Source organism: Prionailurus viverrinus, chromosome F1 (assembly GCF_022837055.1).
Source record: "Prionailurus viverrinus isolate Anna chromosome F1, UM_Priviv_1.0, whole genome shotgun sequence".
NCBI lineage: Eukaryota > Metazoa > Chordata > Mammalia > Carnivora > Felidae > Prionailurus > Prionailurus viverrinus.
In genome coordinates, this window is record NC_062577.1 from 27,060,820 (window position 1) to 27,204,998 (window position 144,179).

General features: G+C 44.2%; 1 protein-coding gene across 4 annotated transcripts; it reads right to left on the minus strand.

Moving 5' to 3' along the window:
- Positions 1–12,970: 12,970 nt before the first annotated feature.
- PROX1 (prospero homeobox 1) lies at positions 12,971–65,142 on the minus strand. 4 transcript variants are annotated; one of them, XR_007148356.1, is made up of 7 exons: positions 64,909–65,142; positions 64,672–64,777; positions 55,098–56,889; positions 47,996–48,103; positions 41,423–41,617; positions 18,170–18,419; positions 12,971–17,391 (listed from the first exon to the last, which is right to left on the minus strand). XR_007148356.1 is itself a non-coding variant. In XM_047841495.1 (6 exons), the coding sequence occupies exons 3-6, from the start codon at positions 56,820–56,822 to the stop codon at positions 18,231–18,233; spliced, it is 2,214 nt and encodes a 737-aa protein (XP_047697451.1). In that variant the 5' UTR covers positions 56,823–56,889; positions 64,672–64,777; positions 64,909–65,142; the 3' UTR covers positions 12,971–18,230. The 4 variants fall into 4 exon arrangements, 3 of the variants coding, with proteins under 3 accessions (XP_047697451.1, XP_047697449.1, XP_047697450.1); XM_047841495.1 differs by having other exon boundaries at positions 12,971–18,416; XM_047841493.1 differs by having other exon boundaries at positions 12,971–18,419.
- Between the last annotated feature and the right edge of the window lie 79,037 nt (positions 65,143–144,179).

Sequence of the window (144,179 nt, forward strand, 5' to 3'; positions counted from 1 at the left end):
AACTTAAAAATTGTTAAAAAGAATAAAAATCATTATGTTCTGTAAGCAGTTCTCTAAATTTGATTGGGGTCACATTAATTTATAGAGCTAATTGATTGCATTAATTTACAGAATAGAGTTATTGAGCAAATTAGGCAAATTAAACTATTTATCATTTGGGGTCTTCCTATGCAAAAAAGGTATACCTTCTTTTATGTGCCCTACTTCCCTTTTTTAAAAAAAACATGAGGATAATCATATTAGTAACTCATAGGATTTCTGAGAATAATGAAATCATCTAGATAATTCCTGGCACATCATAAGAACATAATAAATATTAGTTCTTATTATCATTATTATTTTTATCATTGTTGTCTGACTCTCACTTTTTTCAGGTCTTCTTTATGTCTTTACAGTATAGTTTTATAGCTTTATTCCTGATAGTTGATAGGTTTGGTTGTTATTTTATTTCCATTGTATGCTCTAGTTGTTTATTGCTAACATATAAAAAATGTAAATTGAAATCTACATGAATTCTCCCAATATTTATTGGGTGTCCTATATTGGCTCTTTCCATTCCTTCCTCCAGTATAGCTCTGGTGCCATTGGGAAATACCAGGTGTGGAGAAACAGAGGCCAGATTCAGGAGTTACTATGTGAGCTTCTCTCAAGGTTGATGTGTTATCACTCCAATGTCAAACATAAATATGCTTTAAAAATTTTTTTAACATGTATTTATTTTTGAGAGACAGAGATAGAGCATGAGCGGGGGAGGGGCAGAGAGAGAGGGAGACACAGAATCTGAAGCGGGCTCCAGGCTCGGAGTTGTCGGCACAAAACCTGACGTGGGCCTTGAACTCATGAACCGCGAGATCATGACCTGAGCTGAAGTTGGCCGCTTAGCCAACTGGACCACCCAGGCGCCCCCATAAATACATTTTCAATGCTCAATTGTTCATATTAATCTTCCCCCCACTGGGTTGGATACATTGGAGAATTGACTATATTGCATATGGAAGTAATTATTGCGCTCAGAATCTCTAAATACTGACTTATACAAAATACAGATTTGACGTCTATGTTGCAGATAGCCATTTGATCCAAAGGTTAGGAAGTCAGTTTGTTTTGAGACCTCAGAGCTAACTCAGGGTGCCCAACATGAGGATATGACTTGGTGGATTCTGGCCATTCCTATGATGCTAAGAGAGGAAGTGGTTAAGGGTTACCCAATCTGCCAGAGTGTTTAGATACGATACTTCCAAATGAGACAGCATGTATAGCATCTCACTATGCTATGCGAGGTAGAATATAGTGGCTGAGGCTGCTATGAGTCTAAAAGGACATCATCTCTCCCTTGAGCAAACTATCCAGGCGATTTATTGATACACTGGGCAACTCAGTCGCATCATTAAGATCAAAGGAAGTCTATGATGGCCGGTGTTAAAAATCTACGGTGTTAGATTTTTAAGAAAAAACGCCCCAGGCAACGATCTTCACATGCAGATTTTGCTGGCTGTGTTCAGGTCTAGGAAGCAGTCACACAACCACACGTTTATCTATTTGGAGGCTTTCAAAGGTCGGTGGAGCCCACTCAGTTTATATTCCCATCATTTAAAAGTGCATATTGCTGTTCTGGACATTGTTTAACTTGGTCTTGTCTCTCTCTATTCATTCTTGCTACGATGGGATCCCCTCAAGTGTACTGGCCCGATTCCACTACGTCAGACGTATGCAGCAGGGAGAGGAGCTACACCAGCAGCTGGGGGAGCTGAGCGGAAGGAAGGAGGCTAAAACATATTAATCCCATTTCAAGTAACAGGCACTGTGTTAAATGCTTTCGGACACAATACCGCATTTAATCCTCACGGCAGTCTTGCAAGGAGAGCATTGTTACGATTATTTTCACACAGGAAGAAACTGAGGCTTAGAGAAATTAAGATCTGAACCAGGGTCTATTGGACTCCAAACGCCATGGGTCACAATTCTGAGCTCCAGCTAGAGCTGCCAGTGATCTCAGGCCAGGTCTCCAGGATTCCTTGAGACAAGACTGATGCAATACTGGGTCCGAAGATGAGGCTAAGTGGGTTGGACCTGTCCACTTAGCCCTGGGTTTCTTTACTGGGAAAGCGTTCCATCAAGCTCTCCCCTGATGCGCGGGTCAAAATTCTTTCCAACCGAATGTAGACCTGTAGTCATCATGGGAATGTTGCTATGTTGTTCTTTCAGCTCCAAACTCTTCTTCTTGGAAACCAGGTCACAGACTTGTAGGAGTTTCCATCCACGGTTCTGCTTAGTCTGTTAAGATCAGATGAACAGGGCTGAGGAAGCTGTAGGCAGACAGAATTAGCGATAATTCTTTCCCACAATACTGCGCTCCATTCTTCTAACATACCTCAAGTGCATGCCCTCGGCCAAAACAGATCTGGCAAGAGGGAGATTAACAATGATGACAAAAATAGTCCCTGACTTGATAAAACAAATATCAACTGGGTCAGGGGACAAGAACTGCCCATAACCAACCCTGGGATCTAATATGTTCTTCATTAGGACAGGATTGCACCACCTTAAGTATTTCACCTCATGCTAACTCTGAAGTTAGACCTTATACCCCTGCCCTTGAACTTAGTCAATATTTGCAAACTGCAGGGGGAAGAAAAAAGTATACAAATCAGCAAGTGGGGCAAATGTAAGACATTTGGGAATAACGTTTTTGGTTTTCTGGAAGCTCCTAATTCCCTATCCGTTAATCTTTCAGAACGGACCTTCGGAGACCAGGTGATTCGGGCAGATGTTTTTACGTGGTCGTGCGTGCATCGTCGCGGGGTGGGGGGCGGAGGGGGCGGCGCTAAGTTTTCACTGAATAAAATGTGGCTTTGTCTAGGTCTGGTCTCCCGAATTTCCTCTCAAGATAAAGATGAGCTCATTTGCACCTATCCGCCTCTAGATCAGTAAACACTCTGCCTGGGTCAAATTCCAATCCCAGACCTGAGGCCCCGGTACTTCAAGAGTCCATTGATTTTCCCTTTTCTGAGGCTTCAGGGTGAGGGGTCAGGGCAGGTGGGGGTGCGGGCGGCCTGGATTTCCTCTGCCTCCCACCTTTGCCACCATACGTGCTCTGCCCGAGTCTCCAGCTCCCAGAAGCGTGAGCGTCAAATCCCACTCCGCCCAGGGCAAGTGTCTGTACCTGACCGCGCCTTCCTCACCGTCTCCTTCTGTCGCCCATTCTGCCCTCTACCCAGACTTCCAGTGTGGTTTTGGTGCCATCTGTTTCACAAGTTAATTTTTTTTTTTTTTTCCTGCTCACTCACCCTGAACTCTGGTCTTCCTAAATAAGGTTCTCCTGCCTCTTTCCCCACTTCTTCCTTCCCTGCGGTAGGGAACTACGAACCCATTATCACATGGACCCACGCGAAACACAGCATATCCCTTCTGCACATTTGACGCCCCCCCTCCCATGTGTCACAGACACATCGACATCCCACTTGGCGCGTCCTTGTTTGAGGAAAACAAGTCCACCCTGCTTGCTTCCCCTACCAGATGCTTGGCGACAGTCGATATGGGCTCTCGAATTGGCAAGGGAAAAGACAAAGGAAGCAAGCAGCCGTGGTGGCATTTAAAATGTCAGTGACCACCCTGTGGGGGCAGCCGTGTTTCCCAGACCTCAAGGTTAACGAGAATTCTTCCTACCTGACCGCCTCTTCCGCCTACCATTTATTGAGCACGTTGTATACGATGCACTGTGCCCAGCAGAGCTCATTTACTCCTTGGTGTGAGAGGTGGGTGTTCTTTTTATAAGAGATCTTGATTTTATAAAGCGATGATTCAAAAAGATGAAAAACCTGACATGTCACGGACTAGGCTTCAGATGTAGGTGTGTTTGGCCCCGTGCCCCCACCTTCTTCGGGAGTCACTGACCGCTGAGGTGAGCCCTGCAGTCCAGACTCCCCCGCCCCCGACCCTGCCCCGGCCCCCCGAGGACACAGACCAGACCAGGGGATCCATTGATCCAGGTCAGGACCTCACTTCCTCTCGGTGGTGAAGGGTGCACTCTTCCCTCAGTGCTTTCGTATTCTAATACCTATGCCTCTTACAAACAAAAGTTGTGCTTGTTTGCTGAAAAAAAAAAAATTAAATGCATACATTTAGGCAGAAATGTATAAAGCCAATGTTTAAACTCCCCCCTCGCCGAAATGCCTCCTTGCCTGTTTTCGCTCCTCGGGAGTAGCATTTACTATGAAGGTGCGTGTTCTCACAAATAGTGTGTGTGCACATGCATGTGGATATAGATAAAGGTATAGCAACTTAAAAAAAAAAAAACACCCAAGGGTGCCTGGGTGGCTCAGGCGGTTAAGCATCTGACTTCAGCTCAGGTCAGGATCTCAAGGTTCCTGACTCCTGCATCAGGTGAGCCCTGCTTCCCTCTCCCTCTCCCTCTCCCTCTCCACCCTCACTCCCTTGCGCCCCCCCCCCTTAAAAAAACAAAAACAGAAACAAAAAGCCCGAGTGGAGTCATGTTACAGAAATATATTGCTCTATTACTTTAAAAAATCAACAACATATTATGGATAACCTTCCATTTCACTACATAGCTGTAGCTCAACCTCAAACTTTAATTGGATACATAATATTCCATAGGCCATGGACTTAAAATACAAATCTTACTACTAAAGGCACGAATAAAACTTAAAAAAGGCACAGATAATTTTTTTTTTTTTTTGCATGGCTGTGGTAACATAACAGGGAAACTTATTCTTGAGGTCATTTGTACCCACGTTAAAGATACCTCAAAGAGGAGTAAAGGAACGTATTTTAACAATTTGCCAAGTGATGGATATTTAATTTGTCTCCAATTTCCCCTTATTACTCCATAATCTTGCAGTGACTATCCTCGAACATTCCCCATGAAATTTACATATAGTAACTGAGATCTTTCCGTCTTTAAACCAGTATCTGTGACTCTTCCTTGTTCAGTCAGGGGCAAGCACTGCTTCTAGAAGGGATTCGTGGCACAAATGCAGAGAATTAAGAATCGAAGTTTTGACTTTAGAATTTCTAAATAGGGTCCTAAAATTTAGTATTGAGCTAATAGTCTTGGAAGTCAAGGCTTTTAATTTGCCAGTCAGGCTTTTTTTTTTTTTTTTTTTTTTTTTTTTTGATAAGAAAGACTGTTTCATGTTCTTTGCAGCATTATTTACAGTAGCCAAGATATGGGAACAACCTAAATGTCCATGTATGGATGAATGGCTAAAGAAAAGGTGGTATATACAAACAATGGAATATTATTCAGTCATAAAAAAGAATGAAATCTTGCCATTTATGACAACATGGATGGACCTTAAGGGTAGTATGCTAAGTGAAATAAGTCAGATAATGAAAGACAAACACTGGATGACCTAACTTATGCGTAGAATCTGAAAAACAAATAAACACACAAACCAAGCTTAGAGATACAGAAAACGAGATTGGTGGTTGTCAGAGGTGGGAGGTGGAGGATAGAAGAAACGGGCGAAGGGGGTCAAAGAGACAAACATCCAGTTATAAAATAAATAAGTCATGGGGAAAAATCCCCACAAACAGTTATTGCTATTTTATTACATATTGGATGTGGGAAGGGGGTAGAGTAGAATAAATCTTGAAATTTACCTGAAAACTGATTTTGACAGGGTAAGAGAAGTGTATTTTAAAATGCTAAAAGAAAAGACTGTTTTTTTTTTTTTTTTAATGTTTATTTATTTTTGAGACAGAGAGAGACAGAGCATGAACGGGGGAGGGTCAGAGCGAGGGAGACACAGAATCTGAAACAGGCTCCAGGCTCTGAGCTGTCAGCACAGAGCCTGACGCGGGGCTCGAACTCACGGACCGCGAGATCATGACCTGAGCCGAAGTCGGCTGCTTAACCGACTGAGCCACCCAGGCGCCCCAGAAAAGACTGTTTTTAGTTTCAAAAGCAAAGCACCAAAGGAATCAAGGCAAAAAGCTTCATCCACAATGAAGAACCTAGAGCAGTAACAAATGAAGAGGACTTTTAGGTGACCCTCACTGGCTGGAAGCTTTCCTGGACAGAGAGACAAAATGGCCGAGAGACTTGCTTGCAAAGGCACTTTGCCCCTCTTGTCCTGGGCTGAGCCTGAGGCTTCGGTAGAGGTGACAGAGCAGCCAAGGATGTCTGGGGTTCAGAAGAAGGAATGTGTATCTATGCTTTACCTGGCACCTAGAATGTAGAAAGCATGCAGACGTTGCCCTGGGCCACACGGTGTGGCTGTGGTAGGGTACAGACGTTATGAGCACCAAGTCCAAAGTGGCTTGAGAGGAGTCAAATGTTCCTGTGACCAGACCACTGGACACAGGATGGTGAAGAAATGAGCCACTGAGGGCCTGAGAATGCCCCAGAGGAAAACGGTATGAACCCTGCATGTCAGACGCCCGATGCAGAAATGACCATTTTGGCAAAGCATGGTGCCTTGATGACAACGGGGAATCCAATGCCTCATGTCTTCCTGCTCTAAGACTAGAGAGGACATCCGCCGGGACAGAAGCCTCCTGGCTAGCCCATCTTTTCTCATCCTCAGGGAAAGGCGCAGAAAGGGATAAAACCTAGTCTGGGACAGTGGCGATGCCTGAAGTGACCGGATTGTTTCTCCCAGCAGACAAAAGGGGAGTTTGATGAAAGAATTTAAGTTGAGTTGTAAAGAAAAAGAAAAAAAAGTCAAAAAAAGTCACAGATTTTAATGTAACCAGATACGTGCCTTTATAATTCCTGTTTGTCCATGGGTACAAATATTCTTAAAAGCTGACTGCTGCTTTTGTTGAGTTCGGTGGGTTGGTGAGGCAAGGCATGCACATTTTAAATAAAAAAACTATGCCACGTTCCTCTCCAGTGTCCTGTTGCTCACAACGCAAGCTCTCGTAAGCATCACCAAATTGTCTGCAGTCCGTGCTGCCCAACTCACTTCTTTAGAGCCTGGTATCTGATTCTTTCCTCTTAGAATATGAGCAAATGGGTTTTTATTTTCAGTTGATATTCCAGAAAATGAAAATGTCAGGATTCCTTTTCTGTAGAACGAAGAGCCTGTTTTTAATTTCCAGCATTATTTTTCTGGATTTCTTATCTTCTTCGTCTTTTTTAAATTGTTGAGGGAAATCCTTAGAGCTCCTCTATGTGAACCCGTCTTTATTCAAAGACTTGCAATTTCCAAAAGGTATATTAAACTGAGACATGACCTCTGAGTTAGGCAGCCAGGCAAACTAAAATGGCTGAAAGAGCAAAGGCTACTTGGCCCTTGTTGGAGAAAAAATTAGGAGATGGTCCCACATAGTGGTTGGGTTAGCTAACAGTGCCAACAAGAAATATTTGTTTCCGTTATCATTAGAAGGTAGGAAAAATAAAACAAATCAACACACCAAGAAACTTTTTCCTGCTTTTCACCAAGAAGTAAATCCAGATCTTCCTACATACATCCCAGTTTGTTATAAAAAATGAGCCTTGCTGGTTGGTAGTATAGCATTTATTATTATTTTTTACTACACTGCTCAACTAAACTTACTTACATTTTTATTTGGACTTTTTGCCCTTGTATTACTAGATGTAGGCTTTATAAAACAAATTGGGATGAACCATGTATCCAATATGATCTCTTTTTGAATAGTTGGTATATTTCACCCATAAAACTATAAAGGCCAGATGCCTTTGGAGAAGAGATTTTTGTTTGTTTTAGTTTTGTTTTTTGGACAACTTTTACAATTTCTTCTGTGGCCTTGATTCTTTAAAAAAATTTTTTTTTTACCTATAGAGTAATATGCGATACCTACTTTTTGCTTAGAAATGTGCCCATCTCATTGAGATTTCTCACTTGTCTAACCAAAGTGTTGATTCGACAAATTCTTGAATATCAAATAGAGAAAAGGCATTAATAATATTCAATTTGGTAATGTGTAATTATTCATGAGTTTTTCTAGAATGCACGTACCTACACTCAGATGCACACGCACCTACCTCAAGACTCGTTTGCTCAACCTTACTATCAGTCACTGGGCTGGGGTTTAGTGAGAACATTTCTTCCGGTTACCAAAGATTTTCCACTTGTGAATAATTGGAAATAGGACCATGGACTTTTGGAATTATTTCCCAATAGGCCAAGGGTAACGACAATAACAAGAAATCCATAGCTCCAATTTTGATGGTCTAGAACTACCCACACCAAGGAATTTCCAATACCAGCAAAGCACAGGGTACTATTTGCACAAGCAATGGGGAAAACCCAGTGCTTTCTCTACTGGCAGATTTATTTGCAGAGACACAGGCATTTTTTCCAGGGCGGCTGCCAAACTATCCCCTGAGCCTGTCTAGCTAGCACCTGGACAACTCAGCAGGGGGCTTTGCAAATAATACCCTCCCCTTGGCCAGGGTAGAGGCAGCCTGAGTGATTCTGTTTCAGGCTGCTGTGGCACCTTAATCTTTCTAAGCTGCTTCACCCCTATTCTGGGGCCTACCCAAGCACGGCCGGCTGGAGGTGTGGCCACAACAGCTCTATGCCTGAGGCTGAGGGCAAGGGCCTGAGGAAATGGTAGGTGTGGGAGAGAAGCTTTCAGTTCCTGGAGAACTTCTGTGTTCTTCAAAATTTGAATGTTCTGGGAAGTTGCGATGAGTCTGGGCATAATTCTTCCATCACAACTTAAAACAACATGGCAAGAGGAGAGACGCTGTCAACTGTGGGAGAAGAAAGGAAACTAACAGTGATTCAGCACAAACCTATGTGCCAGGCTCTGTGTGCTTTCTTTTTTGAAGGTTTGATAGAAATCACTGCTTCTTAATTTTTTACGCTCATCCACGAAGATCCCTCCCTCTACCCAATGAGTGCTGCTGAGCAGCAAACTGCTTTCTTTAAGTGAAGGTTTGACAGAACCTGTTATTTCATACCCATATTGATACTTAGAGATCTGCTCCATCACACCTGACGAGATCATTGTTAATTTACGCAGAGAACTCCTTGTTTTTTTCAACGAACATTTTATTGTACCTTAGTATAAAGATGAAGCTCCTTTGGTTAAAAGAGGTCTCAATCTGGTGGCCCCTGAGATAATATCAAATTGCCGTTGAGATCTGGGGCATAAAAGCCACTGATGTTGATTCTCTCTAAAATGTCTTGAGTGCTAATCATTTTCCTCTACCACGAAAATCTCCAAGAACCAAGGGTGAAGGGTCTCTCCTTCTGTGCCTTCTTATGATCGATTTTGGGCACGTTTGGAAGGACTCTAGGACAGTGGGCAGGAAACAAGTACTGGAGAGGGAGGGAAAGAGGGCTGAGAGGAGGAAATGCCTTGACAGACTCCTGCATTCGGGCAAGGTGTAGCCACGAGTGATACCACCCGAAAGACCTGGCTTTATGTTTTCTGGGGGAGCCCTCCAGCCCTTAATCACTTGGATTTAGGTGACCTTGGACCTAATATGAAAATGTGAAAGGTATTCCTGTGCACCATCTATCTTTTTATGCATATACCACTGGAAGAGAAACATAACCAAGTCAGCGATGGCTTGTTAACTTTACCAGATGGCTCATCCCTGTGAACAGAAGGAGGCTGGGGCAACACGAGAGCACTACGTGCTTGACAAGGGGTTGAAACACCGAAGGAAGAATGGATCATGAACACGGAGAAAAACATCCAAACTCACACCTGGTCAACTTCAGAACTTTGTCCTTGCCTGGTCCTGCATCTTAAATTGCCTTTCTCATGAGAAGCAAAAATATTTTACTAAACTTTTGTTTTCCCACATAGGACTCTGCCAGAGAAAGTCAACAGGGTGGCTACACTGATCATAAGACTCCATTATAGCCTTTTGTAATTCTTTGGAGTCTTCTGGGTGCTCAGGGGTTAAGGGTCTTGCTTAGGTTTCCCTGGATAGTAAAGGTTTTTAGAAATGAACCAATTAAGGGGCACGTGGGTGGCTCAGTTGGTTGAGCTGGTTGAGCATCTGACTTCAGGTCAGGTCATGATCTCACATTCGTGAGTTTGAGCCCTACATTGGACTCTGTGCTGTAGGTGTGGAGCCTACTCAGAATTCTGTCTCCTTCTCTCTGCCCCTCCACTGCTTACCCCCTCTCTCTCTCTCTCAAAATAAATAAAAATAAAAACTAAAAAAAAAAAAAAAGAAATGAACTGGTTAAAGGCAAGTCTTCTGACATCCAAAGCAGTGCTCTCTTGATTACTTTTCTTTTAGTTAAAGAAGTTACCTTTTTTAAAAAAATTTTTTTTTAACGTTTATTTATTTTTGAGACAGAGAGAGACAGAGCATGAACAGGGGAGGGGCAGAGAGAGAGGGAGACACAGAATGGGAAACAGGCTCCAGGCTCTGAGCCATTAGCCCAGAGCCCGATGTGGGGCTCGAACCCACAGACCGCGAGATCATGACCTGAGCCCAAGTCGGACGCTTAACCGACTGAGCCACCCAGGCGCCCCAAAGAAGTTACCTTTTAGGTTTTTACCCCAGTGTCTCGACCCTCCCTCCAAAGCGTTATATTATTGGTTGAGAGGAATGTAGCATTTATATAAATGTAGATTTAGTAATCTTTCACAATTTTTAGACATCGTATCAGAAGTTTTTTTTTTCTTCCTTTAAACAGTATTAGCTCTTTTCCTTTATATATACTCCCCATGTATTTTATGCCTTTTAAAATACTGGAGCATTCATGGATTCTAGAATTTGGCAACATGTGGTAAATATCTGAAGTTTTCCTATGACGTTCATTCAGGGGCATTTATCCCTTATCTTCGCGCGTGCTCGTAAATTAATTGTCGAATTGTGGTGCTTTTTAGCGGTTAGTCTTTAAGAAAAACTTGTAAATTACTTATGATGGTAAATGGAGATAGCAATGAATAAGCCCAGCATTTTCTTTATTATTAGTTTGTAGAGTTTATAGTTTCAAGTAGAACATGAGTCATGGCAGATGTGGAGACATCCGTGGAACAAGTTTTGGTCATCAGGTGTTGGATCGCTGTTGAGGATGGCAGTGCATATTATTCTAGACCAACGCCATTGGAGAGTCGAGAGTCACAAAAGTAATGATTTGGCGTTATATTTTTAACAAACCTGTCAGAAAACATGACCACTCACTGTAACTTTTCAGTAATTTAGCTGCTACCTGGGTTACCCAATCTAGTTTAAAGTGGATCGATTTCAAATAAATACAAGGAGATGAAACGGTCATTATATTACTTCAAATGCCTTCTTCCTTCCTTCTGAGTGCAGGTGGAAGAGGGGGCAAATCTTTTTTTTTTTTTTCCCCTCCAATCAGGGAATAAATATTTTGGCATAGAGGGACATAAGCATGCTCTTTTGCCCAATTTAGTTAGGAAGACTGGAATTTAAATCTGTGCCACAGATAGAAACATAACTTTAAGTGAAAAAAATACTGTCGTTATTTACTAGTTTTGATATTGCATTGATTCTAAGCATCTTCTTTTTTTTTTGTTTTTGTTTTTGTTTTTGTTTTTTGTTTTTTGTTTTTTTTGATTCTAAGCATCTTCGTGTGAACAGGGTCAAAATAGAATTTCATCATTCAGGTGAAAGTCAATGAAATCAGAGATTAAGAAGACTCAGTCTACGATAATATGGAAGCCAGAAAGGGAGGTGCAGCTGTGAATGATGTATAATAGAGTCAGTTTCGAGGAGGTAAAGGATTTTTGCTAATTCTTCATGCTCCTGATTCAAGGATAAAAGAGACAGGATTTTAGGGGCGCCTGGGTGGCGCAGTCGGTTAAGCGTCCGACTTTAGCCAGGTCACGATCTCGCGGTCCGTGAGTTTGAGCCCCGCGTCGGGCTCTGGGCTGATGGCTCAGAGCCTGGAGCCTGTTTCCGATTCTGTGTCTCCCTCTCTCTCTGCCCCTCCCCCGTTCATGCTCTGTCTCTCTCTGTCCCAAAAGTAAATAAACGTTGAAAAAAAAAAAATTAAAAAAAAAAAAAGAGACAGGATTTTAAACCAAAGCGAAAGAGATGAAGGAAATTTTCAAAAGCCACAGACCAGTGTTGTTAGTATGAAATATGTTGCCAGTCATCATGTCTGAAGGAATATTCTAGAAAGGTTTTGGAAAATTTACATTAGTACTTAGTTCTGAGTCCAACCAGAGTAGAAACAATACGAGCTCTCGTTCCACTTATTTCAGTGATATATTTGCCATTCTTTGACTTTAGGGAACATGTCCCCTTGTTCTGAGAATCGTCAGACATTTGCAGTTGGTGAATTAAATTGAGCTCCCAACATTGTTTTGAGCCAAAGCTTTTATCATTTAAAAATTTTGAGGGCTAAGTAAAGTTAAATCTGTGAGAATAGATAGATTTAAAAAGAGATCTAATCCATTACTACAATAGTCTCAAGTCAAAAAATCATTGCTAGGAGTCGTGTGCATTCATGTGAGGCTTGTGTAATTAAGCATTTTAACGAAAGCAAAGCTCCATAATTGATATTAGTCACAACTTGCCTGTTGTCCTCCAATGAGACGCAGGTCCAAAAGTTAAATGTCACATGTTTAAAAACCAAATCAGGGGTGCCTGGGTGGCTCAGTTGGTTGAGCATCCGACTTCGGCTCAGGTCACGATCTCGTGGTTTGTGGGTTCGAGCCCCGCATCAGGTTCTGTGCTGACAGCTCAGAGCCTGGAGCCTGCTTCGGATTCTGCGTCTCCCTCTCTCTCTGCCCCTCCCCTGCTCATACTCTGTCAATCTCTCTCTCTCAAAAAAAAAAAAAAAAAAATTAAAAAATTAAAAAAAAATCAAACGGCACTGAGCTTGTAATGTATATTTTATTTTGCACAAGCTTGCATATATACTGCACATACATTCAGTTTAAGAGAAGATGAAAGGCACACAAGGCAATTGGACTACTGTATCCTTTAAGTGGTACAAAGCAAAAGGTAAAAGTTTGGAGAGTATACAAAAGCTTAAAACACACAAAGTAAAACCCCCTACCCACCCACCCCCCAACAACTTTTTTCTGTTTTAAAATTTAGTAGCTGCCAAACTAAATTTTTGTACTTTTACTTTAAAATCAATTGTCTACTGCACCTTTTTATTTTCTTTTTAATATGGACAGGGAGTCTCATTTTTTTATCATATCAATTAATATTACAGTACATCCTTGGTAATACAAAATTGTACACCTTCATCAAATAAATTAGGATAAATTAAACCAATAAATTATGCAAAGTCTTCAGAACAATAGACAACAACAAAAATCCACAATTGAAATTGCCTCTAGCTAAAAAAAAAAAATCAAAAATTGACTTTATCAGTTCAGTTATTGTACTATATTCAAATCAAAGGGTCTTTATTACAAAAAAAAAAGAGCTTAATAATGCTATTTACAACATATTGCTAAATAATAGAAAGGCAGTGTTTTGTCACGGTTTATACTATATACATATGAAAAATGGCTGGGACGACATTGGGAGAAACTATGACCTTGGATTTTTCTAGGTAGCTCTGAGACCAACCCCAAATACGTTGTTGTTCTAATTCTAATTTTGAAGTGGTAATATGCAATTTCAAAATGCCTTTTCCTCCCACGTAGAGGATTCAAATATTTTTAAAATACAGAATGAATGCATTTTCACAAAAGAGGGCCAGTCTGTTTGCCTTTTCCGCTCACGTTTGTGCATTTTAGGGGGTATCCGATTTGAGAGAGGGCTCCGTTGAATGACTCAAAGTCCAGAGGCTTCCAGATCCTGTTATATTCTTAGAAGGATAATTATAAGAAGATGCAAAGGTTAAATGCCAGTTTTGATCCCAGCTCTGAATATGAACATTTTAGCTTTAGTTTTTTAAGATGGTTTACAACCAACAGATCGACAGAAAACAAAACTGCATTTCCTTCAACATAACATTTAAGTGCAATACAGTAACTGCTTACTCATATAAATCAGTTACATTCTTTTAAGGGGAGCTTTTTGAAAACAATGCTTCTTGTAATTTGCAAACACAGAGTTTTGTACCAGAAGGAAACATTTGTACTATTCACACCAATGAATATTCTATAATATACATGGCAAAGAGATTTTGCTCTGTCCTCACATGTACAGCTTTCAGGGAGTCTGTAAACCACTTTTTCTTTGATGAATTTATGATTGCTTCTGAGGGACAGCCTATTTTTAAAGCCCCCACATCTTCAGCTTTCTGACTTAGTATTAACCTGTGTGTGTGTGTGTGTGTGTGTGTGTGTGTGTGTGTGTGTGTTGGGGGTTACTTACTGTTTTCATGTACATAAAAAGAAATTTCATAAATTTACAGAAACTGCATTACCCTTGCCCTTGACATCTGATGAAAGAGACTGTTATCTTTTAAAAGTAGAGAGCAGGATTTTCAAGAATGCTTTCAACTGTCTATACAGTCGCTGTAGTGTTCCTAATAAATTCAACAGATGTTGTGAGAATGTAGTTATTTATTAAAATCTCATGTCTTACGTAACCACAGCCATGAGGTTAAATATTTACATTGCTTTATAAAAGTTCCCCTCTTGCTTTAGTGTTTTTGTTTTGCTTTTTTTGTTGTTTTTTACAATTTTTAAAAACGATATTCACCCACATCCCTAGCACAGCAACAAAGATTCTGCAAACATAAAACACTTTAATTAAATAATACTCGGAGGCACAAAGCAAACTTCAGGAATATGTGGGTGAACGTTTCCTTAAATAATGACTACATCCTACCATGTTCCAAGTGGTTTTACCATTTAATGCGAAACGTCCTCCTTAAACAGCCAGAGATACAGTAAGAATTAAATGTTTTGTTGTTGCAAATAGAACATTCTTTTCACAAAACGTAACAAATGTCTAAAATAGGTCCTTAAATCTAGATAGGAAAAGGTAAGCTTTCCACCTCACACGCATATATATATGTATATTTTTACATGTGTGTATATGTGTGCGTGTGTTTACGTTTACCCACCCGCACACACATATATAGCACATGGTGTGAAATATTGCTTCTATACTACTTTTCATTAGGCTAAGAAAACACAAGATTTGCACCACAGTTACAAAAAATTGGCTTCTACAAGAATTTTCAAAACTCGGATGCTGCTCAAACAATTGAAGAAAAAATAATTTGCGGTATCAAACTGTTCTAAAAATTCTCTTCTTCAAAAACGTATTCTCCCGCTTTGTTTTAAAAAGACACAAAATATGCATAGCTATCAACGTTATGTCAAACAGCCAGAAAAAAAATCTAGTGTTTATTGCAGCTGTAGTAATTGGAAATAAAGTCAAAAAAGATGAAATCCAAAGCCACAGAAGGCACAAGAACAATTGTACTTGTGGGAAAAAACTGGTATTTTTGAAGGATTTTTAAAAATCCCCCCGCTGGTGCATTTTAGGTCTAGGCACAGACTATAACCTCAAGTGTATATGCAAAAATAATTTCGGGTTAGCAGAAAATAACTGGAAATGCGGTATTTCAACATGCACTTTAGACTTTTTTTCCTATGTAAACTGTCCCTCATCCTTCACCCTCCCACCTTCGTAGAAAGTTAACTTTCTCCCAAGTAGCCAATTTTTTTTCACTTGGTGAGAGTTGAGCTGAGATTTGAAAGATGGTGATTTAAAACAAACAAACAAACAAAAACAAAAACAGAAAAGAAAAACCCCAAAATTGTTCAATAGGAGTTTTGAGAGACAGGCTTTTGTCACTTTCCAATGCACTGGGAGGCACAAGATTTTACGATCGTAAAAGAGGAAAAACCACCTAAAAACAAAAGTGATCGAGTTCTGTTTTCAGAACAGAGAGATGAGTTTATCCTCAAGCAATTTCTACTCTGAAATAATTTCTACGCCTCAGTGAACATTGAGCGGATGTTATCATAGATAAGCACAATCAACATTGGTTGTGAACACACACTTTTGCTTAATTTGTCTATTTAAATTAGAAAGGCAGGGGAAAATAATACGAAAGATCCAAATAAGTCTGGAATCAATACTGAATTTGCCCCAGATCAGAAGGTACTCGCAATCTGTCTACATAGGTGAATACCCTACGGTTTTGCCTTCTACCTTGCGAATGGCAACACAATGTTGATACGAATTACATGGAACAGCAAAGACCCGGGTGTGTAATGACGTGAACAATGAATTCATACTCTTTCACATGAAGGAAGGCAAAAGAGTGTGACCACAAGTTGAGATTGCTTCCCTACTTTGTGCCGATTCTATTTTCTTTCTTTTTTTTTTTTTTTTTGGTTTGCATTTTATTCCAATGTAATGATTATCCGAACACGTTTTTTTTTTCCACCCCCAGGCAAAGCCGGAACAAGAACAAATTGGATCTGATGGTTCTGTGTGCGTTATGTAGGGGGACACGAGTCGGATGATGCATTTGGCTGTGGGGTGCAGAGTGAAGCCAGGGGCGCTCCTGCCTGTGTTTGCTGCACTCCGTCCACACTGTGTGAGCCTGTTAGCCTCCTGAATGATGCAGGGGCATCATAGGACTGTGCCGTTTAATTTAAAGTCAGCAGGTTTTAAGGCTTTGTGCTGACAATAATTGCCTCCATACATTCCTGTCCATCAGCAGAATTTATAAATGATGTTAAATTGCGGCGATTGGGTCAGCTAGTTAGTCACATGGGCCAACCTGCATTTCTCCAAAGTCAAAGGTGGTTTTTATAAAAATTAAGGAAAAATGGTATTTGTGTTCTCTATAATCTAAATACCAGGTTTGTTCCTGTGTCATTTTAAGTGCGTATCAAATGACTTACGGAGGGGGGGCGGGGAGGGGGGGCTTAGAAAAGCCTGTTAGGATGAACAAGGAATTCTTACTGCATCTGTACACAAAACCCATCTGAAAAAACAAGCGTGAATGCCATACGACTTTTTAAAAGCAAGCATGGGACACTGTACACCTTTGAAAAACTGGAAAAAAATCGACAAAGGAAAAAGAGGAGAACCATTGAAGAAAGCATAAAATAGCAGCTAGCTTTCTTATGTATGCTGAAATTGTGTCTTTTGGGTTAACCCCAAACCTTCCTATGCCATCCATACACTGTTCGCACATTTTGGTCAGTACTAGCTTCTGAATTAGAAGAGACTTTATCAGTTGCTTTAAAATGTTGTACCTAAAATGAAGAAACACTTAATTAGACTGTCACCGCTCTGAATATCCATCAGGGTACTGTGGAATTGTATATGAAAATGGGTCATTCTCACACGTGCTCCTCTCCAGAGGTGAAGATCAAGTCAGCCAACGAGGTTCTAATGCAGGCAGGAATTGTACGGGTCAACTTGGGATGTCCTTTATTCCTTGCTATAGAAAGGTATTCAGAAAATAGTGTTTTCTTGAAAAGCGTGTCAAATATTCAGCAGAAATTATAATCCTTCGAAGCACATCAACGAAGTTGAGCAAAGAGTACACTTGAAACGTACGCGCCTCTTAATATCTAAAGTAAGACAATAGAAAATGATGCTCTAGGGTTTTTTTTTCTCTATGAAGAGTGATATATACTCGCTGATGATGAAGAGCCTGTTGTAAAATTTAGAGAGGTAATTTGAACACCATGTACAAATTCCTAGTCTCATTATGAAAGAGTCAGTTTTGTGTAAAACTGCTTTGCCTCCGTAAGAAACTGGCCCTAGCTTGGGCTCTTTGCCACTTTTCCTTGGAAAAGCTTGAGAGTGATTATTTTTCTTTTTGAAATTTGGCCTTTCGGGGTAACTTTTGAAAAGTGAGCTGTTTACCTGCCGCTGGCATTGTTTTTCAACGTGTGATAAAAAGCTACGTACGGAGTTCCAACCAAACAAAATATTTAAGTTTATGTAGTGGTCTCGTTGAGTTTTCTGGCCTTCTTAGCAGTAAAAACAAGAGACACCCCACCGTTTGGAGAGCTGTCCTGTGTCACGGGCCTCCCTCCGCCAACTGCCATTTGCGATAAACCATCAATCGAGCAGAGGCACCTTTGAAATGCCTTTCCTTGCTAATAAAGATTTTACACACATCAACATTCTTTTTCCCTGAAAATTAACCCTATTTTTAAGTCTCCAAATGTTAAGGGCTTTGGGCAAAAGTAAACTAAAGACAGAAGGAAAAATAACCATCCCCTTGCGATGGAAAACGAAAGGAAATGAGCGAAAGATGATAAGGGGGAATTACCAGCTGATTTCATAACACATCCATGCCTCCCATACACATATATATGAAATCAAAATCTAGACACGTACAACGTGGACATCCAAAGGGGACTGCTACTATTCATACATTCGAAAAGAGTTGTTGAAATTTCTACTCATGAAGCAGCTCTTGTAGGCAGTTCGGGGATTTGAAAATCTCAGGGACTTCACTATCCAGCTTGCAGATGACCTTGTATATGGCCTTCTTCCAGGAAGGATCAACATCTTTGCCTGCGATAATGGCATTGAAAAACTCTCGTAATGTGATCTGCGCAACTTCCAGGAATCTCTCTGGAACCTGCTGATACAAGGAGACAATGGCATTAATAAAGTTTTCAGTTTCAAGTCTCCAGTTCTTCAAAGGAAACTGAGCTAAGTTCTTTCTTTCAGGAAGGGGCTTACACGGCACCTGCATTTGCTAAAAATGGCCGGCCTCTATTCTCTTATGTAAATTTGTTATATATAGTAGCATTGTAATGTGGGGTTGACAGCTTTGCGAAGTTTTAGAAGGGGACTCGTGCAAAGGATCCACGCAGACATACTGAAAAACTAGGGTCCCCTTCTGAATATCTGGGTGAGAAAAGGGGACACGCACTGTTGGGATTCCCCACTTCGTAAACAGGTGTATTCCAGGTGCAAGTTTCCAGCTAATCTTTCAGAACTTCAATCCTATTTCTCTTTGATTCCCGTTATGAAAACAAAACGTGTTCCCAAAAGCAGGGTAAGAAATAATTGGCCTTTGATAGAAACGAACCCCCCGTAAAGGAAGAAAACCTAGAATTTGTTTCCTGCATAAGTGGAGGGTTATTGACTCACCTGCTAAATTGGATATGAGAGTAATATGCATCACAAAGTACTCTGCATACAGAAAGGAATGAGATAATGACACTAACGCTGAATCTCCAAATACAAAGTTTTAGTGACTCCTAAAATTCTACATCAGAAAGTACTTTACTTTGAGATTAGAATTGTCCCACAACAGTGATTTACGCAGCTGATAATAGTAACGAAAGCTAACATTTTTGGGGTGCTCATTACGTGTCAGGCGCTGTGTTGTGTACTGACTGTGAATGATGCCATTCAATTCTCCCAACATCTCTATAAGGTGTCATTATCCTCTTTTTTTACAGTGGAGAAAACTGAGGCTCAGAGAGATCAAGGTAATTTTTCAAAGCCCTTATACTCTAAGATAAACATTCTCCAAATGTTTATCCCCTATTTGAACCCCTATTTGTTTATCCTTTTCTTCCAGAGTAACTTAATAGAAATGTGCATGGGTGTGTGTGCCCGTGTTCTTAATTGTTTATTTAATAGTCTGACCTCTTGTCCAAGAAAACGGTAGCTATTGATGTACTTAGTATTCTTTGTCAGTTACTCAAGGTAAAGCATCCACACCAAGATAAAGGATTTGCAGAACGATTCGGTGAACTCATAATTTTCCAAGTACACACTGACACTCACTAGATTTCTTTTAGTGGGGGTACTTATACGTTAGTAATGTTTTATTTAATAGCAAGAGCAGATATATGAGGAAGTAAATGCACTGTAGTTGTATGTGTGGACAAGTCTGTCCACACATACGTAAGAAGTGAAAGATTTTCATCTCAGTTCACGTATGCCTCTTAACCAAAGTCCAAGGGAGGTAGTGTCATGTTGAACATATATGATCTCTTCCTCCCCACCTTTTCTCAATTTGTACAATAGACCATTTTAAAATGAGAGTAACTATTAAAGATAACTAAAATGATCACCAGGCATCCCCGTTTGATACATTTAAAGTTGGACAAAGAAGTTCACTCCTTCCAGTGGTCAGTCACTTGTCTTCTGTAAAGAAAACTAGTAATTCCCCAGAAAAAGAAGGGACCCCATCTGGGGTCTATCGGAGTCTAGAAAAAGTGAAAATTTTGAGTATCCCCTTCCAAAGACATACACACTGGCCAGTTTCTCAGGACATAGCTCCCCCAGATCATCCCAATACCTCCCTGTCCTCCATGGATGGGCAAACTCATACACCCCAATGGCCATTCCCCAATGAGAATTCATCTGGATTTTCTAGAGAACATTGGCGATTTCTCCCCCAAAGCCCCGGAGATACATTTGTATTTGTGGAACAGGAAGAGCCTGGAGGAGAGATTAGCTCTCCAACTCACCTCGCACTAAATAAAAAGTCATTAAGCAGCCTTTTGGAGTACTCTCCTCTCTTCCCTCAAAGATAATCCTTCACATTTTATCAGATGGGCATTTCTGAGGGAGGGAATCTGGCTGGAGAACAGCGAGGCAGTACAACTACACACTCTAACTACTTGGTTTGGGAGCTGTTAGCCAAATGCTACAGAAACATAATCATAGGCATTTATTAAAATAAACATTTCAAGAAGCGTGGTTTTCCCGGCCACTGGCAACAGAGGCATGACAAAGATCGATGTTCCTCCAACACTTGGGAGACTCAGCATAGCATGAGAGCTGTAAAGGACAGTGGGTATGTCCTTTACAGATGAAGTCAGAGAAGGCCAGAAGCCCCTCCACACCAAGGGCCCCACAGGAGGGCTGGGGCACCGGGGGCCAAGAGGTATTGCTGGAGATCGTCAGAGGACAGAGATACATCTAGAACAGCATCAGCACTACAGGAGGGAGGGAAGCGTAGTTCTAGGGTTTGCCTGAGAACAAATCAAAGGAACTTCTCTGGGGGAGCACGTGGATTCCACCCTATCGTTATCATCCGCCATGCTTGTTAATGGTTTTTAGTGGGTTTTTATCTTCTTTGAAACATTCATTTCTTTTGGTAGCCATCTTGGGCTGTCCTCTCCCATCTTTTGTATTTACGCCTTGTGTTGTTTAAGTAATGAATTTATCACAAGATGTCTTTAGATAAAGAGCCATGGTTTCTATTCTTTGTCTCCCCCATAATGCTTAGTCTTTCATAGTGAGAACTTGCCTTCTACTTTAATCCATACTACTCTAGAGCCACACTTACCTTCTCCCTCAATATTTAAAAAAAAAAGAAGTTTTAAAATAACGATGAAGAAAGATAGCATTTAAAGAGTTGGACTAGATCTCAAAGCTCATTTTCTAGACAAAGAAACGAGACTCTACAAGATGACTAAATTATGAGAGGAGACTCATGTGAAATAACATGTCCAGGTGTCTTATCATTAAACCATGCTGGCTCCTTCTTAATGCCTTTTCAGTAACTTCTATTTAGATGAGGCATCAAAACCTTGACAAGCTGTGGATCTGTGACTGAGAAAAATCACGAAGAGCTGGTAACTTCAAAATAAATGTGAATGGTACAAAGGATTCCCAGGGGGAGACTTGGGTTATTAGTTTATGTTTGAGAAGGGATGAATACTTTTGGAACAAATGGAATGGTTTGCTAATTTAGTGCTTACTTTGAAGCAATAACTCCTACAACGGATTGGGCTGGTTTAAAACAGTTGATAATGAGAAATCCTCTAATACTAGAGCAAGGAATCTTTTTTGGCGGCTCCAGAGAGGTAAACTGATGAGTAACAACTGATCTTTTGAGAGAGTGGTCAAGGAGTTCCATCCACAGGTAGAAATACCACCCATGAGAGAAGAGACCTTTACCTTTCTGCTTCAAAACTTTCCCCAGCTCCATTTAACAGAGTAAGAGGGGGGTCCTTTCTGACTTGGGGGGGGCGACTATCTTAGAATTCGGGCTTAGGAGAATGATGTTGCCATATTTTTCTGTACCTCTTCACACCTAATGGATTTCCAATCACTAACAAACATCTGCAGAAAATCCCTTAGTGACAAGTAATCCCTTATCTAGGTTTCTTTTAATAGAACCCAACAATCTGCAGAATGAACCCCAGAGTCTCTCCTCAGCATCAGGTGGTAACAGTCAATCAAGCCCCTGGAATGCAAGACAATGCAGGCTGCTGGGAGGGGGGAGGGAAGGCCATGCCTTTGGACATGCCACAGGGGAAAAACAAAAGGCTTCCAAAGACTCTGGCTGCAACTCCGAGGCTATTGTGAGAGCTGCTGGTGCCGAGTGTTCTTCAGGAGAGGAGAATGGAAAGTTTGCCTGATACAAAGGCATCCCAATATAGGAACCTCACCCCAAATGGTCTTGCCTCTCCTTGCCTTGGTATTTGGAGGAGAATATAATTGCGAGGAGGTACTTGAAGGCACTTAAAAATTTGAAGGGGGCTGGCTACCAGCATCTACCAATTTCATCACAATTGTTTGTACTTGAGTCTCCTCAGAGCAAACAAGGGCCTTATGGGCTTTGATGAAATGGGGAAATCGGGAGGATGTTTTCCAACCTGCTCCAGCTGTGCCCGGGTTGCGCGTGCGCGCACACACGCACCCAGGCGCACGCACTCACGCGCACGCACGGTATGTTGGGTGAACGGCTGTTTTGCTGGGTGGTGGTGGTTGGTTTTTTTTTTTTTTTTTTTCCTTTCTCGGAGTGAGTGGCAAAGACACATTTTCCCCCTGTCTTCCTCCTCCTCTTCCCAGTTGCTTTACCTTCAAGGATGATTTGTTTTATTAAACTGACTGTCCCTAGCCTCTGCAGTACATAATAAAAGCCTGACAGAGCAGGCTGCCTGCCTTCTGTGTCCTGCAGACACTCATCATAAGTGTCAGGACATACCAAGGTTAGTGGTCACTGCAAGTGTGCTCGCTGGCCCAAACCTTGCCAAACGCTCTTGGCAGCTGAATGAATGTCACAGAGAATAGAAAGGGAATTACAAAGGTTAAAAAGAAGACAGCCTCTCTTATTTTCTGGAGACGAGAGAAGCTGATTTTTCACACCTCTGAAATATCCCCAAGCTCATCCCTTGGCCTTCTGCAGGGGACCTGAGCCTGGTCCCTCGCACAGCTCCCCACGGATGCCTCTCCATCCTCGATCCCCTTTAAAAATCGGTCCACTGGCCTGATTTCAGCAGTGAGATGATCTGCGCTGAAACGGACAGAAAACAAACCAGGCATGGTGCTCTCTCCCCAGCCCCTCCCCCATGGCCAAAGGCTCAAATGGCTTATCAAGGTTATCAATAGATCACAATCTTATCAAGGGAGATCATCTTTTCAACTAGGTTTTTTTTTTTCCCCCCAACTTACTCTGACTGGGAAATGTAAAAGGAAACCTATGCCTGGGCAGGAGTATTTAAGGGATGGAAAAGTAAAATCCTGGCTAGTATTTTGGTGAATTAGTTTGTGTGTGGGTTTTCTTTCTTCTTCCTCCTCCATTTTTTTTTTTAATACTATAAAAGGGCAATAAAATGCTGACTGTAAGAAGACAATGTCAAGGAGAAAAGGGTACTGGTATTTTGGATACTCTTCACTGCTCGCCTTGGAGAGAGAGTTATTCTTGTCACAAACCCTTTTGTCTGCATCTGCTGACTGCTTGCCTGTAGCCAGCAGCATACTTTAACTGTTTTGTCACCTCCTAACATCACATGCATCAGCTGTTGGGCTTTTGTTACGGGTATTGTAGAACTAATCCACTGTGGCTGTTCTACTGTGCAGTAAATAAAACAGAAACGGGCTTCTCAGACAATTCTGCATGAATATTTCAGATGGCTTTACAACTCCAATTCACAAAATCAAATAAATAAATAACTCCCCCAGCCTCTACCCGCACAGAAACAAAACCCCTCAAACTAGACCCAGATGCCTCCAAGTCAACCGCATTGAAGACACTGACTTGAGCCTTCAAGCAATTGTTTCAGTGAAGTTGAAAGAATAGTGCTCTCTACACTTGAACACCGCGGTATTCATACTTGTTATTAGCGTTAGACACATCTAATTCCAAAAGCTGGGTAAGCAGCTTTGGAAATCTGGAGAGCCACTTTTCTCCTTGGGCTTTGTACAAAACTTAAAAAAAAAAAAAAATAAAGTAATGCCATCAGAAATACATAGAGTTGCCTTGTCAAACCCCTTTCACTGTTTCCATCTCCATTTTCTTCCCTCCCACTTATCAAAGGGGTCAAAGGAAGATGCTTGTGTATCTAGTTCATCCCAAGAGCCTTTCCAAAATGTTTAACCTGGGTAGGAGCACAAAAGGAAAATCGAACTTCGGGCTGGGATTTACATCATGAGTTCTCTTATAGTATAAACAATACACTAATCATACACAGCGAGGCATTTTCTAGATGACTTCTAAGTGTCTTTGGAGAAGCTACAAAGAGAAAGGGTCTCTGCACACACACGCACATGTGCACACACACACAGACACGCGCGCGCGCACACACACACACACACACACACACACAGGTCCTAGGAAAGAAGACAAAGTTGAAGTACTTTCCCGAGCATTCATTCACCCTGGTGTGCACATGATTCCTCTAAACAAACTCTCCCATCCCCGCTGTTTGTTAAGTAAATATTGATCAAGGAGAGACATAGCTCCTGACGGCAGTGGCACAAGCTGGGGACTTAAACTGCAGACAGAGTGGACTTAAATGGATAAACTCAGATGCTTTAGTTACTCCTCACAGAGATTATCAGATGAAAAGGCAAGAACAGATACGTTATGGCTGCTCCTCTCCGCTGTCTTGTTCGTACTGAATTTTTCTGTCAGAGGCAGAGGAGGAAACCCGGAGCTTTGAAATGTGGTTACAGGACACTGTTACTAAGGGTCTCCCCTGCAGTCGTGCACGCGTTTATCCTGTGTGTATGACCGGGGACTAACTGGGCCCGAAGGCAGACAGGGTGCAGGATGCTGCCCAGGGTGCATTGTGGGATTGTGTCCCAAAGCCCTGTCATGGTGGGGAAGCCTTAGGTAGGAAAGCAAACACGAATGTGCTTTGGAGAGCATAAAATACCACCCAGATGTAAGGTGGTGCTTCGAACCTTTAAGGAAGAATCCAATAACTGGGAAGAGTTCCACTGTGATTAATAAATGTGCGCAAAGCAGTATTTTGAAAGATGCCTTGAGGATGTTTGCTTGAGTAATTTTACTGGCTGAGTCAACAAGTTGACAAAGTTGCTCTGCATTTCCTAAGTTTTATTCCAGTCATGTCACGATTGTGACTTGAGTCCCTATCAGGAGCTGCAGGGCCCTGGGTGCTTCCCTGGGAAGGCCAGGTTTTAAATCGTCTCTAGAGATTAGGTTTTGTACCTTAATTAATCACTGAGCACCGCGGTCAAAGAACAAGGTGTCGTATTTAGAGTTCCCACCAAATGGCTACGCGGTGTTTAAATTTTACGAGGTTGCTCACACCTATGTTTGGAAGGCCTGGCATTATCTGGGGAGCACTGGTCGAGAAGCCACTTGCCTACGTCTGCCGGGTTATACCTGATGAGGCAAAGGAAGGTTCTATGGCAGCAACCAGGCTTCAGACTAAAGTCTCTTTCACTCTGATGTTCCAAGTGGCGTTCATTTTTCAGGGAACTTAACAGGATTGGATCAGCGTGATCATGCAGTTTTAGGCCTACGAGTGGGCTCACTTCCTAGTAACATGTTTTGCTACTTAAATATGTGAAGAGTAAATGCTTATAGGAAGTGGCTATAGTTCAAGGCTCTCCTTAAAAAAAAAAACCCAAAAAAACAATAAAACAAAAACACCCCCCCCCATGTTTCCTCTAAGCAAAGGAACACATAGCAATAAGTCTGTATCATATTTTTTTTTTACAAACCTTCAAAAGAACAATGTTCTGTTGAGCAAAATTCAGTAGCATTCTGTAAACATTAATTTAAGGAAATCAATAGACTCAGTGAGCTAAAGCCATATTGCAAGATAAACTGGCCAGAGTGCCACTTTGTCAAATAGATTTTCGTTTTCTCGGCTAGATAAAGACAGTTTCAAAACGGAGCAAACGTGTTGCAACCAAGGTTTGAAAAGTATGTGGCCTTCAAACAGTCTGCTTGTTCCTACTGCAAAGCTGGACAAACATACTTTAAAAATGATAAGATGGCTTAGAATTGATGTGGCTTTCCGATTTTATGGACAGTAGATTTCTTGGTTGTCTCCCAGGCAAAAAGTAAAACAAAATCCCATGCGTTCTGAACACAAAAAATCGTACTTGGGAGAAAGGGTTAAACTGTCTTGAGAAAGGGAGCTTTGGGGGCAGTGTCAGTTGGTGCTTGACTTTAAAAAAGAAAGGAAGAAAGAAATCTTTATTCATGCTGACCTGATGGGCAACAGGCCTTCTTGCCAAAATCCAAAAGCCAAACTCTCTGGTGGGTTTGGGATCAGAGGTTTCAGCTGGTGGGAGCCGCTCCAGTTCTGTGCTCGCCACGCAATGTCATGTTAATGCGCGAAGGGTGGGGGCGGGGATGGACACCAGGGCCCCCAGGTTTCTCCAGGCCAGCCTGAAAGAGCGGCAGGGATCGTCGGAAAAAGTGGCAAAAGGAAAGCATGTCTCTCCGTCTGTCACTGCGGCAGGGACAGACACTGAGCCTGTGGCAGGACACTTCCAAGTTAAACCGCCTGCCATCACCCTCCAGTGCCATGCCAGTCCGTACACCTGCCAGTGGAGGGGCAAAAAAGATGGGACGTGGTAGAAATGGCCCACTGGAGGGAATGCGATAAAAAGAAGGAACAGTCACGTGGAAACTGCAAGGAGGGAGGTTAGGGGCCCGCCTTGAGTGGAGAAAGGAACTCCACGAAAAAGCATCACGCGTGGGCTTTGGTCTGTAGCGCGGGCAGTGGGGGGCTACTCCAGGCTATCACCTTCACGCGGACCTCTCTGACAGCAGCCTGAAGGAAGCACAGAGGCATGCCCTGAGTCTTTTCTTGGTTTCCTCACCTGACTTGAGTCTTTCTCTTTTCAAAGTGCTCTTTAGAACATACAGAATGCACCATAAAATGTCTACACCCTTAAGATGTTGATAACATCTGTACGGATACAAACAGCGTACGATTATCAACGCATGTGCTAGGATGGAGCGTTTTGAGCAGTTGTGACTTCCGGTGATAAAAAAAAAAGAATGTCTTAACATCTATTCTACCTGTTAACGATTTGTGTGTACTTCTTAAACGGTGTAAACATTCCATCGGTAACGCTGCGTAGAGATGTCAAGATAAATAAAACCATGTCTCCCCTATCCCAAGAAAAGGAGGTACCATATAATAAGCTCTTATGGTAGAGTTCAGAAGAAACTCTATGACACTGGCAACAATTGTTCAGAGGGGCTGAAATGTGGTTCACCGAATATGATGAAAATGGCCTGGAAGTCTTGGTGATGTACGTGTCAGGTAACACAAGGATTGTCACGTCATTTCTGGTGACGGAGTCAATTCTCCTTCCTTCCCCAACTCTGCACACGTTTCAAAGAGTGAATCCACGTTTTAACAAACAAAACAAACAAATGAATAAAATTCGCCAAAAAGAAAATCAGGGGCAAAGTATTAAAAACTAAAGTCTAATACTTTCGCCAGTCTCTGCAACCCCCCCCCCCCCGCCCCCAGACACTAGGAAAAGACTTTTAGACCTTAAAAACAATTGGAAGCCTTCTGCTGGAATAATGCGTCTGGCAGGCTCTTCAGGTAAGAGCTCGAGCAAGACTATTTCGTCAAAGAATCAGAGGGTTTGGGGACCCCAGGACTAGGAGAGAGTCCATATTCTCCAAAAGAGTGAAACAACCTGAGCCAGCCGTTGGCAATCTTTCTCTGAAAAGGGCTAGAGAGTAAACACATAAGCTTTGTGGGCCACATTCTGTCTCCGTTGCACGTTCTTCTTGTTTACAACTTTTTAAAAATATAAAAACCCTTCTGAGCTTGGAGTCATAAAAGACAGGCCGCAGGCCAGATCGGGCCCATCCGCCAATAGTCTGCCAACCTCTGCTCTTAGCCAAACTTGAGGGCTAACCCTTCTCCTGAATGCGCCTTCATTCTTCACTAATCCTGTGTGCCTCACTGGATCAGCACACTCCTTGTTCTCGCTGGGTAGCTGGGATTGATTCACCCAAATTCAACCTGCAAAGTCACGCCATTCCGCAGATGCGCTGAAGGCTGCCCGTGTCTATGGGATCAGAGCTAAACCACGCCCAGAGATGGTCAAGGACCGGGAAGACTTGAGGCTTGCTCTGCCTTGATGGGGAGCTTCTCGTGAGGAACTTTCCTGCCAGTAAATATTCGATCGTACGAGACGGAGGGATCTGTACCTCCTTCATAACACATCAAATGAATCAGCTCGATACTTAGATTAAAAAAACAAACAAAAAAAAAACCCCAAAATAAGCAGCGTACCAGTCACCGTGCAGTGTTAACTAACTTCCCTTCAAGGCAGCCCCACGAATTATGTGCCACTGGTGTCTGAGTTCAAGACAGGCTGATAGTGCTTAAAGTTTAACTTTTGCTACAATTACTGGGTGAGGTGGTAAGATAAGTAGGGCCAAGCTCGGTGCCATTCTTGGACGGGAGATTATCCAAAAACAACAAGACATAAACTCTCCAATATTGCACAAAAGGAAGCTGGGGCACAGATAATCCACAGTTACTCCTGTTTCGTTCGAGAATGCATTACGTGATTGTTTTCTACGGCAGGTTTATCTTCGTAATTAAGCTTTGCCGAGGCTGACATGGAAACTGGTCTGCGTTGCCCTGTATTCCTGCTGATGGAGCATGTGAGGGAGGAGCCCAAGGAGAAACTGTTAGGAAGCAGAGTTCAGGCAGGATGATGAGAACAGCACCACTCACCGCGAGCACCAGGAAAGGCACTGTGAGATGTGGGTGATCATCAAAAGAGTGCTTCCAAGAACACCGGATCCTGGGAGAGCCTGTCACTCTGCTAACAATAGAGGATGCGTCCCAAATCATATCCGGGCTGCTCTGAGAAAGGACTGGGATTAAACACCCCAGTCCCATCTTTTGGTTTTGCCCAAAACATCTTTGTTCTGTCAGACAAATTCTATTTTGTGCTTCTAGAGTATCCTGTTGGTCTCTCCTCCACAATTACCCTTTGCAAAACTAAGGATGAGCTGTATTTCAAAGCAACCTGAGGGCTTGTGAATGGCTTTGAAATTCCCTTTTCAAGAAAGGTAAATAGTTGGGAGAAGGGGAGAAACAGATTCCAGAATGGCCCCTGGGGCCCCTGGGAGCCCCCTCCACCCATTCAACGGCTCACTGGGCTTGAGGTGACATTCACGGTGGGGAGTTTTAGGGTGGTGTCCGGGATTGGCCCTTGCCTTGGCCCTGCTGAAAGGCACTTACAGGAGTCTACATAAAAATGATCTTGTGTACCTTCAGGTCACTGACAATGATACATCTTGGAAAATCGTCTCTATATTAAAGGAAATGCAGTGGCCTTGAAACCAAAGCCTCTCATCTTCTTCTACCTACTTCTGGTTATTTCTCGACCGTTAGAACCACTCAAACCCCCACACTTGTTCTCAGTCAACGTTAGTGTCACCTTTTATGAAAAGTCACTTGTACAACCAGATTTCACTTTAAAATGTTACGGTAGCCCTCCCCCACCCCCCGAAAAAAAAAGAGAAGTTGGGGACTACGACCAGAGGAAGATAAAAAAAAAACACTTATCCAAAAGACTTGTGTGAAGATTTGCCACCTGTCAACCACACACATGAGCACACACAAAACCCCAGTGGAAAAGACTTTCCTGATGGAGACTGTCACCATGTTGGGCGTCCCTAAAAGACAAGGTGGTAGTGCCTTTGCAAAAATTACCAGCCAAGCCTAGGAAGGAAGGTAGTTGTCTGAGGGGAGGTGTTGTAGATTAAACAGAGGTTGACGCGTATCACAGATGCCAGCGGTCTGGGTCGATGTCGGGCATACAGGAAGATGTACGGGAACAGGTACACAGACAATCCCTTAGTTGTCCTGTTCTATACCATCTCCCAGAAAACCCACTTGCACGAGGGCCTCAAGGACGAATGTCCTCATTGCTTGGCTGCCCTAGCCAACACAACGAATAAAGTGAGCAGCAAGTATCACGACTAGTGCCAACTCAGTCAACAAATGTTTATGAATTTAAAAAATTAGTCCCTATAATCTCAGCGAGGGAGCTGCCACGTCTCCAAGGGCACCGCTGAGATTTAGATCTGCGAAGAGGGCCTTGGGAGAACACTGAAATGGGCACCCTAGAGATGTTCGTTGAGATAATTAAGCCACAGCAGAGCCACACGGGTGGAAGTGGCCCCACATGGACACCATCTGGATTCCTAGGGGCTCCGCAATCACTGCTTAAAGCTTTGCATCATGCCCAGGATTTATTTAGAGAATGCAGAATGTCTTTATTCTAGAATCACAGAATTTCAGAGAGAGAACAAAGCTCCGTGTTTAATCGTATCACTTTACAGGTGAGCAGAGTAGAGCCCAAAATAGACAGGTGTTGCCAGAACTAGACCCTCCGATCCAGGGTTCCCTTCCCCAGACCCCATCACCCCATCGCTGCTCTTCTCATCTAGAACCCATGACTCCAGAATCCTGGAGCTGTGCCAGGCTGGTGTCACCTTTACAGCCACACTTGGGGCAGGAAGAATCACTTTCTCTTTTTAAAACCAGTTTTGCATTGACTCTTTGTCCCAATTCTGATGAGAACTCCCTCTTCCGCTCATTTGTTTGTTTGCCTATTTAGGGTCAGCGGGAAATGGCGCAACCGTGGAGCTCCTGATAACGGCAACAAGGTAACTTTTACTTGGCTCTAGGAATTAATAAAAGCAAATGCTCATACGCACTTACTTTGGGCTAATATATTCGTGGGTATTCATTTAATTCTCAAGACCACTCGGTGAGATACTTGCTATCATTTCCCCCATCTTATAGATGAGGAGACTGAGGCACAGAGAGCGGGTAAGACATTTGCCAAGGTTTCAATGCTAGAAAGTGGCAGAGCTGGGTTTTGATCCCAGGAACCGGTTCCAGGATGCATGCTGTTCGTGAGGCTCTACTCTATTAAAATCAGTTCAGGACCACGGACATGGCAAAGACTCCCCCAAAGGATTTCCTTTTTCAGATTTCAAGGTGATGCTTTTATTTATATAAAATAACACCTACTTGTAAGTGAACATTTTGTTTCCTGCCTGAGAATAATTTAGAGACCAGAGCTTTCTTGCTGTAGTTATCATTGTTATAGGCTCAAACCCAAGACTAAGGCCATATCTTCCCGATATCAAACACTCTGATACTTTATCAACAAAAACACTGAAAACATCCAGACAGTAGGGCGGATCTGCCCATTTTTCATCTGGCTGGATATGTCCCATGGACACATTAAGATCTGCCAGAATTCTTGCCAAGCGTCTCATAAATTGGTCTCATGGGATCATTTTAACCAAAAAGTGCTAACTGAGAAGCTACTCAAGAAATCCAACTTCCGAGGATAAACTTTTGGGACAATCAAAGCAAATCGCATTGGGTGTGTGTGAGAGAGTTATCATCACCAAAGCGTGGCGTGGTGGCCCACAGCTGGAATTCTGTCCCCTTGGCCAGTAACTGCACTGTCCCTCACGAAGACAGTCATGCCAGAAGCGCATTACAGAAGGGCAGCTAAAATGATCAGGGGTGGCCCACGGACTGTATGAGATTAGACTTTTAAAAAGGATTAGAGCCCCTTAATCTGGACAGATGAAGATTAAGAGGGAGGAATGATCAAAGTCTATAAAATCAGAAAGGAAATGGAGAATATGGCTACAGTTCTGTTCACAAATCCCAGGATATCGTAACAAGGGCTATCCCTTTGGAGTTCCAGGAAAATGACTTTAAGAGCCATAAAAAGAAGACACAATTTTCACAGCAGGTAATAAATTTAGAGAATTATCATCTTGAGGAGTGGTATACTCTGAGAATGCAGTTAGGTTTGAAAAAGGCTTAAATAAACCTATGGGTGATAAAACCAGAATGAGGTAATAATGGAAGGTTGGGAATGTTCTAGGGACATCCTGAGTCTTTTGAAAACAATTCCATCAATGACAGGTACCAGCCCCTCCTCACAGGCTTCCCGCCTGGGGCTGGGTGGCTTCCTGATGCGACCACCTCTCTTCCCTTCCCTTTGCCAGACAGGTTATTCCTAAAATTCCGAACGGGGCTCCGTGACTGGAAAGCTTTCGGACCTGGTACAATATGACAACTCATTCCTTGGAGGGAGTTTTCTTTATTCCTCACCAATGTCTTTGTCCTAGTGTCTGTGATTCCCATAAAAATATGAACTTAATCCTGAAAACAAACAAAAAAAAATCTATGTTTTGCTCAAAGATAGAGACATTAAAACATCTTCTGTTGCCGTGGTTGGGGGGATAAAAACTGGTGAAACTCTCCCCTGGGGAAGCTACTCATTGTATGCTAAAACAGACCAATGAATTCAAACTTAAGGGGAAATTAAACGTCCCGATTATGTAGCACCTATCACAGCCCAAGGTATTGAACTCTGAAATTTCCCGCAGTTAATAGAAAAACCCGCACACCTGAACAAATGCCATGGTTCTGTGAAATATACAGAATAAAACTTAAGAGAAAAGCTTTAGCTCCTTTCCCAAAGAGCCAAGTGTTAATCACTTTAAATATCTAATAATGGGTCATTGTTGGGGGCTGGGGAGGTTAGGGCCACGGAAGGAGGCAGGGGACTTCGGTCGGGGGTAGAAAGGGGATGAAGATTCCATTCAGAGAAAGGGAACCTTCAGACAACTGTAACATGCACAGCGAAGCATGAAGAACCTTTTCTGTACTCACGTTTTAGACTGCTTTCTGAAAATTGATAAAATGTGGCAAATGAAGGAACCAAGGGGAGGAAAGGGGTGGGGATGGAGGAGAAAGGCATTCGTCCAATAAGCAATATCTAATAACTCCTAACCCCAACCCTATCTACCTACCGTCACAGAGTGGGGGCTGTCCCTGGGCATCTATTCAAATTCCAAGTTTGAAAATGTGAGTCCTCACGTGGGGGAGCCATTCCAAGTCACTGTTCACTTGGGGAATGGAAAAGTAGGAAGGTGGCAAGGGGCGGGGACGGGTTAAGGGGTAGAGTCACCCCGTTTCTCTTTGTAGCCTGCAGAGTGATTTGGGCAAGAAAGCTGGGACATCTGGAGTTCAGAAGTCGAGGAAAATGGGGAAGAACCGGGAAGATGAATACATGATCATCAGCGACACAAAAGAACGGAGCAGAAAGAAGCCTGGATTTGGGCACTCGCGTCTGGCAAGGAGGCCAGCAGCAGGGCTAATGAAGCATTTGTGGTGTGGGACGCTTGCCAGCACAACAAAGAAGATGTGCTGGGGCTCTGCACATGTGCCGGGGCCCCCAGAGCAAAATAAGGACATAATCACCATCAGTGTCACAGACCAGACTGTACACAAGGTGACAGGGGAGGGGGGGGGCCTGTAATACACACACAGGGAGGACGCGCCATGGCCCACGGCGGCTGCTGCCCTGAGGCCGGGGACGCAAGCAGTTACCCACCTCTCTGTCTCTAGCTGTCTCTCAAATCCTGAGGTCGGGCTTGGCCCCACCATTGGTGGGTGTTTCCCGTGCAACCCAAGTTACTCCTGACGGGGCAGCAGACAGCTGAAAAGCTGAAGAGAGTGTTAGACTGGTGGAAAAGGGCTGAATAAAGGGAAGCAGAAGGAAGGGGGTGGGGAACGGAAGGAGAGAGTTCTGAGGCCAACTCCCTCTGTCTTGTGCCAAGTTCTGGGCTCTCACTTTCGAGAACCTGACCCTGGCCATACCACCTGAGGTACGGTATTATCACGGACGGCCATGTTTTTATGCTGTCAAGAAAAGGCAAGAGAAACGCGGGGGGGGGGGGGGGGGGCTGAGGTGGGGGACACACACCCGCAGCGGAGGGTCCCCCTCGGCGTGAGCGCAAGAGCACCTCGCAGGCAGGAGGAAGCGGCCCCCGCCCATTTGAAATGAGGTCTCTTCAGAGGGCCCGGCACCTGCCTGTGGCTCCCGCTCGCTAAGGTGGGTGTGTTAGTACAGCTGTCTAGCTTTTAAGTGACTTTTGTCAGTTTGAAAGTGAAAGTCTGTTTGAGGAGCTGCTTGAACAATAGCCCAGAGCCCGGAAGAAGAGCTCGCAGCACAAAGGACTTAGACGACACTCGTGTCCCTTTTCACTGCCTCTGATGAAAGATTCATAAGAATAACTTTAATTTTTTATGACCCCCTTTTTGGTATGACTATATTAGTTGTGTCAACTTCCGTACACAGGTTCTCTTTAAATACCCAAAGGTCCGTGCTGAAAGTTGTTCAAGGAGCCACGGGGGCAGATATCCTTACGGGTCCCTTCCTCCAGGACAAACCGCTCTGCGAGACACAGAGATTTCCTTTCGAGATGGTTCCCTTCAGCCTCGACATCACTGGGAACACCACCGTGAGGTGATCTGAAAGCTTTCTAATGTGCCAATTCAACCTCTCTTTGGAAGAACAATTATATTTGTTTTTCTTGGCTTCACCCTATTTAGCAGGAACAGAAGTATAATAATCATTAATGGCCCTCCTTTGCCTTTACTTCTCAGATGGCTGTTTCCATGTTGCATCTTTATTTTGTGTCTCAGCCAAAAGCAGGCGTTGGCGGGGGTGGGGGGGCGGGGGGCACACAGACTGTGCTTGTTTTATGGCACGTTACCAAAGAGCACCCAAGACTGGCTTAAGGCAGTCACTGAAGGGGATACAATAGTTTTGAACCAGAATTATCTACTTTCAAGAACCAAAGTCCTACGCTTCCCCGAAAAGAATGTTTGCAAAAATACCTGATGCTGGCAAATTTACACGGAGAGACTTAAGAGGGATGAGCGAACGAGCACTACATTTTCTGCCCTACGGCTGCAAAGAGAACCAAACAATTACAGTGAAATAAAATCCGGGCAGTGGGAGGAAGATGAGGAAATTTGATTTAAAACACTCTCTGCCGTGTGAAAAGGGATCACCAACTTTCGAACGCGCTTTGGGCTGCTCAATGAGTCTGTTTAATCTCGACGAAATAAACAGGCTCATTTCCAAAAGGCTGTTAGAACTTCTTCAGACGTTTCATTCAGGATGGGCCCAACACAATGCTAACATCCCACCGAAAGATCCGACCACGACCGGCCGCTTGCTCTCTGCAGAGAACTTGCTTCTTTTCTCCTATTGATAACCCTTTGTGGGACGAAGAAAAAGAGCAGAGGCAAGGAGGAGTGAATGTCAGACAATAGCCATCCCTCCACGCACTGTCTCTGAACTTCCCTCATCTCTGAAGGACAATTAATTATGAAGGCCTTAGGGGTAGGTCGAAGCAAGGGAAAACCCAATGCCATCTCCGTAACGCGCCTGCCACCTCTGTGTTTGCTAAATGGCTTCTCCTGTTGGGGTACAGCCACCAAGAGAGCCAATAGATCATGGGGGGGGGGGGTGGCGGGGAGGGAGGAAAGCAAAAGATTTTTTTTTGTGTGTGCGTCTGCCCTTGTATAATTCTATTCTCACTGTGAACTCATCCATACACAAAACACAAGGACAATTTTTTTTTTTTTTTTTAAAGAGAGAAAAGCCACAGGGTATGTTGCAGCAGAAACGGCCTCTCAGTGGTGTGTTAAAAAGGATGGTCTTTTCACCAAATCATTTCACAGAGGCAAAACAGACAAACACAAAGGGTTGAGGCTTTTTCTCCGACATTAAATGGAGTAACTGGTAAGGTCAGACATATGATACCTAAAGACATGAATCTGTGAACTCTTGAAGTCAAAAGGCCTCTCTGTGCTGAGGAACAATCTTTCAAAGGAAATAGATCATAGAACTCCACTGAATCCGCTTTAAACTTTATGAAGCAGGAGGAGAAAAAGTTCTAAGTAGGGAAGCTTGACAGAAGAGCCTTGAACTATTTTCTGAAGGAAAGATGAGACCCTCCCTAGGCTGCCACAAAACATTTTTTTTTTCTAAAGGCTCCTCTGAACTTTGATATGTGCCAAGACACTGCCATTGAAAGCTGTATAATTATGTGCTATCGCCACTGTAGAAAATGCTTTGTTCACCCCAACAAAGGACAATAAGCAAAGTAAAGCGACGTTACACTGTATCTTTTTCTTTAAGAATGTTGAGAAAGGTCATGGAATGCTATAACTAATAAAGCTGTTGAGTAAGGAGGTTTTAAAGCTGATCTTACTGGGCTTGAATGTAACCCAATGACAAAAAAGACACAGGGAGCTAAAAATGCAATGACATTACCAAACAGATGATAAATCAATGGGCCCGCTTCATTATACTGATCAACACCTTGAATCCCGAAAGGACACGCGGCGCAAAACTGAAGCTCTGGTCCGCACACAATTCCGCCTCTGCCCTACCCCCCAACCCTTCAAGCCCACCTTGAAGCCGGGCGTCTTTACCACTCTCTCCTTCACCCTTCAGGCCATCACTTCGCACAGGAATACGCTCCCAGACAGCCGTGTGTGTACGTATATTTAGGGAACATTCATTTAGTCTCTTAACAGATCAATTTGGCTTGTCAGTGGCGGGACTGGCAGGGGAAGAAGTGCTAAGAGTCTCTTTCCCTCCTCGCCACCCACCAAGGGCGTGTGTCATGTGACCATTCAAACGGCTCGGCGGCTCTGGGGCCAAAAGACTGCAACGGCAGTAAAAGGTTTTCACTCATGTGCCAGTTTTCCGAGCGATCGCTCATAGTTAAGTATCTATTTGGAGCGGAGGGAAGCGCTTCCTAAATCCACCTGTCCTCATTTTTCTTTAAAGAGATGACGACGTGAACGAGAGATTTCCAAACACATTAAATCTTCCTCAGTGTGCGCGGTGCGGGCAGCGGGAGGGTTGGGCACGGGGGCGGGCAGGGTGGGGACGGTGTATTCAGCACGTGTGTTTCCGAGTGTGTGTGCCTGGGGGTAGGGGTGGAGGCGAGGGGTGCGGCTTCTTAATTTTCTCTTTCGAAGCGGAAGGCGAGGCAACCCACAAGTTGGGTCTGCGGAAGCACCCTTCTTGCCTGTCATGTGACACCCAGAAAGAAGTCGAAGCACAGGGTCTATGATGGAGCATCGACAGAGACATCAGTGTCTTGGGATGGGACATCAGTGTCTTGGGATACGGTACGTACAAGCCCGCTAGTCAGCGAATCAGGCTCCCCGTTCTGTTTATTTCTAAGCCTTCCATCCGCAAACCTGGGTCTTCAGTGAGGGCAATGGAGGCCGGTCAGTGTCGCAGGCACGTGCACCCTGCCCACAGACCAGTGGCTACCACCAGGAGGCCCGTGAAGGATGCTGGCTGCCCGCTGAGGGGGAAGAGCTACCCCTCTGGTACTGGAGAAGGACAGACAGCGCTCAGCGCAGCCTTGGAGACTGACAGCCATCACTACCTTCCTTCCTGCCACGGTGGGGAGGGCCACAAAAGAGTAATAAAATCCAACTCGCATGCCCCTCAAGTCAGAAGTATCAGCACGATTTAAAAACTGGGAAGGAATCCCAACCCTCCTATCCCTCCCCATAAAAAAAAAATGTTGGAACCTCTTCAAAGCGAAGTGCGAATGGAGCATGGAAATACATCCCATAACACCTGGAAAGACAAATTTATTGTTGCCAATCTCATTAAACGTGAGAAGTAGGAGTGAAACAAGCAGCCTGTAATTAAACCCCCCTCTCCTGCACACCTTCGCAAACTCACCTTAAGCAGCGAGGCGCCCCGCCCCGTGTGAGGTGGCCAACTTTCTTTCCTTCCTTCGGCACAGGCCCACCGACCGCAGCGTTGGTGCCCCTCCCCCTGCAGTGCCTTCTCCCGCTTCCCCTGGGTCTTCTCAAGCTCTCACCACACTGAGCCTGAGCGCTGTGCCAAGAATCTTGGCCATTGTGTAAACTGATACAAAAGGCAGAGCAAGCTCTCCTGTCACTTAGAAGGCCCTGACTCATAAAGGCCAGGAAACGCAGGGTCTAGAGGAGGAGAGAGATTCAAGCCACTCCTCCCTCCTTGCGAGTGATAAACCTTCCCCATCTGCTTCATTTTCCTGTAGGCCAGGGGTCAGCAACCACTCTGGCCTTGAGAGCCAGGAGCAGCAGGGGCGGGAGGGGGAGGGTGCCTAGCAGTCACAGAGGTGGCACCAGCCAGCTTACGACACAGACGGAGCAGAGAGCTGAAAAAAGACAAGCAGCAGAAGAGAAAGAAGGAAGGAGAAAGTCCCAGCGAAGGAGGGAAGGCATCAGCCTCCTTCTCCCTCACCTCCCTCTCTCCCTGCCTCTACCGGTTCCCACTAGTTTAGAATTACTTTATAAACAGTATAGAGCGTTAGGCACACTAAACTTTTTCTCCTATTAATATCTCTATCATTATTCCCGCTCACGTCAAATCAGTTAATATTGGTAAGACATCTGGAAGGATGCTCAGGACGTCATCAATAAACATTAGCTATTTTGTTATTGTTAACAAACCTCTGATTGAGAGATCTAAAAATGCAATCAATAAGCTGTTTTATTACTTGACCGGCTAATACTCGGTTGGGTTAAAATATTCCTTCAAATGTAGACAAAACTTCAAAGTCCCTCTACCTTTGCTTCATCTCCGTTTAAAAATTAGAAAATGGGGGTGCCTGGGTAGCTCGGTGATTGAGCGTCCGACTCTTGATTTCAGCTCAGGTCATGGTCTTGCGGTTCCTGAGTTCGAGCCCCACATCAGGATGGAGCCTGCTTGGGATTCTCTCTCTTTCTCCCTCTCTCTGCCCCTCCCCACTCATGCTCTCTCTCTCTCTCTCTCTCTCTCTCTCTCTCTCTCTGTCTCTCTCAAAAGAAAGAAAGAAAGAAAGAAAGAAAGAAAGAAAGAAAGAAAGAAGGAAAATTAGAAAAGAAACAAGGCATCCAGTTCTCTACTTGGCCATCTTCTTCATTTGCTCCTCTTAGAGTACAGATTCACTTTGGTTGATCTTAAGAGGAGAAACTTAAATACAAAAGTCAAGCAGTGCACACAGTATGGGCTGAGATATTCAGCATGAGGTGCTGGGTCTGCTTGTGGCTCGTGGCCACGGCCCACAGTGGTACAGCTACACTGATAAGACCAGTGGCTTTTTAAGCATCTCGATTAAGCACTGACCTCCGTGCACAGAAAAGAAGGGGTTGTCTTATCTGAAGCTCTAGTTAGTAAGCGCGCCAAGCTGGGAGGCTAAATTAAAAGCTATTTAGTGATCGTATGTGGCGGTGGGTAGGCCTATGGGCATACGTGTGAGGGGAGGAGGCAGGGCAGAATCCATGCTCCTGCGTTTCTTCTTACCACATTTCCGGAAAGATCTTAGTTTTTACTGAAGAAGGAAAAGACCCAGAATAGACCAAGAACTTGTCTGGAGTCACATGAGAAGTGACAGAACTGCTCCCCGGGCCCCATACTCCTTGCACTGAAGCAGTCTTAAAATAGACGCTGCAGATAAAGGAGAGGTGGCCGGGCTGGAAGTGGATCTGATTCACAAAGAGAGAAATATCAGATGTTAATCATATTAAAGGAGGATTTAGATGATGCTAAATGGGGCAGCTCGTTGGGTACCTCCTGATGCCAGCCGCCCCTGTTTGTGTCATTCTGGCCCTTGTGCTGTGAGCAGGGGATTAAATTCCAACCAGGTAAGTTTCAAAAAACCCTAAAAATCCTGATGTGCCCTGTAAGGATTTGTCCTCTCGAGGATATTACACAGCAAAAATGCAGCACTCAGCGCACAAACCTTGGGCAATTCTTTTATGAAGCCTGACGCACACTGCCAAACAAATATTTGCCGTAATCAGCCGTAAAGAGTTCACTAGTGCACAGCTGAATTCTCCTTGGGTCAAGTTTAGAGCAACAGACTTACCAGAAAGGGGCAGAAAAAGACACGGAACTCTGAATAAGGTTTCTTTAAACTATTTAGCCACAGTCCTCCTCTTCAGCTTTAAAAGAAATTCTGCTAGAGTGTCCCATCAGGTTAGTCAACCAGAGTGCTCTTTCAACACACTTTAAATACAGAGACTCTAAAATGGTGAAGCAAAACAAGGAGGATCCCCACTTTTCATGTGTTCAGCCCGAGAAAAACCTTGTTCGTAACACATTTGGCAAGAAGAACATTGTAGTCTAGGACGACAAAGGTAAATTGGTGGCTTCCAGTATAATGGTTCAAGCTTCCAAGGGAAAACTGTGACCTCCCCACGGCTAAGCTTCCGCCTTCGGTGCCTGGTAAGCCACCATCACTGATCTGCGCTGCTAAAACCTGTGTGGGAAGGGCTCCCCAAGGGAACGGGCAGACAGGGGGGCAGGAAGGGGCGGATCCTTTCATTGGCAAGTCTAGACCAAGATGCCCTTCTCTTCCCCTGAAGCTGCAAACTTCTGGGTGTTTCTGGGTGCCTATCTAGGTGAGGAAAGCAAGACTATTAACATAAGGTTCCGGCAGGAGCAGATGTGGGAGAAAAAAAGATTCTCGTCCTCAAGATAACAACAAGAAAGGGACCGACTTTATCAGGCCACGGCCTGTCTACACTCACCATCGGGGGTTCAGCCTGCAGAACCCTTGCCACATTCCCACCTCTAACTATTGTTGCCTGAGCCAGCAGGGCTCAGCAAAATGCCTTTGTGAGGACTGGGAGATTCGCTAGTGTTGTCTCATGGAGAGTCATCATGTTGCAATGAAAAATGTTTGCTGAGGCACCACATTAGCCAGTAAAGAAACGCCTTACTCATAGCCACACATCTTTCACTGTTGCATAGCTATTGCTTTCTGGGACTCGTCTATACTGCTTTGCGTGTATCTAGAATATGCATGTCGTAGATGTGTGTGCGTGCGTGCGTGTGCGTGCGTGTGTGTGTGTAAGAGGGCATGAGCGACGGGCAGCTTGGTTGCGAAGCTACGCACACGCGAAATAAGCACACTAGGTTCTCTCCCGAAAAGAACAAAAACGAAACAAAAACAAAAACGAAAGATGTTGATGGCTCTCATAATACGGACTTAGTAAATTCTCGTACCATTTCTTCCATAAAGGCAATACATGCTGATTAAAGTAGAAACCACAGAATCACTCTCCCATCAACCTTTCCAGATTTTTTTTAGAAAACAACTTTTGCAGCTATCCTAGCACACAGCGTATGTCAGCCCAAGCGACATGCCAAAACCTAAATAGCAAAAAACGCCTATCAGAGTGGGGACCTCTTCTCTGGAAAGGGAATCACTGTGTGGGTGGGTTCCTTGCTGCAGTTTTCTTTGAATTCTCCAGTTCCCTCTTTCTGTGGCCAATGGGTCTTCATGCAAGCAGCCGAGCTGGGGAATGGGAAAGGAAGCAGAAGTGGGTCAGCTCCCCAGGACCCGGATGGGAACCACACAGGGGGCTCCTCACTGCTGCTTTACCTCTTACCCCAGTGGGGCATGCTCTTAGGAGATAACGAGGCTGGCGCCGATTTGGGGACACTGCTAAAGAAAATAAATTTCTTAAAAAAGAAAAGGGAAATGACCAAACGATAAAGATGAGTTCCTACCTCAAAGTCATTTGCTTTATTGTAGTGCATGTTCAGAGCCCTGTACAGCTCACAGTCTCTGGTTATAGACAGCTCTTCAGTACTGGTGACTCCGTCGTTGATGGCTTGACGTGCGTACTTCTCCATCTGAATGTAGTAAAACTCACGGAAATTGCTAAACCACTTGATGAGCTGAGAGGTAATGCATCTGTTGAACTGTCAAATTTAAATGTTGAAAAGGATAAGAACATCACCATTTTCTTCATTTTATTCTTTAAGCAGTCTGAAGTATTTTTAAAGATCTCCTCTCCTTCTTGCTTGGATGGGTGTGTTTTTGATTTCACCAAAATGGTGGCAAGAGGGGTGAAAGCAGTAATACGTTCATAAGATATCATAAAACCCGTCAACAATGGAAACCACTCCCCAATCCTCCACATTTCAAATGGAAAACTTGCATTCTAAATCTGATTTTCTGTAAGCTGAAGATCTTATTTTAAACATCGTTCTTCAGCTTTCAGTGGAACAAACTGTATGTGTGTACTTCTTATGGAAATTCATTCAAACCACAAAACCCTGGGAAGAGTTGTTACTTTCAGGGACAGCCTCCCCTGCTTTTCAAAAGTTCCTGTTCCGCCATTTTGCTTTTACGAAAAGGCCTACCTTAGTGCCTGGTTTCGTTAACAGAAAGAAATCCAAAGAGGATTTTTGCTTCTCAGAAAGAAAGCGAGAAGGGAAAATAGCATTCAGCATTGGTTTTGCAGCGAGCCATTATGGAGGCAGCACGCACCCCCAGCAGCAAGAGTGGCTCCACCAAGCTCCTTCCCCAGGAACGAGGCTCAGCATCTCAGCATCAAGCCGCCATAGCTTTGAACTGTGTCTGTGAGCATCTGTGCTTTATTTGATTTATTTTGTGCATCTGTTATCGAGATGTGTCCTAGGGTATCAGAAAAGTCTAAGAGAGGTTATTTTTTGGGTCTGGGAATGCTCAACATTTCCCCCATATAAATTAATGGTGATTGCTTCTTTGCTTTATGCCATTTCGGCTTATGAAAAGTTTCATAGGAACGCTCTACTTTTGGATAGCGGGGGAAACCTGTACCAGAGATGGTGAGCCACGTGACTTCACCACCAGCATGATTTCTTCTTTTAATGAGAATTTGTGTCATCACATGACAGCCCCGTACAATGCTGGAAAACAGCTTTCGTGCAAAAGGGGAGGAAGCTGGCATTTGCTTATTTGTTGGCAAATGGGTGATCCCCATGGCCATCCAGCTCTGATTCCACTTTATGTTCACACACGGCACTCATGTCCGGTCCTGTCTGGTCAGACCGCCATGCCTGCTTGCACACTTCCCATGGCCAGCATCGGATAAGACCCACGCCCCTTTCCGTTGGCGTCTATGCCGTTTGGAAGGTGTGGTTAAGACGCAGTACGCAGATGGCATAGGCAGAAACTATATTGCGTTTTTTTTTAAATGCCAAGTTACCATAACATGATTAGGCTTTACAACTTTGTTTACCAAGGTTCCCTGATGACCTTTTAAATGAAGATGTCTTCCTGGATTCACTGCAAATGATACCATTCTTATTGACAAACCTCTGTTCACGTAAAGGACAGATGCGTCTCAACTTGCCAAGTCAAAACCAATAAATCCATAGCTTTATATCAGGCGGGCTGACAGACAACCCCCTGCCTTTTGTCATTACAGGCATTCCCTTCCCGGGGCCCCCAGAAAAAGATGTACATTCATCAAAAATCAACAAAGACCACTTATCAAACACTGGCCATGAGAACATCCAGACTCCAACAGGATGACAGCGAAAGTGTGTATTGGGGCTGTAATTACTACACAGAAAGTTGTTCCTATACTAGCAAAGATAATAAATGAATGAAAATTTATGGCAGAGAATGGACGTAACAAGGAAACAGAAGCAGGGAGACTGGTGTTTCTCCCAAAAGGCCAACTTGCATCATAATTGCCATGGAGTTGCAAGGGCCCTTACAGATAATTGACCAGAAAATGATTAAGTCATCAGCAAATCGCTTCTGCTTGCAAGAGTTCAAACATGTACTTAACCTATCCAAGAATTATATTTTCACTCTGTGTGTCTGCTCTGTCTCTATTCAGCCTTGCGGGGAACCCGATTAAAAAGACAACTGAAGGACCCCCCTTATCTGATCTTCTGGTTGCCGATTTCAATAGAACTTAAACCCATTACGATTTGCTGAACTTGGAGTTCTTTCCATTTTATCTCAGCAGTAAAATACACTGTCCAAATTTCCAGACACTGAGATAAGGACTACAGGCCCCCGTGACGGCTTACTGTTCCTTTTTAATTCTTTTAGAATAAGAAACAAAACATTACAAAATGATAGCAGGCTGTGCACTGGGGAATGAAAATTGCTTTGACATGGAGATTAGGCTTCTGCATTGTTACAAGACATTGTCTCCTATGGACAAGAGTACTGTAGAGGAAAAAAATAGAAGGGTGTTTTTTTTCTAGAATGGTCATGAATGACCTAATGGGGGAGGACAAAAAAGTAAGTGCACTTGCCATTATTTAGGAATGGGACATAAAGGGAGATTTAAAGCTTATTGTTAGAGAATGGAAATACCAGAGAGAAAGAATGGGCAAAAACAACAGACTCCCCCGACATAAGACAAGTGAAATGACCATCACAACAGCTTGAAGAACAGGGCTTCCCTCCACTAGAAGTGAACTGAAATTCGTTCTGTTTTAGGCGCTGGCGAAAAGCGAAGGCAGGCCCCCTCTTTTCCAGATATTCACGTTGGGGGAGAAAAAGTGCTAAACTTTAAAGAGTTAATTTCCCCCCCGGTTCCGTAGTGGCTTACAAGAAAAGGATCAATTGTTCTATAAAGGAGACCTCTGTCGTGTGTTAATGTGTTACTGCAAAAACTAATCGCTACAATAAAGAGGCTGTGTTTCCACAGTGTGTGAGTCTCTGTGACTTTGATTAATGCTTCCCACGGGACATCTCAGCCTCAATATGGGCTGAAGAAACTTCCTAAATATTCAATGAGCATGGTCAAAAGATGTATAAAACAAATCAATCTGACACCTTAATCTGGCTAGGCAGCAGTTGACTCAAGGGGTGGAGGGAATGAGATACATCATTTAACACTGCCGGCGTGAAAAGCTGTGAGCGTCTGTTCTTCAAAGCTAAAATGGCACCCGATCTGTTGTCCTTAGTGGTCTAAGAGTTATTAGTTGATACATTAAAATCAGCACTCGGGAGCGCACAGGAAGATGGTGGGGCCCATTGCTCTCTGGCACGTCTCTCCCATTTGCCCCTTTGCTCTTCCCAAAGGCTGGGCTTTTCGTCTGGCTAAATGTCATGGTGAGGGAGTGAAGTTGGAGGCCGTGAGAACGTGGAACTCTGTTTCGATTCTGACTCGAGGAATGAGACCAAGTCAGCCTTGGCTTCATCCTTCCTCTGTATCAGCCCCGTAGGACTCTCACCAAGCCAGCGTCTGAACTGTAGGAGGTTTTCCTCCACCTCTCTCTTTGCAAAGCAATTTAAAAGCATTCACCTAGCCTGCCCAAACAGAAGTCGCTAGTGGAGAGTGAAGCACTGTATCCATTCCTAAGGCAAAATGCAAGGGAGGGTGGATCACTCTGGCTGGGCTCACCTTCTGGAGCTGATCAGAGGATTCACTTGGTCTAGCGCGATCTTCCAACTGTGTCTTTGATGACACCTAGGCTGAGCTTCACTCATGACACAAAATATTGTCTACTTGTGTTGTTTCTTCTGTGTTTTTATGTTTTTGTTTTTTTCACTTGCGGAAGTAACTCCTGATCCCCATTTGAAATGCAATGACTTTTATGGTTTGGAAAGGTACATTTTGCTAGGATTAGGAATTTTCATCTAAGTAGATGAATGCAGCCACAATCAAGTGTAGGCTTGTGTGATTGTGACAAGTACTGCTTGGTCCACAGACACATGAGCGTGTCTTTCTCAAGATGGGTGATGCCGAGTGTCACTTCCGATAACTCCTAAGGTGCTTCCTCCAATTTCTAGGGGGTCTCTTAATTCTGTAGTGGTTTTCTTGCATCTAAACTTTGTCATATATAGAGGAAACATCTAGTTATTTCAGTCTTGCAAATAAGAATCCACCTTTATGTGTCTATATCTAGAAATAGGTACGTGTCTATATATAGATACACATACACCTAACATAACATAATAATATCATATGACATCAAATCAAATTCTGGATTTTCCTTAATATTAAAAAATCCAAGAATGCTCTGCCATTGTTTTCCACAAAGTTTCTGGAACACCATGCCTAGAGTATCCTTCACTTTCTATGCATGCCTTTCCAATATCATCAGCATAAGCCCGGGGAATACAAATTCATTTATTACTAGCCAAAGAAAAAACATAATTAGCAAAGTTAAAAATGTATAATTCATTCCAAAAATAAAAGAGAAGTGACCTTTGGTGATTTTCTGCTATGCATTATATGCCCTACTGTTTCCCCTCCATTAGAGTGGATAATTGGGAATTAACTAGACTCAAGTATACTTTAACAGCCTTCTCTCCCAGTATGGATGGAGTATGGATAGAATCTATAATGTGAATATTAGTGCTTTTTTAAATAAAATATTCACCCCAGTATTTAATTGTTGTTTACATAGTGATTATTTGCAAAGCTGAATTACTAGTTGTATTCTAAAGGAATGGGAACAATTTCATGTCAGTTTACACTGCAGAGTATTTATAAAGATTACAGATTAACTACTACAGATTAATAATCTCCCCCATCCTTGCCCTTCTCCCACCCCCCCCATACACACATGCTTGCGCGTGAGGAAGTTTCTAATATTTACATCTACTATTGGATAGTGTTGCTGGCTCAGAATGGCTGCTTTCCACCCTCCAGGTGGCTGCAATTCAATGGTAGGCAAGGGATCCCTATGTGTACAGTTTGTAAAGCTCTCTGGCCTCCTTGTGATACAAAGCGCTATCTAAATAACGTAAGGTATTGCCATTATTATATCACAACACTGCAGATCATTGCACTAAGAGGAGTGGAGGAGGTCACATGGGCACCTACACGCGCACACACACACACACACACACACACACACACACGTGTGCGGTCATACTTTCTCCCTCTCCTCCATGTCCCCCTGTCCTCGAACTAGTGTTGAGAGGACCCCGTGACAGAAGTCTGCCGGGTTCCACTAGGCTCCGGAAGCTGTCTGGTCTTCAACCAGTTGACAAATTCCCTCCATGGTCTCTGTTTCAGATGGTCCCTCACAAAGTCCAGACCCTTTCCCTGGCCTGCTGTGTCACTCAGCCTTTTCTGCGCTTTAATGATCCTCAACCAGCCATTCAAGTTACTGCCTTTCTGTGCCTTCCCATCCAGCCCAGTCTGCTGGCCCCGAGTAGGGAGAAAACATGCCTTCCACTTAAGGAGCTCCGCCAGGGGAGGAGAAAGATAAAAGGCTGAAGTTGATACACAATTCAAAAGCTAACGGGAGGGAAAACAGAACTTTTCTTAGGAGGCCAAATAAAACATCAGCGGAGGAAACTAAAATGAGTTGGCCTGCAAAGGGGGCCGACGCAGCAAACTGGGCATCGGGCACAGAACACACCACGCGGAGGGAGTGGAGGAACAACAAGCGTGTTCTGGCAGCTCCTGAGTTCTCAGCAGCAGAAAGAAGAACTTGTACATATGGGGGGTGGGCAGCAGAGGGCGGGGAAAGCGCCCAACCCCAATAAACTAATCTCAGCTAATGTAATGTTTATCAAGTCCCTCAGATAATGATACCATGCGTGTCATTATCATCATCAAGACCCAATCTATGTTTTAAAAAGTTGCAGATGATTAACACAACATCAAGTTGTTGCAAACAATTACTTAAAACCCACACACAGACACAGACGCGCGCGCGCACACACACACGCACACAGAACCAGGAGGTCCCCATATTCTGTAGAATGAGGGAGGCTGCAGCTGTAGGCCGACAGCTTTCATATCCTCATTTGAATAATGTGTCCTGAATCTGTCACTTTATTCATTCTCCTTATGCTCAGTGTACTCCACATCAACAACAAATTAAGTTGTAAATAAGAGACAATCATCACTTTTGTTTTTAAGCAGCTACTGCAGAGAGAATTTCAATGTACGCTCCTTCCGACAGGGGGGAAAAGACGTGCTAGAGTTTGCTTTCATAAGCACAAATATGGGGAAACCAACAGAAACGAAAACAGAAACAGTTTACTGTTGCTCAGGGGAGGAGAAAAAAAAACACAACATTCTCTAAAGCACACCCATCCAGGACTAGCTGCGATTTCTTCCAAGGAGTTACTTAGACATATAAAGACAAGAGGTGAAGTTTCACGGATCACACTGGAGACCCATGTGACTTCATACCAGTCTTTTGGTCGTAAGGGCGTCTTTGCCCAGTTCAGCTTTAGACGAAATTGCAAGAGCATTAAGTCAATCATAACACAGGTATATTCGTGAATTGTTTTCACACTCATCTCCATTAACTTCCAAGAGTTCAAATCACTACCACATGCACAGAAATGGAAAAATTACTAATGAAAAACGTCCTTACCTTTACATCGGAGAAGTACGTCTTCAGCATATTTGAGCTGGGATAACGGGTATAAAAGAACATGAGCTTTGCTTTTTTCAAGTGATTGGGTGACAATCCTTCCTGCATGTAGGATGCATTTGGTTAAGGAAAACATTTCTTTAAACACAAGCACCTACCACCCCCATCCCCCCCCCCCCCAAAAAAAAAAACCAATCTGGAGGCCCATCACAAAGCTGTGGGAATTCTGAAAGGTACAAGGCACTGGCCACGAAATCCCTCACTACTTTGCTGCACTTGCTCAAAATGACCATTGTGTGTTAGCAAATGCCAAAGGTAATGGTGAGGATGCGCAATGTAGTTGCAGAATCTTGGCTACTCCGTGGCGAGGATGGCAAAACATTGCCCTGTTGGAGGTCCTTACGCTACGTATATGTTCACTTGTTGCTAAGGAGACAAATGTACCCAGCGTGTATCCTACAACTCTTATCGTGACAAGTTTTTTCCTTCTTCGCAATCGCAGTTCTGTTTGCTCTTCTCCCCACACTCTGCAGTTGACAGCAAATTATTATCCTAATGTGCGTGAAAATACAAAACGCATTATTTTGAACACTATTAGGCAAGCTTCACATTTTACCTTTTAGTGCTAATCTAATGCGGCATTTTGACTCACTTTCTTCCTATCTTACTATTATACCCTTTTAATTGTTTCCTTTTAAATAATAGCTAAAACTTGGGAGGGGTAGTTTTGGCACAGAGAGAGCAGGGAGGGGGTGTCGCTTTTGTTAAAGCAACGATCCAAAACCAAATACGATTTGCCTCTCCTGGATTTATAGTTAACTCCTTTGAGAGTGGCACAGTGGTTGGGGCTAACAAATCAATAAATGCGGGTTAGCAGATCAATAAATGGCCACTTACCCAAAATAAGAAGGCCTATTTATCTGGAAACATCATTACCTTTTAGATCTGTAAACAGCAGCAACTAAAACAGTTCCCAAGAGAATGTGAGGCTAACCATAACAATCCAGGCTTCCTGATTCTCCCCCAGATTCTTGGCACTCCTCAGCAGACTCGGAGCTGGGATGGCTCTGGTCACATCTGTGCCGCAGCCTGGCCCTGCCATTTCCTCAGCAAATTAATGGCTTTATAATTTATCAGAAATGAAGATGCACGTGGAGAAAATCAATGTGGTCCCCCACAAGGTCAATTAAGGGTCCTTCCTAGAAGCTTCTCTAAGGATTTTCTCTTAAAAGAGAGTCTGGGAAAAATAAGAAAAGAAAAGAAAATATGCACTTGTGTGTGTGTGTGTGTGTGTGTGTGTGTGTGCACGCGCGCGCGCACACACACACACACACGTTTTACTACCCAACAAAAATGCCACACCTTGTGAAAAAAAGGTCAAATAAAGACACATATTTAGGAAAAGTCAAGGTTTCTAAATGACCTCCATCAAGAACAGCGTGACCAATCTTAGGAAGACAGAGAAACCAGGAGGTGAGTAGAGAAGCATAATCAAATTAATACCGATAAGCTCTTGACTACTTATAACAGGGCGTTTAACCAACTATTCTGCAGAGGATTTGATCAATCAGCATCCCCTTTAACATCACGCAATTTTTAAAAGATCACCTTGGTTTGCAAAGAGAAAAGTGAGATATTGTGCTTCCCCCTACCCTCGCCAGGAATAAACACTGAAGGAAGAAATTTTGATTTTATATCTGTACGCCAAAGCAGCTTAACCGAACTTGTGTTTTTGTTTCAGATCCTTAATGATCACAAAGACGATAATTTATGACTGACATACTTCTTGTGCCAAGGAAAGAGCTGGAAAGGCCCTCCAGTAACCTCCATTAGACAGATAGACACGGCTAAAGGAACCCAGCGCACTTCAGGACCATCTGTCCAAATGGATAAGTGAAATAATAGTTGCAAGCTGTCTCCTATTGCCTCATGATAAGAGTTTTAGGCAAGTCCAAACTTCAGCAAACAGCCTCAGATCTGGGTTCTAATCTTTTCTAAAGACGGTGAGATTAAAAAACCACCTTGCACACTGCAATTATTCGCCGGGAGACGTAACAGATTTTTAAAAATTTGGTTTCCTACAAAACAGACTGTTTTGCCATGGTCCTCAGCGATAGAGCTACCAAAAACTCGCTGACACTTCCAATACACTTAAATGATGCTCAGAGGTATTCGTTCTTTCTATTTAAAAAAACAAAACAAAACAAACTCTCCATCTTATTTTGATCAGGACTTAGGGGCTTTTTATTTCATGAAAAAATTATTCTAATTTGGGTTTCTCAAGCCCGTTTTGCTTTGAAATGCTTCCTGTCGGTAATACTTAGAATTGATCAGTTGAAATGGAACACAGAATAAATCTGTATCTCTTGCTCATCGTGTAATTAAGATAAAATTCCCATAAAATATATGTTTCTAATAAACTATTAAAAATAGCTAATGAAACATTTAAAAGCCAACAGTTAGATAATCCTTTTTTTCCTCCTCAAAATAAATCTGAACTGACCAATTGGTTAATTTCCCTTTTAAGTGCTTGTGCTGAAAAGCAACTGTTCTTCCAAGAAAGCACTAGCTGTTTCCAGGATACTTACACACGCACAATGACTCATGATGGAATAGATTCAGTAAACATACAGCTGTACTGAACACGAGCTAAGCTCCATTCAAGGCCAGGAAAGAAAATGAGCACAAATAAATATTAAGGAGGTAAGGGGGGTGGGGGGAGGGGGATGGAACGCAAACCAGATCTGTCCCGGCAGCTCATGTGGCTTTGCCTCAATTCTCTTAGCCATAGCTTTGTGAAGACAGATGACATTCAATTCTATGTGTAATGCAAAATAGACAATAACTGCTGAAACTTGAGACAGCTGCCAGGTGTAAAAAAAAAAAAAAAAAAAAAAAGAAGAAGAAAGAAAGAGAAAAAGGAAAAGGGGGGGGGAAGAAAAGATGATAAATCCATAAATTAATGAAAGACATCTGCTCAGGAATATAAAAGATCAGAGAAGGAGAGTACTGTGGCTGAACCTGAAGCGGTGTTCAAACAACCTGAGAATCTGAGTGCTGTCTGTTTACCAAGCACAGGATAACCTTACCTAAACAGCAGTGGCAGGGGAGGAACAGAGGCAGCGAAAAAAAGGCAAGTGCAAGAATATGTTGTGAAGGCTGGAGGAAGCGAATTCTTCCCCCCGCCCCCATGGAACCCTGAATTGTGGTTAGAGATTTTACAGGCTGCAGTGTTCCCACCAAATTGGATTGGGGCTCCTTACTTACATTTTCCAAAATGCTCTGAAACCCAAAGACTTTTAGCTTTCTCTGTATGCTCTGATTTGTTGTTTCTAAGAGGTTTTTCCCTTGAATGGGGAGAAAAGATCTAACCTGTCTCATTTAATGAAAGTGATAGAACAAATTGTTTCTCCATCAAGGGGATCAGCACATGAAGGTGTGTCATTTGTGGAAATTAAAAAAAATGTTTTTGACTTAATAATTTGGGTGGGGGTAGGAACCTAGAGTCTCTCAGTCTGAAAATAAATGTTTTCCCCATAGCTAATACAGCTAATAGAATTACTATGGCCCCACAAGACTTCTAAAAAGGTCTATGGATTATTTCACATTTTAGAAATTCATTTTTAATCCATGTTCCCCAGTTGGATTTTAGTTTCAAATTACCAATTTCCCTTTCTAAACTTTACGTATTTTAAACATTCTCCCTAAAAGTCAAGTAGGAAACACTGGCTGTCACAGAGAACAGACTCAGTTTCTTCACCTGCACATCTTGAGGGCTTCTAATACTCCTCTTGTCCTTTAATTGGGTGTATGCAAATGTCCGAGGCCTGAACAAGGCTATTTTTCTTGAGATGCAAAGAGGGTGAATGACGAGGAACATCATGAAGAGAAACAATTGGCTGGCTGTTTCTTTTGGAATTTGAATAAAACTTAATATTTGATTAAATAGATTCATTTGCAAAGATACTGAGCACATTTTTTTATATCCAAGACGTGAGTGAGCTCCTGGAGCAGGTGCACGGACATTGAGTTTACTGTGCACACATTCACTATTGCCTTCCTATTAGAAAGGATAACGAGATAGTGCTTTTATATAGATTATATATGCTTAATGTGCTGAACCTAGAATGGATTTATCTGATAAGCTGGTATTCTTCATAGTTCTTATCTTGGCTACTTTGTTCAAAGACACAGATGATGCCCTTTGGGGTGTGAAAGAATCATTCCTTAAGCACTAAATCATTCATTTCTACTTGGAAAGCTGTGGCTACAAATAAAAATATAAAAATGACAATCGTAGAGGTATCATTTCATCCCATTTCTACTCATGTTATTGAGTTTTTTCCTAGGAGTAACTGTACCACCTGAAACTGAAGTAGACACCACTCGCTATGATTCCCAGAGACTTCTTTAAACTAAAAGCTTGAGAATTTTGCCTACGACGCCATCAGATAAATCAAGGGAAGGACCCATTGCCATTCCAGGATGGAGAGAGGAGAAAAGTGGATCCAGTCTCCCAACAAACACTCAGATCCTCACTGGCTTCAGAATCATGCGGATTATAGAAAGAGAAGCCAGCCCATCTTCTTCCTGAGAAATAATAATATATCAATGAGATAAATGGTTAAAAGTATGGCATAATCAAGGGGAAAGAAACAGGAAGAGGGTCAATGGCCAGAAGGTGGAAAATGTAATCATTAACTCCAACAAGAGGCCAAAATTATTTCGCTTCATGAAAGAAACAGTTCCAGGTGTAAGCAACGTTTCACACGAACACAGGTGTTTCCAAACCATCACTGTTCCACAGACTCTTACATTGGGAGGAGAGGGAAGTTATTCAGCTGAAGAAGCAACTATATTCTCGTTAAATCCTTTGATATGTATGGAAATAAAAGGAACTTCTTTCAATTCAAATCCTCTAAATTCCTCAGGGGATTTAGAGAGAGCGTGAGACAATGAAAGTAGCCAACACTTAAAGCAATCTAAAAGATTTCTTTCCTAGAAGACCCAACTTACTTATAAAAAAAAAAGCACAGGCATAATTATCTGGTGACAATGAAAAGTCTAATAAACACACACACACACACACACACACACACACACACACACACACACACACACAAAACCCATAAACTGGTTAAAGAGTTTTTAGTCTGCACTTAGGGCACTTTGAAATCTGGTTTCAAATGTTCCTCGAAACAGGTATGTCCCTTCCTCTGCATGCGTGTGTGTGTGTGTGTGTGTGTGTGTGTGTGTGTAGGAGACAGAGAGAGAGAGAGAGAGAGAGAGAGAGAGAGAGAGAGAGAGAGAAACAACCCACCATCACGACTACTGCCTTCAAACTGGAGACGTCTGAGAGCAACAGGGTCTAGCCCTGGACATCATCAGCCTTGTATGAGCCTCAGAAGATGCTCTTCCTGCCAAGGGTGAAAAACCATTCAAGACACTGCATCTTCTTCCTTCGCCTTTCTCATCACCAACACTACATTACAATCATTTTGACCAATGTTTACTGCCTGTTTATCACGAGCAAGGCATGGTGCCTGGCGCAGCTTTGGTTCATGGCTGGTACATTAAAGTTCAGGTCTTTGAAAGGTAGAAGTTAAATCAGCAACCAAATCAAGACTCGATTTCTATTTATATGTCTAAGTCCTCAACATCTTTATGTTCCTTCCTCTCATGACATTATTCTCTGCTTCCTCACTATGGAAAGAGAGTGTGTTTCACTGCCCTAAGTGGGTCTCATTATTTGTGGCTCTCATTCACCTTATCAAAAATCTCCACAACTCTTCTGAGAGCTGGTTTGAAGGACGGCCTTCACTACATAGGAAAATGTATTTCCACCATAGCTGGGGCTTTGCACTTATGTGGCAGCCTCTGGAGTGGGCTTAGATACGAAAATGTCAATCTCTAGTCATCAGGACAATTGCTCAAAATCCTCAGTTTAGCAACAGCCAACTTAATTGCTAAATTTTATATCCATCTGGCAGTTTATTATAAAAGAAACACGCCTCTACGTGCCCCCAAATGTTACCCCTACCCCAAAACACACAGCCACAAGATTTTTAAAAATTTACTGAAAGGACCGATTTACAGAGAGAAAGAAAAAAAGTCAGTTAAAAATAGCTGGAGTTTAGGAGGGGTCTAATAAAAACTGTAACTGGCATCTCTACCTAAAAGTCAGGTTCAAAATATAGACGAGTCATAAAAAGAGCCATTTTTAAAGCCGAATACAGCTGAGTTTTATATTTAATTGTGCTCTCTCGCTTTCCAAAATAATTTGCTTTGTGTATGTTAGGACAAAAGATTTCTGTGTATGGCTGAACAGAGGTTAATCATGCATAGAGGCAGCTGCACCAAGATCCAAAGAACAGACCTTGGGTGAACGAGAGAGAGACCAATGCCGTCTGAATAAATCAGTACCTGTACATTTCCTTAAAGAACAAACAAACAAACAAACAAAAAGAACAACGACCCACCCCTCCCACGTCTCACTTGAAGATTAAAGAAAGAATCTAACTCCCCACCCATGTCCATTTTTCTCCCACTGAAGCCTCCCACCAGGAAAGTGCTCTTCATAAAATTTAATCAGGTCTTCTTTGCAGGGACCAGGGGCCTTGCAGACGGTTTAAAGAGGGACAATTCTTCCTACGGAATCTTAGGGATCTCAAAACTGACTTTTCCCTCGACGCCATTATAAAACGTAAAACCTTTTTTAAAAACCTGATAGAATTCAACGTTACAATGAGATTTTTCTTTTTTTTTGTCCATCTCTGAATCTACTCCTAAAGAAAAAAAAGTGTGTGTGTGTGGGGGATAATACTGGAACAGCAGAAAGAGCACAGTTGAAAAGGGACATATTAAATACCAGCTCTTCGAGGCAATTAACAACTTGCGAAAGTTGCAAAGATGTGGGTTTCCTGGGACGCTTTTGTGCAATCAGAAGTGTGTTGATAAAAGCCTATTACTCTGGATAATAGAGAAGATTGCGTTCTTAAGAAGATACTAATCTACATTATTCTATATATTGTGGAAACCTGACCTTGGGGGAAGCCTTGTTTTGTTCTGTTTTGTTTTCCTCCAGGGGAGAATAAAAGGATATTGCACTTCCCGAATAAGGTGAGATTTCGGACATGTCTTGAAGATCGCCACACTCGGACTTGATGAGCGACAGGGAGAGCCCTTCTGCGGTGCTGGGTGGGTGTGCTGGTGAACAAGGATGGTGGCTTAGATGGTGGGATGACATCTTCGTCCTCAGACTCGTTGTCTCCCTAGTTAAGTCTAAGGATTCAGGAGAGGCTCTGTCTTTTCCCGAGAAGGAGCCGGAGGGAGCACCTAACGGACTCTGAAATGGGTAGGCCATCAAGGGAAGGGGGAAGGGGTGGCGGAAGGTAGACGTGGTGAAGCCTGCGGTGGCAGAGAGAGGCGACTGGTGCAGGGGCTGGTGGTGGCCGCCGGCCGGGGGGCCGGAGGCGGACTGGTCGGATGAGTTTTTGCGGACAACCAGGGGCAGTGCTTCCGTCTGGTCTGTGGAACTGGGCATCTGCACGTTGCCGAAGGTGTCCAGGGGGTTCGGAATGATGACGTCGCCAAAGCACTGCAGGCGCTGGTTGGCGGTGTGGAAATTGTGGTTCTCCCCGTTGACCGCGAATCTGGCCTGGGGGATCTGGAGAGGCGGGAAGACCTGAGGAACCTGGCGGGAGGGCTTGGCTGAAAACACTTTGACCACCGTGTCCACCACTTGCGACATGGCAGTGTTCAGTTCCTGCTTCAAGGTCTCGGCCAAGTGCTTGCCTTCGGGTTGCAAGGGGTTCGGCCCGTGATCTCTTTCTTTGTTGTTGCCTTCTCGTTTCGGCTTGTTTTCAGCCAGCTCCTGCTCCCGGATCAGGGCCCGGGCCCGGTCAATGAACTGTCCTGGGTCTAGCTCGCACATCTCGTTGTCTGACCGCCCCACGGAGTCCTGGGCCCGGGCGTCCAGCATCTCCGAGCGCATGCTGTCTTCAGACAGGTTGCCATCTTCATCATTTTCGGAATCGGTGCTGTCATAGATTTGGTAGAACTTCTCCTGCAGCTGGCGCAGCTGCTTCTGCATGTCCTCCAGCTGCTGCTTCAGCTGTCGGCGCTCCTCTCGCTTCTGTTCTTTTCGGGCTGAAACCAGCTGCTGGAAACTCTGTTGCTGCTGCTGGGGCAGTTTCTGCTTGCGTTTGTTTTCTCTGTAACTTTCTCGGGGACTCACAGACTGCGGGGCCATCTCTCTTTCATTTTCATTGCCCCTTAATGCCACACTGGGGGAATGGCTCATACCCCGAATTATATTCTCAACCCGGGCGCGCTTCGCTCTCAGGTGCTCATCACATAAGCGATCCATATCAAACTGGCTCATAGTAGGCCTGCCAAAAGGGGAAAGACACTCTGGGGGGCTGTCTCTTGAAGAGTTGCTGCATATATCCTCCTGATGTACTTCGGAGCCTGTGCTAGAGAGGCCGCTGGCTTGGAAACTGGGCTCCGTGCCACCATTTTTGTTCATGTTATTTTTCAACAGCTGGGAAATTATGGTTGCTCCTGGAAAAGGCATCATGGCATCTTCATACGAGTTCGCCCTCTTCAGCAGCTTGCGGAGTACATTTGACTTTTCCCCATCTGCATGCTGCACCACTGAATACTCAACATCCTGCTCAGAACCTTGGGGATTCATGGCACTAAAAAACGTTGCTCTTGCCTTAGCAAAAAATGCAGATGCTGTCCCTACCGTCCTTTTCACTCCAATGTCAACTCTTCTCCTCTTGGTTTGCCGGCTTAAGAGGGCTGTGCTGTCATGGTCAGGCATCACTGGACAGTTATTGTGCCATCTTCAAAAGCTCGTCAGCTGGGCACAGCTCAAGAATCCCGGGACCCTGGCCAACAGAACAAAAGGACTGATGAATCATTTTCTTTAAATTTCTCCAAATTTCCTGACCTCAATCCTGAATCAAATGCAAAATGCATAGGCTCTGGGATTTATGGCACATTACAATTATTGCAATTTATTATGCACTCTGCTTGAAATGAAACATTTTTAAATATTTCTGCTCCACTGGTTTAAGATGGATTAAGATTAAAAAAAAAAAAAAGCAAAAACTGCTTAAGCACCAGTAATATGATTCTCTTTCACAAATGCCTAAAATGATACTGTTTATCTTCAGAAGAAACAGTAGATTATAAGAACACAGCCTCTGACAACCAATTGATTAAATTTTGGGCATTGAGATTCATATTACAAAAGAAGATGAAAGTGGTCTCTACTTAAGATATAAGGTTCAATTTTGAGGCTGTGTGAAATTTGGACGAAAAATTCCATTTCTGAATTAAAACTATTCTGGTTCTAATGCCATTAGAGGAGAAAGACCCGAAAGTACATGCAAATGCTCAACACGCCCCCTTTATTACTGAATTTTAAAATATTTCTGTCATATCTGAAATGGGAGGGAGAACACCCCCGTCAGCACCTTTCCGATACAAATGGTCAATTTAACATTGAAATAAACGCACAGATATCCATTTTACAAGTCTGCTTATTTACCACGGATGTGCATTTTTATTAGTAAAGTCACATTGGAAAACGCGATCTATTGCTACATCTTAACGTAAGGGTGAGAATATTTGTGAATTTTCATGATGTCCTTTTGATGACTCAAATGACCACAAAGTTGGACTCACTGTAAAGGAAGGAATTGCCACATTTTAGAAATCAGTATGGGGAACAATAAACTGAGTGAGGCAAGGATAAATGTATCTTCAGTATTAGTTCTCTTCTGTTAAAATCTGCCAAAATAATACTTCAAATGCCTAAAGAAACTTTAATACACACATCCTTTGTGAATCTTTTTTCTTATGCCAAATTCAAGGTGGGGGGAGACTAAAAGAAAGTAAATAAAGATGCAAAAGCATCAGTCAAATATATGAGAAAGAGAAATACCTTCTCTGCACATGAACTTGCATTGTTTCTTGAGAACACAATATTAAAAGAGAATATCCTTCCTTGCATTTTATGCAAGGCACCTGACATATTTTGTGACTTATTACCCAGTGATGCTAACCCCCAATTTTGTGTGCATATAAGATGTCATATCTTTTTTGCTTACAATTAACGTTTTATGAAGAAGATGAAAATATTTTTTTCACACAGGGTTTATCTAATATTAAACTTCACGTTTGCTTAACAGAGCACATCTTCACAATAACAGGGTCTATTGCCAAAGGCAGCGTGCAGAGTGTTTGGAACGGTTCCCATCTCTTTCGGTTCACCTGTAAAAACATCTACGTGCTCCCTAGGACTGCATCTGTGGCTAGTTTTAAAGAATGACTATCCATGCAAATAGGCATAATTTCAGCATGAAATAACCTGTAAAAATCAAGAAAATGCTCAATGCTTAGATGACAACGTGTGGGTTTTTTATTTTTATTTCTTACTCAACAAAGATTTCGTCATGCATTCCTTGTTCCTGGTTTCTATGTGAAGACACAACATTTTTAAAAAAGCCTGTTCATGCAGGCAATATGATGCTTCTTTATATGTTTTTGTATGCTGAAAATTAAAATACTTTTCGTATGCCTCAGGATAAAATTTCCCAAAGTTGGAATGGAAACAGATCTTAATAACTTCAATATTGGGTTCAAAATTGAATTCAGAATGATGGTGCACCCTCACACATCAATAATAAAACTGAGCTCAGGAATACAAAAATGCAATGACAAATATTTCACTAACACATTGGATCCCATAAATCAGGTGTAGCCATCAGGTGAAAAAAAGAAAAACACCGAGGCAAACAAGAAAAGAAATGGGTTATTTCGGAGCCCAGAAAGATTTGCGCATTGGGGGTAGGTCTCTGCAAGGAGGACCTCTTTGTGTGTGTATCAGCTTCCCCCAAAATAGAGTTCATTGCCATTGTTTTAAAATTTTACCTCTTTTCTTTTTGTGTGTGCAAATTCTCTTCTCCTTAATATCACCTGAAAAGCACAGGGATCTCTAGTCAAAACATTGAACAAACTTTCCACAGTCTTTTTTCTTCCTCTGTTCAGCTTAACCCCCAATCTGGATTTTTCTCCTGCCCATCCTTGCCAGGGGACAAGCATCTCTGCAACAGGGGCTCAGAATGACAGGCTGGTATAAGAGATGCGCACAAGGTCATTCGCAGGCATCCTTCCTTTCCCAACTGTCATTTACCTCTGCGTCAACTGCACTTCCTCTCATAGCCTAGGTATCAACAGCTGCATCCCTGCCTCGTGCCCAAGCCAAGAAGAGGGCTGTGCTCTTCCGAAGGCAGAAAGAAATGATACTCTCATTTGCAGTGGACAGTAAGTGTTAATTAAACATGTTTGGTGGGTCTTCCAAGAACCAAACACCCTGTGACTTCCTTCAAATTCCCGAATCTAAACAGATTTTTTTCCATCCCCTGTCAACCAGTCAGCATTTTTAGATTAGATAATGATTTGCTTCTGTTTTGGGCTAAGAGAATATGGGAATCCTTTTAGGTCTTGTTGTAAAATGTCCAGCTGAGACATAACAAATAGGACGAAACAAATGGGAAAAAAATATATATTCTGCCAAGACCAGACACTATATTAATAGGCATGAATAAATATAGCTCTCCATATAGCTAAGATCTAAACTTAAAAATAAAGGTAGAGGGGTAGTGCACGCTGGGACCATAACCCATGGAGGCAACAGACAAGATTAAGTAATTATAACTGGCTGACATAATACTTGATTAGCAAATTGATTTGTAAACAAGATATAGATGTGACTATATTTACCACATAAGAAAACGCATTGTTCAACGACTATCATATAAATTAAATCACTTGAAAACACATTTAAAGGTGCTGCCATGGGCTTCCTAATTCAGAATTTAGAGAATGCTATGGACTGACTTTATCACTGATCTCATCCTGTCCATTAAGATTTTTAAAAATTCCTTTATTTCTCAACAGATGTCCTAAGTCATAGTGTTTCAACTACAATTATTATTGACTCTTATTGTATTTTGATTTTTACATTCGTTTTGAGTTTCAACAGGCGAGATGAAACCTTTTGATCAGCCCTTGGAAACAGTAATATCAGCAAGTATGCAGAAAAAAATCCTGATGTAGAATTTGAGCCCAAATGTATTACTGTTTGGATACATATGTTCTGTTCCAGTAAACTCCTCTTCAATTAACATGAAGACCCATACAGAATATTTTTATTCTTAAATAATTTGTCACAGCTAGCATTTGGTATCTAAGTACTCAACTGCTTTAATAATTCCTATACAGTGATTATCTTGACATAGCAGATTCCTCCCAGAGAAAGATAAGAACAAACATCCAGGTATAATCGAGTCAGATTTTAACTACTCCAAAAGATTCATTAAGACCTGAATTATCTCAAGAACGTCAGGTAGCTTAACATGGAGAATGCTAAGGAACTTGATGACTTAATGTTAGAAAAGAACTTTCAGCGAGGAATTTCAAAGGAATTGGAGTAGAAAGTGGCTAAGTGCTCTGCTTGAATAAAGAAGTTATTTGGGGGAGGGGATTACAACTTTTACGTATCTATCCAGAGTCCAGATTCTGGACAAAGAAGTGTTCATTATGGTAATTATCCAAATAGTTTAGACAAATCTTTTATAAGGCAGGGTGAGTGTAAGGTTGGCATGGTTTCCTGTTTGGATTACTTAGATTATCTGTCTTTGTTGGTAAAATTATTTGAAGAAATTGCTCAAGCCTACACTTTACTTCTTATGGAAAACAATCTTTGAATGGGCCTCTAATCTACTTGGGTCAGCCTGGTTATGAAATTTCGAATGCACTATCACTAACAAAGAACATCTTAAATCCACCTGAAAATCGGTAATTCAAGGCAGGGGGGTGGGGGAGATCAGATGATTTGATTTAGGTAGTCTCCCCTAAGGCCACCAAATCATCAAATCTTCCCCCTAATCCTTCTTCACTGTATTCAAGAGTTCCTTTCTGCTAATCAGCAACTTTTCCTTCAGGGATGTTTCTGCTTGCTGTAAGGTTAAGAAAGCGTTTTATGTTTAGTTTGAAGAACCCACTTGACAGAAGTTCGTACTTCAGTTAACTGAGATTGTATCCTCAAATCTCACATCAGGTTTTAAAATTTCCTATCATAACAGAGTTCTCATATCATAACCGTTTCACTTAAAATTCCTCCAACCTATCAAAAATTCCGTACGTTTTTCACCTGCAAAATGAACACAGAATATTTTCTGAGACATGCCTAAACCTTCATGTGCACCAATAATTCACCACATTAGTAAGTAAAAGAGTAAGAAACGATCTCAAGAAAAAACACACTTTTTTTCTTTTTTGTAGAAAAGTCAAACACTCTAAATGTCCTTTGAAAGCTAGGCAATAAGGTTTGAGAAATTCCTGAGGTATCTGTCCTTTTCAGTTGATACAGGTACTTAATTGGAATCCAATCATAATATGTCACGCACAATCCGTCTTTATCCTAGAAAAACAGTCACATTTTATAATTTATTTTGTTAATCCTAAACCTAAACATTCCTTCTATCAACAGTTGAAAATGCAAGACAATCCCTGAAATGATATAAGAAATTCATGAAAAAAAAAAAAAGGCCTATTTGCACTTTGAACAGATAAAGAGAACCCCGGCAGCTGGCTTACGTTTTAAGATTGCAAGTGCTACTTCTAGAGGAACCATGCTAGGAAATGAATAAAGTGAGAACAAAGATGCATGTGACGTAGGCATGACTTTTCTTCCCACAAGGTGATGATTAAACTAAGCAGAATTCTGCATAATGGACACATAAACATACCAGTAAGTACCAAGCACAGACAACCTCTATCAAACATAAAGGAAATGGACATATCCAGAGATGACGTGAAAAAACTTCGCGAACACCCAAGACAAGTATTGAGGGAGGGACTCTGAGGTTTTAAGTCTAAAGGACAAATGACACACAGTATCTCATTTTCATGAACTCTCGATCGTCGCCCAAACAACAAAGACAACCGATAAAACCATTCACCATCTAACCTATTTCTATGTAACACAAGAAGTAGCCTGTTTAAAGAGAAACTTAAAAGGTCAAGTTTGAATAATCCAGATATAGTGCTTCCACTGAATTCTCCACAGCTTCCCTCACACGTCAAGCCACGGTCCTTACCCTCGCCGATTTTACCATTATATAAACGTGGCCACGTTGTAGCCTATGGACAGGGTAACACCAATGCTCCTCTTTTCCTTTCTCATCACACACAGCCCATTTCATTCTGAAAATACTCAGAAGTTCTTGCAAGAAACTCCTCACACAGCTGATTGCCTGCATCTTGCATCAAACAGAGAAAGCGCAGTTACCTCTCACGTACTTGAGATTTTCCTTCTCCATCAAAGTAATAACTAGGACATCTGGCACATGTCTGGTACAATGACAGGCTCATTCTGCTTTATGAGAGTATTTAACATAGGACTTGAAAGAGTTTATGCACATACCTATTCTTTCTGGGCAGAGAGAAGGCACGCTAAAAAGATAAGCTTTAACAACAGTAACACTTTCAAATGACTTTGGTATTCTTGGCAGTTACACACACCGCCCATGGCCGCCCAAAACACACAGGCACACAAAAGACGGCTCTCGCCCACCCCCCTTCCGCACCACAGACCTGGGAGATAGGCAGAAACTATAGAGGGAAGCAGAGGGAAAGTCAATCTCTCTCCACCTGCTGCCTGAAGTGGGGGGACTTTCAGCCGCCTGGCAGGCAGAAGCCTGAGACACAGCCTCAGCAGCAGCCTGCCAACATCCTTAAGGAAAATAAACAAACACATACCAACTTATCCCCCACCCCCAAGCAAAGAACTCACATGGCCGGGCTCAAAGCATGACAACAGCCCAGTTCCCATTAGCCCGGAGAATCCTATTAAGCAGGGCACCCATAAATTCATAAACTTCTGCAACCCTGGAGTGCGCATTGTGGCCTGGAGCTGTACAGACACACACAGACACAGAGGAAATCTGCACCTGTCTTTCTTGACCCAACACACCTGTCAGGCCCTGCCCATGCACAGCGCTCTACGAATAGACTTCTGCCTACCTAGTTTAGGAAAGGAAATTATTATTATTATTTTTTTTTGTAAGGGAGGTTATAGGTGGGAGGGAAGGAGGGGGGAAGGGAGGGGGAGAGAGCGGGAGGGAGAGAGAGAGAGAGAACAAGAGAAGACACTTATAGCCTTGACTTTGAGAGAAGGCCACCCTGTGCTCGCACTGTTTTTATAAGCTCTGGGAGACAACACAGACCTTCTTGGAAAAATAAAAACAAGCAGGTGAGCTCCCAGCCTTCCCCCAGGCGGAGCAGGGTTCTGGACTGCCAAGAACAGCAGTCTCACACTCCAACCTGCCTCCTTGGGCTATTTAAGACGATCGCCCAACCGCTCCTCCTCCTCGTCTCTGCCAGCCTGGAGGACTCTCAACTTCCGAAAAAAGCTGAGAAGTGGCGGGAGACGTGTGAGTCTCTCTCGAAAGCTACTCCCCCTTCACCTCCCTCCCGCCATTCCCTACCCCCCCACCCGCCCCCACTCCGAACCACGCTTTCCACCGGCGTTCAGTTTTAGCAGGAGTAAGTGGCTAGCACGCCAGAAGAACCAACAACTTGCTAAACTGGACTTTGGGTGAAGTCTCCCCCCCCCCCCCACCCAGCGCCCCCCTGCCTGTCCCCCTCCTGGTGTGTTCAGCCAAGATAGCAGCTCTTCCCGCCCTCCTCACCATTCTCCCCGGTAACAATCACCCTCACCTCTGTTCTCCTCCCTCCCCAGTCCGCTGAACTGGGGCACAACTGCAGGTACCACCCAGACAAGACCAGATCCCAGCAGCCCCGCGGCACACACACTGCCAGCCAGGGCTGTGAGAGTCCTCGCGTCGCAGATCCGCAGCCCAAGAACATCCCCTACCCCCACCCGCACCGCCAGCACTCGGTCCCCCCGCGACGCTCCGGCCCCATCCCTCCACCACCGCCACACGACCTCCTGAGGCTCCCGCGGCCGCCTTACCCAACTCAACTTGACCTAGCCCCGGTTCCTCGGAGCTCTGGAGAGGGACGCCGCGCTGCCTTCCCGGGACCATCTCTCCACCGCTCCAACCCCGATTTCAACATTGCGGCTTCGACAGCGTTTTGCGAGTAAAGTAACAGAGCGCCCCCCTCCTCCCTCCCCCCTCCTCCCTGCTCCCCGGCCCTCTGCTGGGGTTCAAAAGGAGAAGTGAAAGGTATGCAAATGACAAGCAAATTGGAAGAGCCTGGAAGAAAGGCAGCTATAATAAACAAGACAAAGAGAAAGGACGTGGGGGCTGGCCCAGGAGTTTTAGCCGGGAGAGACGGGAAGGATGGGGCTTGGCGGAAAGCGGGGATCCAGGCGAACAAAAAGCGACCCGGTCCCCCTCGCGGTCCTCTCTCCCGAGAAGAGAGGGCAAGAAAAAGAAGGAAGGGAAGCAAACGCCTCCTCACAGCCCAGGAACAGTACACAAAAGGTGACAAGATCAGCGACAAGTCCAGCAGTATCAGCCTCCCCCGCCGCCCGCCCGCCGCTCCCCCCCCCCCCCCCCCCCGCCATCGCCACCACCACCCCAGCCACCAGCAGGAAAGAGAAAGAAATAAAAGCCAAGCGGATCACTTACTCTTAGGAACTGGGAGGAGCGGAGCGCTGAGTTCCACGGAGGCTCCTGCTTACAAACTGTTTAGAGCCTATTTTATTATGATTCATTTAAATAACACCATTTTCTCCTGGAAAAAAAAAATGTTTACACGGGCATGAGTAATGGGAGTCTCTTTTCTTTTCTTCCCATTCAAGAACAAGCCAGGACAAGTGATTCTGGAAAAGGGGAGGGGACTGGCGAGGGGGAGAGGATACTTACGCGGTGCAGAGGGCAGTGGGACCGAGCGTGGTTTTGCCGGCAGGGAGAGGAGAACACGCGCGCGCACACACGCGGCGGTGTCTTGCGGGTGATGAATGTGATAATTGGACCGGGGCCGGTGAGTGCGCGCGAGCGAGCGAGCGAGCGAGCGGGGCGAGCGGGGCGAGCGGGGCGAGCGGGCGAGGGAGAGGGGACGGTGGGAAGGGTGGGAGGGGAGAGGAGAGGAGAGGGAAGAAGACGAGGCAGAGGAGGGCAGGGAGGAGCGGAGAGAAGAGAGGAGAGGAAGGAGGGAAGAAGAGAGGAGCCGCGGAGAGGAGCCGAGCGGAGAGGGAGCGGGCGGCCCGGCGAGAGCTCTTTTGCGCCGCTGCGCTTCCCCGGCTGCAATGGTGTATTATTTCAGAGCGCTCCCTCAGCTGAGGGCTCCGCTCCACAACAAGATTTACTTTAAGACACAGCTGAAGGAAACAGGAAGACTGCACGTCACAGTCTGACTGACGTACCCGGCCCCAGCACCCAATCGCGAGGCGCCTTCGGATTCAAGGGGGGATAGCGAGGCAAGAGAACTTGGGAGGAAAAAAAAAAATATAAAAGGGGTGGGGGGTGAGGGGCTGGGAGGAGAGGAGGGGAGAGGGGCCCCGCGCTCCCCCTCCCCCGCCTCCATCCCCGGCCCCCACCCCCGCCCCCGCCCTGCCACCGCTTCGGGGCGACTGGATCGCCGCGCCGGGGCCGGAGCGAGCCATCTGCGGGCACTGTGCAAAGCGGGCGACGGCGCGAGCGGCGCTCGGCTCACACTCGCTCGTCCTGGACGCAGGTCCTTTTTCCCCCCCACCCCCTCTCTTCCTTTCCCAGATACAGCTGATCGAGTTCACCGAGTGGCCGAGCTTGGAGCAGACTTGGGTGGAGAAAGGCACGGAAAAGTATACTGGAGAAAAAGTGGGGTTTTAGGGGTGGAGTGGTATAGGAGGAGGGAGTGGGGAAGCTCGCAGGTCGTTCCACATTTTAAATGATCACAGACAGTATCAAGAATACATGTCACCCTTGCTTGCTTTTAGAGGCAAAGTGGACAATAAAATACAGGTAGGTTGGGGATTTAAATAATACGTGCCAGCGGCTTCACTTGGGCTCCGCTGCATTTGGTAGCAGACCAGTATTGGCTGAGTTCCAGTTAATCTCCCGTCAAAATTACTAGGAAGAAGAGTATCTGCCCTTGGTTCTTCGGATTGTAGGTACAGCAGCCCTTTTTTTGGGGGGGGGGGAATGTTGCAAACATTACCTCGCAATTATCCCTCACTAACTCACTCACCCCCACGATGACCAAAGAGAGAGGTTTCCTACTGGAGTACACAATTTTGGCTCCTGGGTAGCCAACTTTAAAGTTTATTAAGTAAGAAATTTCAAACGCTTAAATTTTGGGCTTCAACGTAAAGCTATAGAAAATGCACTTTGGTTAGACATCTCTTGGAGGAAAAATAACCAGGGAGATTTCTTTAGATAACGTGGCTCTTAAAGAGCTCCTTGGAGGTTTGCAAGTTACAAATGCGAAAGGGCATTTCCAGCCGCAGCCAGAACGTGTCTTTCACCGGGCACAGTAAACGGCTTTTAATAAAGCAACCGCGTTTATGACCTAAAGATCCTATAAAAGCCAGGACTTACAAGGGCTGAGAAGCAGAAATACTCGTACCTAGTCGATTAGACACTCAATTTTTAGGTAGGATGGGAACAAGCATTTTTTGTACGTTCCTCGAGTTCAAGCAGATCAAAGGTTTGGGACAACTGTCAAGCAGACGTTGGTTGGGACAACAGTGTTTATGGGGCGTGTTACCAGTACACTGACAGACAACCACCACCATCTTCTGCCACGCACATATACCCCTTTCCTAGGACGTTTACAATTTCAGTCTCAAATTCATCACTGTGAAGAAGTCTTCTCTTTGAATAAGAATAGAGATGGTAACACGCCTGAGACTATACTCTGTAGGAAACTTTTGGCACAGGATTCAAACATTGAGAAGAAGAAGAAGAAGAAGAAGAAGAAGAAGAAGAAGAAGAAGAAGGAATCAAGCCGGCCAGGGTAGGTGTCGAGGGTAAGAAAAGAGGCTTGCTTGAGCATCCCCCAGCCTTCACTTCTCTCTTTCCGCCGCCCCCAGACCCTCCCTCCACACCATTTCGGAAACGACACAGATGCGGGCAAACACATCACCCGCACTCCCAGTGATCGGCTATTGTATCAAGTGTTTTAATCGAGATGTGACAATTTAGGCTGGGGACAGAAATAATCTATCAACATGCCCATTAGATGCAGGGTGGAATAATGCTTCTATTGGTTGGGTCCTTTCGAGGTAAGCGGGTGTATTGAGCCGGGAAATTTGGGTTCTGTGAATGGATCGAGGCTACTTCCTTTCTGCCTTTCCGTCCTATTATTTTCTTTAAGTATCCCAGTTTGTACATATGTTAGCGCCAGCCCACAAATAAACTGGTAGGAGTAGAGGATATATGCCCTCCACACCTTAAAACCATCTGCTCAGTTTGACATTTACAAAAAAGGAAGGAGAGAGCAGGGAAGGAGGAGGGGGAGAAGGGGGGAAGAAAGGAAGCCGAGAGGGAGAGAAAAGATTCAGAATCTGCAAGGAAATGGCTTGAACTTCAGCCCACAAGTTATGTTAGTTACACCTAGCGCTCGGTTTGCACATTTTGCACACTCTACGCCCGGGAACTGGCGGCAGGAAAAGTTCCTCGCGAACCCCAGTAAGCCTTCTGTCACCCTCGGGGGGGAAGGCAGGCCTGAGTGCAAGTCGGGGTAAAGCCGTCTGGCAGACAAGGAAGCTCCCCCACTCCCAGCCAACGCAGCGGAGGCTCGCAGCTCGCCACGCTCCGCCGCGGCAGTTCGCAGCCCGCATTAGGGCGCAAGAACTGCTCGTTGAAACAGGAGCGCGCGCGACGCTGGGCAAGCGAGCTCGGTCCGAAGCCCAGCTCCGTGAGCTACGTACGCGGAGCCCTGTCCTGTCCCCTGCTGTCGGGGCGCCCTACAGGCCGGGCTCCTGGTAACCTCTCTTGCCCAAGCTGCGGCGCTCTCCCAGGTCTTGGGACGCTCTAGAGCAAGGCGTGAGGCCCGAGCCCCCTATCTCGGGCGACTCCCGGTTTGTTTTCTGATAGGGGAGAAGTGATCAGTCAGGTCGGAGACGAGAAGTCGCCTAGATACTGGCTCCATCTCTGAAACCAGCGGCCAAGCCTAGGGTCAACTCCTTCCTCTGTCCATTGGAAACACAACCCCAGTAACTTAAAAGTTAACACAAGTTCTGACCGCTTTTCCAACAAACCTCATCCATGCAGACTGCATTTACTTATTTATGGGAAGGGGGATCTGCTGCGAGTTCTTAGTCAAACTCCTGCAGTCGTCACTTGTGCATCTGGTCCTGGGTTAAACGCACTTTGCCTTGACCTTTCCTCGGTGTGTTTCCGCCCCCCTTCCCGGTTCTTAAAGCCCTCAGATGAAGCTAGGAGGGAAGATTGCATATAAGTAATTTAAAACCTTACGATGAACCATCGTCAGATGCTAAACAAACCAATTCTGGGAACTTCAGCCAGATCCAGGAGAGAGGCAAACGTGGGCGTGGATTTCGGAAGAAAGATGCTGAAGATCCCTGCCTGGACGGACACGCACACAAAAGCATCCACTATCCAGCACCACCAGCACCACCCTGAAGAAGGGAAGAGAAAGAAAGAAAAACCAACTCCAGGGTGCAGGCCGGCCTGCTTCCGGCAGTCTAAAAGCAGACTGACCGCCATTCTCTCCTTCCCCACCCCCCTAGCCCCGGTGCCCAGCGCGACGCCAAGCTCAACCTGGATCTGTTCTGAATGGGGGGGGAAAGTGAAATGCCACAAGATCAGTGGCAAGTAGCAGCTGCAGCGTTTCTCTCCTGGGAACCCCACTGCTTAGAAGCCTCCCGAGTGATGTTTGTTTAACCAACGGCTTTCAAAGTAAACAGAGGCGAAGCGCTCCAAAGAAGTTGAAATATAACCCTTACAAGAATTTGGGGCCGGAGTGCTGGCGGAAAAGTAAAAAAAAAAATTTTTTTTTGTTTTAAATAATAAAGCTTCCATCCCAAATAAGAGCCCTAAAGGAAACTAGAAAGGTCATAAAAATATAAATTTATCGAAAGGATTCATTGCAGTAAGGTGACCTTAAAATCATCCTTCGTCCACAAACACACACCTGCGGGGAGCGGGGTTGGTTGTCAGTGACTTGAAGGGGCACACTACTACTCGATTTTAGGGAAGTGGGCGAAAACAATCGAAGGGAGGTGCTTTCCCAGCCCTGCAGTAGAAAGGAGTAGGCAGGGCGCTCTGCGCCAGCCCTGGCTTTGCCTCAGGCACCGAACTTTCCAATATCAAGATATTAACAGATGGTGGTGAGCACATGGAGGGCTGTTACTTACATAATCCAGCCACTCCGCCCAGCCGCGCTGAAGCCGGCGAGGCGCCCGCCAGGCCGCGCGCGCGCCTTGCGAGGGGTGCTGCTGTCCCCCGAAATAACGTGCTTTCCCCTCCAACCCCCACCCGGTTCCTTGGGGGCCAGGGTTTGGAGAGGTCGTGCTTTCAGAAAAACATTCGCATCGATCGGGGTGTGCTTTACCTTCTTCAGTCCACAGTAAAGAAGCTGGAGACCCAAGGGCAGAGGGAAGCGGAGGGAACGCTTTCGGGGAGAACCGGACGCCGTCCCTCGGTATGGGGGGGTGGTACCCGGGAGTGGAATGTTCGCGATTTACATCCCTCCTTCTTTGGCTCAGTATTAGCAGATCTTTCCCAGTCACTGAAATACAAAGGCAGGCTCGGGCCGCCGCTGAGGGGGAGCGGGGTGGGGTGAGGGTGTGAGTGCGAGGGGACGCCTCTGCACGCGGGGGCGCAGTGGGCAAAGTTACGCAAAGCCTCCGGGCACCGCTAGGCTCCCGAGCTTCTGCAGGTTTTCAAGCACTGCTTCTCGCACGCGGGGAGTCCCTTTCGGCTGTGTGGCCGCCTGCTGCCTTCACGGTCCCAGCCACCTCCCCCGAGGCCCGGTCCCTCCCCGTGTGCCTGTGTACCTCCGCCCGTGGGTCGGGGGGCGCGTTTGTTTGCCGAGCCTCTCCCTGACGGCGACTCCGGCCGCCGAAACCCGTGAGGAACACGCCTCAGAGGGCTGGAAAAGTTTCGGGTTGGGAGGGAAGGCTGGGAGTCGCCTCTCCTGGCGCCCGGCGCGAGCGGGGCTGCCTGGCCGGCGGCTACCTCCCGGTCCCCTCCTCCCTCCAGGCCCTTCCTTTTTCGCCGCGGCCCCGCGCTAGGTGTCGCGGCCTCTCGGCCGAGAGACCCGGAGCGCGAGGTGCGGCGGAGGCGGCGGCGGCGGCGGCGGCGGCGGCGGCGGCGGCGGCCGGGAGCTCCGAGCGGAGGGCACGCCCCTGCCGCCCGCGCGGCTCCCGGGGGTCCCGCTCGCCCCGCCCGGGCTCTGCGGCCCCCGCCTCCTCCCGAGCCGCCGCCGGGGCCGGAGCCCCTCTCGGCTGGCCCGCGCGGGGCGCATGCCGGGCGCAGAGGGCAGCCACCTGCTCCCCGGGCTGCGCGGGGCAGCGAACATCCGACGCCGCCCGGGCCACGCGGCCCCGCGGCGTATCCCCCGCCCCTGCCCCCCACCCCTCCCCCGTGTCCCCGCTCCGCCACCGCCCGCCTGTTGCTGCGGGGGCCGTCCCGGCGGCGGCGCGCCCGGACCCGGGGACGCGCTCCACCTGGGCGACGGGGGCCTCCCCGGGGACCCAAGGAGGGGCGGGGGCGTTTGAAAGGATGGAAGAAGCCTCCCCTCCTGTCCACCCCCTTTCTGTTGTCAATTAAGGACATTTGGCCGTTACCCCCAGCTTCTCCTTTCTTTGGTGTTTCAAGTCCAGGGTGTGAATTCCGAGGAGGTGCTCGATTTTTGGTGATTTGGGGTGATAGGACTTAAATTACCCCTCCTGTCCATCTTGCTAGGCTTTTATTCAGGAGCGGATTCGAGATAAATAGGTGTAGGCCTGGCACAGGGGGAAAAGCGAAGGAAGCTCCCAGTTTGGATTTATTTGGGGGGGGGAGAGCGCGACTCTGGAAAGTTGCATTTTGTTTAAATTAGAGCAAGACAGAGTTGAAAGCCAGATTTCTATAATTTTTTCTGGTGATATTTCTTTTATGAAGTATCTAAGTGTCTGTTTGTCATCATTTTGAGATCAAAAGGAAAATCCATATGCTGCATAGTTTTTCGAAATTGCTATTTAAATATGTTTTAAATGTTTTATCCAACTTGGAGAAGGCCGCTCGCTCCGAGGCAAGGCTGGTAACAGGGATAGCGGGATGGTTTGATGTGGAGCAGTGGTTCCCAAGAGTGGCCCATAATCAGGAGTCACCAAGGGAGCTTTTAAAAAACAAAGATTTCTGGGCCCACCCCAGCAAGGGAAATCAGTGGGAGGACCTGGGCCTCTGGGGGTCATGCTGTGTTTCCAATTACTGTTCAGTTACTGATCAGTGACCTTAGGTGTGTTACTTAATCTATGTGAGCCTCAGTTCTTTTTATCTGTTAAGTGGGGGTAATATCCAACTTACGAGTTGGAGAGAGTGTTATGTAAGTAAAATTGTTCAGCATGTGATTGGTGCTCAATGAGCCTATTTTGTCTACAAGTGTGTGCTCTGTACAGTTGCACGGGATCCCTATGCCTTTTATGCAGAACCCTTTCTCCCAAAGATTTCGGTGAAACTAACTTCACCTAAACTTGCCCTTTGATATGTTCATGTGTGCACATTTCAGCCTATGCATAGCTGCTCCACTGGGCCCTTATGTGCACACCTTTAAGGCCATAAACCATAGACTTGGTGCACATTTGGAAGCTAGGCTCTGGGCTCTTGCACCTATAGAACGGTCCTTCCAGGCAGACAGGAATCATTTACTGATCTGAGGTCTGCTTTTCCCTTTCTTTCTTTCTTTCTTTCTTTCTTTCTTTCTTTCTTTCTTTCTCTTTTTTTCCTTTCACCTTCCCTGCTTTATAGATGGCAAACCTTTCCTACAGAAGCTGCCCATCAGGCCAGTGAAACCCGCAGGACAAAAAGTTCTATTCAAGAAGGGAACAACAAGGAGGAAAAAAAGGTCAACATTCCCAGGTAAAACTAAAACAAATGTGTATCATCTATCGTTTGCTTTTATATGTCTGAATGGACAACTTCCCCAAATCTATGTAAACTACAACGCTTCATAAAATTCTGTTCCAGTGAACCAATGAACACAGGCACGCCCCGACATAATTAAAAGCGAACCCAGCCAAAGGCAGCTGTGAGAAGGCAAAGAAAGATAGGCAGGAAGGTGCTCTCCCTGGCTGTGACTCTGCAGTCGTGTGAGGGGAAGAAAGCCAGAGAAATGGAATGGGCTGAACTAGCAGAGAAACATCGAGAAGGCTGACAATTTTAGAACCGGAGACGGCTGACTAGCTAATTACTCATCCCAAAAAAGGTATTCGCTGGGACCCTCCGAAAGCTTGAGATATGTAATCAGGGTGTTTCGTGGAGCAAGATAAGGGAGAGATTGCCAGCTTGGGGCATCCATGGGCCCGATCCCTGGTGAATGAACCCATGGGTTGGGAGGAGATATTCCCTGAATGAGGGAGAGCTCATGCATCACCCCTAGAGGCCTGTCCCCCCTAAGGTTTGTGGATATCTGTGGGCAAGTATGGAAGACTCCTGCTTTCTGGTTACTCTCTGTACCTGGGGGAGATGCCTTTAGGGGACAAAACAGAGAACCCCAAGACAAATCCAGAGAAACCCGCATCTGGGGCCAAGCTGTAGGGAGACAGGTGACACCGACTGACCTTTCACTCCCAAAGGCCCTCATGGTACAAACAGCGCTTTGGCCTACACTTGACATGGTGGTGGGGAGATGGGGGCAGAGGCTGAGGGGGGAAAGAGTATGTGTGGGGGGACAGAGTTTGGAGGGGCCAGGGATGGGTAGGGGGACAGTGTCTGTGGGGGTGGGAGGGCAGTGGGTGGGGGTGAGGAAAGAGTATAGGTGGAGGTCGACAAGGTGGCAGAGTCAGGGGGAGAGTGCCACTGGGAGTACTAGGAGTGACCGGAAAGGTAGGGGAGGAGCACCAGTTCCCCCACCAGGTGGCTTGCTGGGGGCTAAGTGGCACGTGGGAGTGTGGTTGGAGGACTGAAAGGGAGTCAGGAGAAAAGGTCCAGAGGCGACATGTGGCCTTTGCTGAAGCCTGGATGAAGGGCACAGCAGCTAGGTTTCCTCAGGCCCTCACCAGTCTCGCTGAGACAGGAAGCCACTGGCTGGCTTACTAGTCCCAGCTTGACTCAAAGGCCTAGGATGCCCTGTGAGGCCCGGCCTCACTGGGTGGGGCATCCGGGGGTCTCCCACTGGGGATGACCCCCCCCCCCCACAGGCAGGCCTGCACCTTGCTCCCCTCTCCTACCTCAAGCCCTGCCCTCCCCCCCTCTCCCAGCAGGACGTCCCCTGAAGTGCCTCCATCCCCACTCTAGGCCCAGGGTTGCTTCTGAGCCCCAGGTCTCCCTGGGCAGTCTTCTTTCCCTCCCAGATAAGACGCCTTCACTCCTTCATCTCCTCCATGCTAATCTTCTGCTAGTGGTGCCTGGGGCGGGGAGGGCGGGTAGCAGGCAGAGGGCAAGAGAGGGCCCATAACCCAGAGTGGACTCAAAGAGAAGGGAATGACACAATTCAACAGAGAGCTAACGTTTGCAAGACATGGCTAAGAATGGCAGTTGGTGACCCTGTTGAGGGAGCCGAGTGTACTGGAGCATTTGGGGTCTTAGCCAACATGGGGAGATAATTATCATGTGTGGGATTTAGTTGAGCCTCTGAAACTTCAATTAGGAACACGAGCCTAGAAGAATCTGGATGAGGGGCAAACGCGTCCACACGTAATCCTCTCGGTATCCCAGTGGTCTTTCTGTGAGGCTTCGGAAGGAGGCAAACAGACGAAGTGAGAAACGATGACAGGCAGGTCAGCATTTATTGAGCACTTCTAGTGTGTCATAACTGTGCCAGATGCTTTATACCCAGCACTGCCATTTTCTTAATTCTAAAATGCCATGGATTAGAAGATGCACTGACAACGTAAAGATGAGAGAGAAGGAAAACACGGTGGCCTTAAATGCACAATAGGTGGTAAAACATAACTGATTTCAGGAACATACTAAAATATGAGAAAACAGGAATCTCAGAAGTGAAGAAACAAAGTCTATTAAGTGTAGTTGTCTCAGCAGCCCGGATAGGAATTATCCCCACTGTACGGATGAGTAAACTGAGACTGTGGAAGCTTTCACCACTTGCTCAAGGCTGCCTGCTGTCAGAACCAGAACAGTCTCTCCCAGGGCACGTAACCTCTGCAAGATTGGGCTCCTTCAGCCTCTTTCCTAGCCCGGGTTCTGTCTGGACCCTTCTACCACCGGCGACCCCTCCCCCACCCTCTAAGCTCTGGAGATTTCCAGGAGGAGAAAGTAATTCATTGGGGAGAAAAGGTACAAAATAGTCAAATTACATTCTTCAGATTCAAATAGAGTCTTTAAAAGGGTAAAAAACCATGCATGCCAGGTTTTGCTGTGCGCTGCAGGAAGTCGATGAATTCAAGGATCCCTGTATTGCTGAAAATAGAATTGTAAAAAATAAAAGGGGTGGGGGGAGAAAGTGAACGAAACTAATCCTATTAAACGTGGTAGCATGTTTTTGTGGCACGCAGGGAGAGATTAAGCACAGGAAAGGGGATAAGTACTGCTTCAGTTTCACTAAACTAATGTGACAACTTGTCATTGGAAATCTTTGCAGCCTGTTAGTAGATGACTAGCTGATTCAGAAGTGTTTTCTATCCTTCCCTTTGTGTCTCCCGTGAGGTTTTTTTTTTTTTTAATTTTCTTTCTTTTCCTGTTTCTTTCTTACCCATGCTGCTCTATTTTGCTTTTTAATCCTTCGTGTCTCCTTCAAGTCAAAACATTTAGCTGGCTCTAATCAAGATTTGGTTTTGAAGATGCCCTTTGACCTCGATTTGCCCAGAGAAGCCCCGGAGGGGACTGCTCTCCATCCCCAACCCAGCTTCTGTCCTGTGGCTTGAAAACCCCGAGTTTCTGGGGGAACACTCTCATTTCAGATGTTTCGACCTTCTCCTCTCCCCTTTCTCCTTTTCCTTTTTCGTTTGCACCTTCTATTCTCTCCTGTTTGACTTTCACTTCCGTGCTTCTGGTTGTTTTTTTTTTTTTCCCTCCTGTTTGACTTTCATTTCCATGCTTCTGGTTTTTTTTTTCCCTCACTTTCCCTTTCTCCTCTTATCTTTCCTAATTTCCTTCCTGTCACCTGCTTTCTTTGCATCTTCTCTTTCATTTCTTCCTTACAATTTCTTTTCCCTCCTCAGTTACCTCCCGGGTAACTCTCTTAGTGTTTCTTTCCTTCGGCTAAGACTGTTACATTCCTCGAGAAAAGTTGTGAATCCCTCCCAGTGGTGTCCATGTTATAGCAGTGACTGCAGCTGAAGTGGGCAGTGTCCTGGGGACCGGGAAGCCCCAGGGCCCATCACAGACAGGCAGGGAACAAAAGGCTGATCTAAATCAAGAGGAAGGCAAGAATTGTAGGCTCGGTCACTGTCTTTCCAAAGCAGGTGTCTGGCTTGTTTGGAAATGTCGCTGACAGTCCCTCTCCCTCTTGCTTTGGCATCACCCTCTCCCCCGTTCCTCCTCCCTCCCCCGCTCCAACTTTCCCCACTGGCTTACCACCAGAGGCGAGATGTTGAGTCAATGGAAAAACAACATTCGCCAACATTAAAGGGAGACTGTTTAGAAAAGGAAGGCCCTGCTGAGGTGCAGAGGAAGCCTGTACATTAACACGGGCCACCTCTTATCTGGGGCAGCTGGGTCTCAGCTGCCTGGGCTGATTCCCTGGCTTTGCCAAGAGGCCTTCGGCAGAGAGGCTGCCTTGCAGAGTGGGAGGGGGGGTGGGGTGGGGGACTGCTCCTTCTCATCCAGGAGCAGAGCATCCCAATCACTTTTAGAGACAAAAAGTCATGGCTTTTCTCCCAGGGACTTAATGGGTGTGTGGGGGGCGGGGGGGGGGGAGGCAGGGGGAACCTGGACCAATAAGTAAAGTCTTGCAAAAGGCTACAGGTCCTCTGGGCCTTTGCCACTGGACACTCCTCACCATAAACCAGACTCCTCTCATTTCCAGTCCTTTTGCGGACTCCCCAGTGCCGTACCAACTGGCCGTTCTGACCTGAACGTGAATTGTAGGGCAAGACAAGCTAAAGGGACCCAAAGGAGAATTTAAAAGAAAAAACAAAACACGTGGGTAGGTTCGCCCTGGCTCTAAATTGCTTACCGTTAAGTCTTGAGCCAGCTCCCGATGGAAAGATAAGGTAAATCCCTAATCAGTCAATAATTAACCGAAGTTCCATGAGTGGGCCAGTCGGCCAAATCCTGCTGACACCTTCAGATCCCTGCTTTAGTGGGATGCTTAGGTAGAACCTTCCGACAGACCCCACTCGTGGATCCCCATGAGAGGGGTAAAATGATGCTGGTACCTGCCAGTGAAATCTTTTCTTGGGCTCACTCCTTTGGATAACATCTGCAGATTTCACTTTGGGAAATGTGTGTGTGTGTGTGTGTGTGTGTGTGTGTGTGCGCGCGCGCGCGTGTGTGTGCGCGCGCGCAGACAGAACAGCTTGGAGATCCATTCTGGTTCCAGGTCAGTTGGAACCAAACCCCAGATGTGTTCTGATCGTTACTCCCTTAGTCTTCCTAGAGGACTGTATCTTTTTTTTTTTCCTGCTTTTCCCATCATTGTAGTTTCTTCCCAGTGCCTATAGATATTTCTGTTCCTTGTCTCTCAAGGTCAGTGTGTCTTCAATTTGTGGTAAAAGCAGAGATGCCCTTTAAGTGATAAGCAGCCGCATAGCCCTACCAAAGCATGAGAATAATTTTCAAATTTTAAATAAGTAGAAAATTAAACGACAAATAAATACTGATTTTGGTGCTTCTGGAAGGCCAGGTTCATTTCACTTCCTACGGAAGCAAATTTTTAGTAAGAGGGGCTTAATTCTTAAATGGTTCTAATTTCAATTTTTTGGTTTTGCTTTGCTTTGTTGTTCTGTACAGCATTTAGTGCATTATGATATGTGCTTGTAGTTATACTATTAGATGAGAAAAATCAGTGTATTAAGTGTGGTTTGAATTTTTCCTAAGATCAAGCTGTGGGTCACGACAAGATGCCAGTCTATGAACTTTTCCCCTAATTTCGTCTATTCAAGCCATTTGAAAAACAGGTTCTTTTAGACACAGGGGGAGTGGGGTGCAAGAGTGTGGCTTGATGTGGTTCCATCTCCATTCTTGGAGAAAAACAACAAAAATTGAACGTTTGTCTACGAAGGTATCACAAGGGTGTTATTCCTTCCTGTCAAAGATGGTTCATCCATTTACACTTCTGTTGATTCCACAGCTCAGCCTCTGTGATCACCAACACATTGTTCTCCTCTCCTAATAGAACTCAGTAGTCTGGGTGCTCAATTAATCTTTGGCTGCTTGGGGGAATTGCCAATGAGTGGAAGTTCCGCCAATGATCTGTGACACCCTTTTCAACAAACATTAATTGAATGACATTTCTTTTTTCCCCAAATCATCCATCTGTCCTTTCTTATGCAACTTGTGAGTTTCAAAAGGGCAGAAAGCAAGCTTTCTTTTGGTCACACATTTGGCCTAAGAAGACAACCTAAGAATTAAACAACATAATCTACCACAGCCTTATACATAAGTCTAGAAGATTCATCGGCCTGAAACAACATGTTAAATATAAAACCAGTTAGGGCCAGCCGTCTTTTTCTCTTTGCCCATTAAAACTTCTTGCTTTCATCAAGGTGGTAAGTGGTTAGATTCAATGTTACGACAATCATTTGGGGATACAAGTGGGAATGGGAAAGATAAGAAAAACAGTGAGAATTTTTTTTTTTTAAACTAGTCATTAAATTTGTAGGTAAACCTGGGATCTAGGTAAACCTGAGATCCAGTTTTCTTGGGCTTTATGTTAACTTTTGATTGCTTTAAAATAGCAAAAAGTGTCTCACCTATAAGAGTGCTGGTAAGTATAGCAGAGGACATACATCATGCTGTCTGTGTGGTCATGTTGCTTGGAAATTAAAATGAGATTTTAAAAAATGAAACTGGAATCTATTTTTCAACAGGTTGGAAGGCATTTATAATTACACTAATAATTTGTGAGTATCATACTAATGAGGATAGGGAAATGTAGACCTTGACATTGGCACGTTTAGTTACACTCACTATGAAAAAGATGTTTACCCCTCGAGAGTTTCTTAAGAAAAAGAAAAATCAATCTCCATCAATGAGCAATATTTTTCTCCCCAAGGGATATTGATTTGAACATTGACTTCGCAATGGGTGAGTTATTTCCTTCAGGCCCCCTGTTATGAATTGTTAGGTGACATGTCTTTTATGAGCCAATAAACATGTTGTTTCTAGTATAGTAATCTTATCAGGGAGATTCCACCTTCTGAGCTGTGGTTGGTTTGGGATATTTCAGCTTTTGGATGTCTGCGTTAAGTATTTCTATGGGATATACTCCAAGTTTAAAAAGCAATATCGCTCATCTCCCTTATTTTTTAAACCAAGAGTAGCCTTTCAATACTTCTGAGGGAAAATCAGGTGGCAGTGAATAATTCCCTTTTCTGCTTGCTCCTCAACTTTGTGTCCTCTCAGCTTGTGCATGGACCCATGACTCACGTGTAGTCACACAAATGTCTTCATGACTCCCTTTTCTCCCTTTACATAACGGTGCAATGTTGGTATCTCTAATTCTGAAAATAAACCAGATTGTCCATTTGCCAGAGGAACCGTACGTCAAGGAACATCGTGATGGGTGGAAGCAGAGGAAAGGATAAGTGGTGTTGGATTCTTGTCGACACGAATGAGCGTTTTTTTCAATTCATCTGTCAGGATTTGTGTGCACTGCGTTTTCTTGATGAGCTCCTTGAAGGACGAATTTAGAATTTACATTAGATCGCCTTTGGGTTGATGCGTCCATCCGTTCGTTCTTGAACCAATATTAATCTGTGCCCATATCATGTGCCACACACCATACTCAGCACTGATGATAAAGAAGACCCATCTGAGGCTTTCACAGTGTGCTTGGGAAGGCATCGGGTCAGATAGTTCTGGATACATGTTGACACAAAATACTTTAGGAGCCCTGAGGCTTATTTCGCAGAAGCTGGGAGTAGCAAGGAAGCCTTCAGGGAGAAGTTAAGCAAAAGCATTAATTCGTCGGACCATGGGCTCAGGAGAGGAACAGAAGCGTGTGCCCCCGTTGCAAAGGGAGCGGAATCCTAAGCAAGTCACTGTATCCCCCTGAGCCTTAGTTTCCTTGTCTGCAAACTGGGAATACTGAGACCTGCCTTCTGAGATTGAAGGTTAAGTGAGATTGCGTGAAGAGGCCTCGACACCGTGCACAAAGTAGACACTGCAGAAATGTCTGCTAGAAAGGTATGGTAAAGTGACACCTTAGCACACTCTCAAATATTAATCCAGCAAATATTTGTTGGGCACTGACCAGGTGTGATGCCCTAGTGCTGGGTTCTGGGCAAAAGACCAGCAGTTCGTCAGGAGACACCATGAGGACGGAGCGAGAGATAGAATGACAGGTGGCTCCTGCGAGGCGTGGAGGAGGCACACTTCTGTGCGTGGGCCTGAGCTGGTCTCTTACTGCTGGAGCCCAGAGCACCAGGGGCGGCCTGAAGGAGGAAGAGCCAGCAAAAGTCGGTCTTGCCCGACCAGGAAGGGCCTTGTGGGGCGGTGATGGCCTCAAAACAGGAAAGAGACAGATTTGTTCATCTGTGATTTCTCAGTTTCCTCTAAGTTTTTCCACGGGTGTTCCTTGCCTTTCTGTAGCTGGATCGCGGCCTCTTCAGAAACCAAGAAACCCATCTGTTTGCTGTTGCCTGTTCTAATGTGGCGCCTCTGATATACCCTCAGTGAACGTGGCTAGGTCTTTATACTTCCCTCTTCCCCACATGCTGAAATTTTCCAGTCCTTTCTGAAGCCCAGTCAGTTTCAGAGTGCTCAGATTTAAGTGCTTGCTTATGTGCTTATTGAAGAGATTCGTGAATTGAGAGTTGTGATCATGTCACTGCCTAAAACTCTTCATATTGCTCTTAGGATAAAGTCCAAGGTCCTGAATGTGTGCCACGAGACTTTTCATCATCTGGCTTCTGTCCTGGGCTCCTGCCTCACCTCCTGGAACTCCCCATTCTCCCCACGTCTCCACGTCACTGGCTTTTCTCCTGTTACCTCAGCACTACTGGTACCTTTATCGTGTTGCTGCCTTTGTTTGAAAGGCCTCCCCAATACCTTCTCCAGACAAACTCCTCTCTTTAGTTAGGGTCCCACTTAAAAGTCATTCACTCAGGAAAGGCCTCCCTCATTTCCTAGGTTAGATGTTCTAATGATACCAGCTCACATCACCTATGGTTTTCTTTTCTTCTGCTCACCCTAAGTGAAATAAGTTATTTGAGCACAGACCTTATTCACCCAACAAATACTCTCTGAGGCCTTCAGAGAATGGCCTAGATGTTGGGAATACCACACAGGAAGACAAAGTCTCAGCCCTTGGAGCTTGTAAGTGAGGCAACAAGCAAGAAGCAGATGTGGATGGGATATAATGTCAGTGATATAAACACTCTGGAAAATAGTTAAGCTGGGTAAGGGGATGGAGAGGGCTTGAAGGTAAGTTGGGAATGAAAAGAGGGAAGGCTTGTGGTTGTCTGGTTCAGTGTACAATTCCCAATGCCCAACACAATGCCTGGCATCCAAAAAGGACCTGGCAAATATTTGCTCATTGAGAATCATCTTGGTTCCAGTAGGCCTGAAGGAACGAAGGGTTGAATTAGGCTAATGCAGTGATGCTTGCTTCTCCCCAAGTTCCCTGACTGTATCTGGGACAGTTTGGTCTGCATGTTTACCCAACATCCAATGGGAATCCACGTCAAACCTAAGTCCCTGTTAAAGTCCACGAGAGTCATACCTTTTGTGTGGTAGCCTTGCACACTTTCTTCTTAACCACCACGGGCCAAATAGCAACTAGTTGGTGAATGAAATATTTATGCTTTGGAGAAATCTTGATGTTCTAATCATTTTCTATTTATACAATGATCAACTATGCCTATGAGGAGGAGGAGAGTTTTTTCTGTGATCTCTGTGCATCTAAGTGACTAATGAAGTCAATCTGGACTTGGCAGATTTTGCCACAACTTGGACAGACGTAGCACCCATGATGTCGTGTCACTTCTCAGCTTGCTGGTTGCCTTGTTCCCACTGCTGTGATCTCATGTTTGGCATTTTCCTTTCAAAGTGTTATCTTCCCATTTCGCATGGTCCCTCTGTGTGGCTCAGGCTTAAGGCACTGTCTGCCACTTGTCTTTCAACCAATCTTGTCTTCTTAAAGAATATTCTGAAGACCAAACATTCTGGTCTTTAGTTTGTTTTAATTTTGGAGGAGCTGAGGGGGTGGGAAGAGGAGAGGGGAATTCATGCTTTCGCAATTTTTTTCTTAATTTGAATGACAGAGCTGGACTGCGGGGCTGAGTTTGAATTGAGATTCAGACAAATTGGGTTCGTTCTCTATAGTCTTGGTTAAAGAAAATTCACACAGCATGAAGGAAATGAGCAAAAGAATGGTTCGGATTCTCTTCCGTGGACCCTAGCATACCTTTTCTTTTGTGCTGGCCCCACAACTCCCGTGAAACAGCATCTTTCCCCACCCTGGGGGCCTCTTCTGGTTTTGCACTTTTATAGGAATTCATTGCTTTGTTTGTATCACTCTTTGGACCAAAAAAGCCGATCAAAGTCCATACTCTTAAGTTCACTTTGGCTCCAATCCCTGCTGTTTTGTCTGTCCCACCCCTTTCTGTGTATCACACTGTTTATCTCCACAACCAGATCTCAGAATCCCCAGCAGAAAATCACATAGTTTGTATCTGCCATTAATCAGCTTCCCCAACCACCCCATGCCCTAATCAGAGGCCTTCCGATAGTTGCTGCTCAGGGGTTTGGGTAAGAATGAGATCGGAAAGAAATGGAATATATTTCCAGCTTCACTCGGTTTCCTTCAATCTTATCAGTTTGTAATTATATATTTACTTATCTTTTTACGTATTGACTGCTCTACCTTCCCTCCAGCAAGAAGCCTCATAAAGGCTGGAAAATGTGTCTGCTTTGTTGACCAAGGTATGCCTGATGCTGGCCAGAGTAAACATATTTAATGAATCTCTGTGGAATATAGGAGTGACTATAGAGAAGAAGGAGCTTATTCAGGGTGGATTTTCACTTACCCTTAAGAAGTGAAGTGAAAGCAAACTTTGGTGGTTTTGTTTAACTGTGGGCAAATTGGTATGGACTGAGAAATTCAATTAACTGTATTCATCAATTTTTGTTTCTGGGCTAGAATCGTCAGACTGAGACCCGGAATTCTTGATTCCCTTTTGTGGCATTAAAAAAAAAAAAAAAAAAAAAAAAAACCAAAACAAAAAACCCAACCCAAACCTTGGCATATTACACCACCCAGATTTTTTTTCTTTGTCTCAAAGAAGGCTAAGCTGAACACTAGATTCCTTACCATCAAAAACTCCTAAAACCTCAGCTGCCTTGGATGATGTCACAAAACCCTCAAGAATGCTCACTGCTGAGTTGGGCACAGGCCCAGCAAACACAATTCTTTCTGCCAGTTATTCAGGGTCTTTGACAGATTAGGTGGTCTTTCTTATTCTTTCTTCTTCCTCTTCCCCTCCTCCTCCTCCTCCTCCTCCTCCTCCTCCTCCTCCTCCTTTCTTCTTCTTCTTTTTCAACCTCTGAAAAGGCAGTTCAGTTTACCTCTAAGCAAGACATTAGCTCTGACTGCCCCCAAATAACATTTTAATTGGAATCTCAGTCCAAACAAATGCCCAGCTTCTTTATTAACCCCAACAGTGTAATTTTTCAACCTCAGACTGATGCAGGGGGAAACCGTCTCACTCAAACTGCCATGCAATGGAACATGGCAGTTTTCCTCAACCAGTCTCTCTTCTGACCTTGATTTGAACCTTACTCTCTTCTACCCGTGTTTTCTTTATTAGCTGCTCATAGCTGTGGCACAAGACTAATTTTCCTGTTTTTAGACTACCAGTTTACAGAGGTATTTCTCTCCCTCTTTGATTCCCAAAAGTAACCAAGATTTCACGGACCTCGTTGGGAAAGGGAAGGTAATACCCATTCTTCACATTTCTTTTTAGGTTTTGTAATTTACCGTAGCTGCTTTGCAAAATGTGCTGTAGAGTTTTAGACTGTACCTGCTTTGCAAAATGTGCTGTAGAATTTTAGATTGTACTTTTGAGGCACAAAGTTTAGGTACAAAGAAATCATACACTTAATTGTCAGAAGAAACTAAAAAAAAACAAAACCCTTCTAAATGATTACAAAAGACTTTTCATCAATAGACAGGTCCACTCTCATAAAGTGAAAACTAAGGCTATTACCCGAGTAATTTAGGCAAACACAATATGTTTTTTTTTATTAGAGATCTCTAATCTTTTGGGGGAGATACAAATTATCCAGATAATCGCTTCAATTCCTTCATTTTTATGCTGAAATATAATCAATGAGTAATGACAGAGAAAATATTTTTTTCTCAATTATATACGTCTGCATTTTTTGACGTTGGTAAAATGATCCAAATTAAAAAGAAGAAAAAAGGCACCCTTTTCAATAACAATGAAAAAAAACGTGTTTATTTGGAGTATACCTTAATATAGCAGAACTATGTAGGTAGAAAAACAGTGCTTATGATCGTGTGCTCAATTAGATTTATTATAGGTTTTTGTACTTTTTGGCATTAGCATGAAAGCATATTGGTTATTAGTTTTTATAACCTAATTGGAGGCTTTGGAGGCTTTGTATCTAGTTACCCCTCTGTTCTCAGCTTCATACAATAGTTTGTTGATTGCAAAAATTACATTTCTGTGACTTTAAAGTCCTAGAACTAGGTCTGCCACTGCAAGTTGGGGATTCAGCCCGGTGTTTGGAGGGCAGGGACCATGTGCCCTCTGGGTGTGAGGGGGTAGGCAGCTGGGAACAATTGTCTGTCCCCCGCGGTGTTCAGTGGCATTAGCAGCACGTTGGCATGATAAACTTTGCCTTCATTTCACTGGCTCAAACAATTAGTGGGATTGAATCAGAGTTCTCCCAGATCATAGTTTATTATATGTTATTAAATTCCATTATTCAAGAAGTTGCCGCTCTGATTATAAAACTTCCCAGCATATCCTGCAAAGCCCTCATCTCCATCCCTGGCCCATTTCCTTTTACATTTATCTTTTGCTTCTCTGATAGACAAGTTTTTTTTCTCTCTCTCTCTCTCTTTCTTTTTCTTTCCCCTTGGTACTTATTTAAAGAGCTAAGAGCTAATTTGAAAATACATCTACGAAAGGACAACAAAAATGAGATGTGAAAAAAAATGGGTGAAGATTCTTAATTAGTCCATTATTTGACACGCACGATTTAACATGGTATGCTTAGCATTGTGCATTCCCCAAAAGAACAAGGCTCTTTTTTTTTTTTTATCCCAATCTTTAACTCCCTCTCATTCATTATATCCCTTCTTGTCACTTTCCATTAGCTGATCATGACATCCTTTGCTGGAAGGGCGAGCAAGCAGATTACTTCCAAACTGGTGTAAGTGACACTCAAAAGACTGGCCTAAAGGGGGTTCTGTGATAGCAACAAGCTCTTCAGCCCCTGGAGTTGGAGAATGTCATTTCAATAATATATTGGAGTCCATTGTCACATCCTTTCTGTAGCAACTTGGCAACTCCCCAGAAGTGGCAGGAACGGTTCTTCTACTGTGATAGAATCTAATGTTACCACTGTTGCTGATGATAGAAATAATAATAATAATAATAAATTATTATTATGAAGAATTATTTATAAGTATATAAATAATAAACATCATTATTATTACTATTTACTTAGCCAGTCTAACCCTTCATCTTGCATTTTGCATTTTACAGATGAGGAAACTGAGGATCAAAGTAGCTAAATAAATTGTCCATGGTCCCACAGCTGATAAGTAGCAGAGCTGGGATTTTAATTGTGAGGTCTGATAGACTGCAGGCTATGCCTCTTACTGTTAGAGCAGGTTACACATAACACACCAACTTTTAGGAAACGTCACCATGTCTCCCTAAGTCTAAAAGAGTAAAGAGATGATCAACAGAGCATTCATTTTAACGCAACTGAAAAATAACCTGTCACCAGGCACTTTCGAACGAGGGTGGAGAGGACTGAATGAAGCAGCCAGGGATGAAACACATATGCGCAAATGGTGCTGACTAAGAAGAAAAGGGAAAGTCTGAGGCTCTGATCAGGTCAGCCCTGGAGATGCAAACTGTTCCCAGCGCATCTTCCCTGCCCCCAACAAGCCCTCTCTTACCCTCAAAAGCCTGACCCTGGGAATCATCCTCAGCCTTGGCAGGGCACCGGCCTAGGAAGAGCTGAATGGTTGCAGATAACAAGTCACAATGAACTCTGATCTGAACAGCACTGGGACCAGTCCCGGCTGTTGCTCATGCCTCATACCGGCGTCCAGCCTTCTACGCTCCTCTGTTCCTGAGAAAACATGTTTCCTTCATTCACCAAATTTTAGCCTCTTTCCTTCATTAAGCATGTTTTATCTTCTTTTCCCACCAATCTTTGAAATATTTTCGTTATAAAATAGAGAATAGGGAAATACAGGTCAATACATTAAATAAAAGTTACCTGTTTTTCTACTAGCAGGAGAAAATTGGTAGTCCTATGGTGTATGTCTGTTTTGTTTAAGGTATTTATTTATTTATTTATTTATTTATTCATTCATTCATTCATTCATTTATATGTATATAGTAGACAGTAAAACAGGGCAGACTGAAATCGGACCACCCATCTTTAAATGTAGACACTGCCACCAGCCGTGTGACCTAACCTCTCTGGATCCTAGTTTTCTCATATGTCAAGTACCTCCCTCAAAAAGCTGTTGTGACAATGATCTGATGTGTGTGAAGTAGCTGGACCATGGGGAATCACTTCCTGCATCTAGTTGCGGTTACATACGCGTTCGTCAATGTTCTTGCTCTGTTTCTGACCATGCTCCAGCCTCCTTGATTCCAAGCCTGTAGCTAACTTCATCCTCAGCCACGATTCTGTCCCTTTTCAGTCCGTTTGGTGTGATCAGCTTCCCCCTTACACCTCACCGGCGATTTTCCCGGTCTCAGTTCCTGTCCGTTTAACCCCAACTCTTAAGTAGGCATCACCAGCCTCTTTTCCCCACTATGTAATGGGCGCATTTCTGCCTGGGTGCCCTGCTTACTCTGCCCGAAACCGAGGCAAAGCCTGAGCTCAGCCTTCCTTGTTCCCATCTGGTTGGAAATCCTTGAAGTGAGTGCAGATGGAGGCAATATCACGAGTTTGTGATCATAAAGACAGCAGCAACATCAACCCACAATCTGGGGGCCTCTGGAATGTCATTGAAAAACTAGCGTCCAGACGTATAGACATACGCAATGCCAAAGCAAGTGTATTTGTAATCATTTTAAATGTAAAAACTCATTTTAAATGTAAATGTAAAAAACAATCATTTTAAATGTAAAAAAGAAGGTAATTATGAATGATTTTTTTCATCTTCCCTTTAAAAGCCCTCTGTTGTCAAGGCCACCTTCTCAATGATCTTTGTACTTCTGAGAAGGGGGAAAATATGTGTGTATGTATGTATATTTTAACAGGGGGGAGGGGGAGTAGTGCATGTGCTGGGAGAGCGGTCGGCTGGTGGCAGGAATGGGGAAGAGAGACTTATATTTAATGAAACTGGGAGTTCACATGGACCTTTCAGACTTAAAAAAAGTGTTGATTTTTACATGCCAAAGTCTTGAAAGGGGCTTGACGGCTCACGGCTTTGGTGTATTTTTCCAGACGGCAGATGCCATTTTGTGTTTTGCATAAACTGACTAAATTTGCTTGCTCTTTGTACGTATTTCAGAGGCAACCATTCTTTGCTTTCAATAGGACAGAAGAGCTCCTTGGCACTGGAACCCTCCTGGTCCGGTGAGGGAGGGATGAGGGTCGCTCGTGTATGAGGATACACGGCCATCATCCAAAACTTCCCAGTTCAGGTGGAAGGAAGAGGTTGGACCAGAACTTGGGATCCTCGTTGCCCAAAGGATGGTTCGGACGGTGTGAGTGAGTCACAGAAGGTAAGCTATGCTCAAGAACTTTCAAGTTATTTTTCCGGTTTGTCCATTCTTATCTCCATGGAGGACAAATAGGTTCGTTACGCTTTTATTCCAACTCCTCGACGTCTTGCAATAGCTAGTTGTGCGATCCTGTAATTTAATAACTCTGTGCTTCAGTTTCTGCAAAAAAAAAAAATTAGGATGATAATAATAAATAACTCATCTCTTAGGATTGTTGTGAAGATTCCATGAGTTAATCCGCGTAAAGGTTTCTGAACCGCGTCTGGCATATAGCAAGTGTTCAAGAAATGTCGATAATTATTGTTGTTATGATTCATTTCTGTGGAAGTTTGCATTTCTGCCTTTATTTTCTGATGATTGACCGGTCCAGTTCCCATGGCCATTATGCTAATTCTTTGGGTTGGTTTTATGGAAATAGACTGGTAACAGAGTGGTTAAGCTATTGGCTTTGCCGTCGAACAGAATCAAGTTGAAGTTCTTGAAGTAACAATCAATAGCTGTATCTCCTCATGAAGTGACTTAATTTCTCCAGGCCTCAGTTTCTTCATCTATAAAATAGGGATGACAATAATCATACCTGCTTCATAACGTGACAGTGGTTGAATATTATCTGGCAAAGATGTAAAATCATGTTGGTATTGTTATTATTTTTGCCACCCCAAATATACCGAATAGCTCACTTATAGTCAAAAGTGCCTCTAGGAGCTTGTTAGGACTCCAGGGCTCTAGCTTCATGGCAGCTACCTCACCAGAAAAGAGAGCAAACACAGAAATAGAAAGATGCTGTGAGGCCACGACTTTACTGGGACTCTTTGCCACATAATGACACAGATTTGAGAATCAAGTCTTGCTCAACATGGATTCCAACTGAAGTTAGAAAACTCCAATTTCTGAGCAGACCAATCCCAACTCATTACATTGGGGGGGTATTCCAAAGGACGGGAACTATTGGGATAGGAACCGCAGCCTTATTTTTCTGTCCTAAACCCCCCACCCCCACCCCCCAGCCCACATAAAGCACAGAGCCAGGTAGATTGTAAGGAAGCATTAGTGACCCGCGCTGGTTACCTTTCATGGAGGCGTCTGGCTTTTGCCACATTATAAATATTTATGTTTCCCATTTTCGAAAATGTTTGTTTATTTCTTCCTTAAAGCTGCAAATGGATAACAGTTGCATCTGTGACTGAAAGAAACCCCTCTAGAGTCGTGTTATTGAAAAGAGTTATTGAAAACCGTCTAGATCACACATGCCACCTTCCTCCAGCAGTGACAGGTAGTCTCCATTAATAACTGAATAAAGAGAAAAACAAAGCTTTTACCCTGAAGCTACTACAAAACCTGAAGCAACCCGAAGAACATGGAACAAGGAAGTCTGAAAAGCATCACCAAACTCGCAGATACTTTGTTGGCTCTGTGAGGGTTTTTTGACCGCCCCTTCCTGCCGCTGCTGCGTCACTTCCCACAGTGAGGATAAGAGGGGACTGGAGTTGGGAGAAAAGGCACAAGAATGACTTCCTTTCTCAATTCAGACAAGACAGCAGCTCCACTTTTTGTTCCTGACCTTACGCTTAGAAATTTCTCAGAGAGTGGAATGCCACGATTCGTTACCATTAACGGGAAAATAAGAGGGGAAGGTAAGAGCAAACAAAAGACAAAAGAAAGTGCATGTCAAAAGAAAAAGAGAAGTTGGAAAGAGCACAGAGCTATATTGTTAACAAGGGGGAAAGAAAGTACAAAGCAGCCAACAAACGAAAGAAACGTCCCAGTCCTGTGCCAGAGGTGGCTAACTGGCCAATGAAGATTCATCCTCCCCTTCTGCCAGGTAGAGGTGTTTCTGGGATGTCAGCAGGAGACTACATTTCCCAGCCTCTCTTGTGGTGATGTGGGACCATGTGACCAGTTCTTATCAGGGGAGTATGAGCTGAAATTCAAGAGCTATGTGTCACATGGGGGTTCAGTGAAGAGTGTGATACTTTCTCCGTTCTGTCTCTGTCTCTCTGTCTCTGTCCCTCTCTGTCTCTCCATCTTCTGGCTAGATAATGCCAGGGCGGTCTTGATGTCCCCCATGCCTGGAGCCATTACAGGGAAGGAATATGGATTCCTGAATCACTGCTTAGAGAAGAGCAGCCCAGAACAGCTGCCCAACCGGGAATATCCACATTGGACGTTTTTGCGAGTGAGACATCAATGTCCATATGTGAAGCCGCTGAGCTTTTAGGGATTGTTTGTTATACCAGCAATCATTACTTACCTTGACTAATACAGAAATTGCTACCAGAAGGGAGCTCTAGAAGCAGTTGCTTTTTCTTCTCGCCTTTGCTTAAAAACCAGTTAATTATTTCCTGATATCCTCTTTTTCTTCTATTATGTTGTCAACAGCAGCCAATAACAACCAACGCATGCTATTTTTCACCTACGAGCTCCAGAGTCACATGGTCTGACTTCCAAGTTACGAAAAGCAGCAGTTTTGCCCGGTATTTTTCCACTGCATGATATGTATCTGCAGCCATCCAGACTAATATATCTGCTTCTGGCACCTTGACCGCAAAGTCAACGCCACATATATTAGGGTCTTGTTACAGGACACCAGATCGGGTACTGAAGAGAATAGTCAAGTTTATTCAGGAAAATAGAAGTCTCTTGCGGCAGATGCAATGTAACGTGTTCACCAAATGATTTCTTTTCCCCGGGCACAGGGGAAGACCACAATCCCCTCTCCTTTGCAAGTTAATTGGGGCCAGAGGACCAATTCTTTGTAAGGGAGTGTATGCAGAAGTACTGTGCCTCCTTTGGTCCACGGAGTTAAGAGTGTGTGTACGTTTTCCCTGTTTCTGTCTCCTCTTCTTCCATAGGGATCTTGCAGGACATGTGTTCCGGATGGTGTGGCTACAAGATAGAAGCCACTCAGCCTACAACGTGAACAAGAAATAACCTGTATTTTGTCATATTCTCCAGGGTTGGGGAGTTGTGTGTTACCAAAACATACCTACCGCATTCTGCCTGTACTCAGAGTGTTTCATCAGGGAGGAATTCAGTGCAAGGAATTCGAGGACACCAAAACCAGAATCCCTGGGAGAGCCAGGAAATGAAGGGAAATCTGAAGTGAAGGCACCACCAGGACGTCAGCTTGCCACTGATGATCTCAGCTCCCTGCAGCACTGATGGGGGTGAGGCCTAGGAAGAAGCCCTGAAGCTGACACGGAGTCTCCCCCACCCCCCCTTGTCTGCAGTCTGTTAGTGCCCACACACCTGCTTGTAGCTACAGATAGAGAAAAATGGCTTTTGCCTCCCGCCTCCAATGATTGCAAGAGCATCTCTCAGTGGGAGGTAGTACCAAAAACCCTACTGCCAAAGGAGCCTGGGGATGTCATTGCCAGGCTTTCAGCCGTTATGGCACAGAGGACAGAGGTGGTGCCTCCTGAGTCTCAACAAAAAGTGTCAGGCACAAATGCTCCTCATCGTTCCAATAAGAAATCCAAATGGTCATCCCTCCATAACCCATTTTCTCTTGACTCTTGAGGGCAGATCTTTCTCCATTCTTTATCCCCCGATGCCAGACAAGACCAAACAAAAAAATTGTTCTGAAGTGATTTGGATGGAATGACAACAGAATGAATAGCAAATCAGAAAGTTGTCTCTGTGTATTTAAGTTAGGTTTCAAGGTCTCGTGTCCATGGAATCTGATGATTCTCCCTAATGACTGCCCTAGTTTCTTCCCTGGCTTAAGCTCTTTCCCCTCCTAGTCTGCTCAGAGTGAAGAGCTTCTTGTTCAACAAGTGACCTTAAGCTTGAGCTCTGGATCCTGTCCACATAGCCAAAAAGAGGAGGCTTTGATAATAGGTCTGGTAGAGCCTGTCTCTATTCTCTCTCTCTCTCTCTCTCTCTCTCTCTCTCACACACACACACACACACACACACACACACACACACACACAAACACTTATGTTTTAAACTGAAGTATCAAGTTGGTTGTGCAGAGTTAGTCCAAGTATTTCCGTATTTTATTCACTTGGTCTGAACATGACTTTTGTGCTCTGGCAGAGCTAGGACCTCTTTGGGAAGGTGAGGTTTAGGAGTTCATATTGGGGCAGGGTGGGGAGTATTGTGTAAGTGAGGAGAGGGTGGGGTAGACTCGGGTGTTAGCCCGAGAAAAAGATACTCAGGAAAGGGAAGGCCAGACCTTGATGTGGTTTTACCTAGAAAGGCACCAAGTTAAAACTCTGTGGAAGATTAAAGACATCCTCTTGATATTTTCATTTTCCTCATCAAAAAAGGGTAAGACTATTGTGCCTATGGTAAAAATAATAGTAGAATGACTCAGACTTATTTACAACCATCAAAGAAATGGAAGATATGGATCATGTCACTAATTAATCTTTTTATCATTATGAAGTGGTGACTGTATCTAGCTGAAGCGTTGTGTGCATAATAGCACAATTATGGGGGATGTGATGATGTAATAGCGGCTAGTGCCCAGTATTTAGCCTCTCTTTTCCATTCCCACCCACCATGATCTCTGGCTATATTTAGTTGTTTTACACAGTGTACCTGGAGCAAAGTCTATTTTACAAAATTAAAAGAATGGAGAGAAGAGATAGAGTCTTCACAGAAAAACCAGGCTCCACAAAATCTGTTTCCCTTGGTTACTCATGTTCCTTCTTGGTTAATATATTTTCTTCTACTTTGCACCCAGAATCATGGATGGAACACAATCATGAGTTTATTTTGTGTAAAGGGAAGTAGAGCATTGAGCAATCATCTAATGAATGCAGTCAAGATGGTTAGTGAATCTGGAAAATTCCACTCTCAAAAAAAAATTACTTTCTCTACTCTGTAGCAGATTTCCTCTTGGCCTTAATTATCCACAGAGTTGTCCAATTTTCTGATAGTCTTTACCATTGTTGACATCACCTTAATAATTTATTTAATGGATTTATCTGGGTTCATTTGGGAACCCTTTATTCTAAGTGGCTGCTTTTATAAATCATTCAATAAGCATTGAACACTATTCCAGTTATCTGGTGCTGTGTCATAAACTACCCCCAAACCTGGTGACTTAAGGAGACACTTCATTATTGTCATTCTTGATTCTTACGGTTGATGGGCTCAGCCGAGCAACTCTTGCTTGAGTCCCTCATATGGATGAAGTCTGATGGTAGCTGAGGCTGGAGTCAGCTAAATGTTTCCTTATTCATGTCTGGCTTCGGGCTCCTCGGGAATCTTTTTTGCTCCCCATAGTTAGCTTGGGTTTCCTCAGAGCCTGTTGGTCTCTTGGTAATCAGCCTTCTTACGTGACCGGCTTCCTCACGTGCAAGTGTTCTCAAATCCAGGTGCAAGTTGCAAAGCCTCTTAAGACCTAGCTTTGGAAGTCATGCGGGTGACTTCTACTTTCTGCTTGTTGAAGCAGTCACCAGCCATCCCGGATTCTAAGAGATGGAGAAATGGAGTCCACTCACAGTAGGGGAATGGCTTGTGCATTCAAAGAAGGAAAGAATTGATGGCGGTCGTCTTAATGACAAGCTACTACAATTATCTACTATGCAGCAGGTACTATGATGGATACTGGAGAAATGTGTTGAGCTAAACAGGCACAGCCTCTGCCCTTGTGGAGATTCAAATCCATCTTAACTTTAGGTTGACTTGACAGTTTCCACAATCCACTGCTGAGCAGTGCCAAGTGTATTTGGCTATTAAACTGGTAAGCACTAATAGGATAATTTGTGGCCTGGTCATTAGCTGACTTTCTCAATAACCAAACTGAATGGAATTTGTGATTGTCTTATCCATAGCTTGGTGATCAATTTGATGAGCTGACTGATCCATGCATTCTTTTTTTTTCTTAAAAAAATTTTTTTAATGTTTATTTATTTTTGAGAGACAGAGAGAGACAGAGTGTGAGTGGGGGAGGGGCAGAGGGAGATAGAAAGACACAGAATCTGAAGAGGCTCCAGGCTCTGAGCCATCAGCACAGAGCCCGACGCAGGGCTCAAACTCACAAGCTGTGAGATCATGACCCGAGCTGAAGTCGGATGCTCAACTGACTGAGCCACCCAGGCGCCCTGATCCATACATTCTTTAACGCATCATCTGAGCAAAATTGGGATATCATCCGGTGCTTAACACATTGAGTTCCTGCTGTGCACAGAGGCTGAAACTAACTTTTAAAACTTGTGATAGGAAATACATAAGATACTGAAAAGCCAGATTTTGCTCCCGGTAGAGCTTCCATTCCTTTTGGAAGTTCGATCGGGAGCAGGTGGCGCAACTCATGACAATTACAAAGCAAGATACGGGACCCAGAAAACGCAGGAGAAACTAGACAGGTGGTATCTTTCCATTTCCCTCCTGACGATCGTCTTTTGGAGAGACAGAGAACTGATTATTTGCCTCAGCTTTCTTCTGTTTGGTGTCATTAAAGGAAGGTGATCTAGGTTTGTTAAGTAAAAGTAGGTTTGTTAAGTAAAAGGAGGTTTCAGGACAGGAATGTTGACAGAAGAATTGGTGGTGTTCAGCAATTCTCAGGTCTTATCGTTTTTGGCATAGTTTATGGCCATTTCGCGGTAACAGTTCTGAGGGGCTGGGGGAGGGGGCTCATGATGACACAAGAGATCCCTTGACATTTTGGAAACAAAGGTCAGAGCCTGAAAAGGTCCCAGAGCAGGTAGAATTCCTGTCCACACTTGTGAAGTTCTCTCCCATAAAGCTGGTATCATGTTGTGCCTTCTTATGTTATGTCTGTGTATCTATGTTATCTCACATAGTACGGAAGGACTATATAGGGAATATTTTAAGTAAAACAACAACAATATAATACATGCTTTGCCTTCCTTACCTAGATGCTTCAAGCAAAGCTAAATTTTGGCTTAACTGTCACATAACAAGGTTCCTCTATCAACCCATTAACTTTACCTTTGTAATTCATACTTTATCAGTGTGGATACTTTTCTCACACTAGTGAATCTTGGGTCCCCTGGGTATAATTTGCTAAGTTAAACTTCTTTCCATTTCTCGTGCCAATTTATGCATCTATCTGAAATGTCTGTCCCTACTTCTCTGGAAATTCATAATAAATTTTAATTATATCCTTCTCTTTATTTGGTCAGTGCATACTTATTTGAAGTGTTTTTGGGTTATGTTGTTATTTTGTGTCTGCTGATACATATATCACTTTACAAATTTTCATGGGCACCTGATTAGCCCAACTTCTTATCAGGTGGTAAACTGAAGGGCAGGAGTTTCCCTATACATACAAACATAGATATACATATGGATGGTATATGTATGCATACATACATACACAAGAGACATCTCCTGACAGCTAATTTATGTGCTTCTTTCTCCACTTTACTTTTGTCAAAACCAAACAGGCTACGGAGCACCAGAGGGTTGGGGGGGAGGTCTTGGTTGGTTAAGCAACTGATTTTGGCTCAGGTCATGCATCTCGTGGTATGTGAGTTTGAGCCCAGCATCGGGTCCTCTGCTGTCTGATCTGCTCTCAGCCCACTTTGGATCCTCTGTCCCCCTCTCTCTCTGCCCCTCCCTTGCTCTCTGTCTCTGTCTCTCTCTCTGTCTCAAAAATAAACGTTAAATTAAAGACAACAAAAACAGCAAAAAGAAACGGACTATTTTGTGATTACCTGATGAGCTGGATCAATACATATGTCTAGTGGATTATTCTGATTTTGTAATCACTTTTACTGCATATTTCCAAGGATGAAAATAATCTAAATTATTGCTCATCTTTTCCTCTGGGAACATTGTTTTTCATGAATTCATGATAAACATAAGTACCTGAGCTGTGTCAGTACCTGTGATTGTTTGTGGCAAAAGTGATTTTTTTCTTGAATTATAGAAGTCTTACTCCTCAGCATGAGGCCACCAAGCCTTTGAAGTTCCATGTCAACCTTGTGGGAGTTTATCAAGTTTTTTTTTTTAATTGGACTTGAGGGGGTCGTGAACATGACTTGGAGGATGTAAGCTCTTCCTCTATAATGTCTAGCTATCGTCCTGCTCTGACTTCCCAAATGAATATACAATGTAAGTAGAAACTTGGTCTTGGCCTCAGGAAAAATCTCCTACCATGTGTGGTCCCCACCCTTCCTCTTTCTAACCAGTTGGCTCTCCCTAAGACCTTTTTATATACCAAGTTTGGTGCTGCTATGGCATATTCACTACATAAGGGGCATCCCGACTTGTCTGATTTTAGGGCCACCAGGAACCGTTTTCTATCTTTCAAATATCATAAATTATTTTGACATTCCTGATATTACATTAACGTGAAATAAAGCTTTCTTCTCATAATTATGCATATACTTAAAATGCAAATCCTGCTGGAAGCATTAATCTAATGATGGGTCCTCATTCATATAAGATGATAATGACTGATGGCAGATCTTTTTTCGAAAATGGGTTTTGATTAGGGCGAGGTGGTGATTGAGTTTGGGACAGTGGTGGGTCACTGCATTCTTCTTAAAGCAGTGTGTTCAGAAGTAGAATATCCAGGCCCCGTGGAGAATCCCAAATGATCCCGTCATGTGCAGAAGGAAGATATTAAATCTTCTATTCACTTTATTTTTTAAAACTCCATCTTAGGTAAAGAGTTTTTGAGATATATAATATATATTTGGGGGATATATACATAATATATATTTAAGTAAGCTCTAGGCTCAAGGTGGGGTTGAATTCATGACCCTGAGATCAACTGATGCCCTACCAACTGAGCCAGCCAGGTGCCCCAGGGTGTGTGTATTTTTGATGCACACGATCCAGTAATATGCATGGAACTTATAAGTAAAAGTACACAAATTGGATATGTCTCAAATATTTTTATCGATAGAACTATGCGACCTAAAAGTTTAGCAACTAGTGCTTACGCAGGGTAAATGTGGATAAAGTTTTCACGATGCTACATGGAGGAACAGGAAATAGCTACAGAACAAGTGTTTGCAACCTTAGACTCCTGACTGCAGTTATTACTGGTTTCAGTTATTTGATCAATAGGGAGTTTACTAACTCTCAACCTGACGCCAGACAGTCCCTTTTAAGATGTCAAGAAATTGCACAATTTTAGGATGTTGACCAAAGAAAGTAGATTTTGGTCATGCTTCCCCCCCCCCCCACCCCCATTTGTTTTCTTAAGGGTCTCAAGGGAACAGAAAGTTTTGAGAGAGTTTACTGTTTGTGCAAGATGACTCGTTGAGTAAAGAAGTCCAAAGGTTATTATCTGCAGAACAAATAAAGCCTGGGCAAAGGTAACTGTAATGAATGTCTCCCACCTTGTCCCTTCAGCCCGTCTAAGGGGATATTTGCGCCAACGATTGCATAACCGAGAACCTAATCTATGAGTGTCAAATGGAGAGGAGGCACATTTTAGACTCCTACTGGTTAAAAATAGTCACTGACTTTTATTCTTCTTAGTTTGACAGGCAATTGAACGTGGTGTCTATGCAAAAATCATATGAAAAGTCTATTTGTTGATGAGAGTGTTTCTAAATATCCAGGTGTTGCTTGTCAGTGTCAGAGTAGCTGAATTAGAATTTTTTTCTCCTTCTCCCAACATAGACACAACACAACTCTTGACAAATACTAAAATAAGTTTACCAATTCCTGGCTAATCTGGACTTTTCTGTTGGTGGTGATTAATGATGTCAAGGACGATTGGATTGTTCTTGTGAGTATTCCATAGTAATTACAAGTATTCAGACTGGACGAACATACAGTGTGGGGATCAACGAGTCTTTTAGAAGATAATATCCAATCCATAAATGTTGATGGGAAAGTGGGAGGTGACTGAGCGGTTGAGGTTAAGAGCTTACTATTGGAGGGGCGCCTGGGTGGCGCAGTGGTTAAGCATCCGCCTTCAGCCAGGTCACGATCTCGCGGTCCGTGAGTTCGAGCCCCGCATCGGGCTCTGGGCTGATGGCTCGGAGCCTGGAGCCTGTTTCTGATTCTGTGTCTCCCTCTCTCTCTGCCCCTCCCCCGTTCATGCTCTGTCTCTCTCTGTCCCAAAAATAAAATAAAAATGTTGAAAAAAAATTAAAAAAAAAAAAGAGCTTACTATTGGAGGGGAAAAAAAGAACAATGCTTTGGGTCTCAGAGATTCATACTGACCACATATTTACTGAATCATTTCTCTTTATTTTAACTCCTTTTTTGTTGTTGCTTTTGTTGAAACTTGATGTCTGTAAAGCCAATTAAAGAGGCATTTTATATAAGACAGTCATGCATTGTTGATAATGAATGAGCCAGAAGCCAGTTATGGAAGCCAAGTAAATTAAAGAGTTGACTTCTAATTTTTTTAAAGTTATTAAAAAAATTTTTTTTCAATGTTTATTTTTGAGAGAGAGAGAGAGAGAGAGAGAGAGAGAGAGAGTGCATATGAGTAGGGGAGGGGCAGAGAGAGAATCCGAAGCAAGCTCCAGGCTCTGAGCTGTCATTGCAGAGTCTGAGGCTGCCTCAAACCCACAAACCACGAGATTGTGACCTGAGCCAAAGTCAGGTGTTTAACTGACTGAGCCACCCAGGTGCCCCGACCTCTAGTTCTAAAATTAGGTACTGGAGAAGTTTATAAACTTTCTCCAAGTGTGTTTATTATCCGAGAATTATTTTCTCAGAGAAATATTTTTTTAAGTTTATTTTTTTTTTTGAGACTGAGAGAGAACATAAGCAGGGGAGGGGCAGAGAGAATCCCAAGCATCTATATGCTGTCAGCAGAGCCGGATGTGGGGCTTGATCTCACGAACTGTGAGATCATGACCTGAGCCAAAATGAAGAGTCAGACACTTAATCGACTGAGTCACCTAGGCACCCCTCAAAGAAATATTTAAGAAAGAGTTTAAACATGAAGAACAAAGCAATCAGAGTGAGATCCTCTGCCTAATTTTTAGATGGCTAAAGAAATCCTAATTGATTTGATGTATTGTATGAAATCTACACAGAATTGTCTCTGTCCATGTGAGTACGTATGGATACACAGGTAATCAAAACTAGTTGGCAACTAGGTTATCTGAGTTTATGAGCATAATTGTTTTAAAGGAAAACCCCCACAATTTTCCAGGATGGAAAAGACAAATTCCAATTTCTAAGCCTAAGCCCTGCTATGACCTATGGCTTGGAATTTCACTCATGACCAGCTATTCAAGTGGAAAAACTAATTATAGTATAAGTTTAGCTTAGACATTTGGAAATACTTCTACAGACGGAGACACTGAGCTGAGTTGTAAACAGGTTGGTAGCTTCAAGACTCTTTCAAAGTCTAGAGTAGGCAATTATCTTTCTGAGTCTGAAAATTTGATCTTTGGAGGCTCCATCAAACTCTAGGATTTTTTAGGCCATCCAGCCAGGGCTTAGAATATCGAATGTGTGAATTGTCTGTTCTGCCTTTAAAAGGAGCTACTTTCTTTTTTTTTATTATTATTATTAAATATTTTTATTAAAGTTTACTCATTTATTTTGAGGAGGTGGCAAAGAGAGAGGGAGAGAGAGAATCCCTAGCAGGTTCTTCACTGTTAGTGCAGAGCCCAATGTGGGGCTCGAACTCATGAACCATGAGATCATGCTCTGAGACAAAACCAGAGTCCGACACTGAACCGACTGAGCCACCCAGGTGCTCCTTTCATCTGTTTATTTATTTAGTTTTGAGAGAGATAGAGATAAAGATAAGGAGATAGAGCGCGCGTGCGCGCAGATGTGAGCAGGGGAGGGGCAGAGAGAGAGAGAGAGAGTGAGAATCCCAAGTAGGGTCCGCACTGTCATTGCTCAAACTCAGGAACCATGAGATCGTGACCTGAGTGGAAACCAAGAGTCGGACGCTTAACCGACTGAGCCACCCAGGTGCCCCCAAAGGAGCTACTTTCTGAGGAGTGTTGGTGACCGTGGAGACATGTGAACATTGAGGGGTAATGGGAGCCTCATGACTAGAAGTGTCAGAACAGTTTGTGATTGAAAAATGGGCTTCGAAACCTGCAGAGCCCATTAAATCAGTCAATCAATAATACTAAAAACAATAATTGTGAACCCAAGAACGTTAAGGCATTTGGTGAAGAAGATGACAGAATGGAAGAGAAAAAAAAAAGAGAGAGAGAGAGCCAGAGGGACAGACATGAGAGAGCCAGAGCCCGAGCGCGCAGGAGGCGCACGGCTGGCGGGCCGTAGGTGCAGAGGGCCTGGTTTTCCAATCTGGCGCTGGGCTTGATGAGTCTGTTTATTCAGCTATGGTATCAGACGTTCCCTTTTCCTGCCCGAAGAAGTCCCCTTTGAAGAACTGCTCTGCTGGGGAGTAGTTTCCCCTTGGACGGGTTACTCCTGTTTGCAGACCTAAAGGAAAAGACCTGGAAAGGCCACAAGAATGTTCTTTAAAGCGATATTCCAGCTCCACGTGAGGGGAGGATGAATAGCAGCGAAAGATTTATTTCCCGGTTGAGGTATTTTTTTCCCCTCTCAAGTGAATTTAGCACTGAACAAAGGTGTCACATGAATGCGACGGGGGTCAGCTGTACTCGGGCACCTCCAGGTCTGTGGAGTGGGGTGGGAGAGCAGGAGCATGTCAAGCTTCTGTAGGCCTGGAGAGAGCGAGGGCACACCTGCGAGAGTCGGGGGGAATTCAGTAGGGCCTGCGGCCCAGCCCGGAAAGTCAGCATCCACAGAGGGCTCCACGGAGGTGACTTATCAGGGGACCGGCCTCCGCTTTCACAGCGAAGCAGCCGAGAGAACTTTAGTGAATCGGACGACAACATTTCATAACCAAATCGGGGGATTCAGAGGTTGAAATTTTTACTTTGGGGCTTTAAATATTAATTTCTTACAGTTCAGTGGCACTTTTTACTTTTCAAAGAAGTTTTTCATCTAGCCCTCACGTTAACCCTGTGAAATAGCCAGGGTAGATGTCAGTATCCTGAAGTTTGCTCTTTGGAAGAGGATGTGGCCAAAGAAAGACATATCGTTACCTAGCTCATCACTGGCAGGGGCAGGACGGCCACCCAGGTCTCTTGACTCCTGGACCAGGTCTCTCTTTTCTCTGTGTTCTTGTGACCTATACAAAGTGATGATGGGAGTTTCAGAAAAAAAGGAAGGTGACATTCTCCATCTCCTCCCAGGCATGTAGAAAGTTACTGTGACTTTGAAGCCACTGCTTTGCTGTGTCCAAATTCTCTCTCCGGGACTGGCCTTAGGGAGGAGATTCAAAGTGAAACCTTCAGAGGGGGAAGTCTCATATTCTAGTCACTGTGGCTGCCCATGCCTCTGGTGGATTTGTTCAATCTTTGCCTGTACCACATAAAACAGGAGCTCTCCAGAATGAAAGGGGTTCTTTGTTCCATCTCTGAGATGAACCCTTTGAGTAAGAGATGCCACTTCCCGGTGAGGTCTGGCTTTCCAGGAGCGGGGACGGGACCCACACGCTCCCCTTGATTCCTGGCTGATCCTCAATGACTCACGGTGACTCTGGGACCTGGAAGTGAGGTTCACGCAGAAGGGAGCCTGGAGCAGTACAGGTGCTCCACAGGGAAACTCAATGAGGTCTTACTTAAGTGCTGCTTTTTCTACTTGGCCAACACAGAGCCTTGTATTTTATCTACTTCCGGATGTTTGCCTCCTTTCTACATGTAGATCTGCGGTCGCCCAACCTTCAGCCGTATCTTCTCATTATTTGCATCCTCTAAGACTAGTTTAAAATTTCTGATGAATGAACCGGAAGCCATTTTCAGCCGAGCACTTATTCCAGTGCCCCTCCGCCTGTGGTTCAAATCCGAATCACCAGGGCAACAGGCATGCGTACTTGGAAATGAGTCTCGAGATGCATCTCGTGTGCACCAAACTTTGAGAATCATTGCTCTGTCCCCTTTCTCCTTAGCTTCCAGAGCCCTTGGTGACTGCATGATGCTACCGGCACAAAGACAATCTCAGATTTGTGTGATGGTTCCTGATTCACAAGGCTGATTTCGCGGGGTTTGTCTAATTTAATCCTAATGTTGCGGGGGTGAACTTAATAACAGCCCTATGACGTGGATCCTTTTGTCCTCTCACTTTACAGATGAGGAGCCGGAGGAGTGAGGGGGTTTGGATTACGTAGCTAGTTCCTTGGCAGAGCCTGTGTCCGTTGCAAGTCTTGTGATTCCACGTGCCCTGTTCTTTCCCCCACAACCCCTGTGGCTCTATACCTTTGTGGACACTGCTGTTCTTCGCGTGGAAAGTGTTGTTCTCGATAAAACTTGCCGTCCACGTAGCTGGGGACACTTACCGTGATACATATGAAGCCAGGGGAAGCCAACAACACCATGTGTATTCCTAATGAAGCCTATGGTGGGATAAGTGGCTAAGACTGATAAGGAAGTATCCTTTCATGCAAATATTAGGGTGCAACATTGTCGTTCAGTGTCAAATTGGAAAAGCAGAACTGGGACCCAGTGAGAGATGAGGGTCCTTCCAGAGAAGGACAGGTTGGTGGTTGACCTGTGATTAAATTATATTCTCCTGACTTCATTTAGCCAGGAACGGAGAAAGGGTGGGAAGCAGGCTGAGCGGGGACTCTAGATCACAGAGCAGGTGACCTAGACTCCCCGGGATGGTCAGGCCGGCTCTACTGGGGTTGGCCGTTTTAGATATCTGTGAGGTTCACGGCTAGGGCCACACAAGACGACGAGGAAGTGGTGTGGGTGTGTAGAATGCCACGAAGGCAAGCGGGTCTCATCTCATTTCATTCCAAAGGTTCCGAACGCTCCAAAGTTCAAGATAGTGTGTAGCCATGATTTCAATGGCAATGTAATGGTTGCTAGAGTGTTCTGAACAAAATTTTCTGGGGGGGGGGGCTCTTTACTCTTTGATTAGTTGCAACATACCGACAGCCGTCAGAAACTGAGACTTGTCAACTGAAAGAAAAGGTGGGTCTGAAACTTCTGCTAGAGCCCAGTTCTCTCCCACTTAGCTGGGGAAGGACCTCTTCTTTAATCATGGAGTAACAGATGATTGATATGACTGTACCCTGATTAGAAAAGGTTTCATTTTACTTGTGCATGGTACATGGAATTAGTTAAGGGTTGCATGGGAAAAGAAGTGATGGGCTATTGTTCACATTAAATTATAATGACAGCCTTCCTAACCACTGTGTATTTATTATGTAAGAAAAGAAAATGTCTAGTAAAATTCTGTATAGGTTAATAACACCTTCATAATATACTCCTTCTTTTCTATTGACTTGAATAGCCCTCCTACTGACTTTTAATGGATTATTAGAGTTAATTACATCAATTGCAATATAATTGATTCTTAAATACTATGTAGAAACCTCATACAATTATGGAAAAACAAAAGTTATCTAGACATCTCAGATCAAAAAAGATTTGGAATTCCTGCACATTTAATTTCTGATAATCACTAGTCAGTTTGGACATTAAGATTGCATGGTGTCCTGTTTTCTCTTTGCTAGGTTTTGACAGAATTGATAGTTTTACAACATTTAACTCAATACGCATGGAAATATAAGATTAAAGCTGTGAATGCAATTTTTTTTTTTCTAAAAAAGAGATCACTTCATGGCTTAAAAGCTGAAATGTGTTACCTGCCTAACACTGACAGAAACAAACTCAAGTGAAAATCAAAAGTGGATTTGATGTTGAGTTTTAGAAATCTCTTCTCCACAGGTGTAAAGATACCTGTGGGTCTTAGGGTTTGTCACCCGAGGGCTTTAAAATATGACAAGAGGATGATTTGTGCCTAAAGGGGCCAAAAAAATTCCTTGCATTTCATTACCTGGTCACGGGCTATGTGTTCTAATGTCAAAACCACTGGTTGAAAAGTGAAGCATCGCTAATATCTGTTATTTGATGTCATACACATCAAAAGATATTCCTATAATAGGTGGTATGAATGCAACCTTTTCATTTTTAACTGATTTGGGGAAGTTAGTTTGTGGGTATTGACACAGTTATCAGTGTGAGTTTTCTAAAAGACTCTGCTGCTTCACTGACACGGATTTCTAGATCATTCTAAAACGGTTGACAACGAAACGTGCAGTGGGTAGGTCCCCGGAACGGGAATCAGCAAACCTGATGTTTTCTGTTGCTACTTAGCTCGACGATTTAACCTGAATAGGCCTTCATGTTCTCTTCCATAAAATGAGGGGGAGAGCCTCTAAGCTTTCCTTACTGCGAATCTCCTGCCCTTGAACTCTCGTAATCTTATTTTCTATTTGATTCTTAATATGACCTACCATATCAATATGTATGTTGTGCATATCGATGTGCCTTATATGTATATGGCCATATGTCTCATCTGGTTAACTAGATTATAAATTTCCAAGGACAGAGACCATGCCATAAGTTACCTCTGTAGGCTCATAACATACACTATGGTATCCTAGTACAGAATGGCTACTGTTTGGTTGGCTGAGCAGCCAATCGAAAGGACATATTTCCATTTACCCCCCTGCAAGTCTTTGATATAATAAGAATAATGACAAAATATCCCACCTATGTCTTATGATAGTCTAGCTTTTCAAAGTATTGTAAAATATTTTGTTTCATGAAACTTTGTGCTCTAAATCAGATGCACTTATGATGTAAAATTCCATTCAGTTTTTTAAATCAATTACCAGGCAATCCCGGTAATAGACCTTGAGCAGTCTATTCTAAAGTTCATCCGGAAGAGCAACCACGTGACGATAGCCATGGAAAACAAACAGTTAAAATGAGTGAAGACTTACCCTAGCGGTAGTGGCAGTGGTCAAAAGAACCACTCATCTTAAGCAGTAAACAGTTGTGATACCCTTACCACACAAGCACAGCGATAGAGAAATCAAATAATGAAAAAAGATCGCAGTCCAGAAACAGGGCTAAGACTACAGGGGAATTTAACAGATAACATGGAGGCCTTTCGAATCAGTGGCTGAAAAGCGGACTGCTCAGTAAATGGCATTGGGACAGCCGGCTCTCCATCTGGACTCATACCATACACAAAAGTAAATTCCAGATGGAATAAAGCTCTAAACATAAAAATCAAATCTATACAAGTATTGGAAGAAAATATGAACGAAATCATTTTTTTTAAAATAATCTTGGATTAGAAATTCTTTGTAAAAACAAGATGGGAGGGAAATCCAGAGATCATTAAGGAAAACCGAGTTTGTAAAAAAAAAAAAAAACATTATAAAGAAAGTTAAAAGGGAAATGACAGATTGGGACAAAATATTTGAATTACACATTACAGAATAAAGGATGTTCGGTCCAAAGAGTGCTCCCAAGTTAATGAGAAAAATATAAATAATGTACTTGAAAATGGCAAAAGATATAAAATAAGCAATTCTCAGGAGAAATTGCCAATGGCTAACAAATAGCTGAAAAATATGTTCGATCTCATTAGTTTTAAAGAAATATACAGTGAAGAACACGAGCTGCCATTTTTTTTACCCATCAGATTGGCAAAAAACTAAGGGAGCTGATTTGATATATCAGTTAAAATGAATGAACCTACTGTATAGACCGTCAAGAATAGATGTCAGTAATATATTGCTAAATGAAAGAAGCAAGTTGTAGGACATCGTACATTATATCACGTCACTTTCATAATACTTTTTAAAAAGCAAACATGAGTGAAATTTGTTAATTATTTATGCATTACATAGACACAACATTGTCTTGTATAGTCGTTATCTCTTGGAGTGGCTACAGCAAGTATAAGTATACAGCTCTGATCTTTGGATTACTTTCCTGCTGGAAAACGTTCTTTTATTATGCTTTATTTAACACCCATCAAGCTGAGTAACTGATCTTTAGGAGACAGTGTTACAAGTCATTAGTTCAGGGGTGTAATTGAATTGAGTATTATATTAATATAGTGCAGTATTTTATGGAATTTCAGTCAGCTCCGATTAAATTCTTCAAATCAATCCTGTTGAATTGGGTTATTTAAAGAGGGTTCTGGCCCTAACTCATGGCTGTGGTAGGATCTTGTCAGGACTCCTTCAGTCTTTCGGTTCTCAGGTTTTGTGCAAGGGCTGAGGTAGAACTGCCTCCTCCATCAGCTGTGATATCATTCTAAATGACATGCAAGGACACTCCCCACCTGCCCCAGGGACACTCAGTTAACTAAATCACAACACCACGGAACCCAGGCCATCAGCGGGGTCGGAGCATGTCAATGTAAATAAAGTCTTGTGATTAGTTTGAACTTGCTTCCAAGTTGTTTGTTAGCAAGGAGTTAACAAGTTCAGACCTTTGGTCGTCTGGGTCTTTAAGGAAAGCTTTTTTCCCCATTCCAATGACTTCCTGTTCATGGGAAAATGAGAGGAAATGAACCTCTAACAGAAGGATGGACCCACCCTTTTCCAGTCGTGTGGCTTAATTTGTCAGGTGTAATATTGGCACCTGGTGGCTTGTATTGGCTTCCTGCCCACCCTTGCTGGGGAAGTATCCACATACTTGCAATAGGCGGTAGAAGACTTCAAAGCCATTTGTAAGAGAAAGGATATTGTCATTAAAGAACTTAATCGTGAATACTCCCATTTAGTGATGTCAAGATAAAAGGAAAATTTTAAAAACACATTATCTAGAATTTTTTTTTTTTCTGATGTATCATAGGACCTGTTTAAACAAAGTAATGTGGTTGGTTTAATAACCATATATTTTCAAGGATATATATTTATTGACTGGGTGTTTAGTTTTCCTGTTTTTGAGAAATTAGCAGAGGTCTCAATTATTTATAAGAAGGTAATGAATTGCTTCTTTCTGGATATAATTCTCTTTGCTCAAATTCACCTTTAAATAGGTACCCTCTTTGTGTCTACTAATGGAATCATTTCCTTTGAATCAAAAGGGAACACTACAATAATATCAAGTGGATCTGATAAATGAAAAAGGATGATATGGGTTTTCAGAATTCATTAGGAATTTTGGATGGGCACAGCTGGTTCAGTTCCATACCTCTCAATTTTCAGCTAGAAATAATTACTGCCTTTTGAACAATGGTATAGTTAATTGTCCAGCAATTCAAGGTAAATTTGTCTATGAATGAGGATTAACCAGACTATAATCAGTGGCCATTAAACCATAATGAATTCTACATAACAATGGAACTTATTTTAGTTTTTTAAAATTAATGTAAACTACATTGGCTTAGTAGATCTAAAACTCTCATGGCAGAGTCAGCATTCAGGGATGTGGAGAACAAGAATGATTAATCTCCCTAAAGCATATGTTCGTGTCTATCGCTTGTAAACCTTAATCGGTTAATTGTCATCAAATGATTAACAAGTTTTTATTAAGTTTGTATTGGTCCAACACAGTATCACAAAGTTTTATAAGCCATCGATTGAAGAGGTATTTGTTGAATGTCTATTCTATCGAAGAGTGTAGAGTTGGATTTACCCTGGCAGAGACAGAAGACTTCTATAGGGGGAACACCGAGGGTACGTTAGGGTCCCTCAACCCGAGGAGCTGGTGGCAACTTTCCACAGATCTTTCCCTCTTTTACGGTCTACCTGGCTGGTAATCCTGAGACACATGAACAGTTAGAAATAACATATTTTGTTCTATAAACTGTAAATGGGGTGGGATTTGGAAAAGAGGAGATCAATGTTGATTGAACAGCCTTTGAGGAAGATGTTAGTTTACTGAATCTTAAGGGTGAGTAGTATTTAGATAGCCAGAGAGGAAAACAGTGGACTTTTAAGCGAGTGGGAGCTAGGCATGAATGAGTAGTTCCTTTGGTAAGCACAGAAGACTGCAAGATTGCCTGCAGGTTCCTGTGTGGTGAGAAATAGGGTGGTTCACTTTGGTAGCAATAATATGAAAGTTCTTGTAAGCTCAGTAGGGGAATTTAGGATTTGAAGTATGAGGTGGGGGCGTGGTAATGTGATTTGAATAGTGATCTAGGAAGGTTTTTCTGGCAGTTATTTATAGGATGACTATAGCAGGGGAGAGGCCGTCAAGAGGGAGATTTGTTAGGGGACTCCTGCGAGAGAGGGTTAAAAAACAACTCCAGATGGTGATGGTGGGAGAGCTAAAGAGAAATCAACTCAAAGGACATTTTAAAGGAGGGAAGGGTGGGCCAGGGTGGCATTGCATAGAGGGCTTGGGAGAGGAAAATTAAGTCAAAGATAACCCCACGATTTCTACTGTAGAAGGCTGGGATAATTGATAACACCACTGATCTCTTGATGAAAGAAAATACTGACTTCTATTTTTATTTTTTTTTAAATTTTTTTTTTTCAACGTTTATTTATTTTGGGGACAGAGAGAGACAGAGCATGAACGGGGGAGGGGCAGAGAGAGAGGGAGACACAGAATCGGAAACAGGCTCCAGGCTCTGAGCCATCAGCCCAGAGCCCGACGCGGGGCTCGAACTCCTGGACCGCGAGATCGTGACCTGGCTGAAGTCGGACGCTTAACGGACTGCGCCACCCAGGCGCCCCTGACTTCTATTTTTAGACAGGTTATATCTGGGATCAATTGGGACACCCGGTGGAACCATCCTATAGACAATTATAAACATGGGAGTAGTGAGTAGCCACGGGGCCAGGAGAAGACACGAAGAATTGATGATGCAGAGCTCCATACTACCTGTAGATCCCAACCTCACAGCCTGATTTTCAAGGCTGCTGTCACCTAGCCCCATCCTACTTATTCAAATTCATCTTTAGCTATCCCGCATTCTGTGTACCTCCCCTCCTGGTCCAGTCAGTTAGCAAACTGCCTTTGCTTTTTGGTCTTTGTGTTTAAATGCTTGCTCATTCCCTAAATGTCTAATTATTAACATCTCTCTGCGCATCAAGGCTGTTCAGGTCCTTTCCATGTGAAGATGTTTTTCAGCAACTCCAGTGCATACTCTTCTTTCTCTTTGTCAAACTCCCGTAGCGTTTACAGCATGCACTGTTTGTGAAGCACTTGATCACTTACATGTCTGTGTTCTTGTTTAATCAGGCCAAACACAAATACTTATCTTGTTTCATTAGTAAAACTATAAATGCCTCGAGTGTAAGGATCAATGTTTCTCTTGCATCAGTTAGGAATTCTATTTTACTGTTAAGAACAGAAGTTCCCACACAGTGGCATTAAGAAATTAGGAGTTTGTGGGGCGCCTGGGTGGCACAGTCGGTTAAGCGTCCGACTTCAGCCAGGTCACGATCTCGCAGTCTGTGAGTTCGAGCCCCGCGTCAGGCTCTGGGCTGATGGCTCAGAGCCTGGAGCCTGTTTCTGATTCTGTGTCTCCCTCTCTCTCTACCCCTCCCCCGTTCATGCTCTGTCTCTCTCTGTCCCAAAAATAAATAAACATTGAAAAAAACATTAAAAAAAAAAAAGAAATTAGGAGTTTGATGTTTTTCTTGTTTATGAGAAGTATGAAGGCAGGTAATCCTAACCTGATTTGGCAAATCTTGATAAGAGCAGAGACCCAGCCTGCTCCTACCTTTCCACTGAGCCGTCCTTACCATGGATTTGTCACCTCAGAATCACAGGCTGACTGATCTTTTTCAAGTAAAGCATCTGAGCTGCAGATCGGCAGAAGGGGAAAGGCAGGGAATAAATGGGCTTTCCAGCCTAATCAGCCCCACTTCTATTTTATGTTTAATGTTTATTTATTTTTGAGAGAGAGAGAGAGAGAGAGCGCGCGTGCAACCAGGGGAGGGGCAGACGGAGAGGGGGACGACAGAGGATCCAAAGCAGGCTCTGTGTGACAGCAGCAAGCCCAATGCAGGGCTCAAACTCATGAACCATGAGATTATGACCTGAGCTGAAGTTGGACGCTCAACCGACTGACCCACCCAGTCACACCTGTCCTACTTTCGGTATGCTTCCCTGGACACTCCATGCCACAAGTACTGCTTATATTTTGCTGGTTGTCAGCAGTTGGATATATAGCCATTCCTGTTCGCAAGCAATGCTGCAAATATTTTTTTTAGGTGGACATATTGCCTTCTCCAGAAAAATCTGGGTTATTTTAATGAACATAAGGGCTATTGACAACTTGTAGGCAACTAATTATCTGTGCTCTTTGTCTATCTGTCTGTCTCTTTCATTCTGTCTCTGTCTCTAAATATAAATTCTTGTTTGGATACACGCACGCGCACACACACACACACGTAAATGGTGAGAGACAGAGATTATGCTATGTCTCTGTATCTTTACCTCTATTTGAATCATATAAATAAATATATATGAATATATATTATATATGTGCATATGCACATATGTATGCACACACACATAATAAAATGTTTTTGCACTTTGCAGAGATACTCTATTATTATTATTATTTTTTTTACAGATCGAAGGTTTGTGGCAACCCTGTGTTGAGCAAGTCTATCGGTACTTGCTCAACAATTTTGCTCGAAAAATTTACCACTTTCCCAACAATCTTTGTTCACTTCATGTCTCTGTGTCACATTTTGGTAATTCTGGCAATGTTTCAAAATGTTTCACTCTTATTCTATTTAATATGATGATTTGTGATCAGTGATTTGGATGTTCCTATGGTAAGTGCTTTGGGACACCAGGAAACATGCCCATGAAAGACAGTGAACTTCATCGATAAATGTGTGTGTTCTGACTGCTCCACCCACCAGCCATCGCCTCGTGTCTCTCCCTCTCCTCAGGCCTCCCTGTTCCCTGGGACGCAACGGTATTGAAATTAAGCCAATTACTAAGCGTATAATAGCCTCTAAGTGTTCAAGTGAAAGGAAGAGTTGCAGATCTCTCACTTTCAGTGAAAGGCTAGAAATAACGAAGCTCAGAGGAAGGCATGTCGGCAGCCGAGATGGGCTGAGAGCTAGTCCTCTTGTACCAGTCAGCCAAGTTGTGAACGTGAAGGAAAAGTTCTCGAAGGAAATCAAAAGCGCTGCTCCAGTGAACACATGAATGAGAAGAAACGGAAACAGCGTTTTTGCTGATATGGACAGAGTTCGAGCGGTCCGCAATGAAGATCGAACGAGCCACCACATTCCCTTAAGCCAAAGCCCGATTCAGGCCCTAACTCTGTTCAGTGCTATGCAGGCTGAAAAGGGTGAGGAAGCTGCAGAAGAAAAGTCTGAAGCTAGGCGAGGTTGGTTCACGAGGTTGAAGAAAGAAGCCGTCTCGCAACATCAAAGTGCAAGGTGAAGCAGCAGGTGCTGATGTAGGAGCTACAGTAAGTGATCCCGGAGATCCAGCTCAGAGAATTCATGAAGGCGGCTACGCTAAACAATGGATTTTCAGCGTAGACAGAACAGCCTTCTATTGGAAGAAGATGCCATCTAGGACTTTTCATAGCTAGAGAGGAGAAGTCCATACTTGGCTTCAAAGCTTCAAATGTCTTGTTAGGGGCTAATGCAGCTGGCTCCTTGAAGTTGAAGCCGATGCTCACTGACCATTCTAAACATCCCAGGAGTTTTTACCGTTTAGAATGGTAAGAATGATGCTAAATCTACTCTGCCCATATGCTCTGGAGAGAAAACAACAAATCCGGGATGACAGTGTATCTGTTTACGGCATGGTTTACTGAATATTTTAACCCTACTGTTGAGACCCACGGCTCAGAAAAAAGATTCCTTTTAAAATATTACTGCTCGGGGCGCCTGGGTGGCTCAGTCAGTTGAGCGTCTGACTTCGGCTCAGGTCATGATCTCACGGTCCGTGAGTTCGAGCCCTGCGTCGGGCTCTGTGCTGACAGCTTAGAGCCTGGAGCCTGCTTCGGATTCTGTGTCTCCCTCTCTCTCTGCCCCTCCCCTGCTCATGCTCTGTCTCTCTCTGTCTCAGAAATAAATAAAAACATTTAAAAAAATTTAAAAAAATAAAATAAAATATTACTGCTCACTGATCATGCACCTGGTCACCCAACAGCTCTGATGGAGATATACAGTTAGATTAATGTTGTTTTCGTTCCTGCTAACACAGCATCCAGCCTGCAGCCCATGGATCAAGGAGTAATTCGAACTTTCAATTCTTATTATTTAAGAAATACATTTTGTGAGGCTAGAGCTTCCACAGATAGTGATTCCCCTGGTGGATCTGGGCAAGGTAAATTGAAAACCTTCTGGAATTATTGGATCATATGGTACCCCTATTTTTAAGTTTTAGAGGAATCTTCCATACTGTTTTCCACAGTCAGTGACTGCACCAATTTACTTTCCCACCAACAGTGCGCGAGGGTTCCTTTTTCTCCCCATCCTCACCCACACTTGTTATTTTTTGTCTTTTGATTTTAGCCACTCTGATGAGTGTGAGGTGATGGTTGAAGGGGAATGAGAGCTGCAGGCTTCCAGTTATGGAGTGAATAAATCACGGACATAAAAGGCCCAGGAGAGAGAATCTAGCCAATGATACCATAACAGTGTTGCATAATGACAGATGGCAGTTATACTTGTGGTGAATATAGCATAACATACCGAGATGCTGAATCACTATGTTGTACATCTAAGATTAATGTAACGCTGTATGTCAACTATACTCAAATAAAAAATTTGTTAAATATTAAACATCATATATATTATATGTGTGTATACCTGTGTGTATATACATATATGTATACACACATATGTACATATATGTATATACACACACACACATAAATGAAAACCTCTGGAAAGGATTCACCATTCTAGATGCCAATAAGAACATTCATGATTCACGGGAAGAGGTAAAACCATCAACTCTAGCAGGAGTTTGGAAGAAGTTGATCCCAACCCTCATGGATGACTTTGAGGAGTTCAAGTCTTCAGTGGAAGAAGTCACTGCAGGTGTGGTAGAAATTGCATGAGAGCTAGACTGAGAAGTGGAGCCTAAAGATGGGACTGAATTGCTGACATCTCGTGATAAACCTATAGTGGATGAAGAGTTGCGTTTTATGGATGAGCAAAGAAAAATGGTTTCTTGATGGAACCTGCTCCTGGTGAAGATGCTGTGAAGACTGTTGAAGTGACAACCAAGGATTTAGAATATTACATACATTTTGTTGATAAAGTAGCAGCAGGGTTTGAGAGGATTGGCTCCATTTGTGAAACAAGTTCTACTGGGGGTAAAGTGCTATCAAACAGCATCACATGCTACAGAGAAATTATTCATGGGGAGAAGAGTCGATCAATGCAGCAGGCTCCATTGTTGTCTTATTTTAAGAAATTGCCACAACCACCTTGACCTTCAGCAACCACCATTCAGCAGCCACCAATACTGAGGCAGGACCCTCCACCAGCAAAAAGATTACAACTTGCTACAGTTCAGATAATAGGAGTTTTTGGCAATGGAGTATTTTAATTACGGTATGTACATTTGATTTTTTAAGACATAACACTATTACACACTTAAAAGACTAGAACATGGTGCAAGCATAACTATTATATGTGCTGGGAAAAAAAATTAATTTGACTTTATTGTCATACCTGCTTTATTGTAGTGGTCTAGAGCTGAGTCTGCAATATCTCCAGAGTATGCCTGTTACATGGATAGATAGATAGATAGATAGATAGATAGATAAAGAGAGAGATTTACTATATCTGTGTCTATTTGAGAATTCACACATACACATTGTTAAAACTGAACAAAATCAAATAAATATCACTATAAAAATAATCTGATATGGGGGCGCCTGGGTGGCTCAGTCAGTTAGGCATCCGACTTCAGCTCAGGTCATGATCTCATGGTTTGTGGGTTTGAGCTCCGCGTCGGGCTCTGTGCTGATGGCTCAGAGCCTGGAGCCTGCTGAGGATTCTATGTCTCCCTCTCGGCTCCTCCCCTGCTTGTTCCCTGTCTCTTGTCTGCCTCAAAAATCAATCAATCAATAAATAAACCTTTAAAAATTTTTTTTAAAAATCCCTGATATGTTAAATATAATGCCAATTACCATGCTTGTTGTAGTTACACATAAGTGCAGATATTTTTGCTTAGGTAACTACCGGGATTATTTGTGCAAAATCATATCAAGTTTTTTCCATTGTATGGCAGCTTCGATTAGTTTTCTCACGCCTGTAGTCAACATCACTTTTGATAGGAATGTCTGAACGATCATACCCTCACATTTCTTAGAAGCCAAATAATTTAGTGTTCTAGGGTTTAGTTTAGTTTCTGGACTTTTTAAAAAGTAGGCTCCAGGCCCAGCATGGAGCCCAAGGTCGGGCTCAAACTCACCACCCTGAGATCAAAACCTGAGCTGAGTCAGGTGCTTACCCATCTGAGCCACTCAGGTGCCCTGAGTTTAGGCCTTCTTAAGTTTCACCTTTTGTTCTCTTCCACTTCCATGATTTAATCAGTAACTTTCAAACTGTGCGTGTGACATATTTTTGAATCTTATCATCAGCAGATAGGAAAAGATAAAGATTACACCAGAGTAAACTAAGAAGAAATCGTGATAATTCCACACGATCATGGGCGTTTGGATGGTGTCACAGAGTCTCTAGAAGCATCGCCAATACTGGGTCTTTCAGTTGTCGCTGTTCATACTGTTCACACTGTCGCTGTTATTCATAGTAACAATAAAACAACGGCAACAATTAATGTTTTTGTAGAACTGTACAGAGGGCCTCACCAGGCATGCACGGCAGAGCAAATATTATTGATCCTTTTTAGATGAGGAAGCACTATACAAAAATCACAACAGGTAGTGGGTGATCAGTAATTGGGATGCTCTCTCCTACTCAGTGGTCAACGGAGGAACTTTCCCCCACCAATTACAGATACTCAACTGTGAGCTGTTAACCAGGCAAAGAGATCGCAATGCCCCAATCTGGATCCCTTGGGTTAATCACTTGGGATAAGGTGACATTTGCTCGTCGTGACATTTCTTAGCCACTTCCCCTGTCATTTAGTCTTAGCCAGTGTAATTATGTCTTGGTAGTGAAACAACCAAATCAGTAAGAAAAATAAAAATTTACTGTAACCACTTGTTACACATCATTGCCTTCAATATGGCACTTGAGATTTTAATTTTCTAAGACAACATTATCACTTAGGGTTTAGGCATCTCTTAATCTGCTGGCTGATGGAGTGTGTGGCAGGCATTTTCACACCAGGACCATATGTGATATAATTACCTAAGCATTACAAAGGAGATAGGTATAGGAGCAGTTGTAGATCTATTACGGGCATGACGATGCTTAGGATAACAAGGGTGGAAGCATGGATCGATGGTGGTGAAATAGTTAAAGGCAATCGATATTAATTGGAACTCCCATGTTTGTTTTCTTTTGAAACCTTAAAGTTATCCAAATGGAGTGTTAATTTAAAAAAAAAAAAGCTGTTTTCTTGGGAGAAGACAATATTTTGAAATGTTTTGAATTTATGAGAGCCCGTTTCCTTCAGTCTCCCATTGCCGCATGAGGTTGAACAAATGTTAGCTGCAACTAATTAATTAAGTTTGCAGAAAGTAGCAGCAGGGGATTGGAAACTTGAAGTGGAAGTGAGCTTTTTGACTGTAAACATGTTGCCTGTCTGAGAGACTATATCTGGACTGAGCGGTTGCTGAGTTATCCAAAGAAATGCAGTATCTCTGGGAAATTCAGGCTTGGCAAGGAGGAAGCATAACAATGTCTCCTGCTGGCAAATCCATTCATTTATTTCCTGGGTTCATCTCATGTGTTTTGCTTGGTTCTGGCCATGCGCTATGGCTCTGCTATCCTCTCTGTGTATGCAGGTGGCCCCACAGACTTGCTGTCAGGAGAAAAGGAACTAATTTTTATGAGTACTTTTTCTATGCCAGGTTCTTTATATACGTTCTTTCCTTTCTTTCTGTAAAGCTGATATAACTCTCTCCTTTTACTGATAAGAAAGGTAAGATTCAGAATTTAGGAACTCACTTGGGATCAGTTTATAGGCAGTGAAACTGGGATTTGAACCCTGACTAATCTGACACTGGAGCTTTTTTACTCCCAGGATGCTGAACTGCCGTATAGGGTGGGGAGGGGCTGCAGGGGGCCCTGGCAGCCTCTTGCCTGGTTTCCCTTATGGCTGAGGGAAATGTAACTCAGGGGAAAGATGTAGGGACATGGAATGGGGAAGGGTGATTGTCAGGCCTGAAGGTGATCTACAGATCACACGGAAAAGTACTGAGAGCAATTCCTGAGCAGGATTCCCGGGACTTGGGTCCTTATGGTCTTTAGACTACACTGGGCTGGTCACCTCCCTTCCCTCAAGAATTTGAACTTAGACATCATATCAGAAAAGGTGAGGGGATTAAAGCTGAAAGGTGATGATACAGAGAAAGGGGCCCGCATGGCCATAATGGACTCTGGGAGATCTGAGGTTAGGAGGGAGTAGCACAATCATGATGAATCACGGGAAGCTCTTTTTTTATTTCCCTCCCAAACTCCGTGTCTATCATGGGGCTGGAACTCACGACCCCGAAATTAAAGAGTTGCATGCTCTACCAACTGAGCCAACCAGGTGCCTACACAGGGAGCTTTTTGTAGAGAGGAGGTGAGAGCAGAGGGAGAGAGACAAGTAAGGACAAAGCAGATTGAGATAGAGTCAACTCCCAGCCTTTAGAGCTGCTTCGGTTCCAGGGCCTTGGTCTTCCGAGCGAAGCACGTTGGTCTCGCCATTACGGGGCTACCACTTAAATTTCATCACTTTGCCAATACAGGGTTCTACGACCATACAGAATAGACACTTGTGGAAGATATGTGTTAGAAATGCAACAGACCAATTCAGGATGCCAAACGAATTCTAGAAGAAATTTGTCAGAAATGCAATAGACCAATTCAGGATGCCAAACAAATTCTGGACTAACTGAGAGGAATTACACACAGTTTTCTCAGAGAGTCAATAAGACATCAGTCATATCATCAGTCTTGAGTTTTTAGTGGATAGCCCTGATAAAGATAATCGATACAAAGTAAAAATTATATCACCTACACCCACACTTGGTAAAATATATTCGAGTCTAAAGCATGACTGAAAAAGTGAAATGTTTTTGACAAAGGTTAGATATACAAATTTTGAATGAGTAAAATTAAACTTGATAGAAACTATGGTGGCAGGGGAAAACTCACGATGGCTGCTGCTGTGAGTGATATAATTTCATGTGGTCAAAAATACCGATCAATAAATCAAATCTTGGTTGTAAATTTACATGGAAAAAATTGAACTAGAAAAAAATCATGTCAGCAAATAAGAATGAAATGGAAAATACCGGTAAAGCTGGCCTATTCTATATAGAAAATGATTTATGGAATTAGTCTGGGCTAATGGCAACTTCTGCTCCTGAGTACTATGTCCTGGTAGGCTATTGGCTCCTGCTGTCACAGCTGAAAAAAAGTGGGATAAATTATAAAACTATTTTTAAAGACTTTGGAGAACTGAGAAGCAAAAAGTATCAGATAAATTCAAATTCCAGAGGGAAGTTCCCTTCCTGGGTTAGCTGAGATTTTGGCCATTTTCTTTCCTGCGGACGATTTCACATACAGTCACAGGCTGAGGGGCAGTTGGATTTGGCCTAGACAGACGGGTTCTGCACAGGAAAGACAGACCTGCCAAGGAAACTGACAAACTAGGATCTAGAAGAGCTCTAAATGTCCTAGCCAGTTTTCTCAAGGGACATTTATGTTTGACTCTCAAGAGTCGGGGCTCAAGAGGCTGGGCTAGGAAAGCAGAGTACAGTGTCTTACCGCCTTAAAGGGTCTTGAAACCCACCCTCCCTCCCCCACGGAAGCTCCTACAGTGAGCACACAATTGTCCTTGAGGTATTTGAAAACAGAGGTGGGCTTTTTCTAACTGAAGCTTCAGTCTGGCTCCAAGTTAGCTCAATTCCTCATGGGACGGAGATGATCAGTCCCCCTCCCTATCTGCCCTTCAGAAGAATGTACAAACCTGCCGGGAGAAATAACAAAGACTTCAGTCTCTAAGACACTTTACGTCTGAGGTTACCTCTATTGAAAAATATTATGAAGCATGTGAAGAAGCAGAAAAATAAGACTGACAATGAACAATTATTATTATTATTTTTTTAATTTTTTTTCAACGTTTATTTATTTTTGGGACAGAGAGAGACAGAGCATGAACGGGGGAGGGGCAGAGAGAGAGGGAGACACAGAATCAGAAACAGGCTCCAGGCTCTGAGCCATCAGCCCAGAGCCCGACGCGGGGCTCGAACTCACAGACTGCGAGATCGTGACCTGGCTGAAGTCGGACGCTTAACCGACTGCGCCACCCAGGCGCCCCGACAATGAACAATTAAATGAGAAGCAAGGGATAGAAGTAAGCCCAGAGATGACCCAAATATTGGAGTCAGGTCAAAGACTTTAAAATAGCTAGTATAAATATGCTAAAGAAAATATAAATACGCTAAAGGAAAAGATGTACAAAAGAGATGAACAGATGGGAAAGGACCAGCTGAGAGTCTGAATCTACGTGGAGGAATCAATCAGATGTTCTATAACCTAAAAATATTATATCTGCTCTTTTAAAAAATTTCTTTAACGTTTTATTTATTTTTGAAGGAGACAGAGACAGAGTGCGAGTGGGGGAGGGGCAGAGAGAGAGGGAGACACAGACTCTGAAGCAGGATCCAGGCTCCGAGCTATCAGCACAGAGCCAGACGCGGGGCTCGAACCCACGAACTGTGAGATCATGACTTGAGCTGAAGTCGGACGCTTAACCGACAGAGCCACCCAGGTGCCCCGGTAGATCTGCTCTTAAGAATTCACTCTAGTAGCTTACTGGATGCAGTAGAAGGCAGGATTAATATACTCAAAGTCAGGCCCAAACGAAAAAGCTAAACTGAATCACAGGAAAAAAAAAAAACAACAACAAAATACTGAGCAGAAGAGATACACAGGACATAGTGAAATGTTTTAACACACATGTAAATTGGAGACCCAGGAGAATAAGAGAGAGACAATGAGGAAGGAGAAATATTTGAGGAGATAATTGTCGAGTATTTTCAAAAACTGGAGAAACACATAAACCTATAGATTCAAGAGGCTCAGCAAACTCCAAGCAGGATAAATACAAAAAGAACACACAAAAAAACCACACTGAGGCATGTAATGGTGAAGCTGTTAAAAGCTGAGATACACAGGGCCAATAGGGTTTGCTCTAGAAAATAGCTTCTCAATGAAAATTTGTTGATGTTGGTATTCCTTTGATTAAAATGTTTACATTTACAAATACTAAGCCAACATGTTCCTGAGGTCAAGTTGGAGGAGTAAAGCCAAATGAAAGCAAAAGGCAGGGTTAAGGGTGCCTGGGTGGTTCAGTTGGTTGAGCGTCGGACTCTTGATTTTGGCGCAGGTCTCTTGATTTTGGCGCAGGTCATGATCCCAAGGTCGTGAGATCGAGCCCTGCATTGGGCTCCCTGCTGTTAGCATGGAGCCTGCTTGGGACTCTCTCTCTCCCTCTCCCCGGCGCTTGTGTTCTCTCCTCCTCTCTCTCAAAATAAGTAAAATAAACAAACAAGAAAAGGCAGGGTTAAAGCACCATCTTTTCCCTGGCATGAGTGGGTGAGTTTGTTCCTTGCAATCAAAGAGCCTAACTGAAATCCTCCTGTGGGTATTTCTACTTTACCAAGCCTCTTCTTCCCTTACCTGATCATTTTAGCTTCTTGGCTGAAGGTAGGGTTTTTAGGTCTGCTTTTTTGCTTAATCGCTGTCCTGAATCCTGGAATTCCTAGATTTTCAAAGTTACATTTCTGTTGACATTGCCATTTCACCAAGCGAGTGAACAGCCTGGAGCGTCCTGATGAGAGAACCATCTTGGTCCCTGACCCTGAAAAGCAGTGTCCAGTAGTCAATCACTTTTGCCTTTGGGGTCTGTTTTCTATGTTTGGAGCAAGCAATCAGGAAGGAACAGTGCAATGGATTGTACTTACTATTCTGGGTTTGCTGAAGTGATTTTTTAAAAAATAGATACTACACGCATGCTACAGAACAGGTAGTCCCTTAGAGACAGACGGATAGTGGGAGCATACTTAAAACACCTGCAGATCGATGGATTGCAACCAGTCGCCTATCTTTTCCCATAGATGAAGAGAGAGATGTGTCTTATCTCACTGGAATATTTGTCCGTGTCTACGTTTTCTAGCTCTGCCTTGCTGCAGGTCTTAGGGTTGTTCCACCTGCTTTCTCTTTCCTGTCCAGTTCTTTTTTTTTTTTAATTTTTTTTTTCAACGTTTATTTATTTTTGGGACAGAGAGAGACAGAGCATGAACGGGGGAGGGGTAGAGAGAGGGAGACACAGAATCGGAAACAGGCTCCAGGCTCCGAGCCATCAGCCCAGAGCCTGACTCGGGGCTCGAACTCACAGACCGCGAGATCGTGACCTGGCTGAAGTCGGACACTTAACCAACTGCGCCACCCAGGCGCCCCTTCCCTGTCCAGTTCTTGAGCCAGCACTGGTCGAACCAGGTACTGGATCAGGATCCCCATGACATGGCGAGTGCAGCCTAGAACTGTGGTTGGCTGCTTAAATCAAGAATCAGGTGTGCACAGATGTAGCCCTGGTGCGTAACCTCCCTTGTTCCTGCCAGTCCTCCCACAGATTCTGGGGCACCATCAGGACTGTGGTCCTTTTATTTGCGTCCCAGATTTCCTTTTTAGCTCTTGCCATTCTCTCTCCCAAGAGATAGATGCTGATCTGATGCTCCTGGATGTTATCTGGGGTTCACTGCCACATACTGTGACAATCGTTCACGCGTTCGTTATTTCCTTTAATGTTTTTATTGATCACTCACTACGTGTGGCTACCATGCTAGGTGCTGCAAATGCAGAGGTGGACAAAATGGTGTAAACCTTGCTCTCGGAGAGTTTATGTTCTAGTGGGGAAGAAAGACGCTACACAAATAACCAGACAGATAAGTGTCTAATTATAAATTGTGACAAGCGCTTTGAAGGATGAGAACCAGATTCCGAAAGGAAATGCCAAGCAGGATCTAACGTAGATTGGGTCAGGGACCAGGGAAAACCTTCTGGAGCCAGCCAAGTGGAGATCATGGAGAAGAGTGCTCCAGGCCGCGAGAAGGCAGGTTGAATGGCTCAGAGGTAGCGCTGAGCTTGGCCTTTTTGGTGGCTTTCGTGGTGGCCAGTGAGATTAGCACCGTGGTTGCCAAGCCTGGCTCTATGAGTTTCCCCTGGCTGCCATAACTAATTGTCGCAAACTTAGTGCCTTAAAACAATAGAACTTATTTTCTCAGCGATCCGGAGGCCAGAAGTCCAAAGTCACTATCGCTGAGCTGAAATTCAGGTGTTAGCAGTGCAACGCGCCTTCTAGAGGCTCCAAGAGAGAATCCGTTCCTTGCGTTTTTCAGCTTCTGGTGGCGGCCGGCATTCTTTGGCTCGTGACTGCATCACCCCGGTCTTCAACAGCGCAAGACTCTGGATCTCGAAATCTCTCTCCGTTCCCATCTTCATATTACCTTTTCTGAGGTGTGTGTTCACTTTCCCTGCGCCTCTCTTTTATTAGGACACTTGTGATCGCATTTAGAGCCCACCTGAATAATACAGCATTATTATAGCAATATGGCATCTGAAGATCCTTAACTTAATCACATCTGCACAATCCTCTTTTGCCATATACAGTACCATCTGTGGGTTCCAGGGATTAGCGCCTGATATCTTTGGGGGTCCCTATCCAGCCCCCTACCCTGCAATGCATTCGAATCTCTCAGGGGAACTTTTAAATATGCACTGCCTGGGCCCCACTTTAGACCAGTTACATCAGAATCTCTGGGTGAGGCCTGGGCATGGGTGTTTTTTTAATGGTTCCCCAAGTGACTCTAGTGTATAGCCAGGGCTGAGAGCTACTGGGCAGAGCAGAATGAGGGAAGAGTGCTTACAGTGGCAGGCAGGAAGTCACCGCCGTTTAGAGACCTCTGCTGCCCTATTAACCCTCCGCTCTTAGTGCTATCTGAATGAAGCCCTCACTCACTGTGCCTCTTTGAAAGGAAAGGTCACCTCCTTGCAGTTCTTGGTCCTGCCTCTTTCAGTTCTTACTACTTCTTTCCATCCACCTGACACCAAGTTTCTAGAGTGTGTGACACCTGAGTCCAAGTCCAAATTACGAAGGATACGTGGAACTAACAAGGCAAAGGAGATCTAACTTCGCTGGGCTCCCATAAGTATAGGGTTCAGTGCCCCGGAGTTATAAGTCCGAGTCTGAAAGGCAGGTGCTGGCATACATTTGTAATGTGTAAAAGCAATTGACGTCAGCCTGAACTACACACGAGAGTTAGAGGCAGGCTCAGAATCGGGAATTTCAGGCTGGGACCCTGGGCCCACTCACTACTTGTTTTAGCCAGTAAAGAGAATTTTTTTTCTTTCTCACTGTACCCACTCAATCTATGAACGTTTGACTCTTTTTCAGTGAATATATTTGAGGGAAAATAAGAATTTGGCCTATGAGGATCCCCCTGGTTATCACTAGCTTTGGCCCTAAGGACGGACCTAGTCCCACAGCCACATAGGTGGGAGCTATGAGAAAGACCATGTAATTTGCTGAGAATTTGATAATCTGGGGGAAAAAAAGCCAATTTCGGGAGCTCCTATAAAGCTCTTTATTTGCTGGTGGATCAACATTTTCAAATGGCAGTTGGAGAGACATTCCCAAGCCCACTCATTACCGGGCCCTTGGGGATTAATCTGAGGGCGGCCATCTTTGCCTCCACAGCCACTCAATTGTCTCTGGGGAGATAAAGATGCAGTGATCTCACTTTGGAGGCTGTAGTCTCTTCATGGTCAGATCTACTAACAGGCTTCACCCACAAGAGAATGGCGGTCATGCCTGGAAAGCGTGAGTAGCGTTTTTAAGCCCTGGGAATGTTTGACTGGAAATTCTTCACGGACGGGTCCCGGGTCTGGGTAGCATCATCCTCCTGACCCTGTGTCACACCATCTCTAGCACAGGGCCACGTTCAGTTTGTTACTGCTTATTGCTGACAGTCACCTTGACCAGGGCTGGACATCATGACGAGATTCAACGGAAGCATGGTACTTCTTTTGGGACCTTCCTCCCCCTAGTCCCCCTCTCCTTGTTTCCATACCTGTGTGCACTGGATGACTTCATAACACTGGGTAAAAACGTTAAAATGTGGGTGTTCTTTCAATTTAGGGAGGCCGAGTGGTGCTGTTTTCTCCTGGGTTCTTAGTGCTGAGCCTCCACAGGGCTCAAAAAGGTGTTTGAGTTTGTGATGGCCTCCTTTTCAGAACTATTTTTTTTTTCTAAACTTTCTATTTAACATATCCTTCCTTTTCCAAAATGCTACTTGTTAGGGGCACCTGGGTGGCTCGGTCGGTTAAGCCTCAGACTCTTGATTTCGGCTTAGGTCACGTTCCCACGGTTGGTGAGATCAAGGCCCGTGTCGGGCTCTGTGTTGACAGCGTGGAGCCTGCTTGGGATTCTCTCTCTCTCTCTCTCTCTCTCTCTCTCTCTCTCTCTCTTGCTCTCTCTCCTCTCTCTCTGCCCCTCCCCAGCTCATTGTCTGTCTGTCTGTCTGTCTGTCTCTCCCAAAATAAATAAATAAACATTAAAAAAAATTGGGGGCACCTGGGTGGCTCAGTCGGTTAAGCATCTGCCTTTGGCTCAGGTCATGATCTCACTGTTGGTGAGTTTGAGCCCTGCATCTCAAGTGCAGAGTCTGCTTGAGATTCTCTCTCTCTCCTCTCTCTCTGCCCCTACCCTGCTTGTGCTCTCTCTCTCTCAAAATAGATAAACTTAAAAATAAATAAAAATAATAAATACATAAATAGGTGAATGAATGAATGAATGAATGAATGAATAAAACAGAATGGCAGTTGAATGTCTTGTGAATCTCTTGCCTTTAGTCTTTATGATCCCATCCACGCGGAAACCTATGAGTCGCGCGTTAAGCAGAAAAAATTCTTTCCTGCTGAGATCTGGCAGGTGGTCCCCGGTAACACCTTTCTTGTCTAGGAAGTAGTTCAATTATTTCCACCTTCGACAAGGTGCTGGCCTTACTCGCCAAGAGGACAGAGGGATTGGAGTTGCCAGCGCCCCCACCCCCACGTGGGGTGCGGTGTCTGCAAGCAGCCTTGCTCTCAAGTATAAATTCCCCTCTTTCTCGGAAGAGCAGCAGTGTCCGAGGCATTGGCATGCAAATACTTGCAAAGTGAAAATGGATACACTTCCAGGGCTCCTCATCCCTGGCCTCGGAGGACAGCTTGCCAACTGCGCGTGCGTGTTGGGTTGGCACCGCGACAAATGTTCCCTGGAGCATAGACGGAAACCACCAAACTGATACCACGTGGGACGCCAGCCAAATCCTGACCTTGCTCCCTGTAGGTGAGCGGCTGTGGAATTCACCTGTGATGGTCTCCGGCTCCCACCAGGTTGGTGGCCCGGGTTTTTGTTTTCGCTTTTTTGTTGCTGTTTTTGGTGGAACGTTTGAATCCTATTGCTTTCCTTACTCCCCTGGTATCTCCTCGCCCCCAAATCACTTTCCTGGTCTTGGCTTGTGAACAGTGGGCAGCTTCTTGGCTCCAAGAAATGGGCAGACCACACGATTTCTTCTTGCCCGGTGTCTTCTCGCCTTCCGAGAGACAAGGGCCACTAGCGGACTGTTCCGGAATCGTGCCGGGGGGCAGGGGGCAGGGCCTGCGGGCTGGCGTTGCCGGTGGCCGTGATGGCTGCCTGTTCCTTTTGCCTCCCCCTCCTCCTTCTCTACGTTTTCTCCCATTGATCTCCAACTCTTCCCATCCCCTTGTTTTGTTTCCAACCCTTATTTATTCAGAGCTTCCAATATTCTAAGTTTTTCATGAATTCAGGGCTTTAATTTAGCATGTGGGGTGCTGGCTCTTCAAGCAGGCTGCTTTGGTCATTATTTCCAACTTGAGGGAATAAAGAGGCAGCGGGGTGCAGTGGAGAGAGTGGGGGCTGGAAGCCAGAAGGCCCAGTACTAGTCCCAGCCCTGCTTCGAACTAGCTGTGGGACCCCGGCCGCCGGCCTCAGCGTCCTCTCTCGTGTCAGGATGCACTGATTTCTGAGGCTTGTCCCAGTCCGTCATTCTGTGGAGCTCGGTGTCTATGTGGGATCCATGTGGGGCTGTGCCAGTCCCACTTTCTCTTTGGCAATACTTTGTTGTGAAATGAGTGAGTGAAGAGAGGTGAGCGGAGTCCCTAAGCTAGATTTCTCAAACGCAGAATATCGAGGGGGAAATCTTTGCATCAGCGTCCAGAGGCTCATAGGCTAGAAATAAAATTCACGACGCTTCCTGTCTTGAAATGTGAAGCCGTGTTTTTTGTTTTTGTTTTTGTTTTTGTTTTTAATCACCAGGATAAGAGAATGGTTCAAGCGGTATTTGCCGTGTGTGTGTGTGTGTGTGTGTGTGTGTGTGTGTGTTTAAGAATCCCATTTCTGTATTGTAGCATAAACACATATAATTGTTCAAGTAAAATTGTACTTTTGGGAGGAAAAGGTTAAAGTTGGCTACTGATATTCATCAGGAGATGGATATTTAATCTTTAATCTCTTGTCCTAGGCCTTTACTTTGGATCAGCTCATTATCCCGAATAAACGATGTGTCATTCCCATTACTTATGTCTCACTGCAGCCAAAGTATCTGGACCGCGTTTTAGTAAGCGCCATTCATTTCGACCCATTCAGTATTAATCTCCCCGCTAACATCTTTCCTGTTCCATGTGCTGTCCCCTATTTGCTTTTATGTTTTCTGCAGAGTGTTTATAAAAGGATAATCTTTTACAAAGCAGACAGAATTTTTGTGTATAAACTGCTCTGTTTGAATGCCTCATTGATATACCATCTAAAAACTGAAGTGTTCAGCAAGATTAGCAAAGCCCTGAGCTATTGAGCTGGGGGAAAACATGAGAACCAGTCTCTTCTCTACAGGAGGCAAAGGTGACGAAAGATGCCTTTGCCTTTCGCGGTAGCAGCAGCAGCAGAGCCATTTGCCCACACAGGCCCCGATAGGCCTGGTTGCCTGGAAATTGGAGCACAAAGCGAGCAGCTCAGAAGTCACTCGGAAAGGGATAACAAGCGCGGCGGTCCTCTGACTTCTTCCCTAGAATTTTCCCAGAAAATCCCATGGCTCTCCCAACGCTGAATTTGCACGTGGTCCCCACTTCGGCTAAGCTCTTTTCAACTTGCATGAGGTATGGGCGTGCTGTTGCTCAGCTGCCCGTGGAGGCTCAATGATCTGTGTTATCCGGGTCAGCCCCGCAGAAAGGGCAGGAGGCGCGAAGCTAGGATCCGAGGTGGCCGACGGTCTCTCCTGCCTCCTCCATCTTTTCTCTCCAGGGATTTTGGGATCTCATCCAAACGGCTCTCTCTTGCAGAGACGAGGGAGAGATCACTTCCTTTTACAATGGACAAAGAAGGTTCCTTTGTGGAATTTTGCATGGCATGGGGTCCCAAATATGCCACCGATAAAAAGACTTAACAGATGGACTCTGAGAATAGGAATACGTTCAAGAAAAAAAAAAAAAGGTTTTAAAAATCAGTGGAGGGGGGTTGCGAGTCTGGCCACTGTGGGAGCTGTGCACGGGAAGCCGCACTGAGCAAATGTTTTGTACCTTAGACAGGGCAAGTGCTGCTGGTGGCGATGCATGGAAGCATCTGAGGCACAGCCTGTGCTTGGGCTTCTAGTTGGCAATGCTGCGGGGGAAGAAAAAAACCCCAAGATGCACAGTGCCAAAAATTATACGTGCCTTCAAAGAGTAATTGTTTCCAACAAATTGATCACTTGTTTACTCAATAGGAAGGTTTGTGATTTTCTAAGGAGCGCCCTTTGTATACATGAGAATTTTGCCTACCTTCCACGTTTACTGGGGAAAAGTTCAAAACGGACACGTGGTTGTGCCATTCTCATGGCATACGTCCTTAAATGCTAAGGGCCTGCCAAATCTCTTCTGAAGATCTAAGCTATTAAAAACGCTCCAAGTGTATCCGTCAAGACTCTGTCAGCAGTCAAGCGCTGTTTAAGATTTCGTTTCAGCTCACGGCCACCATTGTTGACCGCTGATGAAGGGTGCCCTTGCCTGAATCTGCGGTCCGCCCCAAGAGGAGGGGCTGACCAACATTTGGGAAAAACTCGAAACCAGTTCTTTGGGGGCACTCTGTGCGGCCTTCAGGAAAAGTGACACCGAACGACAGTTCTGTCTCACCATGTGGCAAGAAGGCCCTGTACTGGGCGGCGGGTGGGGGGGTGGAGGGACTGGGGAAATGGCCAATTGCCATGGCCAGAAGAGCGCAGCCATGAGGTTCTCCTGACAGAGAGCCACCCTCTTGACGGTAGGAAGTTCTCGGTGTTGGCTCCTTTGGCTTTGAAGAGCCACCTTAACAATACACAAGATGAGCTCCTCACGTAGAGGGTTCCATTGGTTATTCACAGTGTTGATCTCAGTGGAGCCTAGTTTGGAACTTCATTTCTTCTATTTTCTATTCCTGTTTTTTTTTTTTTTATTTTTTTTTCAACATTTATTTATTTTTTGGGACAGAGAGAAACAGAGCATGAACGGGGGAGGGGCAGACAGAGAGGGAGACACAGAATCAGAAACAGGCTCCAGGCTCCGAGCCATCAGCCCAGAGCCCGACGCGGGGCTCGAACTCACGGACCGCGAGATCGTGACCTGGCTGAAGTCGGACGCTTAACCGACTGCGCCACCCAGGCGCCCCTGTTTTTGTTTTTTTTACACAGTTCTTTTCTTCCCTTTTTTTCTCTTTCATTTTCTTTACTTCCCTTGTTCCTTTCCTCCTTCTCTTTCTTTCTCTTCCTCTGCCCACCTTTTCCTTTCTTATCTCAGAGCTACTGGGGACAATAAGAGTTTACCCTTGCTCTGAAAGGGTAACAATTAAAATCAGTAAATTTGGCCAGCACAAAGAGCATCTGACGTGAGGATGGCCAGTTGAGTTCATTTTGCATTTCAGCACCTATCACTTAGTAGCAGCTGCCTGGAGCCCTGTGTCGAGAGGATTCTGAGTTCAGAACTGGGCTCAGAGGGCATGACTGTCCTGATCAACTAGATGTGACAGCAAAGGACACAAGGGGAGTGGAGAGGCGGAGCACTCATGGCAGAAACTTGCCATCCCGGGTCTAAATCAGGGTTTATCAACCGTGGCACCATTGACATTTGGACTAGATAATTCCTTGTGGTGGGGGCTGTCCTGCACGCTGCAGGATCTTTAGCAAGGTGTTTAGGCTTCTGTTCACTAGATACTGGGAGCACCCCCACGGTTGTAACGACTAAAGCTATCTCTGGATATTGCCAAATGTCCCCTGGGGGTAAGAGTGCCCCCGGTTTTAAAACCATAGGTCTAAATAATTACCACCAGATGAAACATAGGGAAGCAAATGAGAAAGTTAAAAGGGCTGGAAGGATACAGAGCTTTTGGGCGTAAGTGAGGCTGTGTGGGAAATGTGGGACGTGTGATAGCAGAGAAGAGAATCTCAGTCGCTCCTCTTGCCTGACAGGCTGGGCGTCGTGCAGCATGTCCACAGGTCTAGGGTCAGATGTACGAGCAGACCAGGACCCTGGGGATTAGAGCCTGGAATCATAGCAGGAAGGATGGAAGTATACTATAGTTTGTCGATCATTAGATTGGTGGACCTCTGGATCATCGTATTGCTGTAGGTCGAGTTTTCTGTGCTGGAGATTTCAACATAGATGATGATGCTCCTTAGGGCTCCTTAGAAGGTGGACTGGCCCAGATGTGGGAAGACAGGAAGTTCCCTGTGCAGCCGTGAGAATCTTTGAAAAGCCACAGGACCTGGGCAATGAGGGAAACTGGGATCAGAGCCATTATAAACCCCTTTTAAGGGGGCATCATTCACCTTACATTTCCTGACTTGATCTGAGTATTGGTAAACAGGGAACAAATACCACCGTATTTTATAAACTAAACCAATGGCTTCAGGACACATTCAAAGTGCCCAGCTCAATTCCGGACTCTGTTTCAACTTATGAAACTGATTATTTCAACACAGGTCATTTCAGGAAGGTGATGCGGTGGAAAGGTCTGGGTTTGGCTTTGAGTTCTGCTTCTTGCTCAGGAGCTGTGAGACAAGGAGCAAGTTCCCTCGTCTCCCTGACCCTCAGATTGGTATCTGTAAAACGGAGACAGTATTGCCCGCCCAACAGGGTCGCCATGAGATGATATAAATCAGAGGCTGTCTCAGGAATTGGTAGGGGGTTAAAAAAAGTGTTAGTTGCCTGCCTTCTCTCCCTTGTCCCTCTGGGACTTGTCGTCATTCTTCTCCTGGGTTAAGACAGTGGGAGAGGACAAAGACATCTGGTTTCTGATAAAGGTTTCCTTGAAGCTGCCTTCGACCACATTCCACCCACTTTCAGAACGCTGACGGCTAATGAACCATGTGTTAGCCTCAGGTTGGACTTAAGCTTTGGGTGCGTGTCTGTAAACCTGTCCAGTATTTTGGAGCATCCTTCCCCACCTTGTTCATATATCTGTGCAATGGGCAGGCATGATGTGGACCCGTTTCTCTAGCCCAGTAAGTTTCTTCATAGTGAATAACAAACCAGACGTCATCTAAGGAACCAAGAAGAGAGAATGTATCTATCATCTTAGACCATTTCTTCCCAGAAAGCCTGAGTATTGAGACAGGAAGGGACTTCACTGACAGGAAGTGTAGCTCATTCTCTCCCCAGGCGGTTCTCTAGAGCCCGGGGAGCAGGGACTCAACCGACTGGCATGGCCCTCTGATTAGAAGGGGTCTTGGGACCAGTGCCTGGGCCTCTTTGGATCTGAGAGCTCAGCCCGAGCTCACAGTGTGATCCTGTCTGCATTGAGGTGCTTGAGTTGTGCTGTCCTTGACCAAATGAAAGTTGTTTATCGCTTCTGCCCTGGTTTATGGATTTAGTCTTTCCTCCTAACCAGGCCAAGGGCACACATTTACTCAACAGCACTACATTCATTTGCGGGTATTCATCTACTGTATCCGTATCACAACCTTACCACCTCACCAGCTCGGAGGCACCAGGCAGTTTACTTAACTATATGAGATTTGCATTAGTGAAGCTTTTCCAAAAAAAACACAACCAATAGGAGATGATCTATCCATCTATCTACCCTATATTGTCATCTATCCGTCTGTGAAATAGAGACATAGACATACACATATATATTCATATATATATATATATTCATATATATATTCATATATATATATGAATTGGAATTGGCTCACAGGTCCCAAGGCCTGCAGTTGGCAAGCTGGAGACCCAGAAAGAACTGATGTTTTTTAGTTTGAGTCTGAAGGCAGGAAAAAACAAAAAACAAAAAAACAAACCCTGATATTCCAGCTTAAAGGCAGTCAGGCTGGAGGAAGTCCCCCTTACTCAAGGGAGAGTTAGCATTTTGTTCTGTTCAGTACTTCAACTGATTGGACAAGGCCCACCCCGTGGGGACGGAGGCCTATTCATACGTTAATCTCCTCCAGAAACACCCTCACAGACACACCCAGAGTAATGTTTAACCAAATATTTGGGCAGCCCGTGGCCTGGTCCAGTTGACATATAAAATTAACCATCACAAACCTCCCTCTCCTTCCTCATTTGCCGAATGGGGATGACAATAGCATTTATAGGGTTAATGTGCACCTTCTCTTGATCTCGTGAGTTAATAAAAATAAAAGTTGTGAGCGCCCTTACAGTATTTCAACAAATGCTGCTGTTATTGTTGTTATCGTTGGAGGCACCTACAGAGGTGGAGTAAGTTCCAGAGAGAAGGAGATGCGGGTGCTGGGGAGGGCAGAGGGAGGCGGGGCTTCCCGGCTGTGTGACCTGTGTAGTCACAAGCGGCCCCAAGCTTCCGAAAGGCCCCGTGCTTGGTTTAATGCGCTGTCATTGCTGTCTCAAAAAAACGCTTCATAATTTTGAAAAGACCCTGCATTTTCATTTTGCACTGGGCCTTGCAAATGGTGTAGCTGGTCCTGGAGCGAGGGATAGGAAAGCTTTTAAAAATGCCCAACGAGGTGTTAGTGAGCTATCTGGGCTCTGCCGCATCCCAGATTCCTCTCCCTCCCCCGCGGAATTCTGCGGGCACGAAAACTGCCACAAGGCATTCATTTTTAATGCCTTGTTATGGGCTTCTTAGCAATATATCTTTGGGTATTAAGGTGTGGAGTCAGAGACTTAAAATGATTGATGTCTTTGCTCCACATAAGGGGTCTCCCACTCTTCCCTCGCGCCAGATATCCACTTGGGAAATTTATGGGGGCTCTTGGCAGCCTAAGCGGCCATCAAATATTAATCAAAAATATGTAATAACTAATATATACTTAAAGAATTGAGGAAAATTAATATTCAAGGGAAGCATTCAGGGACCCATAAAAATAACAAATGCTAAAGAGACTCAGTCAAGGTTGGCAGGTTCAGGGCTCACCCTGTTCTTATACTTGCTTGGAGATTCTGGGTTGGCTGGCTGATTCTCAGACGCTGAGATGGCACGAAAGGGGACTTCGTCCTTATTCCATTGGATCCGGGCTCCTGCTAATGAAAGGAGTGAACTCCGACTTCAGGACCCTGCATTTCTACCCCCACCCCCTTTCGTCTGTACCTCTTAGCATCGCACACCCAATCTACAGCTAATTCTTTTTTTTTTTTAATGTTTATTTATTTTTGAGAGAGACGGAGACAGAGCTTGAGCGGGGGAGGGGCAGAGAGAGAGGGAGACACAGAATCCCAAGCAGGCTCCAGGCTCTGAGCTGTCAGCGCAGAGCCCAATGCGGGGCTCGAACTCATGGACCGTGAGATCATGACCTGAGCTGAAGTCGGACACCCAACTGACTGAGCCACCCAGGCGCCCCTACAGCTAATTCTTTATGGGATTCTCTCTGGCAGCCTCTTGAGGATAGACTGTGTCTCATCTCCGTATGCATCTGTAACACCTAGGGCAACGGCTTGCACAAAGCATTAAGTTGGACCATAAGATATTTCCTCTTTGGGAGGTAAAAAACAGGCAAGTAACAATTTTGGTGTGTTTCAACTTTGAAAATCCTCAAGGGTTGCCTGGTTGGCTCAGTCAGTTGAGCATCTGACTCGGGCTCAGGTCATGATCTCATGGTTTGTGGGTTCGAGCCCCGCGTCAGGCTCTGTGCTGCCTGCTCAGAGCCTGGAACCTGCTTTGGATTCTGTGTCTCCCTCTCTCTCTGCCCCTCCCCCACTTGTGCTCTGTTTCTCAAAAATAAATAAACATTAAAAAAATTCTATAAGAATCCTCAAACTGGACCCGGCCTTTCTAAGAGAACTTTTTATTAGAACTGAACAGTCTCCACAGAGCAGGCTGGGAGCATTCCCTTAATTCTCAGTTTCAATGACTGAAATTTCTCTCTTTCTCTCTCTCTCTTTTAATGTTTATTTTTGAGAAAGAGAAAGCATGAGCAGGGGAGGGGGCGGAGAGGTGGGGGTGGGGGGGACAAGGGATCCACAGTGAGCTCTTCGCTGACAGCACAGAGCCCAATGCAGGGCTTAAACGCACAAATTGTGAGATCATGACCTGAGCTGAAGTCAGATGCTTAACTGACTGAGCCCCCCAGGCACCCCAAGGACTGAAACTTCTGATTATCCCACAGGCAGGAGGCGAATGTCAAAAGCTGCCTTTCCTGAGCTGAAGCAAAGGGGTGTAGGAGTAGATCGGCCTGGGCGTCGGCAAGGTTAGTTCAGTTTGTCCCCCGTTGCTGCTTTTGATTGAGAACTTCTGGAGTTTTTTTCTCCTCTCTTCTGTTTTTGGTCTTCAGTTCCTTCTCCCCCTTAGTCAGCAGTGGAACTCCGACGAGGAGGGCTGCTCGTGTGCGTAGCTTTCCCAATGTTGTCCTTGGAAAGACAGGCTGCCCAGCGTCCCCAGGGACAAGGGATAGTCTTTAATCCCAGAGAGGAGTGGATATGGGCTGATCGCATCCGCTTGGAAGGGAGTGGTTGGTTCGGATGTCGGACCACCATGGCAGTTGCTGGTCTCTTCTGTTATTATGGAAAATCAGGAGCGGAGCCTGTCACTTGTCATCTGTTCTTCGAGTGTAACCAACTTTTCTTCCATGGGCCATTTGGTGTGACTATGAATGATGGCTCCGGCTAAATGACACCATCCTGATGGTGGAGTAAACAGAAGTGATGCTGGAACAGGCCCCTTGGATCCCGCCTGTGTTTTTGGAGAGCTGCAGAAAGGGCCTGGGATGGCAAGGGCTGTGCGGCGTGCTCGGGCCCAAGGCCTTGCGTGTGTCTCCTTTAGCGTCCCTGAGCCAGTGAGGCTCAAGCCAGGCGACTGGAGAATGACCCCATCCGCGTTCACTTGCAGTAGAGATGTAGAACATGCGTGACATTTCAGTGTCATTTGTTCTCTCGTTTCCTAAGCCAGGAGGCTAAGTGGCTTGTCTTAGGTCATATGGCCCGTCCCGGCAGAGCTGCGATGACGGCCAGCTTTCCTCCCTCCCAGTTATGTGCCCTTTCTACTCTCTTGTGGCCATACCCCCATCCACGTCCTCTGTTCTTGGGTACCATTGTTTAAATAACAACTGCTTGTTTTTTGGAAGATTAAAAAAAAAACCAACCCTCTGCTGCTACGTTAAATGCACACATTCGTTGTAAATTTCAATTTAGAAATATTAAAAGGGGAAGTAATGTATTGAGAGGTAGTAAGGAGTGATGGATAGAAAAGCAAGTTGTGGGGGGGGGGGTGCCTGGGTGGCTCAGCTGGTTGAGTGTCCGACTCTTGATTTCAGCTCAGGGCATGATCTCACGGTTCGTGAACTCGAGCCCCACGTTGGGCTCTGTGCTGTCAGCGCAAAGCCTGCTTTGGGTCCTCTGGCTCTCCCTCCCTCTGCCGCTTCTAACTTTGTCTCCTCTCCCTCTAACTCCTTCTAACTCTCCTTCTAACTTTGTCACCCACCTCTGATCTCAGGCAGGTTACTCTCCACGCCTCAGGCGTATCATTTGGGGGCTAAAAATAGCATCTACTTCCAAGGGTCGCCGTGATGAGTATGTCTGACCCTCTGTAACATGTTTGGCACGGTCTCTGGGACATTGTCGGTGCACAATGAATTTGGACTCTCGTTGTTATCTGTGTATATGGTTGTGTACCTCTGTTGTACCTGTGTATGAGGGAGGTGGCACAGGCTTCTTCAGAGGGGGGAGCAGATGCCGTTTGGGGGGGATGGCTGCCTGGTTCTCGGTTTCAGTTTGCCTGTGAAGATATTTTCTGACATGTGGCGAGTTGCCATAACCCACGATTTCCGAGAGCATTTACTGGTCGGGCTCTAAGCAACGCTGAAGCCTATCTCTCAGTAAGATACGCTGGGGGAGCCCGGGTGGCTCAGTGGGTTAGGCGTCCAACTTTTGATTTTGACTCAGGTCATGATTTCGGGGTTTGTGAGTTCGATCCCTGCATTGGGCTCTGCGTTGACAGTGTGGAGCCTGGTTGGGATTCTGTCTCCCTCTCTCTCTCTCTGCCCCTCCCCTGCTTGCTCTCTGCCTCTCTCTCAACATAAGTAAAAATAAACTAAAAAAAAAGAAATAGGATACAGCATTTCTTACATTTTCTGCACCCTTCTTAGCATTCTCCTCCAGGGTTTAATAAGAGTTAAAGGAGATGATACATGCAAAGTGCAACAAAGTACATTTCGTGTTTATATATATTTGCTTTGCGCATATGGGACATGTAGTAACTGCTCAATAAATATCAGTGACTGCTACTATGATACAGAGCTTACTGTGGAGTCCTATGAGGGGGGGGCGAAGAACCAAATATAGTGGATTTCACAAGCAACTTTTAGCTCCTCTGTCTGGATGGCATGCAAGTCTCCCAAGAACCCTCACAACCCATTTGGGAGGAATAGGATGTGTTCTTTCCATTGTACAGATGGAGTAACCGAGAGATTGAAAAGTGACATCACCAACAGGCGGTGACCTAAGGAGTCAGGGCCAGAACCAGGTCTGGAATACAGACTTCCTGGCTCCCGACCCAGGTTCCCTTCTGCCATGCAGCCTTCACGGGGAGGCTGGGGGGACCAGGGAAGTATCTGTTTCAGGGCTCTCTCAGCTGCCCTTGGAGGTTTATCATCTATCAACTGCATGTTGACCAAAAACACGCTAATTCCTGAAGAGACCTTACAGGATGTCCTGTTACGACTTTTCCTCCTTTTTTTTTTTTTTTGTCAGTGCTTTGCTGGCAGATTAAAATTCAGTGGACCCCATTTGTAGGAAGTCTGATAAAATATTCTCATCTCAATTGCAAACAATTTCTTCCATCTGCCACTTGGCTGAGAGGATCGGACTCAAACGCCCTCACGAGAGGAGAGAGTGATACTAGCAAAGGAGGGGACAGGAAACAGCAAGGGTTTGTGTCTGAACACAATTTCTACCTGGTCTGTTGTCTGACCGGGCTGATTAGTCAGCTGGTCTGCAGCTGGTATCTCTTCACCAAAATGACTGAATCTGCCTAAAATTACTTTTGCTTGTTTTGTAGCCTCTTGTAGATGCAGTTCTATATAGGCAGTGCATGGATGTTAGGAGAAACAACAAATTTGGGGTGGGGTTGTGGGGCATGGATGGGTAGGGGAGGAAAAGACCGGAGGCTGTATGGAGCGAGGTGAGCAAAGCTGATCTGGGAAAGGTGATACAGTGTGCAAAAGAGATCGACGGAGGTCAGCACAAGCCACCTAGGAAGGCATTTATAGTACCTACTCTTGGCAAAAAAAAAAAAAAAAAAGTTCTGGGGTGAATAGGAAATGAAAAAGGCCTGATTCTAGATTTGAATTGGCGAGGGGAACATTTCTTCCTTCAGCAGTCCTTAGTAAATGTCAGGCTCTTTGCTGGATCCTGGAGATATACTGGTGAGCAAGAATGACGGGGAGCCTACCTCCCAGAACTTACGTCTTAGCAGGGGAAAGCAACGAGGAAAATGTGACCACGGCTTGTCATAAATCTTAGGGAGGGCGTAAGGAGGGTATGGTGATGGAGAGCATCAGGGTTGGGCACATGCTGCTATTTCAGATCAAGGAAGACCCTAGAGAGGGGTATTACAGGCTAAAGAATTTCAGCTGCAAAGATAGGGGAAGAGACATCTTGGCACATTCCAGAAACTACCTGAAATACTACATAGGTGGAGGGTAGTGGGGAGAAAGATGGAAAAATTAAAACAGGAATCTAGATGAGAAATGACAGTGGTCACACTGGGACGCAGCAGTAGGTTGGAGACAGGTGGAGAAGTTCATGATCTTTGGGATGAAGAGTGGGGGGTAATAAGGTCAATGGCTTTGGCTGAAGGAGGAGATATGGGATTCAAAAAACACCCAGGTTTCTGGTTTAAGAGTTTGGTATGTGGTGGTGCCACTTCCCATGACAGGAAGCACAAAGGGGAAATATCTTTGCAAGAGGCAGAATAAAGACTTCCATTTGGGGGCCATGTAGTTTGAGGAGAAGGTCCAAGGAGACATGCTAAGTATGTGTGGTTAAATATGTTGGTCTGGAGCTCAAGAAGAGGTTTAGGTTGAAGACAGCAAACTATTAATTTAGAAAGAAACAGACAAAGTACTATGTGTGTTTAGAGAATGAAGCAGTTCATTCAGGTGAGGGAATATAGACTCTAGGGACAAGTCAAGTTCTAAAAGTCCATAAGCAAAGGAGCAGAGAGTGGCTAGAAAGAGAATTAGAGAAATGTCTTTCTTTACATGATGAAAAGGAAAGGGTGATGATTAGTGATATCAAAAGAACTATACTCAGTCCTTCTCCGGAGAAGTTACCTGGGAGAAGGGACCAGGCGAGGCCTGCTCTCTCACTAAGAAAATGAATAGTCAAGGCATAGACTGAGAAAACACATTGCAATGTAAATGTGGCCAGGATCTCCTATTCATAATATATAAAGAACACCTACAAATCAACAATAAGAAGACAAACAAAAGGAATGGGCAGAGGTCTTGGAAAGACATTTTGCAAAGATCATGTACAAATAGCAAGAAGGAGATGGAAAGTTGTTAGTCATCAGGGAAATATACGTTAAAATCAGAGTGAGCTCATACTTGACATGGCTAAAACCAGAAAGACTGTCAATACCAAACAAATACAAATACAATACCAAATACAATACCAAATACAATACCAAATACAAACATGTCAATACCAAATACAAACCAGAACTTCCTTTGATATGTTTGTTGGTAGGAATGTAAAATGATATAACCACTTTGGAGAAGTATTTGGTAGCTTCTTTAAAAAATGGAATGTGGGGGCGCCTGGGTGGCTCAGTCGGTTAAGTGGCCGACTTCGGCTCAGGTCATGATTTCGCGGTCTGTGAGCTCGAGCCCCGCGTCGGGCTCTGTGCTGACAGCTCAGAGCCTGGAGCCCGTTTCAGATTCTGTGTCTCCCTCTCTCTCTCTGACCCTCCCCCGTTCATGCTCTGTCTCAAAAATAAAAATAAAACATTTAAAAAAAAAATGGAATGTGTATCTACTGCATGACTCAGAAATACCACGTTCTAGGTATTTCCTCAGGAAAAATGAAAACTTGTGCACAAAATGATTGTACAAGCATGGTAACAATCTTAGTCATAATGGCCAAAGGCTGGAAACAGCCCAAATTTCTGTTGATGAGAGAATGGGTAGGCAAATAACTTATCCACACGATGGAGTACCATTCAGCAAAGCAAAGGTACAAACCACTGATTAAGGCAACAACATCTCAAAAGCACTGAGTGAAAAGAAGCGAGACATAAAAAAGTACGTGGTTTAGGGTTCCATTTCTATTAAGTTCTAGAACAGACAAAATGAATCTATAGTAACGGAAGCCAGAAAGTGATTGCCTGCGAAGGGGCATGAGGAAACTTACCGGGATGGTGGAAACGGTCTATATCTTATTTAAGTGGTAGTTACACAAAAGTATACAGCTGCAAAACTCATCAAACTGAATGTTCGAAATCTTAAGATCTTGCATTTTATTGCATATAACACATACCTCAGTTAAAAAAAAATCTGGATAGTCTAGCTGCAGAGCCTGCATTCTGAAAATGTTTCCCAAGTTCAGTGGCAAGAACAGGAAACAACTGGAGGGAGGAAATCGATTGAAATGAAATGAGTGAATTTAAATAAGCAGGATCCAATGGTCTTGGCTTGTGAGTAGCGCACAGTCTCAGCCCACACCTTCTCAGGTGGATCTGTCTTTATGTGCATATGTTGATATTAGATGAATATTTTGTTGCTGAATTAGAGATCTGAAATTGTTTTTGTGGGTAAAGTTCAGTACGGCCTACATTTATGTGGCACCTACTGAATGCTAGGCGCTGGGTATGCTGTGTTTCCTAAAGTTGCCTGTTGGCTCCCCAGGAGACAGGTGGTTTGGCTTCTGTTTCTCTGGTTTCTTCCATGGGAGGGCTTTGCTCTTCCCTTGACTGCTCACAGAATGATGTCTGCACAGAGTGGGTGCCGAATAAATATTTCGTGACTGAGTGGATGAAGCAATGAATAATGAATATGCAAGTGTGTGATGCTCTATATGCATGTGAGAAGTCAGTGTTTAATTTCTCTAAGATAAATGTTACCATATATCCGACGTTAAAAAACAAACAAACAAACAAACAAAACAAAACCCTCACCAGTTTCTTTTTACTCTCTGTGAATCAGACTCGAACAAGTGAAAAAGATACAGAATATAAAATGGTCTCATTTTCTGTCCCTTTCACTTCTGGTATTAAAGGCCAATCTGATGACAACTGGTCTAGGGGTTGGACTTTGGATTATTAAAAACTATTTTGCAAGAAATAAGCTTGGCTTATATGACCCAACAATGAGATAACCTACTTTGGTAAGAATGACAGCAACAGTTGATATTTCTTGGGGAAAACACTAACCAAAACAAGAACCAAAACAACCCCTCCCAATCTCAAGAGGCAATGGGATATAAAGAAGGTTAAATTGAGTTGCAGATGCCAACAGAGAGAGCCTTTGGAAGATGTGTGTCATGAGGATAGTTTATCAAAGTTCACCAACTGCCAATATTTTTTACTTGGCATATAAAGTGGCCAAATAAAGCATTTAATGATTTTAAATCTAGAATGTATTTATAGAAATAAAACAGAATTAACCTGGGTCAAATGCTTCATCCTTTGACTGCTTCCCTCAACACTGTGAATTAGCTTAGTGGTAAAAGAAAATAAGTTTAAATAAATCACTATGTTGAAAAATAGAATGTAACGGATCATTTGTAAGCCAACAACCTTAACTTTAAAAAGAAAATCTATTCTAATTATATACATTTCGTTTTAGATGGCAGATGGAAGCTTATTAAATATTTGGAAATTTTTATATGAAATTACAATTTATGCCCTGATTCTAAGATTTAAAAGCCCAGGTAGTGTGTGTTTACTGAATATTTTTATAAATTTGAAAGTTTATTTGTTGCAAATTAAAAAAATTTTTTTTAACATTTATTTATTATTGAGAGACAGAGAGACACAGAGCATGAGCAGGGGAGGGGCCGAGAGATGGAGAGACACAGAATCTGAAGCAGGCTCCAGGCTCTGAGCTGTCAGCACAGAGGCCAACGTGGGGCTCGAACTCATGGACTATGAGATCATGACCTGAGCCCAAGTCGGAGGCTCAACCGACTGAGCCACTCAGGCACCCCTGTTTGTTGCAAATTTAATGAAGAAAAGGATGCATTTCATTTGTCTCTGTTTTCCCATAGGATTTATGATTTCTTGCAAGAGTTCATAGTCGATTGTAAAGTGGAAAACAAATACTGTTGTCTTGAGAATATAAATAGGATAGAGAGTGGGGGTGTGATAAGAGACAGAGTACCAAAAGAGGGAGAATTTGTAGATACGTAGACTTTCACATCTTATACTGTTCAACTGACATTGAACCACAAGTCTGGTTTTGAGTTTCCTTATGACCAAATCAAAAAGAGAAACACAACTTAAATTGACACCATATATAAGAAAATTTATATTAACTATATTGACCTTAAGCAAAGAGTATCTTAAGGAAGAAAGCCACAATTCTTAGGGCTAAAAGAGAGAGGGCTGTGTGCGTGTGTGTGTGTGTTGATTGTTGATTGTTGATTTTGGGAGATTGAACAACAAAATGGACAATATTCTCAACAATATGCCTTTAGTAAATGTAATAGAGAGTTTTGTTCTGAAATTTCTTCAGTGTGAACTCAAAGCAGGTAATGCTATGTATGAGGAGGGCCAAGACCGAGGAGGATGGTTTGGAAACTAACTGCCAAGTCATCTGGAACGTGCTCCTCAGGTAGGCTGAGTTGTAAAGAATGTGGAGTTTTCTTCCCTGACATGGGTCTAATGTGAAGATGTCGGGCAGTGATCAGTCAGCTTTAAACAGCCATCGCCTTAGGGAAAGCGTATCGGCAGACTTCAGTGAAAATTGAGAAGCCAAACCAGGTGGGGATGTGGCACACGGAGAAGGGTAGGAAGTGGCCGATGACCTTAGTGAAGATGAAGTTCTGCAGTCCCCAAGAGTCAATCTGCGTAGATGACATGGCATCTTTGGGCGTGGCGGTCCAACGACTTGACATCACCTTTTACTAATTGGGTGTTATAGGCGAAATCTCTTAATTTCTCTCTGAGCTTTTCCCCCTCATCTCTGTGATGATATCGGGCAGGAGGACATTGTTCCCGCTCCTGATGTTTCTTTCCATATAGAAGGTGTGGCATTTTGGGCCCTGTCTATTCCTTTACATCATCTGTTCCAGGGGAGTGACTTATCTGATGGATACATTTAGGAAAAATCAACTGGCTGTGTTTGACTCACGCCTCCCCTCTTCCTTCTTGGGAGCTATCTGCCTGCCTGGAGGCAGGAGTTGTCTTCCCCTCTCCGCACCGCACACGCCGTCTTGCCCAGTTCAACATGCCCTGTGCCTGGGAGGGCAATTCTGCCTAATTCTGTGGCGCTCACACCAAGCGGTCCCCTTCCAGTTGGCCTTTACTGGTCATAAGGAATTGATTTTGGCTTCCATTTGCCACTCTTGTTTTATTTATCAGTTTGTTCAGATTTTAGGTAGAGAGGGGTACTACTTGTTGGCCCCCTCCAGAGACCCCGGCAGGGTGGACTAGTTCTTAATCATACCCATCTCATATTGAGTGTGAGGTGTGAACAGGATAAGGGCACAGTGGTGGTAGGGTGTTCAGTGGTTGGTGTGAAGAGACACTGCTGGTTAGTGCTCTGTTGGCTGTTTTCCCTTTAGTCTGGAGGTATATTGAATAGTGCCAATGACAGTACCCATAGCAAGACACTACAAGAGAGTCAGTGGCGTCTTGGGCATTTTCCCATCAAATCTTTACATCCTGGTTCGAGGGGCTTGCCAACACTTGACAAGTGCTCTTCTTGAATAGCTTTCTGGGGCTACCTACAGTGTCTTGTCCTCAGGGTGACCCATCTGTCTTGGCTGCAGATGTGGGTCCTGTCTCAAGATTCTTTTCAACACCAACATCAGGCCAAAGCCTTATCAGGTGAAAAAGCCTTATTGGCTTTAGGCTGAAAAATATGAGGTCTCTGGAAGCAGGTGCCAAATTAATAAATACTAGGAATGGCTAAAGGTTCAAGGTCCTGTTGGACGCATGTATTGGGTACGGAGGACGCGGTAGATGGCTCCCCTGGGCAGCTCTTATTGTTGAAGAACAGGGCTGACACAAACACCATTTCTGGGAACGTGGTTTCCCAGCATGGCTTCGTGCACCTTCTCCATCTGCTCCAGAAGCATTATTCTGGGCATCTTGACAGGAGGCCTCCCAATGAAAAGGGAGAACAAAAAAGTGCATTTTTTATCATCTCCAAATACCTACAGCTCAGGGATATGAATGAAAAACACTTATCTTGTGACCTTTCAGGCCCTATTGCAGGGGAAGGACAGGAAAAGCAGACCAAAAAAACCAAAAAAAAAACAAAACCAAAGCCCAACTATTAAAACAAATATAAAAGGCACCATCTTGTTTCTTTTCTGTCCTCGTTTGCTCTTTATTGAAAAGGGAGGAAAGAAGAAATCTGCTATTTACACCAACCTGTTGACAGACGGTTTGCTTTTATTTGATTTGCACTTCATTTGCATGAATAAAAAGTACAGGGAGTGTTGTGACTTAACAGTAACATAGAAACTATTAGAGGGGACTTGACCAGTTGCTTCATCATCATAGGGCAATGATGTCTTGCTTTCAATCACCGAATGCCATTTAAAACAAAGCTATAGAGATTGATAGAATATATAGATTCCTTCACTTCAGGGCATGCTACATCTACTACAGCCTCTGGGTAAAATTCACCAGTTCCTAAAATGTAAAGGAAAGCGACTGCAAGATAATTAGTGTCTACTTGGCCAAGGACCAAGGGGGAGGGCACAATACCATCCATCAGCCAGAGCAACTCTGCCTTCTTTCTCCCAAAGGAAGCTCACCCTATCCTGCCACTACCCCGTGGACAGGACACAGGAACTTTGTGGAACTCACCTGATAATACAAGTGATTCTTCCCTAGTTCTGCCTGGGTTCTGGTAGGGGTTCTGCCCGGAAGCCCCTACTGGCCTCAAGGCCAGCCCCAAATGTAACGAGAGTGTTGAAGTTTAGCAGGTATTCATGGTAGGGTCGCTTTGGCAGGATTTGGTCTGGATGTATCCTCAGGCTTATGGGTTTTCATTCTAGGGGTATTTATATTTTAACAAGGATTGAAACTTTAGCTTTTTCTGAGAGTAAGCATTCAGGAATCTTCAGGACTGTGGGTGGAGAAAGGTTTGAGGCAGGGAAGACAGGAGTACTTAGAACCTGCTGAAGGCTCACTACACAGGATAGTTTCCATAGTTTTCTAGCTTTCCAGAGGCCAGACATTTATGTTGATGATGACCAAGTCACTGGATTTGAAGTTTGAGAAGTAATATTTGCTAGGGTATGAATTTGGTTGCATGTAACTGAAACTCAAAATAACAGTGGCTTAAACAAGATGCAAATCTTTCCCATAGAACAGTCTGGAAGAAGGTGCTCCAGGGCTCATATGACAGCTTTGCTCTTTGAGATTTTCCAGAGGCCTCATGCTGATTTCTTGCTTTGCCTCCCCAGGGTATGGCACATCTCTCCTTGATCCAAGGTGGCTCACCACCACGTTCACAATGGAAAAAAAAAAAGAAGAAGAAGGGGAGAAGGACAGGGAAAGGGGGCGCATGCCTCCCTTTAAAAACATGACTCAGAATTGCACTCGAGACTTTCACTCACGTCCCCTCAACCAGGCCCTTCTCATATGGCCACATCTAACTGCACAAGGGAGGTTGGAAAATACCATCTTCAACCGTCTGACCACATGCCAGGGTTTTGCCTCTGCTCCAAGAGATGAGTTGAAGCTCTTGGAAAGCAGAAGTTGCTCCCTAGGGAATGAAAAGAGGGGTGTTTGTGTGGGGTTGAAAGATGAACCAGGCGATAAGAAGTCTGGATGATCATTCTCCTGTGACTTCACGTTCAACAGTTTGGTTTTATGTGTTTTTATGACTGCTTCCAGTATACTCACCCCCACGTGCCCTTGTACTTCCCAGACTTGTTTTTAACATTGGGTTAAAACAATATAGTTACAGTCCATTCAGATGGTTCAGTTGAGTGACCACCAAATGAGCAAACGCTGTGGATTATATGACATGTGAGGTGTGGGAACATAATGCCGAAGAAGTTGTATGTCTGCCCTTAATGAAGTATCTTACAGTCTATAGTAAGCTTTCTCAACCACGAAACTATCGATGTTTGGGACTGGTTAATTCTTTTTGCCGGGGGGTGCCTCATTAGATATCTGTAGCCTTCCCCCTTCTGGCTGTGGCAACAAAAAAATGTCCCACCACGTTGCCAAATGTCTTCTGGGGCTAGAAATCACCACTAGTTGAAACCCCTTGGTTTAAAGAGTGCATTGGATCACTGGATCTCAGCGTGTGCATCCTAGGCCAGGAGTATCAGTGAAATGTCAGAATCACCTGAAACTTGTTAGCAACACACATTTTCAGACCCTCCTCCAGAAGGACTGAGTCAGAAACTCTCGGAATGCGGCTTAGGAATCTGTGCTTTATTTCACAAACTCTCCAGGTGACTCTGATAATTCTGATTCTAAGGCTTGAGAATGGCTAAACCAGATCATTCAGCAGCCTGGATTTCAATTCAATGTGGTAAGAGGGATAAGGACGGTATATGCTGAATGCCGTGGGAGCTAATCCAACCATAGAGGTCAGAGGAAACTTATCAGAGTAGGCAGAAGTGTTACTTGCGTCTGGAAGGTTTCTGTAGATTGTAAGCAGTTGAAGGAGTGGAGGAGGAAGGATAAAGAACATTCAAGACATCTCCTTGGTGGCCTGCAGAAGTATGGTGCATTCGATAAGTAAGAATAGTTCAGTCCTGCTGGGTTGTGAAGTCCTAAGTCAGGAAGCCCTGGGCTTTGGGACTGGAGGGGCAGGCAGGAACTTGTTCATGGGGGGGTATAGCATGGTATGTTGGACAATTGTTTTTAAGATGCTCAGCATCTGAATCCCTTTCTAGCATCTAGTATCCATGAGGATACTGTATTTTTTTAAAAATTTTTTTTTCAACGTTTTTTTATTTATTTTTGGGACAGAGAGAGACAGAGCATGAACGGGGGAGGGGCAGAGAGAGAGGGAGACACAGAATCGGAAACAGGCTCCAGGCTCCAAGCCATCAGCCCAGAGCCCGACGCGGGGCTCGAACTCACGGACCGCGAGATCGTGACCTGGCTGAAGTCGGACGCTTAACCGACTGCGCCACCCAGGCGCCCCGAGGATACTGTATTGATGCAGGAGCCTTGGTGGGAGGCCAAACTCTTCCTGCATTAGAAAAGTTGAACTTCCAAAAGCTAGCTTCCTGCTGCCCCGTGGCAGGTAGGGTGTGGGCATGTACCTTAGACCCGCCAGTCAGATGCCCCCTTCCAGGCTGTGATTCTGGAATGAAGATTAAAAGACAGTGGTGGTGGAGGTGTTGAGAGCAGTGTCCACCGTGACTTGTGGCCGGGACGTTCTCCCCAGGTGGGTGTTCAGGCTTGACTTTGCCCATGGTTCTGGCCGTCCGGGCTCCCTGGATTCTTGCACATTTTCTTGCCTGGTTCTTCAAGCCTTCCGGCGAGTCTGTGAAATACTTGT

Coding starts and splice junctions, on each gene's coding strand:
- PROX1 (XM_047841494.1), bottom strand. CDS start 56,822: ATGCCTGACCATGACAGCACAGCCCTCTTAAGCCGGCAAACCAAGAGG. Junction 41,618..47,995: donor CGTACTTCTCCGATGTAAAG/GTAAGGACGTTT, acceptor TAAATTTGACAG/TTCAACAGATGCATTACCTC. Junction 18,420..41,422: donor ATAAAGCAAATGACTTTGAG/GTAGGAACTCAT, acceptor TCCTTGTATCAG/CAGGTTCCAGAGAGATTCCT.